Raw genomic sequence first — 122,891 nt, 5'->3', positions numbered from 1 at the left:
GTTCAATGGTCATGGACCAACATAACCCAGATGCACAAGGTGGCACATACCTCTAGAGTTTGCATTGGCATGCCAATTCCATAGATATAGATATATAGATATCTTTCTCTCAAATAAAATAATTAAATAAATAAAACATTTTAACAGGTATAATAATTTTTTTCATCTATCAGTGAAGGAAGTTATAAATAATCCCTCCTTATACACAGACACACAAACACACAAACCAGCAAATCATAAGCAAATATTCCTGAAATTCAGTCTAATGTAGCATTCACCCTAGCATCAACACATCCTATTTACACTTTGTGAGCTTCATCAAGGTCTAGATGTACTTAAGAGTGGAGAGAAAAGGAAACTTTTCGAAAATGAGTGAATTATTCAAGAGGCATTTACTGTATTCCTTCATAAGACCCTAGGTAGAGAAAAGATTTTATAAAGTAGACCTAATGGGTATAATGGGGAATTAATTGATCTTTCTCTCTTAAGGGCTGTCCACTGGCTAATGAAAACTTAGAAAGAAAAAGGCTAAAAATCAATCCCACTAAACTCCCTCCAAAAAATAGGAAAGAAGAAGAAAAAAAAGATACTAAGATTTCCTAGGTTATTCTCACGGGAATTCCATAAATGGAGGGTTTGCCAGTGGCACTCACTCAGTGTTTTGTTGTTTCTGAAGCTGTGACTCCCTGTAGCCTAGGTGAAATTGGACCTAACTCTGTAGCCAAGTCTGGCCTGCAACTCACCACAATCTTGCTACCTCATCCTGTGAGTGCTGGGATTAAAGACATGCTACCACACTCCACTTAGAGCTCTATTTTCTTTCTCTTTTTTTTAAAAAAATATTTTTTTAAAGAGACATAGAAGGAGAGAGGGAGTGAGAGAATATGAATGAATGAGCACACAGGGGCCTTCAGATGCTGCAAATGAGCTCCAGATGCATGAGCTACTTTGTGCATCTGACTTACCTGGGTCCTGGTAAATCGAACCTAAGTCCTTTGGCTTTGCAGGCAAACACCTTAACCACTAAGCCATCTCTCCAGCCCTACAGCTCTACTTCTTAACACCCACTGCTTTCCTTATGACAAAGAAGACAGAGTGCTTCCATCCTTAAAATGTGGAGAGGTATCAGCCTGAAGAAGTTCAGATCCCCCTTGCTTTCAATGCAGCACCTGTTTCCTACAGACAAGAAACTATCACTGCTGTCTCTTTAAAAGATTTTGCACATTCCATCCAACATCCACAGGACTATAAAGGATTCAGAGGTATAAGAAGTGTAACTGGGGGCTGGAGAGATGGTTTAGGAGTTAAGAGCTTGTCTGTGAAGCCTAAGGACCCTGGTTCGAGGCTCGATTCCCCAGGACCCATGTTAGCCAGATGCACAAGGGGGCGCATGCATCTGGAATTCGTCTGTAGTGGCTGGAGGCCCTGGCGTGCCCATTCTTTCTCTCTCTCTCTTTCTCTCTCTTTGCCTCTTTCTCTGACTGTTGCTCTCAAATAAATAAATAAAAATAAACCAAAAATAATTAATTAAAAAATGAAAATAAAGAAGTGTAACTGGGACGAGGTAGATGGCTCAAAAAAACAATAAAATTTGGTGGGCAAGCAAAAAGAGCCTGAGAGGACCTGATTTTTCCTATAATTTTGTAAAAAGCTAGGCCTGTCCCCAGGGCTGTAATATCATTCATGTGGGGAATGGAGGTTTGAGAAACACCAGGGCTTCTTAGTTAGTCTTTCTGACTGCAAACTGGCAATTCTGGGTTGGGTGATACTCCTACTTAAGAAAACTAAGAGATGAGCAGCAAGACACTCAATGTTAATTTCTGGGCTACCAATGTGAAAGCATTTGAGGTGTACATCTGCATATACACATGTTTATACCACACAACATAACGTACCTACTGTATGCCACACATACTAGACAAACACAGGCAAAAAACCCCAAAGAATTTAAAATATTATTATATGCCAAAAATAATTATTTATTTGGAAAAAGATGTTAAATAATATCTCACTTAGGTATCACTCACTCTAATAGGGATGGCCTGAGCATTTCTTTAGAAGGGTTTTATTTTTTTATTGTTTTGGATTTTAGATGTGGAGTCTCACTCTAGTCCAGGCTAACCTGGCCTTGAACTCATAGCAATCTTCCTAACTCTGCCTCTCTAGTGCTAGGATTAAAGACATGTGCCACCACCTAAGGAGGGTTTTGGGAAAAAGAAAAAACAATCTAAGATATGAATAATCTCAAATGGAGACTAAGTCTGAGGAGTCCCTTGAGAAAGTGGAATCAGACCCACTGTCCTAAGAGCACACACTTGTGTCTTCATGTGTCGCTCTAGCCCAGGATAACATGGATCTCTCTTTGTATCCCTAAGCCTGAAACTCATAGCAATCTTCCTAACTTAGCTTCCTAAATTCTGGGACTAAAGGCATGTGCCACAACACCTGGTTTTTGTTGCTTTTATATTTATAGCATCATGTGCCTTTGATGGTTGTTCCAGGAGTGTTATTTTTCACCCCCAGAGACACCAGGTGCCCATCATAAGTGCACATGGCACTTCTAGTTGTCCCTGCAGTCAACTTAAGTATGCCTCTCCCAGGGTTTCTGTGTCTCAAGAGTCCTGAAAAGACTTAAGCTTAATAAAAAATAATGAATCACAACTAGAGGGATGTGCTGAACTCTCTCTGGGTTGAAGACATCATAAGTGTTACTATTGACTTCTGATCAGTTTCCTATACCACTACATAGACTTCAAACACCGTAGATTTTTTTCTTAGCTTCCATTTTTCCCCTCACCTCTCAATTCAGTTAATCTATAAGAACTGCCAAAGTTCAGGTTAGAAAAGTGATCCCCAGGAGTTGTGTGTGGAGGTGCATGCCTGTAATAATAGCACTAGGGAAACTGAGGAAATGGATCAGGTCAGCCTCAATTGCATACTGAAACTTTTAAAGATACTGTTAAAAAGAAAGATTTTAAGCCGGGTGTGGTGGTGCACGCCTTTAATCCCAGCACTCGGGAGGCAGAGATAGGAGGATTGCTGTGAGTCCGAGGCCACCTTGAGACTCCATAGTGAATTCCAGGTCAGCCTGAGCTAGAGTGAGACCCTACCTTGAAAAACCAAAAAAAAAAAAAAAGATTTTAAGGTCAGCCTTGACTACATCATGAGACTCTGTCTAAAACAGAGAGGATTGAAGAGAGAGTACACATTAGTCAGATCATGCAAACCTAAGTTCTCTTTGGAACACCAGGAGGGAAGTGACAGACCCTCCACTTGATCTCAGTAAGTCTCCTTTCAGATGCATTTTTTTGTCCTGTCCTTTTCTACGGAGTTCTGAAGTGTGAACAGTGTCATCCACACATGGTGGTCAGCCCGAAATGGATACCTTCCCTTCCGCATTCTTCCTTTCATTCACCCTAAACAACACACCATATCCCACATTCCCACACACTGCTTTCCTTATTAGAAAGAAGACTGAGTGCTTTCATCATTAAATACTGGAGGACTGTCAGCACTGAATATGTTCTGGTCCCCCTTGCAGTCCCTACAGGGCCTGATTCTTACAAGATAACAATTCATTTCTGCTGGCTCTGAACAAGGTACTACACATTCCATCCACCATTCTTTGAATTTTGAAAAACTCAATTACCAGAACTGTAACTAGGACTAGGGAGATGACTCAACACATGCTGGGCAAAGCGTGAGGGCCTGCTTTTTCCAGTCAATTTCCAGCATGCATGTAAAGAGGTAGGTATGGCCAAACAGCTGTAATCTCAATCATGGGGGGAGTGGAGACTAGAGAAATACCCAGGGCTTGCTAATCAGTCAATCTGACCGAAAATGGCAGTTCTGGAGTTAGTGAAATAGTCTTTCTAATGGAACACAATGGAAGGCAGAGACAGCCATTGTAACCCCTGGCTTCCCTAAGTGAATACATTGAGGGTGCACATCAGCGTGGACACAAGAATACAACACACACCACACCTGTTATACAACATGCAGGCAAATAACATACCTGAAAATTTTATTATATGTCAAGAAAAAATATTTATTTAGAAAAAAGCTTGAAATACTCCACTGAGGTATCCCTTTGTCTAACAGGAATTCCCAGAACTTCAGACTGGGAGGGTTGTGATAGGACAATATAGGAGAACAGTCTCAAATAGAGTCTAAGTCTGAGGATTCCCCTTAGGACGATGAATCACACAGACTGTCCTCAGAGCTCCTGTTGGCCTCTTCTTCATCTCCACTGCCCTGGAGATCTGAGGAGCTGGTCCCTTGGGCCCGGGTCCCATCTCCCATCCCCCTCTCGCCTGGTGTCGGGGAGCCCCCCTCCTGGACCACAGTGGTGTCTGAGGAGTCTGACCCCGCAGGCAGGGGCCCCCGCTCGTCCCTGGGAAGCTGTGGCAGCTCCTGTGCTGAGGAGCGCTGGGGATCTCTTCTCATGAACTTGGGGCTGGGGCCATCTGTCACCATGGTGCACTTCCGCTTCCCGCACGTGGCCTGGGCCTCTCTGTAGGCAGCGTAGTCCTCGGGCGACAGAGTCCTGAGCCAGGCGTCCAGGTCCACCCAGTACTGCTGCTGCATCTCCTCGGCCTGCCTCTGGTAGCGCCCCCTCACGCTCGGGGGCACACGCTGCCAGCGCCGGCCAATCTCCACCATGCGCTCCCGCACGGGCAGGTAACACAGCTCCCCGCTCGACCACGAGTCCTGCTGAAACTTGTGGAAGCCGCTCATGGGGGGCTTCGCGGGTTCGGCCAGAGATTTCCGCGCGGCGGGCCGTCCATCCGTTTCTGGACGAGCGCTGTCCTTTTGCGCTGGTCCTCGCAACTTTGTGGGGACTCTGCCTTGGTGCTTCGCGGGCACCCCAGATCGCCCAGCACGCTGGACGACGTCGGGGTGCTCTTCCCGGAACTGAGCCACTTTCTTCTCAAAGTCCTCCCTCTCCTTCTGGAACTCTTGCGCGTACCTCTGCCGGGCCTGCTCCGGGAGCTGCCTGTACTTCTCCGACAGGACTCGGGCCAGCTGCTTGTTGTTGAGCTCAGGGTGCATCCGGAGGCACTGGGCCCTCTGCTCCTTGTAAAAGCGCAGGTAGGCTGTCAGGGGCCTTTTGGGGAAGTCGGGGTGCTTCTTGTACTTCCTGCTGGCCTGGCCTTGCTCCACCTGTTCCTTAGCTTCCTTCACTAACTCTGACAGTGTGCGCACCTTCCTCAGTTCGTGAGACAACTCCTGCCACTTGAGTCTGCACGTTTCTCCTGTAAAACCTGCAAAAGCTATTTTCCCCCAGTCCAGAGCTGCCTGTGTTTTGTGGAATGCTCGGCGGTCGTTGGGTGGCAGGTTCTCCTCCATGCCCTCCAGTAACTTCAGAGTGTCTTTTGTGGACCAGTGTCCTTGGTTGTGCGATGACGCCATGTCCAGCTTGAAACTGGGCCACTAAAAATGTCTCTGTTGTGCAAACACCTCGACAGGGTCTCGAATCTCCTCACACTCGCGTGTGACCAGGTCACTCACTCCTGTAGTTCCGCAGTGTGTGATTCTGTATGTCTGAGGAGAAGAGAAAAGAACGTTAATCCCTTTCATTGTGGTTTAGGAGAACCATCACACCTCATTGCCAATGTGTCCCACATATGATTACTTGACTTTTGCAACATATATTGAAAATTTCCCCCTGTGTAATGATATTTGTGAGTCAGTATTGGCAGAGCACACCTTTAATCCAAGCCCTCGGAGGATGGCCTTGAGTTCCCTTGGAACCTGGAGCTCTAGAGTGCGTTACAGGTTTGCCTCATCTGTTGTGAGGATCTATTTCACAAAGAAAAGTGGAAGAATTAAAACTTGCATGCGTTTTACAAAATTGAAGCCCTTACACTCCCTTTAGCCTCCTTTTGCCACACATTAACAGAGCCTGCCTTAGGAACAACTGAATGTAGGACTGGAAAGATGGTTTAGTGGTTAAAAGAACTTTCTTGGCAGAATGAGGGCTGGAGAGATGGCTTAGCAGTTAAGCGCTTGCTGTGAAGCCTAAGGACCCTGGTTGGAGGCCAGTACCCACTAAGCCAGATGTATAAGCTGGCACATGTATCTGGCGTTCATTTGCAGTGGCTGGAGACCCTAGTATGCCCATTCTCTCTCTCTCAAATAAATAAATAAACCAAATTTAATTTTAAAAAAGTGAACTGTCTTGGGCTGGAGAGATGACTCAGGTGTTAAGGTGCTGCCTGCAAAGCCAGAGGATCCAGAATTAATTTCCCAGTGTACCAAAAACGCTAGATATGGGCTGGAGAGATGGCTTAGTGGTTAAGTGCTTGCCTGTGAAGCCTAAGGACCCCAGTTTGAGGCTGGATTCCCCAGGACCCAGGTAAACCAGATGCACAAGAGGATGCATGCATCTGGAGTTCCTTTGCAGTGGCTGGAGGCCCTGTTGCGCCATCTCTCTTTCTCTGCCTCTCTTCTCTCTGTCTGTCTGTCTGTCATGCTCAAATGAATAAATAAGCCGGGCATGGTGGCTCACGCCTTTAATCCCAGCACTCGGGAGGCAGAGGTAGGAGGATTGCTGTGATTTCAAGGCTACCCTGAGACTCCATAGTGAATTCCAGGTCAGCTTGGGTTAGAGTGAGACCCTACCTCGAAAAACCAAAATAAATAACTAAATAAATAAATAAAAATGACCAAAGAGCCAAATACACAAAATGAGCCATACATCTGGAATTTGTTTGCAGTGGCTAGAGGCCTTTGCATGCCCATTTAATATCTTTCTCTCTTTCTCTCTCTCTCTGTCTGTCTTTCTCTCTGAGTATGTCTCTCTTGTCTCTCTCCCTCTCGCTTTCATAAACATTAAATTAATAGAAATTATTTTTTAATTAAAAAGAAAAAGTTAACTATCTTACAAATCTTTCAAAACCTACTGGCCTAGGTACAATTGCTCTCTACCCAAATAAAGCATGATGGGTTGCCTCTTCCATAAATCAAAACTTTCTTTATTTATATTTTTTTCCCATCTGAGAACAAATTACAGCCACAGCATCTACCCCTCCTGACAGGTGTTGTCCTGAACATTCTGATGGTAAAATGTTATGATTCCTGATAGCCGCCTAGCTGTGCCCCATGTGTGACTGTGGACCATACTGGTCAGAAGCCCAGCCAGTTGTGCGGCTGCCCAGGGTGTGAGATGCAGAAGAGGAACCTTCATCTGCCCAGGTGGCTGGGGAAGAGTGAAAGCCGTGCCCTCATGTGTCACTTGCAGGGTTTTGGTGCAGCACAGAGTGAAAAAACTTTATTTATTTATTTATTTTTATTTTTCAAGTTAGGGTGTCATTCTAGCACAGGTTGCCCTAGAATTCTCTACGTAGTCTCAGAGTGGTCTTGAACTCACGCCAAGCCTCCTACCTCTGCCTCCTGAATGCTGGGATTAAAGGCATGTGCCACCACATCTAGCCTTTATTGGGGTTTTGTTTATTTGTTTGTTTGGTTTGGTTTTTCAAGGTAGTATCTCACTCTGGCCAAGGCTGACCTGGCCATAAATCCAAACTTTAGATAGACAAGGAATACAACATCAATATAAAATATGAATTATTATCAATTGTCAAAACAAAAGTAAATATTAAAAATTTTTAGTTAAATCATAAGTTAAAGATATTTTTAAAAACTTGAGAGGAAGATCACTGGCACACTAGGGTCTCTGCTCTCTACAAGCAAATTCTAGAAGCATGCCCCCACATTGTGATCTGGCTGGAAGATGATCCTGGGAAATTTGAACCCAGGAACAGGAGGCTATACAAGCAAGTCCCTTTCACAGCTCAGCAATCTTCTCATCCCCCAAATTACATCATTTGTGTGAACTAGACTTACTACAGGTTTTCTGTTTTAGAAAGACAAATGTAGAAATGCGGGACTCTGACTCACCTGTAGATGCTCTAGCGAGTCCTACAGCAAGGAACACCCTTTGCTTCTGAGGTGCAGTCTCCCCTCTTCTCTCAGGATGGCAGCTGTGACTCTCCCAGATACCAACACTGCAGCCAGCTCCTAATGTCTGAGCAGACACCCTTCTCAATTGGGAAGCTTTTATAGGAACACCCTTTATGCCCCGCCCTGATTAGGTTTGCGTAGTCCAGAGAAGTTGCATAACTTAATCATCTTTTCCTGTTAAAGCCAAGACCTTTCCAAACTCTTAGGTAGTAAATACCCAGGTTGAGGCCTGGTTTATCCCTTCCCATGTTATTCTGCCAGGGTTGAGGCCAGGGCAATATCTAGATCCTCGATCATTGGTTAATAAAAATACTCATTGAGAAATTCACTCCTGAGCTTAACAGTGGAGTGGAATTCTCTCCTTCTTGGGGAAAATGTTCATAGGAAAATGGATGAACGTGGAACAGATCATACTAAGTGAACTCATACAAGGACAGAAAGACAATTGCCACATGTTCTCCCTCATATTTTGTTCCTAACCTGGAACAGCGTGAGTTGCAGGCATACCTGACAGGCAACTCAAGGGACAGATAGTAGGTATGGAAAGCTTAAGGGGAAGGGAAGTGAAACCTGACATCCTGTACTAGGGCAATGGCGATAGACACAGAGGTTACTAAAAAAATAAAAAAAATTTAAAAATCCAGAATGTGATGAGAGCTCAACACTAAAGGAGCCTTAGAACTCCCATCAAGTCTCAGGAAATCTGTCAAAAAGGGGGCAGGAAGAGTGCAACATTCACTGGGTGGGAGCTAATATCCACAAGCATTGCCCTCTCCTGACACACAGACTGTGTCTCTTGCAACTCATAATCCACACCAACATGGTGAGTACCGGCAATCCTACAGAGAGGAGGACCCTCAGTGAAATGGGGCAGGGAGGAGGGAAATGATGCTACCAACACATGATGCGTCCATACAAAGTTTTTACTTAATATAAAGATTAAGGGGCTGGAGACATGATGGCTCAGTGTGTTTCCTGGGCAAGCCTGAGAACCCAAATCGGAAACCACCTGAAAAATCAGCACTGCAATTTCGATACCTCCCTTGCTCTCCTGACCAGGGGATGCCCCTGCCATGCCAAGCACAGCTGAACTTCCAGGCTGGGTTTCTTTTACCCTTTTCTTATTCGGCTCCTTCCCTGGGTTTGAATGGCAGTTCACACAATACCCTTCAGAAATAATCAAGTTCCTCAGTGATTTAGATAGACTGCACTCTGCCAGTGGTCTAGGGTTTATGCAGTGCAGTGTGTGCAGACTGCTGCTCAGGTGGGTGAAACCCTATGTGCAGTGATGGGGTCTTCATAGAGTGACCAACTCATTCATGAATTGGACCCATTCTTGGTAGCAAGTGGTGACGAGGAGACATGGCACAGGTAGACCCCACAAGGAGAGGCCACATAGCTTGGTCTTGTTCATTGTGACTCTCCATTTATGTAGCTTCTTCTACTTATTGAAATGTTAATTATAGTAATGAATTGCCATGGGCTATTTAATTTGTAGTAAGCTGTATTCTGAGAGAAGTGTTGGCACTCCCTTGATTTCAGATGTAAGCAGATTTATGTCCTATGTTTTCCACAACTTGTCTTTAAAAAAAAAAAAAAGGCTACTTGGGGCTGGAGAGATGGCTGAGCTGTTAAGACACTTGCCTGTAAAGCCTAAGGATCTAGGTTTCACTTCCCAGTACCCACGTAAAGCCAGATGCACAAGGTGGTGCATAGGTCTGGAGTTTGCGGTAGCTAGAGGACCTACTGCGCCCATTCTCTCTCTGCCTCTTCTCTCTCAAATAAATAAATTATATATATATATATATTTCCTCAAGGTAGGGTTTCACTCTAGCTCAGGCTGACCTGGAATTCACTATGTATTCTCAGGGTGGCCTCGAACTTATGGCAATCCTCCTACCTCTGCCTCCCGAGTGCTAGGAATAAAGGCGTGCCCAACCACACCCAGCACAAAATATTTTTTTAAATGGCTATTTTCCTCTGTACCAAAGGAAAAGAAAATGTTAACAGCATAGAGTTTTAGTTTTCTCTCTATTTTGTCTTCTGTCTAAGATTTTTTATAGCATGCATGGCTAAGATTTTTGTGAGACAAAATAATAGAACATAAAAAGTAAGTGGCAATTAGATTTAAATAAGGACTTGTTGATGAGCTAGAAATTTTAATTTAACAATAATTAGAAAGGTAATCTTAATTATTACATACTAAAAAAATAATTAACATTTTGTCCTTGCTGATCTTAAAATTCTGGTTTTTTTTTTTTAATTTTTATTTTTTTTTATTTTATTTTTTTATTTTTTTTTTAAATTTAATTTATTAGTTTTCTTTTCAGTAAATACAGGCAGTTTGGTACCATTGTTTAGGCTCATCTGTGATCTACCCCCTCCCATTAGACCCTCCTTATTATTGAAAATGGGTCGTGCATTGTGGAGTTAGCCCCCAGTTATTAGTATGATAAATGTCTCTGAAAATCATGACCCAACATGTAACTCTGACATTCTTTCCGCCCCCTCTTCCGCAAGATTTCCCTGAGCCATGTTGGGTTGATTTTTGGTCTGCTTCAGTGCTGAGGTGTTGGGGGCCTCTGAGGCTCTGGCTCTCTGATTTGGTAGGAGTTGATTTTTCCCTGCATTGATCTCCTTCCCCTTTGTGCTGGTATCCAGTTCACAGGAAAACATCACCCTTGCTTATTTCGCCAGTTGTCCTTAGTTTCAGTTGGGCCCCTTCTGAGGTATGTTGGGGCAGCTCTCTTCTTAGGATCTGCATCTATCTTTTTTTCCCTCGTTGTTTGTAGTGCAGCTAGGCGGTCGCCATCTTGACCGGAAGGGCAAAATTCTGGTTTTATAAAAGAAATTCCAAGCAATTTATTGTGAGTGACAGGATTCTTCTGGGTGTGAGGGGTCACACCTTTAATCCCAGCCCCAAGAAATTTAGGGGATTATTGGGTGCCACAGGATTTTCCTGGGTGTGATGCCTCACACCTTTAATCCTAGAATTTGAGAGGGGGAAGCAGCAGGATTAGTAGTTTGAACCCAGCCTACCTCCATGCAATGAGGACATATAAACTCTCTTAATCCATAAGACTACTCATAAGGGGCTATGATAGAGATAGAGATATCTCATTTCTCTCTCTCTTTCTTTCCTTCTTTCTTTTTACTATTGTTTTGGGTTTTCAAGATAGGGTCTCACCTTTAATCCAAGCCCTCGTAGGATGGCCTTGAGTTCCCTGAGAACCTGGAGCTCTAGAGTGCGTTATAGGTTTGCCTCATCTGTTGTGAGGATCTACTTCAGAAAGAAAAGTGGAAGAATTAAAACTTGCATGCGTTCTACAAAACTGAAGCCCTTCCACTCAGTTCAGTCTCCTTTTGCCACACATTAACAGAGCCTGCTTTAGGAACAACTGAATGTAGGACTGGGAAGATGGTTTTGTGGTTAAAAGAACTATCTTGGGGAGGGGCATGGAGAGATGACTTAGCTGTTAAGGTGCTGCCTGCAAAGCCAGAACCCAGGATTGGTTTCCCAGTGCACATTAAAAGCCAGATGCACAGAATGAGCCATACATCTGGAGTTTGTTTGCAGTGGTTAGAGGCCTTTGCATGCCCATATATTATCTCTCCTCTCTGTGTGTCTGTATCTCACTCCCTTTCTCCCCCTCTCTCTCTCATAAAATTTAATTAATAAAAAAGATTTTTTGTTAAAAAATGAAAAATGAACTATTTTATAAATATTTTAAAACCTACCGGCCCAGGTAAAACTGCCCTGTACCCAAATAAAGCCAGATATATTGTCCCTTCCATACATCCAAACTTTAGATGGAGAAGGAACACAACATCAATATAATAAATGAATTCTTATCTATTGTCAAACTAGCAAGCAAATTCTAGAAGCATGCCCCCACATTGTGCTGCGGCTTGAAGATGATACCGAGGAATTTGAACCTAGGAACAGGAGGCTATACAAGTAATTCCCTTTTACTGCTAAGCAATCTTCTCACCCTCCAAATTACATCATTTGTGTGAACTAGACTTACTACACTTTTCTGTTTTAGAAAGACAAATGTAGAAATGTGGGACACTGACTCACCTGTAGATGCTCTAGCAAGTCCTACAGCAAGGAACACCCTTTGCTTCTGAGGAGCAGTCTTCCCTCTTCTCTCAGGATGGCAGCTGTGACTCTCCCAGGTATCCACACTGCAGCCAGCTGCTAATGTCTGAGCAGACATCCTTCTCAATTGGGAAGCTTTTATAGGAACACCCATAAGGCCCCGCCCTGATTAGGTTTGTGTAGTCCAGAGAAGTTGCATAACTTAATCATCTTTTCCTGTTAAAGCCAAGACCTTTCCAAACTCTTAGGTAGTAAATAACGAGGTGGAGGCCTGGTTTATCTCTTCCCATGTTATTCTGCCAGGGTTGAGGCCAGGGCAACATCAAGATCCTCCACTATTGATTAATAAAAATACTCATTGGGAAATTCACTCCTGAGCTTCAATAGTATAGTGGAATTCTCTCCTTCTTGGGGAAAATGTTCATAGGAAAATGGATGAACATGAAACAGATCATACTAAGTGAACTCATACAAGGACAGAAAGACAATTGCCACATGTTCTCCCTCATATGTGGTTCCTACTGTGGAACAGTGTGAGTTGTAGTCATACCTGACAGGCAACTCAAGGGACAGAGTGTAGGGATGGAAAGGTTAAGGGGAAGGGAAGTGAAACCTGACTTCCTGCACTAGGGAATAGCAACAGACACAGAGGATACTCAAAACATACCAAAGCCAGAATCCAGAATGTGCTAAGATCTCAACATGAAAGTAGTTAAATGGAGGCAGGGAGGAGGGAAATGATGGTACCAACACATGATGCATCCATACAAATTTTTACTTAATATAATGATTAAGGGGTTGGCGACATGATGGCTCAGTGTGCTTCCTGGGCAAGCCTGAGAACTCAAAACCGGAAGCCACCTGAAAAATCAACAGAATACACATCTACAGCTGGACATGGCCATGAGTTCCTGTAACCCCAGTCCCATAGTGGAGCAGCGACCTGGAGTCACTAGAACTGGGGCAGGGGGCAACTTCTGGTACCTCCCTTGCTCTTCTGACCAGGGGATGCCCTTCCATTCCAAGCACAGCTGAACTTCCATGCTGGTTTTCTTCTCCCCTTGTCTTGTGAGTCTCCTTTCCCTGGGTTTGAATGGCAGATCATACAGTACCCTTCAGAAATAATCAAATTTCTCAGTGATCTAGATAGACTGAGCTCTGCCAGTGGTCCAGGATTCATGCAGTGTGTGCAGACTGGTGCTCTCGTGGGTGAAACCCTATGTGCATTGATGGGGTCTTCATAGAGTTACCAGCTCATTCAGGAATTGGACCCGTTCTTGGTAGCAAATGGTGATGTGGAGGCATGGCCCAGGTTGACCTCACAAGGAGAGATCACATGGCTTGGACTTGTTCATTCTGACTCTCCATTTCTCTAGCTTCTTCTACTTTATTGTAATGCAAATTATAGTAATGAATTTCCATATGTTATTTAAGTCATAGTAAGCTGGATTCTGGGAAAAGGTTAGCACTCCCTTGATCTCAGACAAGCAGATTTACATCGTATGTGTTCCACATCTTGTCTTTAAAAAAATGTTCACTTGGGGCTAGAGAGATGGCTTAGCCATTCTGGCGCTTGCCCCCAAAGCCTAAAGACCCAAGTCTGTTTCCCCAGTACCCACATAATGCCAAATGGACAAATGGTGCTTGTGTCTGGAGTTTGCGGTAGCTTGAGGCCCTTGTGTACCCATTCTCTTTTAGCCTCTTCTCTCTCATAAATAAATAAATAAAATATTTTAAAAAATGGCTACTTGCCTCTGTGTGAAAGGAAAGGAAAACTATGACAGCATACACTTTTAGTTTTCTCTCTCGATTTGTCTTTTGTGTGAGATTTTTGGTAGCATGCAGTTCTAAAATTTTTGTGAGACAAAAAATAGAACATAAAAGGCAAGTGACAGATTTAAATAAGGCTGTCAGTAAGGTAGAAATTTATAATTCAACATTAGGTAGAAATGTAATCTTAATTGTTACATGCTAAGAATGTACTTAAGATTTGTCCTTGCTGAGTTTATAATTCTTGTTTTATAAAAGAAAGCCTACCAAGCAATTTAGGAGATTATTGGGAGCCACAAGCTTTTCCTGGGTGTGATGCCTCATGACTTTAATCCTAGCACTTGAGAAGGGGAACCAGAAGGATCAGTAGTTTGAACCCAGCTTACCTCCAGGCAATGACAACATAAGCTGTCTTAATCGATAAGGCTACTTAGAAAGGGATATGATAAAGATAGAGATATCTTCTTTCTTTCCTTTTTTTTTTTTTTTCAAGGTAGCATCTCACTCTACCTCGAATATCCTGGAATTCATTATGTATACTCAGGCTGGCTTCAAACTCACAGCCATCTTCCTACCTCACCTCCTGAGTGCTAGGACTAAATGTGACACTACTCCTGTCCTCATTTCTTTGTAAGCTTTCAACATCCTCTTATTTGAGGTTTGATGGGTTTTGAGTCTCCTCAGTGTCTACTGCCATTCCATTGGCAGTATTTTCTCGTGATGGCAGTGAGAGCAAGCACCACATTCTTTCTGACACCTCCTCTATAATGTTCCCTGAGCCATGGTGGGTGTGGGAGAGATAACACATTGAGTGCTAATCACTGGGCTTTGTCTTCATTTCATAATTTTGATGAGTCTTGGGTCTTCCCAGTGTTCATTGCCATCAATTAATAAAAAGCATCTTGGGCTGGAGAGATGGCTTAGCAGTTAAGCGCTTGTCTGTGAAGCCTAAGGACCCTGGTTCATGCTCGATTCCCCAGGACCCACGTTAGCCAGATGCACAAGGGAGCGCATGCATCTAGAGTTTGTTTGGAGTGGCTGGAGGCCCTGGCATGCACATTCTCTCTCTTTGTCTCTATCTGTCTTTCTTGCTCTGTCTGTCACTTTCAAACAAATACATAAAAATAAACAAAGAAAACTTTTTAAAAAGTATCTTTATGGGCTAGAGTGAAACCTTACCTAGAAAAACCAAACAAACAAACAAAAAAAGCATCTTTAGGTCAAATGTGAAGAGCATTAATCAATGGACATTAATTAAATGCACATTTAGAAGGTAATCTGATGGGCCTAACTTACCCATTTATGCAAAGAACTGTTGTAGTGTCCCTCATTGGGCCTATGTCCTTCACAGCCATAGATTTTGACTCAGTTTTCAGTACCAAGCATGAATTCCTTCTCACTGAGTAGGCTTCAAATCTAATCAGAGAGCACTTGGTTACCCCATAACTTAGTGGCACAATTACAGTTGTGGGCACATCTCCCCTGGCTAGATGGTTGTGTAGCTTGCAAGATCCATTACCTAAGACTTCTGGTGACTTTTTTCATTTTTTTAAAATTTTTATTAGCATTTTCCATGATTATAAAAAAAAAATCCCATGTTAATTCCCTCCCCCCTTTCCCCTTTGAAATTCCATTCTCCATCATATTACCTCTCCATCACAATCATTGTACTTACATATATACAATATCAACCTATTAAGTACCCTCCTCCCTTCCTTTCTCTTCCCTTTATGTCTCCTTTTTAATTTACTGGCCTCATAAGTATTTTCATTGTCACGCAGAAGCCCAGTCATCAGTAGCTAGGATCCACATATAAGAGAGAACATGTGGTGCTTGGCTTTCTGGGCCTGGGTTACCTCACATAGTATAATCCTTTCCAGGTCCATCCATTTTTCTGCAAATTTCATAACTTCATTTTTCTTTACTGCTGAGTAGAACTCCATTGTATAAATGTGCCACATCTTTATTATCCACTCATCAGTTGAGGGACATCTAGGCTGGTTCCATTTCCCAGCTATTATAAATTGAGCAGCAATAAACATGGTTGAGCATGTACTTCTAAGGAAATGAGATGAGTCCTTTGGATATATGCCTAGGAGTGCTATAGCTGGGTCATATGGTAGATCAATCTTTAGCTGTTTTAGGAACCTCCACACTGATTTCCACAATGGCTGGACCAGATTGCATTCCCATCAGCAGTGTAGAAGGTTTCCTGTTTTTCCACATCCCTGCCAACATTTATGATCATTTGTTTTCAGGATGGTGGCCAATCTGACAGGATGAGATGGAATCTCAATGTAGTTTTCATCTGCATTTCCGTGATGACTAGTGACATAAGAACATTTTTTTAGATGCTTATATGCCATTCATATTTCTTCCTTTGAGAATGCTCTATTTAGCTCCATAGCCCATTTTTTGATTGGCTTGTTTGATTACTTATTATTTAACTTTTTGAGTTCTTTGTATATCCTAGATATTAATCCTCTATCAGATATATAGCTGGCGAAGATGTTTTCCCATTTTGTAGGTTGCCTCTTTGCTTTTATCACTGTGTCCTTTGCAGTGCAAAATCTTTGTAATCTCATGAGGTCCCAGAGATTCATCTGTGGTTTTATTGCCTGAGCAATTGGGGTTGTATTCAGAAAGTCCTTGCCAAGACCAATATGTTGAAGGGTTTTCCCTACTTTTTCCTCTAGCAGTTTCAGAGTTTCAGGTCTGATGTTAAGGTCTTTAATCCATTTGGACTTAATTCTTGTGGATGGCGAGAGAGAAGAATCTATTTTCATCCTTCTGCAGATATATATCCAGTTTTCCCAACACCATTTGCTGAAGAGGCTGTCTTTTCTCCAATGAGTATTTTTGGCATTTTTATCGAATATCAGGTGGCTATAGCTACTTGGGCTTACATCTGGGTCCTCTATTCTGTTCCACTGATCTACATGTCTGTTTTTGTGCCAGTACCATGCTGTTTTTGTTACTATGGCTCTGTAGTATAGGTTAAAATCAGGTATGGTGATACCACCAGCCTTATATTATTGTTGCTCAGTATTATTTTAGATATTCGAGGTTTTTTGTGATTCCAAATGAATTTTTGGATTGTTTTTTCTATTTCCATGAAGAATGCTTTTGGAATTTTGATAGGGATTGCATTAAATGTGTAGATTGCTTTTGGTAAGATTGCCATTTTCACAAATTGAATCTTCCAATCCAGGAACAGGGGATGTTTCTCCACTTTCTAGTGTCTTCTGCAATTTCTCGCTTGAGATTTTTAAAGTTCTCATTGTAGAGATTCTTTACTTCCTTGTTTAGGTTTATTCCAAGATACTTTATTTATTTTTTTTTTTTTGATGCAATTGTGAATGGGAGTGATTCTCTGATTTCATCCTCTGTGTGTTTTTTGTTAGTATGTATGAAGGCTACTGATCACTGTGTATTTATTTTGTATCCTGCTACATGGCTGTAGGTTTTGATCAGCTCTAACAGTTTGCTAGTAGAGTTTTTAGGGTCCTTTATGTATAGAATCATGTCATCTGCAAATAATGATAACTTGATCTCTTCCTTTCCAATCTGTATCCATTTTAAGTGTCTCTTTCCTTATTGCTATGGCTAAGACTTCTAGAACTATATTAAATAAAAGTGCGGACAGTGGGCACCTTTGTCTCATTCCTGATTTTAGTGGAAAAGCTTCCAGTTCTTCCCCATTTAGTAATATGTTGACTGTAGGCTTGTCATAAATAGCTTTTATTGTATTGAGATATGTTCCTTCTATTCCCAGTCTCTGTAGGACTTTTATCATGAAAGGATGTTGGATTTTGTCAAATTCTTTCTCTGCATCCAATGAGATGATTATGTGATTTTTGTCCTTCAACCCATTTATATAATATATTACATTTATAGATTTGTGTATATTGAACTATCCCTGCATCTCTGGGATAAAGCCTACTTGGTCAGGGTGAATGATCTTTTTGATATACTCTTGTATTCTGTTTGCCAATATTTTGTTGAAAATTTTTGCATTATGTTCATGAGGGAGATTGGACTGTAATTTTCTTTTTTTGTTCTATCTTTGCCTGGTTTTGGTATCAGGGTGATGCTGGCCTCATAGAAGGAGTGTGGTAGGATTCCTTCTTTTTCTATTTCCTGGAAAAGCTTAAGAAACAATGGTGTTAGCTCTTCCTTAAAGGTCTGGTAAAATTCAGCAGTGAATCCATCTGGGCCTGGCCTTTTTTTAGTTGGGAGATTATTGATAAGTGTTCAGATCTCCATGTTTGTTATAGGTCTATTTAAGTGATTAATCTCCTTTTGATTTAATTTAGGTTGGTCATATAAATCAAGGAAATCATCCATTTGTTTCAGATTTTCATACTTTGTGGAGTATATGCTTTTATAGTATGTACCTATGATATTTTGAATTTCTCTGGAATCTGTTGTGATGTTACCTTTTTCATCTCTGATTTTATTAATTGTGTCTCTTCTCTCTTTCTTTTGGTCAGATTTGCTAAGGGTTTATCAATCATGTTTATCCTTTCAAAGAACCAACTCTTTCTTTCATTAATTCTTTGGATTTTTTTTTTGTTTCTATTTCATTAATTTCTGCCGTAATCTTAATTATTTCTTCCCGTCTACTGATTTTTGGTCTGCCTTGTTCTTCTTTTTCCAAGGTTTTAGGGTGAAACATTAGGTCGTTTACTTGCAGCCTTTCTAATTTCTTAACATAGTATAAACTTACCTCTTAGAACTGCCTTCATTGTGTCCCAGAGATTTTGATATGTTGTGTTCTCATTATCGTTTGACTTTATAAATTTTTTGATTTCCTTATTGATTTCTTCATTGACCCATTCATCATTTTGTAGTGTATTGTTTAGTTTCCATGATTTTGTGTATGCTCTATAGCCTTTCTTGCTACTGATTTGTAGTTTAATTCCATTGTGGTCAGATAGAATGCAAGGAATTATTTCAATTTTCCTGGATTTGTTAAGATTTGCTTTGTGTCCTAATATATGGTCTATTTTAGAGAATGTTCCATGTGCTGCTGAAAAGAATGTATATTCTGCACTCTTTGGATGAAATGTCCTGTATATATCTGTTAGGTCCATTCCTTCAATGACCTCATTTAGTCCAGATGCCTCTCTGTTTATTTTTTCCTGGGATGACCTGTCAATTGGTGAGAGCGGGTTGTTAAAGTCACCCACCACCACTGTGTTTGGTGTTATCTGTGACCTTAGTTCTAATAGTGTTTGTTTGATGAATTTGGGGGCCCCCATGTTAGGTGCATATATGTTTAGGATTGTAATATTCTCCTGTTGGAGTGTGCCCTTAATCAATATAAAGTGACCTTCCTTATCTTTCTTGACTAATGTTGGACTAAAGTCTACCTTGTCAGATATTAGGATAGCAACCCCTGCTTGTTTTCTAGGCCCATTTGCTTGAAACACCATCTTCCAACCTTTCACCCTAAGATAATGTCTATCCTTTGTAGAAAGGTGAGTTTCTTGGAGACAACAAATTGTAGGATCCTGCTTTTTAACCCAGTCTGCAAACCTATGTCTTTTTGTTGGGGCATTGAGGCTGTTGATATTAAGAGATATTATTGAAAGGTGTGTACTTATGTTTGCCTTTTTTTTTTTTTTTTTTGTTTTTTGTGGTTCCGGTTCTACCTGTGCTCTCTTGTGTTAACTAGTATTTGAGTATTGCTTGTTTTTTCTAGGTTCCTTATATGTGTGATTTTCCTTTTCTTCAGCATGGAGGATTCTATCAAGTACTTTCTGTAGAGCTGGTTTTGTCTTCAAATACTCCTTTAACCTGCTTTTGTCATGGAATGTCCTTATTTCTCTGTCTATTTGAATGGATAGCTTTGCAGGATAAAGTAACCTTGGTTGACAGTTGTTATCTTTCAGAACTTGGAATATATCACTCCAAACCCTTCTGGCTTTAAAAGTTTTTGTTGACTAATCTGCTGTAATCCTGATGGGCTTGCCTTTGTAGGTAGCTTGATTTTTCTCTCTAACTGCTTTCAATATTTTTTCTTTGGTTTGTGTGTTTGGAAGTTTTATTATAATATGGCGAGGAGAGGTTCTTTCTGGGTTTTGTCTGGCTGGGGTTCTAAAGGCTTCCTGTATCTGCATTGGCACCTCTTTCCCAATTTGGGGAAAATTTTCTTCTATGATTTTGTTGAAGACACCTACTATGCCTTTGGAGTAGAATTCTTCTCCTTCTACTATGCCCTGAATTCTTATATTTGATCTTTTCATAGTGTCCCTAATTTCTTGAAATTCCCACTCATACTTTTCTATAAGTTTGTCTTTCTCTTTGTTGGCCTGTATTAGATCTGCCCCCTGGTCTTCTAGCTTAGATATTCTGTCCTCTCCCTCATCCATTCTGCTGGTGAGATTTTCCACAGAGTTTTTTATTTCATTAACTGTGTTCTTCATTGCTAGTAATTCTGACTGGTTTTTCTTTATTATTTCTATTTTCTTATTTATGTCTTGTATTGCCTTCTTTATTTCATGAAATTGGTGTCCTACATCTTCTTTGATTCCTTTGATTTCCTCTTTGAGTTCCTCTTTGACTCTTTCAAATTGTTCGCTGACTTCTTTGAACATATTTACAATCATTCTTTTGAAATCTTTCTCAGGCATTTCCTCTAACTTGTTCTCACTAGAGGTCATTTCTGATGCATTAATACTTTTAGGTGGATTTATATCATCTTGCTTTTTAGTGTTTCTTGTGTTATAATGTATATATTTTTGCATCTTGGATTAAGTTAATGCTTGGATTTTCTAGCTAGCTGGGTATTCTTAGCTGTATCAATTGATTTGATGTTATATATTTTCAGGGTAGGAGCTTAAGGTGTTAGTTGTGGCTCTTAAGACTCTCAGAGTATCTACAAAGGTGCTCCTAGGGGTTGAGTTTTCCTGCTATGGGAGTATTCAAGTAGGCTGAGTGGAATAAAATACAGGTAGATTCTAAAAGTTAACTAAACACTGTACCCATTCAATCAAAAACAGCCCCAAGTATGTATGCCAGAGTAGTTATTTTAACAACCAGATCCTCTATCAACATAGAGGTTAAGATTTCTGGTCTGTTGAAGGATCCAAGTCAGATTGTGACCAAGTGAGACCCTTCTCTGGTGCAATCCCAGTTACCTTGGATAATTTGGTCTCAGTCAAGTTGCTGCCTGGTCGTCAGGCTGCTGTTCTGATTTCTGGAGCTGGGCACTGGCTTTTTCTGTGGGGCAAACCGAGCCTGGCAACAGTGGCCCTGCAGATCAGCACCCCTGTTGCTGGAACTGCTGCTGCTAAAGCTGCCTCTGCTGTGTCTGTCAGCAGCTGAAGCTGCTGGTGCTGGGCCCACTGCTGCTGCTGCTGCTTCTGATGCTGCTGTAACTGACCCTTCTGGAGCCACTGCTGCTGCTGAAGCTGCTGCTGCTGGGTCCACTGCCACTGCTGCCACTGTAGCTGCTGCTGCTGGGTCTGCCGCTGCTGCTGCTACTGGGTCTGCTGCTGCTGGGGCCGCTGTTACCAGTGCTGGAGCCACTGATGTTGCTGCTGGACTCTGCTCCTGCTTGGGTCCTGCTGTTGGCCCAAGTTGGCGTGGCTGGGTCCCGGGACCGCTGCTCTGTTCACTGGAGCTGGGCTCAGGTGGTGGGGGAGGGGAGGGAGCCGCAGCTGCTCTGGTTGTCTCGCTGTTCCACATGTTCTTCTACCTCGTGGTCTGCTCCTCTGTTGCTCACTGCCGCTCTCCCTTCACATTTCTTGAGTTGCGGAGAGTGCTGGTGTGAGGGGAAGCTCCCACACCTGGCTTTTCCTGTGGCTAGAGCCAAGCCTGGCAGCTTTCTGGTGCGCCCCACTGCCGCGGTTGACCGAGCTGCTGGGGTTGCTTTTGCCGGCCTGCGCGGGCTCTGGATGCTCTGGATCTGTTCTTCTTCTCTGCTGCTGCTTCAATTTCCTATACACCTCACTTTTTAGTAAAAGTGTGTATTTTGCTGAGCTTTTTTGGTCTCCCCCCCCCCCAGGCTGCTTTGGCGTGGTACCTATGCCGCCATCTTAACCGGAAGTCTTGGTGACTTTTTTCTCTCAGCCAACTATACAACAATTTCCAGGTCTCTGGCAAATATCCAACGGGTCAGTTATAGCTTGATGTGTCCGTGTTCTGTGACCACAGCTCTGTACATCTTTCCTCTAAAGAAGTTAAGCCTTTGTACCATCCCTGTCATGACTCAATATCTGATTTGTGGATTCACAGGCTGAGGCATGCACAACTACACCAATTGATTCCTGCAAAGAAAGCCAGGAGCCACCAGTCACAAAGGCCACATTAGTGGTACACTGAACACGATACATTAGCATTCTCACAATTGGCTTAAATGGTAGGAAATAAACTAGATGAACTGAGGAATACTGTACCTGTCTCCATGCTTCCAATAACTCCTCCATCCTGGCACAATGGTCACCTTAGTTATACTTCTGTGAGGTTCTACTCTTCCATCTTCCCATGATCAATGGGACAATATCCACTCAATTCCTAAAATGCAGCAGATGTTACTTGGGCAACTGCAGCTCTACAGTAGGTTCTTTTTGGTGAGTGTCCCTTTCTCCAGTTTCCATCCTACAACTTACTGACTCAGATTATCTCACTTGTAGTTAGCCTCTCATCACTAGGATTCTGAAAATCAGAAGGTGGAAGAAGAGTTGTGTTCTTCATATTCTACATAAAATGTTGTCACTAAAATTATACCTCCCCCAACCTACATACCTCATTCCTCATGTTCCCAGAGGGTGCCTTCAATATGGGGCCTCACAGTCTTCTAGGAAGGAAAGAATACAGAAAGAATTTTCTAATTAGGAACTGATTGTATGCACTGCAAAACGTCTTGTCAGTGTCCCAGTTAAAATGAGTTGGAAAGAAGGGCAAAGTTATTTTCATGTCTCAGCAGTTCTATAAAGAAAGTGAAAGGCTTATTTTTTTTTTTTGTACTGATGTATCATCTCCTATCTACCTCTGCCTGGGAATTTGAGCCCACACTGGAAAACTCAACATCTCTATCTCCTTTTTGGGGTGGAATGAAGTTGGTCATTTTTTTTTCATCAACATAAAAATAAAAGTATGTGTGAGAGTTAGTGCCTCAGGACATAGGGTGACCCTGGATCTTACATTCTTTTTGCTCAGTCTTCCACACTGTCCCCTGAGCCTTGCAGGGTATGTTTTATGTTTCTTTTAGCATTGAGCTCTAAGCAATAATTTTCTGCTTTGGTGAGCTTTGGGTCTCCTCAGTGTCTGCCTCCATCTCCCTGGAAGAGTTCCTCTGGGTAGCCGTGAGAGCAACAAGTTCATGACTGCACAGTAATTTGTCATATCTCCATTCAGGAAGGCCCTCAGTAGACTGGTGGTTGACGAGAGGGAACATATTGCAAATTAGTCATAAAGCAATAGGAATATGCTCTATGGCCTGCACTGGATGACTGACTGCAGTCCCTCCACAGTTATTGTAAGTATGATGGTTCAAAAATAGGGGCATTTAATTAATCCCAGAAATACAGATACTGACTAGTACAGAGAAAAAAACCAATTTTCTGCTCACATTCTGCTCTTTTGCAACTGGATAGAAATTGCAGACATAGTAAAATAATTCTTGAAGTGAAATTTCCAGGGTCAGCTAGTCAAAGCTTTCCTCATAGTTTCCTGTCTTCTGTATGTACTATGAATGACATAGTCTGCAGGCTGTACTGGAGTACCAAATCTGCCACTGCAAACTGGTGAAGGCAGAACCCACTCCTCTAGAATCACAATAATGTATAATGGGGTCAGAGAAAACACACTGTTACAGGCAAGCCTGCTGACCTTCAGTACCCTCCCTCTGACCTCATTCATGTTGTGTTCCATCTGCACCATTCTGTCATCATTTCTCATTTGTTCTGAAAATCTGTCTTGCCTTTACTTGCTACCTCCAAATGCCTTTTTTTTTTAGAGGTAAGGTCTCACTATAGGTCAGGCTGACCTGGAATACCATCAGGAATTGATACACCTTGGCATACTGAACCCTGATAGTCACCTTGTAATGATGACATTAGGTTCATAATATCATATATCTATATGTTTTTATAATTTCCTCATTATCTATTCTGGTTGCCTCTTATTCATATGTTTTAGCATACTTTTATATTTTTCTCCTTCTAGAAAACTATTTTCTCCCCTTCTTTTTTTTTTTATTAGTTATGTACATATCCAGTGTGTAAATAGTCATGTTGGTACCCTTGCTAGCCTCCTCCCTGTCCTCCCCACTGCTCATTGGGAATTGTGGTTTGTGAATTGTGGGGGTAGCCATCAGTTATGGGGAAGAGGCAATGTCCCAACTTGTGGCTCTAACAATCTTTCTGCCTCCTATTCTGCAAATTTCCCTGAGCCATGTTGGGTTAATTTTAGGTCTACTTCAGTGATAAGGTCTTGGGAGCCTCTGTATCTTTAGATATCTGGTTTGGTAGGAGTTGAGTGTTCTTTGTGTCTATCTCCTTCATCCTTGTACTGATAAAAGGTTTACCAAGAAAGCAGCAGTCTTGCTCATTTTCCTAATTACTCTATGCGTTCAGCTTGGGCCCTGGTGAGGCGTGATGGGATGATTCTCTTCTCAGGTTCTGCATCCATCTGAAAAAGAAAAGCAGATTCTCCAATGTAGAGTAAAGTCATCAGCAGATAAATGGGATAACCATTATTATTTTAGAGAGAATTTAATAGGTGTAGGCCCTCTTGTAGCCTAAGATGGGTGGAAGCTTGATATTGGAGAGTGAACTCGTTTTTTTGGATATTGTTCTGACTTGTTTCCCAGCTCCAGCTATGGGTTCTGTTCCATTGAGTGGATCAGGTAGCCAAGTCAAGAGCAGTTGGTTACTCACAATGGCTGTGTGCCACTATTGCACTAGGGTGAGCATCAATCATGTCAGGTTGTTTGGTGCTGAGTAGCTTGGACCACAAGTTGCTTGGACAGATGTTGGCCATTTTCCCTAATTCCCTCATGTAGCACCTCCTGGCTCTCTTTCAGGTTCCAGCCATGTCTCTCAATGTTCCATACCAATAGCATATGGTGTCTTTGGCAGAAGGGTCTTACCATTAACCTTTGGTTGGTAGTCAAGTGCTCTGACAGAAATCTGTTTTCTTTTGAGAAACCTTGTAGGTCTTTCTGATCAACAGCTCATTGTGGATGGTAACCACATCATGGTACTGGGAGTTACAGGCCAGTGTCAAGGAAAAAGAAGGAAGAAAAATATAGGTAATATACAAGAGAAAGAGTGAAGTGGGGGTGGGAGGAGAGAAATAGGAGAATAGATAGTTTTCATCATATCCTCTCCAGAGCCCTTTAATTCAGGTATTCCCTCTAAGGATCTGATGAAGGTTCAACCTTTTAATCTGTCTTTCAGGATATAGGATTTTATGGTGGCCAGTTACATTTGGGTTCAGTTTTGTGTCCTCCCCCACTCTTACCCTCCCCTCCCACCCTATCATACCCTCCATATTGTCTGGTCCTTGAGATGCTTATTAAGTATGTCAGCATCTCAGACAGATTCAGGTTAGGAGCCACAGATGAGTGAGACCATGCAATGATTGTCTTTCTGTGATTGGGGGTGAGTTTGCTGAGAATCGTCTGTTCCAAATTTGACCATTTTTCTTCAAATTTCATTGTCATTTTTCCTTGATGCTGTGTAGAACTCCATTATGTAGATATACTACTTCTTGGTTATCCATTCATCTAAGGATGGACATCTGGGTTGATTCCAGTTCTTAGCTATTATGAATTGAGCAGCTATAAATATGGTTGAGCAAATCTCTCTGAACTGAGGCACAGAGCTTTTAGGGTAAATGCCCAGTAAGGGAATAACTGGATCTGTTGGTACTCTATAGTTAACCTTTTTAGGAGTCTCCATATTGCTTTCCATAGTGGTTGTACCATCTTACATTTCCACCAACAGTGAATGAGGGTCCCTATTTCTCCACATCTTTGCTAGCATTTGTTTCCTTTTGATTTTTTAATGTTTGCTAGCCTTACAGTGGTAAGGTGGAATCTCATAATGTTTTAATGTTTTATGTTTTAATTTGCATTTCCCTGATGGTTAAGGATGTTGAACATTTTCTTAAGTGTGTGTTTTCCATTTGTATTTCTTTCTGTGAGAACTCCCTGTTCAGTTCTGTGCCTCATTTTGTGAGTGGGTTGTTTGACATTTTATTGTTTAGGTTTTTGAGTTCTTTGTAGATCTAGAAATTAGGCCTCTGTCAGTTTTATAGATGGCAAAAATTTTCTCCCATTCTGTGGGTAATCTATTAGCTCTGCCTGTTTGTCTGTGAAAAACTGTTTCAGCTTCCTGAGATCCCAATGGTTGAGTGATTGTTTAAGTTCTTGATTTACTGGGGTTTTGTTCAGCAAGTCTTTTTCTACTCCTATATAGTGGAAAGTTCTTCCTCTTTTTTCTTCCAGTAGTAGAAGTGTTTCTGGTCTTATATTGAGGTCTTTGATCCATTTGGACTTTTTTTTTTTTTTTTTTTTTTTTAGAGGTAAGGTCTCACTATAGGTCAGGCTGACCTGGAATTCACTATGTAGTCTCAGGATAGCCTTGAACTCACAGTGATCCTCCTACCTCTGCCTCCCAAGTGCTGGGATTAAAGGCGTGCACCACTATCTATGCCTGGCTGGCCTTGATTTTTGTGCAGGGCGAGATGTGTGGATCTAGTTTCATTTTCCTGCATATGGTTATACAGTTTGTCTAGCACCATTTGTTGAAGATGCTATCTTTTTTCCAGTCTACATAGTTAGGGCCTTTATCAAATATCAAGTAGCTGTAGTTACTTGATCCAATGTCCAGGTTCGCGATTCTGTTCCATTGGTCTATAATCCTGTTTTTATGCCAGTTCCATGCTGTTTTTGTTACTATGGCTTTGTAATATTCCTTTATATCAGTTATGGTGATGCCTCCAGAGGTGTTTATTTTGCTGAGAATGTGCTTGGATATCTGAGGTCTTCTACCATTCCATATGAATTTTGAGATCATTTTTCTATCTCTGTGAAGAAAAATGTTCAGATTTTTATTAGTATTGCATTAAATCTGTATTTTGCTTTTGGTAAAATTGCCATTTTTACAATGTTCATTCTGTTTATACAAGAGCATGGGAGGTCTTTCCATTTTCTCAAATCCTCCTCAGTTTCCTTCTTGAGTGTTTTTAAAGTTTTCATTATATAAGTCTTTTACATTCTTGGTTAATGTTATTCCAAGATATTTTATCTTTTTTTTTTTTTTTGCTATTGAAAATGGAACAGTTTCACTATTTTCTTTCTCTACATCTTTGTCCTTTGCATATAGAAAGGCTACTGATTTTGTGCACTGATTCTGTATTCTACTACTTTGCTGAAAGAATTAATCACCTTTAAGAATTTCGAGTTGCTAGCCCAACCTGGAATTTGCTATATGATTTCAGGCTGGCCTTGAACTCACAGTGGTCCTCCTACCTCTGCCTTCCTAATGCTGGGATTAAAGGCGTGAACCACCATGCCTGGTTTTCTTACTATCTTTTTTTTTTTTTTAAACACAGGTTTCCTAAATTTTTTTCAAGATTTTATTTTTATTTATTTATTACAGTCAGGGGAGAGAGAGAGAAAGAGAGAGAGAGAGTATGAGAGAATGGGCGTGCCAGGGCTTCTAGCTACTGCAAACAAACTCCAGATGCATGCACCACCTTGTGCATCTGGCTTATGTGGGACCTGAAGAATCAAACTCCAGACGCATGAGCCATCTGGCTTATGTGAGTACTGGGAAATTGAACCTGGGTCCTCTGGCTTTGCCTTAACTGCTAAGCCATCTCTCCAGCCCTTTCTCACTATCTTATAGGTAGGGGATGACCCTGAAAACAAGTCAGGAACAAGAGTCCTGGAGCCAGACACTGATAAGTCAAACCCAGACTCCACTGCTGGGTGGTCTGGGGTCATTTTCTTAATCACTCTGAACCTTATTTCCACGTAAAAGGGGTCTAGCATAGTACCTCCCGGTGGAGACTAAGCAGGTTTAAGTGAGATATCACAGCACCTGGTGCATGGCAAATGGTAATATACGCTACCATTGCCATGATAGCAGAAACAGTGACCTCCCAAATCCAGCAACCACTGGGATCAACACTAGGATATTCTTTATCATGGCTCCACTCCAGGTTTGGGGTGGGGGAGGGGTGATCAGCTTGACAGGTTGGGTTAAGGACAGTTAATATCAAAGAAATTTTGTCTAGCTGGGTGTGGTGGCGCACACCTTTGATTCCACCACTCTGGAGGCAGAGGTAGGAAGATCATTATGAGTTCAAGGTCACCTTGAGACTACATAGTGAATTCCAGGTCAGCCTGGGCTAGAATGAGACCTTACATCAAAAAAAAAAAAAAAAAAAAAGGAAAGAAAAAAAGAAAAGGAAAGCAAATTTCACTGCACACATAAATTAGCATAAAAATGGAACTCTAGAACACACGCCATGGCCTGATGCCACTAAGTGGCCCAGCTCCCTTGGAAAGTGGTTCTTTGCGGCGAACCCCCTGACCAGCAGGATAAGAACGACCAGCAAACGAAGATCCTTCTTGATCACACTTTATTGGAGAGCCTCTTGGTTAACAGGAAATCTGATGGCGAGGGGTGAGGGGCGCAGGAGTGTAGCTGCTTTTATAGGGCAGAATACTATGGGGCGCCTGCTGATTGGCTGCCATAGGCTCACCCGTCCACAGGAGCCACGGGATAGGCTCAGGACAAGGTGCTGCCCAAATAAGGAATTTGTTTACCTCAAGACTGGCAGGAAGCCAGCGCCATTTTGTAATGGCGTCTGCATTAGCTCCCTACAGGAATTGTTTACCTCAAGACTGGCAGGAAGCCAGCGCCATTTTGTAATGGCGTCTGCATTGGCTCCCTACAGTTCTTGGCCACAGCAAGAAGAAGTCAATATCCCCTGACCCAGTAACAGCACTCTTGAGTATTCAGCTCAAGGCATCATTCAACAAACTCAAGAAGAAAACAAATAACTGCATGAAATTGATCTTGCTGTGAGCATCTAGAAGAAAATAATCAGAAAGGACCTGTGTCCATCCCCAGTCACCGGGCAGCTGATAGACCACAGAGCCAGGATACAACAAGTCATTAAAATGGCAATTCCAACATACTCTCAAACAATGCCTGATGATGAATCAGGACTCAGAGGGGACTGCAAAAGGGACAAAATAGTGGGATTAAGTGTAATGTTTTCCCCAAAAACATTGTGACTTTTATCAGTGAGCAATGAAAAGAAATAAAAACAAAACAAAGACTGAAAAAAAAAAGAATTTTGAGTTGGAGATTCTCAGGTCACTTATGTATGGAATCATGTCATCTGTAAATAGGGCTAACTTAACTTTTTCCTTTTCAATTTGTATCCCTTTTATTTCTTTCTCCTGTTTTACTGCTTGAGCTAGGACTTCCAATACTATGTTGAAGAGCAGAGGTGATAGTGGACACCCATCTTTTTTCTGATTTCAATGAAAATTCCTTCAGTTTCCCCCCATTGAGTATTATTTGGGCTTTAGGAGCATTATATATAGCCTTTATTATATTGAGATATAAACTGTCCATGCCTATTCTCTCCAATGTTTTGATCATGAAGTGATGTATTTTTTCAAAGGTCTTTTCTGTATCTATTGAAATGGTCATATGGTTTTTGTGTTTAAGCTTATTTATGTGGTGTATTACATTGATAGATTTACATATGTTGAACTACCCCTGCATTCCTTGGATGAAGCCTACTTGATCAAGGTGGATAATACTTTTGGTGTGTTGTTGAATTCTGTTTGTGAGGATTTTATTCAGGATCTTTGTGTCTAAGTTAATCTGGGAAATAGGCCTATAGTTTTCTTTTCTTGCGGCATCTGTCTGGTTTTGGTATTAAGGTGATACTAGCTTCATAGAAGGAGTTGGGGAACTTTCCCTGTTCTCTGATTATGTGGCACAGTTTGAGAAAAATTGGTTTCAGTTTTTCCATTAAGGTTTGATAGAATTCAGCTGAGAAGCCATCTTGTCCTAAACTCTTCTTTTGGGGGAGGTTTTTGATTACCTTTTCAATCTTGATGTGAGTGATAGGTTTGCTTAGAAGATTAATCTGCTCTGAGTTTAGCTTTGGTAGGTAGTATGTGTCCAGGAATCCATCCATTTCCTCCATATTATCAGTTTTGTGGAGGTTTTTGAAATAAGTCCTGATGATTCTCCCAGTTTCACTTAAGCCTGTTGTGATTTCCCTTTTTCATTTCTAATTTTGTTCACTTGAAGCATCTCTTTTTTTCACTTGATCAAATTGGCCAGGGGATTATCAATCTTGTTTATTTTTTCTAAGAACCAGCTCTTTGTTTCATCAATTTTCTTAGTTTTCAATTCATTAATTTCTGCTCTGATCTTAATTATTTCTTTCTGTGTGGAGCTTTTTGGGTTGGATTCTTTTTGCTTTTCCATGTCCTTTAGGTGGATGGTTAGGTTATTTATTTGGGATCTCTCTGTCTTTGTTATGAAGGCATTTAGTGCTATGAATTTTCCTGAGGATCGCCTTCATTGTGTCCCATAAGTTTTGGTACCATGTGTTCTCATTGTCATTCTGCCTTCATTGTGTCTCATTAGGCAGGAAATGAAAGGGACATTGCAGACAGCTGCTGCCAAGGCATTGTGTGGGACCTATGTGTAAATATGTTAGCAACCTGGGGTACTGGTTAATAGCATCCTTTCTGATGAATTCTGTGGGCCTCCTGTTTGGGGGTTTCCTTTAGTACATAATGAATGGCAATATTTTGACATCTTCTGATACAAGTAGCATGGTTGATCATCAGGAAATACCATTTCAAGAGGCATGGTCATTAGTTGAAACAACTTTTGATGTAGGCTGCAGGAGCACCTATCGCTCATACAAGGCTGGAGTCAAGGAGCACATCCTGTTTTACAATTTAAAGAAGACTGGCCTAAAACCAAAAGTGAAGTGACATATGCATGCCTGAAGATGGGATGAGAAAATGGGAGGTATAACTATTCCCCTAATGAGGTGTATCCTTAAGTACCTCAGAAACTCTACCCTCAATGCAGCTGCTGCAGACTCATTGCTAAGCTGTTTACTGAATTGTAACCTAGAAATAATAACCTCCTCTCTAACCTCTTCTCATTTCCCTTCTGTGCATGCTGACTGAAGTCTTAAAGCTTCTTTCTGAGGCACTAGGCATTCTCATTCTCTCTGAAGCCTCTCTTCACCCATGCAGCTCCTAGCAGGCTTGCTTTGCTGAGCCATTTAATTTCTAATTACCTAACTTTTTCTTTGTCCATAAGTTTCCTTCTATGTCCTTTTAAAAGTTCTTCAGGGGCTGGAGAGATTGCTTAGTGGTTAAGGTCCTTGCCTGTGAAGCCTAAGGACTTATGTTTGACTATCCATGTCCCACATAAGCCAGACACATAATGTGACACAACTGCACAGGATTGCACATATGCACAAAATGGTGAATGCATCTGGAGTTCAATTACAGGGTCTAGAGCCCCTGGCATGCCAATTCTCCTCTTCTCTTTCTCTCTCTCTGATTAAAAAAAATAAAAAATATTCTTTGGGATGGGGGCTGGAGAGATCGTCCAGTGGTCAGGGCACTTGCCTGCAACTTCTAACAACCCTGATTCAATTCCCCACTACCCATGTAAAGCTAGACACACAGGGTGGCATTTGCATCTGGAGTTTGTTTACAGCTGCTAGAAGCCTTGGCATATTCATTCACTCTCAAGTCTTTCTATCAGACTCTTTCTGCTTATAAATAAATAAATAAAAATATTCTTTAAAAAGTTCTTCTGGCTAGGTATGGTGGCATATGCCTTTAATCCTAGCACTTGGGAGGCTGAGGTAGGAGGACCACTATTAGTTCAAGGCCAGCCTGAGACTACATAGTGAATTCCAGGTCAACCTGGGCTAGAGTGAGACCCTGCCTGAAACAAAACAAAACAAAACAAAACAACATTCTTCTGGAGCTGGAGAGATGACACAGTAGTTATGGGCACTTGTTTGCAAAGCCTGACAGCCCTAGTTCATTTCCTTGGTACTCATGTTAAGCTAGATGTATATACTTATTTGTAGTAACAGGAGGCCTTGATGTGTCCATTCATTCTCTCTCTCTTCATCAGTTGGTGGCTCATGCCTTGAATCCCAGCAATTGGGGGCAGATGTAGGAGGATCATGGTAAGTTTGAGGCCAGCCTGGGAATACAGCATGAGTGCCAGGTCAGCCTGGGCTAGAGTGAGATCCTACCTCAAAAAAAAAAAAAGAAAAAGAAAAAGAAAAAGAAAAAAAAGCCCCACTAAAATAGAGGTCTTCTGTCTATAAGATCTTGAACCTGTAAAGGGGATCTTGTGTACCCGAATGACCACAACACATTCATACCTGTGCCCAGAAAAGAGCACAGTGGTCTTCCTTGGCCAACACACATTCCTCAAATATTTCCTCATACGCATTTTCTGCTGTATTTTTCTCCAAAGCATTTCACAAATGTGACACATAAAGTTTTTTTTTTTTTTGCAGAGAGAGAGAGAGAGAGAGAGAGAGAGAGAGAGAGAGAGAGAGAGGGAGAGAGAAAAGAGAGACAGAGAATGGGCACACACCAGGGCATCTAGCCACTGCAAATAAAGTCCAGATGCCCCTTGTGCATCTGGATTACATGGGTCCTAGGGAATTGAACCTGGGTTCTTTGGCTTCACAGGCAAATGCCTTAACCGTTAAGCCATTTCTCCAGCTCCAAATGTGACACATTTTAAAGTTCATATTTTGACTTGTAGATTGAATTCCCTCACTAGTTTATGTGTCACAGGAGTCCCTGAATCCTTTCTGCTTCTGTCTCTTCAGTATCTCTGTATTGGGCAAGGACAGTGAGCAGCCTATGGGAGGCAGTAGGAATGCAGAATTCCTTAGGAAATCCATTGTAGGCTCTCAGATCCTCAGATTGCTCCCCTCTAGCAGCCTCACAGTGCCGAGATTATTGGTGAGTGAGTCCTTTTCTTCTAGTGCTCTCTTGGCTCCTCCTTCATCATCTCTAGAGTTCTTTGAAAACAAACATGTAAGTTCTGTTGTAAAGTTTAATTTGCCTGTTCAGTTTGTGGTTCAGAATCAAAAAGTGATGTAACCCAAAGTCCTTAGCTGGCCTCCTCACCAGTCCAGGCTATGATTCAGTCCAATCTTCCTCTCCCCCTCCTTTAATGATAATACACGCTGCTCCAAGCAACCTCATGGCTTCTCTCAGTTCTAGCTTTTTTGTGTCTCAAATGTCTGCATCCAATGCTCATGGATTTCTATATTCTTCTGAAACACTAGCTTCAAGTTGATGTCATTTTTTTATTAGTAACTTCCATTAATGTAAGCAATATGTCATGATCATAATCCCCTTCACAACACAACCTTTTCCCTTTCCCAAATCCCCCCCTCCACTGAATCACTTCTTCTTTCCAGCCAGTTTCTCTTCTATTTTGATATCAGTTCCCTTTCTCCTATTATGCAGGTCTTGTGTAGGTAGCATCAGCCACTGTGAGGGCACGAATTTCAAGGCCTCTTTGTGTCTGGGAGACAATATTTGAAGTAGTTCTTCCCTTCCTTTGTCTCATACATTCTTTCTGCAACCTCTTCCACAATGGTCTCTGAGCCTTGGAAGGTGGAATGGAGATTTTTTACTTAGTATTGAACTGTCACTGTCACTTCTTAGCACTTTGGTGAGTTTTGAGTTACTCCAGTGGTCACTGACATGTGAAAAGAGAAGCTTCTTTAACCAAGAGCGAAAGTAGCATTAATATATGGGCATAAGCATACGTGTTTAGAGGGCAGTTTGGTGGGCATAAAGTATGCCTTTAACCTGATAATTAAGAGTTTCCTCCCTAAGGGTTATGACCTCTCAAGTCATAGGCTTTTCATTAGGCTTTCAAGACCAGGTGAAAAATTCCCTCTTTTGGAGCAGGCTTCAAGTCCAATCCGACAGCAGTTGTTTCCATGACAGATATGCCACCATTGCACCAGTTGGTACACTTGACCTGGCTGCCTAGCTGTAAAGCTTATAGAGTCCACCACTGGTTAACACCATTGATGACTTTTCCCCACCAACAGACTGAATAAATTGTTCCAGCATCCTGACAGCTAGTCAGCAGGGGGGAGGCTTCCAGGTCAGTCCCAGCTGGATTTCTCAGTGACCTATGGCTGCAGCATGTGGAGTCTTCAGTAATAGGGTCTCATATATAGCTTTGTTGCACAACCAAGGGCTTTGGCAAAAATAGCCTATAATGTTTGGGGGCATCAGGAGCCTTCCTGACCAACAACCCATTGGAAAGTATCCTACCCCTGGCACTCAAATTTTTTTGAATAACAATCTATGGCTTCTAGGTATAACATTACCTACCTCCACAAGATACCTCTGTCTCTCTCTATTTATTTATTTATTTGACAGAGGGAGAGAGAGAGAGAGAGAGAGAGAGAGAGAATGGGTATGCCAGGGCGTCAAGCACTGCAAACAAACTCCAGACACATGTGCCACCTTGTGCATCTGGCTTATGTGGGCATTGTAAAATAGAATCTGGGTCCTTAGGCTTCACAAGTAAACATCGTAATCACTAAGCTATAATTCCAGATCTCATATATATATATACACACATACATATACATATACATATATAAATCTATAATATAATATATATTTTAATAGATATATTTAAATATATATTATTAGCTAGGTAGGGAAGAAGTAAATTTCCATTTGGCTTATTCACAAATCTTAAATTTTAATTAAACCTCCTTCTCCACAATCTCCTCCCCTTAGACAATTTTCCACACTATCTTCTGCCTCTATTTACATATTTACCATACCCTTTGCTCTCTTCCCTCTGTCACAGCCCCTTTCTAGTTTCCTGATCTCTACTACTGAGTTTTATTCCAACTCATACTCAAATCTATACATGTCAAGCTAGGATCCAAATATGAGAGAGAACATGCCATACTTGAGTTTCTGAGCCTGGGTTAGCTCACTTAGCATAATCTTTTCCAGATCCATCCATTTCCCTGCAAATTTTATAAATTCATTTTCCTTCACAGCTGAGTAAAACTCCATTGTGTAAATATACCATCTTCAATTATCTATTTGATTTTAGTTTTTGAGTAATGTTTCTTACTAGTCAACACCTTAAAGGTCCCGTGGACTTACCTTTTTACCCTTTTCCTAGTAATCTTACATTCTAGTTGATATTTTCTGGGTAATGCTGACGTATCACTGGTAGATAATTTTTTTTTTTTTAGGCAATCAGAAAGAACTCCTTTGTTCCATGTTAGATTGAACATGAAATCTCACACTGAAGTTTATACTACTTTGTAGAGACAGACCCATAGGTTGCTCCAAATCTGACCTTCTCACTCACGGACACTGAGTTCTAACTCATTCTTTCCTGAACATTTCTGTGGGACTTATCCCACACTGGCATGAATAATTTTTATGATATTAATGAGCTAAAATAAATTTTAAGAAGTAGAAAAAAGTACAATACTGATTTATTTCCCATTAGCATTCATCATGGAAGGGGGAGAAGGCCTTCCCATCCCTCACTAAGGCTGGAGGGTCCACCGTTTCATGAGGGGTGTAGCCACAGGTAAATTTTACATACTAAATAGCTTGGTCTCTTAAATAACCACCCCTAATCTATGCTCACAAATCAACCCTAATTGAACTAAGTAGGACACACACACACACACACAGACACACACACACAGACACACACACACAGACACACACACGACATCATTAGACATCATTAGCCAGGTATGTATGGAGAAAGGGGGGGGCGAGCGAGCTGGCAGTTATTGAGATTTTTTTCTTCAGTGGTGTAGCTATCCATAAATTGCCCATTCTCAGTAACTCATTGGTTCTCCAAGATACACTTAGGCAGGACCATGGATTTGTTTCATTGGTGCCCTATGTTTCATATGGCGCCCTTTGTTAACATCTCAGAAAAATTCAAACAATTCATACATATATATTAAAATAAAATGCATTTTGAAAAGTGTACAATATTATTCAATTGACCTTCTGGAAAATTGTATGTTGTGTTGTTTATATCTTTGAAATAATCTGTTTTTCAGTCTCTATGTCACTGGATCTCTGAATCAGGCCTCCTCCAGATCAGGATCAGCCTTTCACCCACTTTGCCCTTGGCATCTGTTAGAAACTTTACTGAGCTGTTTTAAATGAACTCAAATCCCCATATACAAACTCTAGATATGCTTGCTATTCTTTTAGACATTAAGCTAGACCTGGTAAAAGTGTTCACATTATCAGCACAGCATGTTTAAATTATCAATATCATAAAATTACTTGTATAGATCTTTCTAGTTTAAGAGCAATTGAGTGCTCCATTTCTTTGAAAACTTTGAAGAATATGTGACCTATGTAAATCTTCAATCTTATTCAAATGGAATTTAGGTCATGAGTATTCTCTATTTCCAGAAACAGAAGATAATTTTCACTTCTGTCTCTCTCTTTTTGTTGGTTTTTCGAGGTAGGGTCTCACTCTAGTCCAGGCGGAATTCACTATGTAGTCTCACGGTGGCATCCAACTCATGGCACTCCTCCTCCCTCTGCCTCCCGAGTGCTAGGATTAAAGGTATGCGCCACCATGCATGGCATTCTCCTGTCTGTTAAAAAGAAATGTTTCTAAGTAAGTAGGTATTGGAAATATCACCAAAATTAACAAATTTTTCATCTTATCTGTATCATTGTCAGTCTATTAAGATCTGTGTCTGTCCAGAGTTTATGTCTCAGTTATGGATAACTGATCTTTTTCTAAAGGGTTGAATTTGTTTAATACATCTGAAAAGAATGCAAATATGAAGAACTGATACCCAAGGAAGCATTGGTTCCGTACTAATGAATTGACAAGGATCAGCATTTGGGGGATGTGGAGACTACCTACACACTTTTAAAAACTGGAAAGCACAAACCATATGATCAGATAAAAATCATATTAACACCTATGAAGGAGGGTTGGGGAAGTTGCTCAGTGGTTAAAGGCACTTGCTTGCAAAGCCTGCTGGCCTGGGTTTGATTTCCCAGTACTCAGATGCACAGGGTGGTATAAGTGTCTGTAGTTCCTTTGCAGTGGCAGGAGGTGATGGCACACTCATACCCTCTTCTCTCTCATTCTGTTTGTAAATAAATAAAAATATTTAAAAACAATTTATGAAGTTGTAAGACTCTTACCATGATTTTTATTTTTTATTATTAATTAGTTTTGTATTCAGCAAATACAGTTAGTTTGGTACCATTCTTAGACTCATCTGTGACCTATCCCCTCCCCATGGCCCCTTCTTGTTGAAGTACATGGGTCATGCATTGTGGAGTTCGCCCACAGTTATGGGTAAGATAAATGTCTCTGTATATCATGACCCAGCATGTGGCTCTGACATTCTTTCCGCCCCCTCTTCTGCAAAATTTTCCTGAGCCATGTTGGGTTCATTTTTGATGATTTTAATTTTTATTAAACTACAGAGCTTCAGTCAGCTGCTCAAGGGTTACTCACACTCATGACAGACAAAAGGTGATACCCTTGACTGGTCTGTGTATTGATAGGTATCCCCAACCCACAAGCTCATAATGAAGCTTCTTAATGAAGCAGGCCTGTGTCCTCATAACCTGAAAGAAGACAGCAATCATCCTTCAGGCATCAGACTTCTAGCCACACCCTTCATAGGAACTCTATGTGCCTGTCTTCAGCTGGCTTCTAGGCATACCATTCACTGAGTGGTAAATCTATGCAAAGCATGTAAGAATATAAGAGGATTTTTTTTGCATGTAAAAATAATATTTATTAACTTAGGATGTATAATATAATCAAACCAAAACCAAAAAACTTAAGCAAAATCTGGATTCCTTTCAGATTATAATTTATATCTAGATATGACAGTGGACTGTCTTTAGCTTAAAGAAGAACAGCAAAATGGTTCCAATTCCATCTGGTAAGAGCACAGAGCTATGAGGAGCTGAGGCTATGGGAGGCTCTGTGGAAGTGCTAGCCCATGCCTCAGAATTCTGCCCAAGTGCTGGCCTCTTTGCTATTGAGACAATGCTCAGTATCCTTGCCATAGATGTCTAAATAAAATCCAAAAGTCCTTGAGTCTTCCAGAAGTATGCTATCAGCTCACAGCACATGCTGGTAATAAATGAAAGTTATTTTGCTGCAGTCTTTTGAGCAATGGCAGCATTTTCCAAAATTTTCCTTTTTCATTCTTCATAGTTCTGTGTCAGGTCTTCATCACTCTGTGGTTTATGTTGGATCTCAGCTCCATTCAAAACTTCTTCAGCAGGTGCTTCAACCAGTAACTTCTTTTTCTTCAGCAGTGGACTATCTAAATCTCCAGGTTCTCTGTTAATCTGCTGTCTGATCTTCTCTAACTGTTTATATAGTTGACCAACTATAGCTTTTTTTTTTACACCAGAGGTGGTTATCATTTTGTTTTTATCCACTTTTAGCTTTAGAATTTTGCATGCTGAAAGTAGTGCATAGGTGGTGAAAAGTGGCCTAGGTAAGTCAAGATCAGCTTGTGTGTGTGGAAGACTGGATTCATAGCTTTGTAGTATTTTTGAAGCCAGTTTCACTGCTTCTGTACAGCTGCACTGGACAGCTAGGTCTCTTATTCCAGTATTTGAATTCAGGCCCAATGAACATTCAAAAGATTTAAGGCAGCTGATACATCTTGTTCAAACCAGAAAGTTTAATTAAATAAGCCCTGTCCAAGGGGCACTTCATACAGGAAGTGGCAAGGTCTAGACAGATGACCGCATTGCTAGTTTCTGTGGCGTGTGTGGACAGACCAGTGCACTTCACTTGGGACTGGCGCAGGTATTCTCCTTTTCTCAGCACACCCGGTTCGCTTAGGCCCAGGCGTGGGGCCAGGGACCTGATCAGCCTGGACCCCATGGCAGGACCCTATAAGAGGATTTTTTAAAAAGAGTATATATTTCTTTAATTTTTTTAAAGTTTATTTATTTGACAGCAACAGACAGAAAGAGGCAGAGAGAGAAAAAGAGAGGGAGAGGGGAGAGGGAGAGAATGGGCATGCCAGGGCCTCCAGGCACTGCAGATGAACTGCAGACGCACGCACCCCTTTGTGCGTCTGGCTAACGTGGGTCATGGGGAATTGAGCCTCAAACCAGGGTCCTTAGGCTTTACAGGCAAGCACTTAACTGCTAAGTCATCTCTCCAGCCAAAGGAAGAGGATCTTATTATTATTATTATTATTTGACGTGGGGTCTCACTCTGGACCAGGCTGACCTGGAATTCACTATGTATTCTCAGGGTGGCCTTAAACTCACAGTGATCCTCCTACCTCTGTCTTCCAAGTGCTTGGATTAAAGGCGTGCACCACCACGACCAGCTAAGGATTTTATTTAAAAAAAATTTTTTTAATTTTTTTAAATTTATTTATATGAGAGCGACAGACACAGAGAGAAAGACAGATAGAGGGAGAGAGAGAATGGGTGCGCCAGAGCTTCCAGCCTCTGCAAACGAACTCCAGACGTGTGCGCCCCCTTGTGCATCTGGCTAACGGGGGACCTGGGGAACCGAGCCTTGAACTGGGGTCCTTAGGCTTCACAGGCAAGCGCTTAACCGCTAAGCCACCTCTCCAGCCCAGGATTTTATTTTTAATTAGGAATCAACACAATTTGAAAATTTTCAAAAGGTGCAATATAGTTTTTTCATTTACCAATGAAGGAAGTTAGAAATTATGCCTCATCCAAGGGGGGGGAAATCAGCAAATGGCAAACAAATATCCTTAAAAGTCGAAGTCACAGAGTACATCCTAGCAGAGAGGAGAGCTATGAAAGCTTCTACCCACTTTTGTGAGCTTCAAAGATTGGATCAACTCAAGGGTAGAGAGAAAAGGCAACTTTCAAAAAGTAGTGTGCTACTAAATAAACTTTCCTTGTTACAAGGAAGACCGAGCACTTCCTTATTAGATATTGGAGCCCTGTCTACCTTGAAGAAGCTCTAGTCCCCTCTGAAGTCCCTGCAGCACCTGATTCCCAAGGAAGACAAAACCCCAATCACTGCTGTCTCTTAGGAAGGTTCTGCATATTCCATCTAACATCTCACAACTCTGAAGAAATCACAGGTACAAGAACTGTAACTGGGGTGACTGGGGAAATGGCTCTGCAGTAAAGAGCTCTTGCCTGGCAACCTGAAGGCCTGCATTTCCCTGAGGTGGATTCCCAACACCCATGTAAATAGCTGGGCATGGCCACACATGCATTTGGGGAGTAGAGACCTGAGAATCAATGGGACTTGCCCTTCAGCCAGTCTAACCGAAAAAGCTGTTCTGGGTTTTGTGAAATACTCTTTCTCAAGGAAACTAATGGATGAACAGAGGAAGACATTTCAAGTCATCCTTTGGCCTCTCCATGTGAGTGCATGTGGTCTGCAGACACATGTGAATATAACACACATCCCATGCCATATATGCACCACACATACTACACATACACACTTGCAAAAAAAAAGGAACTGTAGATGTTATTGCATGCTAAGAATAATTATTTATTTGGAAAAACACTTTGAACAATATTTCACTAAGATATTTAGGATTAATAATAATATAGTATAAATTTCAAAAAGCAAGAAATGATTATGACAAATTTCAACATATTCATTAAGTATTTGAGGATTTAAATGTTACAGAAAGTAAACATGTATCAAAACACATCCTGATGCTCTAATAACATGCACAGTTTTTATGTTATGCATGAATTAAAATGGATATTTAGGTAAAACTATCAAATCTCAATGGTTTTATGTCAAAGGGATACAACAACTATGAAGCTAATATATGGGAGAACAAGTTATGAAAACAGCTGGGAATATTCAGAAGCAAAATTATAACCAGGGACTAATATTAACTCTATCTAAAAATCAACACTAAACCATCGTCATAAAAGCACTGTGGTGCAGGAGCAGGCTGGAGTCAGATAATGGCACAGAGAAATGACTATATAATGCGGTGTCTGTCTTGGATACGAAGATTCACTGATGGCAACAGCAGGAAGGATTCATAGATCTACCCTAGAATCAACTCAGACATCACATAGATAAGCAGTGTTCAAATACCCAAGACTTCGATTCCACAGAAGGTTCAGATAAAATAATAATGTGCTTCTAATCTATTCTCTCAGGACTATTTCTCCTTCAAGGTTTATGGACTATGATATAGTGAGTACTGTGGCCAGCTCCCTGCTTCTCAAGCTATACTCTATATAGTAGGAGAGAAAGGCAATGTGGTAAAAACTATCAAACAGGTTTCCCTCCCTCTAACAGGAATGCCCAGGGTTTTAGACTGGGAGGGTTTTGAAAAAACAATATAGGATAAGAACAGTTTCAAATAGAGTCTAAAAATGAGGATTCCTTTGAGGAGGATGAATCAGACAGACTGTCCTCAGAGCTCTCATCTGTATCTTCATCTCCACTGCCCGACTCTGAGGAGCTGCTCTCTTCATCCTTGGTCCCATCTTCCATCCCATCCTCGCCTGTTCTTGGGGAGCGCTCAGTAGGTTCTGAGGAGTCTGACCCCACAGCCAGGAGCCCCTGCTTCTCCCTGGGAAGCTCTGGCAGCTCCTTTGCTGAGGAGGACTGTGGATCTATTATTCTGAACTTGGGGCTGGGGCCATCTGTCACCATCGTGCACTTTCGCTTACCACAGGAGGTCTGTGCACCTCCATAGGCAGCATACTCCTCAGGCGACAATGACTTGAGCCAGGCGTCCAGGTCCACCCAGTACTGCTGCTGCATCTCCTCAGCCTGCCTCTTGTAGTTCTCCTTCATGCTCGGGGGCACACGCTGCCAGCGCCTGCTAATCTCCACCATGCGCTCCCTCATGGGCAAATGACACAGCTCCCTACTTGACCATGAATCTTCGTGAAATTTGTGATACCCATTCATGGGGGGCTTTTTGGGTTCTCTGAGTTTCATCTTTGGGGACAATTCACCCATTTCTGGAGCAGAGCTCCCATTTTTCTCATTGTCTTCCAATTTTTCAGGGACTTTCCTTTGGTCCCTTGTGCGTGCCACACGTCTCTTGAACTTCTGAGCTAGATCTGGGTGTTCTTTCCTGAACTGAGCCACTTTTTCCTCAAAGTCCTCCCTCTCCTTCTGGAAATCTTGAACATACTTCTGCCGGGCCTGCTCAGGGAGCTGCCTGTACTTCTCCGACAGGACTCGGGTCAGCTGCTTGTTGTTGAGCTCAGGGTGCATCTGGAGGTACTGGGCCCTCTGCTCCTTGTAAAAGCGTAGGTAGGCTGTCAGGGGCCTTTTGGGGAAGTCGGGGTGCTTCTTGTACTTCCCACTTTTGTGGGGATGTGTAACTTGTTCCTTTGCTTCCAGAACTAATTCTGACAGTGTGCGGAATTTCCTTAATTTTTGAGAAATCTCCTGCCACTTTAGTCTGCACATTTCTCCTGTAAAGGGTTCAAAAGCTACTTTCTCCCAGTCCAGATCTGCCTGGGATTTTTGGAATGCTCGGCTATCATTGGATAGCAGATTCTCCTCCATGCACTCCATTAGCCTCAAGGTGTCTTTTGCAGACCAGCGCCCTTGGCTGGGAAGTGATGCCATGTTGACCCTGAATGTGGGCCACTAATAATGTCTCTGTTGTGCAAACAGCTCAACAGTGTCTCAAATCTCCTCACACATGCGTGTCAGCAGTTCAGCAGTGTGTGTGATTTTGTATTTCTGAGAAGAAAAGAAAAGAATGTTAATATCCATCACTGGGATTTAGGAGAAAAATAACACTGCATTGACAGTGCTTAACTGAGTCTTAAAAATGTAAATAGAAAATTTCACCATTTGAAATAAAAATTGTTTGCCTTTTATATGCTGTAGTTGAAACATTCAAGCTCTACTTACTTCAGTCTCCTTCACAACCCTTTAAAAAGGCATGCCTTTAAAACAGCTGAATGGGGCTGGAGAGGTGGCTTAGCAGTTAAGTCACTTGCCTGCAAAGCCAAAGGACCCAGATTCGATTCCCCAGGACCCACATAAGCCAGATGCACAAGGTGGTGCAGGTATTTCGAGTTCGTCTGCAATAGCTGAAGGCCCTGGCACGTCCATTTTCTTTCTCTGCTCTCTCTCTCTGCCTTTCTCCCTCTCTCTCTCAAACAAATAAAATAAAATGAAGTTAAAAAAAACAAAAAGCCCAAGCAGGGTGTGGTGGCGCATGCCTTAATCCCAGCACTTGGGAGGCAGAGGTAGGAGGACTATTGAGTGTTCAAGGCCACCCAGAGAACACAGAGTGAATTCCAGGTCAGCCTGAACTAGAGTGAGACCCTACCTTGAAAAAACAAACAAACAAAAAAGTGACTAAAGTAAATTGTTTTAATATTGGGGGAAAGACATGAAAAGAAAATGACCAAATAGGACAGGACTTTTACTTGGCCGAGCCCCAACCGTGGCCCCTTTCAAGGACTGTCCCTAAAGTAAAGACAAAAAGCTGAGACCAGGAGACCACTGCCTCAGAGTGTTTCAGACATGTGGTGTTTTTATGGCTGGACTGTGAACCTGTAGCAAATAGCGGATTTATAGATTCATCTGGACTCTGGGCATGGGAGTAAATGCTTTCTACTGAATGGTAGAGCTGTCCAAATTATTTTAATTCCCTGCAAGAAGAATTGCTGGACAAGTCAACCTGGTATACATAGCAAGATGTGCCCCTCAACCTCTCAAATATCCTCTGCAAGATTGAAGATCTTTCTTTTTTTTAAACTGAGTCTAAGTCATCACTATCTTGCACAGGCTTGTTTTGCAATCAGTCTCACATGTACCACTGAGTCAAAATCTTTTATTATAATGCTAGTTTTCTTTTTCTTTGTGTTGGGAATGGAAATGCTTATTAGACAAGTGCATTAATGAGCCAAATCCCTAGCTAAGGGTCTTATGTCACTGCCAAAAAATAGTACCTTAAACTGATCATTAAAAAGTGTACTTTCATAGTTAAGACAAGACTGTTTTTGTTGTGGAAAAAGACTCTTTGTTGTAGAAGGGTTCCACCCATAGCATTTTGTACATTCAATAATGTGTACTCTTAGTTTAGATCCAATGCCAAAAATAAAACTACATGATATATACATCTTCCTCTTCCAAATATTCACAAAGAGAAAAAAAATTTCAGATGGTCAAAACAATACAGACTAAAATTCTGTAGCTCAATGGTAAACTGAAATTTACTTACATAACTTGTATGAACTAGACTTACTACATCTTCCTAAACTAGGAGGGGAATGTAGAAGTGTGTATTCATCTACTGGGATACTGACTCACCCGCAGCTACACTAATGGGTCTTACCAGTGATGGAAGCACTATCCACCAGTTGCTTCTGAGGTGCAGTCTCTCCTGGGCTCTCTGGATGGCAGCTGTGACTTTCGCAGATGTCCACTCGGTAATCACCTCCTAGTGCCTCTGAGAAGACACTGCACAGTTGGGAAGCTTTTATAGCAGGATCCGTAAAGCCACACCCCTTTTGGGTTTCTGTAGTACAGAGAATTTGCATGATTTAATTAAGTTTTTGAGATTAAGTCAGCGCCTTTTTAAACTCATCATCTAGTGGATACACCTTTAGGGTGGGTTTACCCCTTCCTGTGTTATTCTGGTGGGATGAGGCTAGGGTTACATCTCATACTCTCCATCACTGGTTAATCAAAAATACTCAGAGGGAAATTCTTGGGTGAGTTTCTGGAATGGAGTGAACACTGTCCCTTTCCTGTTGCAAAGATTGCTTGGAGGGGCTATGCCTCAACAGTCTACAAGGACAGTATAGAAGCTGCAGAGAGTCTGTATCTATGAAGGGTGCCTGCTATCCTTGGGAGATGCACACCTGGGACTGCCACCAAAGTCTGGGAGCATGGGTAGCCTCTCCAGATTTGGGTTCTGTGTGAGTGGCAGGACAGTCCCATGTTAAACTCTAGGATTTCAGCGACTACAAACAGGACTGGATTGGAAGCTATGGAGCCAAATCCTCCCCAGGAACTAGCCCTATGAATAATGACAGTTCATTCAACCGGTTTTTGGCAATTAAAACAGTCTCCAATAAATGTGAAGATCTCACATTTTTCATGAAAATGAGAACACTTCCAGAATTTAGCTGAAAGCTGAGCATTAAGGGAACCTCTATAACTCCTCCCTCCCTTCCTCCTCCTTTTTTTTTTTTTTTTTTTTTTTTTTTTTTTTTTTTTTTTTTTTTTAGGCAGACTCTCATTTTAGGCCAGGCTGACATGAAACTCGCTTAATAGCCCAGACGGGACTTGAACTCAGGGAGATTCTCCTACCTTAGGCTTATGAGGGATTAAAGTGATGAGCTACCATGCTCAGATAATCCTCTTTCCTTTCTACATATAGCTGTCAAAAAAATCCCTCATACTATTATTTTTACATCTGGGGCCAGCCACAGCTGCTGAGAGAAATGTTATAAACTACTGCCATCTTCATACCATTGCAAAAGGAAAAGACATGCCTGAATTTATAATTAAATCTAGCAAAAGCAGATCCATAAACAAATTTGAAAGGAAGTCATTTCAAATAGTTGAGGCAGAAATAAAATAGGGCTGGAGAGAGAGCTCAGAAGTTAAGGTGCTTGCCTATAAAGCTAATGACACAAGTTTGATTTCCCAGTGTCTATGTAAAGCCAGATGCTCAGTGGCTGTGTGTGTGGAGTTCTTTTGCAGGAGCCTGAGGCCCTGGAATACCCATTTTCTCTATGCCTCTCTCATCTCTGTCTCTCTCTCCCACACACACCCTGGGTGTGGTGGCACACACCTTTAATCCCAGCACTTGGGAGGCTAAGGTGGGAAGATTGCTGTGAGTTTAAGTTTGAGATTAAGTCAATACCTTTCTAAACTCCTCAAGTAAGTTTATGTCTCAGTGGACACACCCTTAGGGTTGGTTTGCCAGCCTGAGACTAATAGCTTTTATGATCAACACAGTGCTTACTGTGCCTATCTAGGCTTTGACATCAAGAAGCAAAAACCATCCTGGATAGTAAAAAACTGTTTGTGCAATTTGGGCAGATCCAATAAACAAAGCCAAGAATGGCATGCTTACATGTCAGACATTTTAAGACACTGACCACCCTTGAAATAGAAATTGAGAAGCGCACATGTAAAACAGGGAGTGTTCAGAAAATACCAAGTGTGCAGTCGTCCGTTGGTTGTTCTACCTACTCTCCTCTTAGTGACCAAGACCCATCAATTGGCTGGCAATTCTTTATGTCTTATTTATGTGAAAATAATTTTTATGGAAGAGTGGAAGAATTATCTTTATAGACTACATAAAAATGAATATCAGTGATATTTATTTGGTGTTGATATACAGAAAGTTGTAGAAAAAGAAAACATAGGCTAATGATGCCATTCCCAATACAGAGATGTTCTGTGGAAACTGAGGAGAGGCTGCCAGGTCTTACTGCTCTGCTACTTCCTTAATTGACTGATGACTGATTGAAGTGTTGGGAGAAGGAATTCAAACTACTAGGCCTGCCTCAGGTGGTTCAGTAGGAATAAAGAAGGAAGTTGGAGAGATTTTTGAGAGCGACAGCAAAGCAGGTGGTCTGCGCGAAAACCAGTGCCTGATATCACAGCTGTTCTTAAGGCTTGAGGGACTTCCTACTCTGATCACAAACCAGCTGTGTGAAGTTGCATTAGGTGCAATGGTAAAACAACATTTGAAAATGTCATCAGATGTTTGTTAAGAATGCCAGGGTCCTCTTAAGTGCAGGGATGGCCTTAATTATCCAAGGAAGTGGATTCTAAGAACTTTGAAGTGTTTTGAATTCAAAAAAGAAAACTGAAGTTTTTTCTACCTTACTCTAACTCTAGCCCGGGCAGCTGTCAAGAATCGACAGTGTGTTACTTGAGCAATCATCTTCTCAGCAGTACTAGATTTTGTATGTTGACTTTGAGCAGTATTGCTTCATCAGGAGCACTTGGTCCAAAGCTGACCATATTGGACAGTCCACTTGCCAATCAGGATGGAGCAGATGTGAGGATAACTACTAAAAAGTAATTGATAAAATTTCAAATGATGGGCTGTTATCACACTGATGTCTCAATCAATGTATTTGAAAAAGTGCTTTGGTTTTGTTCTGTAGCTATAAAAAGTTTATGAGATTTGGGGATGGAGACATAGCTCAGTGGTTAAAAGCTCTTGCTTGCAAAGCCTGACAGCCTGGGTTCAATTCCCTAGCACTCAAGTAATGCCAGACGCACATGTGTCTGGAGTTTGTTTGCAGTGGCAAGAGGCTCTAGTACCTTCATTCCCCCTCTCTCTGCTTGCAAATAAATACAATATATTTAAAAAATATATATTTAAATAATGTGGGTTTTAATGATCAACCTTTAGAAGATAAACTAGAGATCACAGCAAAATAGTTAGATCAGAAACAACACACTTGAATAGCAAATTACTGTGTCCAAAGAGTTACACACTGTACACATGTGTGACAATGCAGACAACTGACTCTACAATGGGCTCAGAACCTAATCTCAAAGACCAACTGGAAAGTACTATACTTTGGCACCCTGGAATGTGAGCTTAACAACAAAATCTTCAATGTGCTGGTGAGTTGGCTTACAGGTTAAGGTGTTTGCTCGATTCCCCAGTACCCACATAAGCCAGATGTACAAGGTGGCCCATGAATCTGGAGTTATTTTAAAGTGGCTAGAGGCTTAGCATACCCATTTTCTCTCTCTATCTGCCTCTTCCTCTTCCTCCTTCCCTCTTTCTCTCAAATAAATACATAAATAAAATAACATTAGAAATCCTGCCAAAATTTTGTACTAATACATTAAAAAATGAGTCTAAGTATGATAGTGCATACCTATAATCTTAGCACTTAAGACTTTACTTTTTACATTTATTATTATTTATTATCATCAATAACAAGATGTTTGGTATGGATACATCATGCGTTGGTACCCTCTTTTCCCTCGTACCTGCCCCCATTCCGTTGGGGATGCTCCTCAGTAGGGTTGCAGGTATTCACCATGCGGTTGTATTTTATGCATTGTGGGAACAGTAGTCAGTTATTTTTGGGGGGAGGAAATGCCTCTGTGCATAATGTTAAGACTCTGTCTCTAAAGAAATAAAAACAAATGGACTTTAGGGGATGATATTGTATATACGTAAGTGGACAAACAGATTATTGGGGGTTCAATGGTCAGGAGAAGAGACTGAGTAAAAGAAGGGTGGGGGAGGGTTAATCAGAATTAAACATATTGTGAATAAGCCATATGAAAACCTACTTTTTTGGATAATGGCACACCCAGAAGCCATAGACTGTTATAAGAAAAATTTCATTACCAGGGATGGGATACTTTCCAGTGAGTTGTTGGCCAGGGAGGTAAAACATTATAGGTTATTGCCAAAGCTCTTGGTTTCCCACCAGAAAGACCCTACTGCTGAAGACTCCACATGCCTGGGCTGCAAGGTCACTGAGAAATCAAGTGGCTAAACTGAAAACCTCCTCCCATAGACCAGCTGACAGAAAGCTGGAAAGAAAAAAAAAAAACTACAATGCATACAGCCTTGTGGGAGAAAGACATCATCAGCAGTGAAAACAGTGGACACTCCAAGCCTCAAGTTTGGCCAGCCAGGCCAAATGACTGAATGAGTTGCAACAGTGGTGCGTCTGTTATGGGAAAATCAACTGCTCTGTAATTGGACTGGAGGCCCACTTTATTGGAGGGAATACATGCCTGGTACTGAAAATCTAATCAAAGCCTATGGAGGGGAGTCCATGAGCCTTAGGAGTGCAATGCTTGTTCTTGTCTGGCTAAATGCATATATTACACCACCAAATTGCCCATTAAGCACTTAATGTTCATACCCATATGTTAATGCTACTCTCACTTTTTAGAGAAGCTTCTCTTTTCAGATGGTGCTGACCACTAGGATGACCCAAAAGGCACCATAGTACTTGCTGAGAAGAAGTGACAGAGGAATGTTCAGCAGTGAAACATCTCTATCACACCCTCCAAGGCTCAGGGTCCATTGTGGAAGAGGTGGCAGAAAGAATATAAGAGCCAAAGGAAAGGTAGGACTCTTTACAATGCAATCATCCAGACAGAAATTGGTCTCGATATCCATGACCTCACAGTGCCGAGCACTACCTTCACAAGACCCTCATAATAGGAGGAAAAGATGATGTTATCAAAACAAAAGAGAGACTAATGGAGAGAGAGGGAGGTATATATATGATGGAGAGTGGATTTGTGAAGGGGAAAGTGGGGGAGGGGAGGGAATTATCATGGTATTGTTTGTAAGAATCAAAGCTGTCAATAAAAAAATTTTTAAAATCATGGTGAGAAACAGCTTAAACCATTAAACTGTAAAAAAGAAGAGAATATAAAGAGTTTGCATAGTAGCTTCAAAAGTGATCACAAAGACTGTTTTTATTTCTTCTTCCTTTTTTCTATTTTTCTTTTTTTTTTTCTATGCTAAACATTCAAACCCAGGGCTTCATGCATGCTCAGAAATGACCATACCTCTACCAGTGAGCCATATCGCTAATTTAGTTCTTTTTTAAAATTTTTATTAACATTTTCCATGATTATAAAAAATATCCCATGGTAATTCCCTCCCTCCTCCCCCACTTTCCCCTTTGAAATTCCATTCTCCATCATATTACCTCCCCATCTCAATCATTGTACTTACATATATATAATATCAACCTATTAAGTACCCTCCTCCCTTCCTTTCTCTTCCCTTTACCTAATTTAGTTCTTAAACTAAAAAGCTGAAAACACAAGGACTCATTGTGTGATTCTTCTAGAATATAGCTACAAAAGCTTTAAAAATGAAAACATGTCAAATATTTTATACCAATTTGTACTTAAATTACATAGTTATTGCCTTGGTCTATAGTAATTTTTTATCATACTTGGACATTAATAATAGTTATAATAGTTAAAAATAGTTCCCCTAGTGACATAATGCTCACTTGGTACCCATAAACTGGAGCCTTACATGTACACCACCATACATCAACAATGTAGTAGGTGTCCCTGAATGTTACTAGGTGAACCTGTAGCCCTCAACATGTTTCTAGATGAAGTAATCTCTTCAGCAAGGTCTTAGGGATCAACTTACGCAACTATTAAAAAGAAAACAGGGCTGGAGAGATGGCTTAGAGGTTAAGGAGCTTGCATGCACAGCATAAGGACCCAGGTTCAATTCTCCAGTGAGCCAGATGTACATTGTAAGCACATGCATTTGGAGTGTTTGCAAAGGCCTTGGAACACCTATACTTTCTTTCTCTTTTTTTCTGTCTCTCTCTACTTGCAAATAAATAAACAAAATATTTTTAAGAGAAAAGGGGGATGCTGGAGAGATGGCTCAGCAGTTAAGACTCTTGTCTTCAGAACCTAATGACCCTGGTTCAAATCCCCAGTACCCAGGTAATAAGCCAGATACACGAAGTGGCATATAAATCTGGAGTTTGTTTACAGTGGCTAGAGGCCCTGAAGTGCCCATTCTCTCTTTATGTATATCTCTGCTTACACACAATTAAATACAATATATTAAAAGACAAAAAGGGGGCTGGAAAGATGACTCAGCAGTTAAAAGTGCCCACTTGAAAAGCCTGCCAGCCTGGGTGATCTGTGCTGTGAGTGTGACACAGTTATATATAAATATAAACTAAGTCTAAGCTTAGTTCTTCTACTCTAGATTCTATTACCGTTCTCATCATTCACTATTATTGCAGAGAGTGATGGCCATGCCTATAATCCCAGAACTCACAAGCCCAGGCAAGAGGACCATGAGTTTGAGGCTGGTCTAGGCTACACAGTGATCCTGAAGCCAGCCTGGACTAGAGTAAGTCTCTTTCTCCCAAAAAGAAAAATATTAAAAAACAAATATTGACTAAGATACTTTATCACACTAGTAGGTCTTAAAAACTGTATGTGAGGTGCTGGAAAGATGGCTCAGAGGCTAAAGGTGCTTGTTTGTAAAGTTTACCAGACTGGTCCAGTTCCCAAGCTGACCCCTCCCCACACACATGCAAATAATAAAAATTAATAAAAAAAAGAAACCAGGGTGTCATTTGAGTTACTCTGTCAGACAGTCACTGTGAGGAACTGAAGGATATTAGTAAAAATATGTTGCTGCCAACTTTATGCAATTAGCCCTATTAAAATGTGCATCTTAGGGCTGGAGAGACAGCTCACCAGTTAAGGTACTTGCCTACAAACGACTGGCACTGGATTCCCCAGTAACCATGTAAAGCCATATGCACAAAGTAGTGTGTGCATCTGGAGCTCATTAGCAGGTGCTGGAGGTTCTGGCATAGCCATTCTGTCTGTCTGTCTCTTTGGTCTCTCCCTTTCTCTGTTTGAAAATAAATAAAAATACTCTTAAAAAGCTGAGTGTGGTGGCACACACCTTTAATTCCAGCACTTGGGAGGCAGAGGTAGGAGGATTGCTGAGAGTTTGAGGCCACCCTGAGACTACATAGTGAATACCAGGAGTGAGACCCTACCTCAAAAACAAAAAACAAAAAAAACAAAAAAAACAAAAATTAAAAACCAAAATGTGTACCTTGTATATGATTTAAACTTTGAACTCTATTCTAGATAATATTTTAAAATATTTTTATTAGAAAAAAAGACAGCAAAAATAGTTTTATTTATTTGCAAGGAAAGAGAGAGAAAGAATGAATGACTATGAACAGGCACGTCAGGGCCTCTTATCCTTCAGACACATATGCTACTTTTTACATTTGGCTTTATGTAGGCACTAGGGAATTTTAGAAGAAATTTAAATAAATTTATAAATACAAATTAAATAGAAATATAAATTTATATTTTAGAAGAAGCTTTCATTTTTATTCTGCTTGTTTCCTTTTGTTCAGTGCTAAGAATCGAACTCAGTGCTTCATATACACTAAGCAAGCACTGTACCAGAGCTATAACACCAGCTCTTAAGTCCTATGATTATCTGAGACAAATTATTTAGCAAATTAAACCTTCTACTAAAATATGTTAGGGACTGAAGAGATTGCTCAGTGGTTAAGGTGCTTGTCTGCAAAGCGCAGTGATCCTGGTTCAATTCCCCAGCACCCATGTAAAGCCAGATGCACAAAGTGGTACATGCAACCTGGAGTTTATTTGCAGCAGCTGGAGGCCTTCGTGCTCCCATTCTTTCTATCTCTCTGTTTCTTTCTCTCTCTCTCTCTGCTTTCAAATAAATAAATAAAAGTACTAAAAACATAAAATATGTTAGGGCTGGAGAGATGGCTTAGCAGTTAAGGCATTTGTCTGCAAAGCCTAAGGATACAGATTCAATTCCCCAGTGCCCACTTAAGCAGATTCACAAAGTGGCACATGCATCTGGAGTTCATTTGCACTGGCTAGAGGCCCTGGCACACCCATTCCCTCTTTCTCAAACAAGTAAATAAATAAAATAGTAAAAATATATTAAGGGCTGGAGAGATGACTTAGCAGTTAAGGAGCTTGCCTGTGAAGCCTAAGCCTAAGGTTTGATTCTCCAGGTCCCACGAAAGCCAGATGTACATGGTGGTGCATGCATCTGAGGTTTGTTTGCAGTGGCTAGAGGCCCTGGCATGCCATTTCTCATTCTCTCTCTTTCTCTCCATCACTGTCTCTCTAATAAATAAATAAAAATAAATCTTTAAAAAAATATTAAACCAAGCATGGCTGTAAATGCCTGTTATATCAGCACTTGGGAGGCTGAGAGATAGGAAGATTGCCAGGAGTTGGAGGCCAGCCTGGACTACATAGGCCCTGTCTCAGAATTAAAAATCACAGCAACAATAACAATAATATGTTAGTACAGAGGAGTTGCCCAAGGAAAATATCCATAACTGCTTTTAGGAAAGATAAACTTTACTAGTCAGGCATGGCTGCACATGTCTTTAATCCCTGCACTCAGGGGGCAGAGACTGAAGGATTGCCATGAGTTTGAGATCAGTCTGGGACTACAGATTGAGTTCCAGATCAGCCTGAGCTACAGTGAGACCCTATATCAAAACAAATAAACAAAACAATAAAGAAACGAAACAGGTTTCTTTTAAAATTTATGTATTTGCAAGGACAGAGAAAGAATGGGTGTGCCAGGGCCTTTCACCACTGCAAATGAACTCTAGATGAATGTGCCACTTTGTAAATTTAGCATTATGCAGGTACTGGGGAACTGACTCAGGCTACCAGGCTTTGCAAACAAGTGCATTTAACCTTTAAGCCATCTCTCCAGCCCTAAGCTTTCACTAAAGCTGAATCATATTTAAGAAACTGGGAAGTGGGCTCTAGAGAGATGGCCTGCAAAGCCTAAGGACCCAGGTTCGACTCCCTAGAACCCACATAAGCCAGATGCACAAGGTGGCACATGTATCTGAAGTTTGCAGTGGCTAGAGTCCCTGCCATGTCCACTCTCTCTCTCATAAATAAAAATAAAAATTTAAAAAAAGAAACTGGGGCAACAGAAAATGGCTCCTGAGGCCTTCACATTCTCAGTGCTTTTTGTGACAGCCTAGGAGAGGCAAATATTGCCCACAAGACAACAGTCCTCCATCCTCTGTAATTAGAGAAATGAACCTTTCAGTGTATAAGATAAAGCTATTTGACTTAATAATCATATAAATTATAGTCTCAGATGATCGTGTTATGTCTGGACTTATATTGCATTTTAATGTATTCATTTATTTAAAAAATTTTTTTATTTAGTTATATGAGAGAAAGAGAGAATAGGCATGGCAGGACCTCAAGCCACTGTAAATGAACCCCAGATGCATGCACTACCATGTGCATCTGGCTTATGTGGGACCTGGAGAATCAAACCTGGGTCCTTAGGCTTCACAGGCATGCGCCTTAACTGCTATGCCATCTCTCTAGCTTGCATTATAATGTATTTAAAGAAATGAGTACTATTTATATTAACCATTTTGACCTGTCAAGGTGTTTTTATTCTATTTTTGGAAATTTGTAGTTTTGATCACCTCTTCTTTTCATAAAATACTGTATTAGTCCATTATACAGACAACATTATGGCCCCTTCACCTGCACACACACATACTACTGATACCACTATAGGCGAGCAAGGCCCTGCAAGGCCTCCCTGTGAGTCTGTCTGCTTTCTTTGTGATGCTGGTGGTCTCTGTTGATGTGGTGGTTGCCTAATCTCTGTGTGTTGTTGCACATGTATTTTCTTTTTTTTTAAATTTTTGCTTATCTTTATTTATTAATTTGATAGTGACAGAGAGAGAGAGGCAGATAGGGAGAGAAGAGAGAGAATGGGCGTGCCAGGGCCTCTAGCCACTGCAAACAAACTCCAGACGTGTGCGCCCCCTTGTGCATCTGGCTAATGTGGGTCCTGGGGAACTAAGCCTCGAACCAGGGTCCTTAGGCTTCATGGGCAAGCGCTTAACCGCTAAGCCATCTCTCCAGCCCACATGTATTTTCTTGATGAAGTTTTCCCATGAAGGGAGGTGAAGTTTAAAAATGAGATCATATGGGCTTCAGTGGCCACTGTTATGAATCTGTACTTGTTTTTGAGTTTAATGGGAGGTTTTGGAGGGCTTAAATAATATGATCTGATTGCTGCTTTAGGAAGAACATTGCATTAAGTCAAAGACGGACTATGTAAGAGAGCGTAGAGGAGAAGAATCAAATGAAGAGGCTTTGCAGAAGTCTAAAGGAGAGATTTAGTTAACATGAGAAGATTCTGGCAAAGATGTTCTGAGTACAGAATCCCTAGAGCCTTCTGAAGGTGTGGATGTGAGATGTGTAAGAAAATGGGGTGCACAGGGGCAAAGATGAGATCATCTCAAAGCCAACAAGGCCACCATTAATACCAATGGAAAGGGTCTGATGACCCCAAGGATGAAAGGGAAACAAAGAGGACAATCAGGCAGAAGCAAACTAAAGAAAGCACGTGGTAGGACAAGGTCTGCCTTTCCCTTCTGACCTTTGTGGTCAAAGGGGGAACAAGAAGTGGACATGGCCAGTTAGCTGGTTTTTAGGAAGTGGCCTTGTCAAATGAAAATACATGTCAGAAAAAGGGACTTTCAGTGAAAGAGTCTAGAGGATTTAGTCACAAGTGACACTGAGGAAAACAGGGGCTTTGGCTGAAACGAAGGCTAAGAGAATAAGGGCACGGGAAGATGAAGCACCAGAGCGCCCTGGCTCTGGTGAACACCGTCATGGGCAACGGGTTAAATGCTGTTCATCATACAGGATGAGAAAGGCTAAGGAGGAAAACCTGGGTTAAAGGCCAAATTTATCTAACTTACCAATATGTGGGTTCCAATGGTAATGCCAGCCTGACAGGAGCCAAGGCAGGAGTCCTCCCATCTGTTTTACATTTTAACTAGGTGGCTGTTTCCTAATTTCTACATTATTGTTGAGTAGAGTAATTGTGACATCAGAAGGACACCATCCAGTCATGGTTTCTGCTTTGACTTTAAATTTCTTCTCATTTTTCTCACTACCTTTGTCTCACCTCTCCTTGGCTCCAAAGGTTTCTGTATACTGATCACTGTACTGATATTAAAACAGCTCATTTTGTATTTGAAATGATAACTGGGTCCAGAATTTTAGAAATGTTCAACTGGATTCTCATGAATGACAATTACTATGATACCAACCATTCATTTTTTAAGAAAGTGGACACTGCTGTCTGAATGACCATACTATGTGGGCCTGGTATCACTTCTGTAGTAATGTCACCTTGTAACATCATAATGGCTTCATGTCTATGTCTAGATAGTAAGCATCTAGGACAAGGCAACATCTTAAAGTATGGAACAGAGATATAGCCTCTTGCGAGAGTGTGGATGTGACAAATATCTAGCCACTTTCTCATCAAACTAAACATTATTCCTTCTTCATTAACCCTGAATTATTGGAATATTTAGTAAGGAATTTATATATGTTGATTTTCTTAGATATGTTAAACCATTTTTTCTTTTTTTAAAAATTTTTTATTGTTCATTATTTATTTATTTATTTGAGAGAGACAGAAACAGAGAGAAAGAGGGGGGGGTAATGAATGGGCGTGCCAGGGCCTCCAACCACTGCAAACAAACCCCAGATGCGTGCACCCCCTTGTGCATGTGGCTAACGTGGGTGCTGGGGAATGGAGCTTCCAACCTGGGTCCTTAGGCTTCTTAGGCAAGCACTTAACCGCTAAATCATCTCTCCAGCCCTCTTCATCCTTCTTTCATTCGGTTTTTTTTTTTTTTTTTTTTTTGAGATTCAGTATTAGTTCAGGCTAGCCTGCAACTTACTATGTAGTTCAGACTGGCATTAAACTGGAGAAAATCCTCCTGCCCCAGCCCCAAGTGCTGGGATTAAAGGCATATGCAAACACACCCAACTTTGTCACACTCTTTTCAAAAGCATGACCGTAACCCAGCTGAAGGGATTCTGACTTGACAACTGCAAGGTTGCTCTTTCCATATGAAAACAGGGGGAAAATGTTCCATATAAGAGAATTTTAACTTGATGACTGGGAAAAGAATGGTTTTGTCATTTTACAGATCTACTGACTCATGAGCAGGTTGAAAAGTTTTCTTGAGAGATTTGTTTTCTAATGGAAAATGTTTCTAATATACACATTAAGCATTGAAGGAAAAATTTTAAATGTTTAACATAAATCAATTATGCTGCTTTGTTACATACTGGCAGGCGTGGGGGTACATGCCTTTAATCCCAGCACTCAGAAGGCAGAGGTGGGAAGATGACCATGAGTTCGAGGCCACCCTGAGACTACAGAGTGAATTCCAGGTCAGCCTGGGCTAGACTGAAACCTTACCTTGAAAAACCAAAAGAAAGCAAAAAAGCAAAAAAAAAAAAAAAAAAAAAAAAAAAAAGAGAGAGAGACTAAAGACTTGCTAAACCAGCCACGTGGACTTCGCAAAATGGGTATCAAAGGCACAGACTGCAGATGCTGCCTGACAGAGCACTGGCGATCACTGTAGCAGAGGAATCGCTTTTTCTTGGAACTTCTTACATTTCATCACTAGGTTTGTCACTCCACTATAGGCCTTGAAAAGGCAAGGATTCTGTCCTCAGAAGTTTGTAGTGGGTCATGCTATAGTTTCTCAACAAACACTAATTAAATTCATAATAAAATTTTAACTTCAGATGGAAGATTAATCAAATTGGCAAATTATGCTAAATGATGCATAAATTTCTTCTATTAACCAAACTTTAATTAGCTACCAAAATCAAAACTGAGATGAATAGGAAAATAAAATTTTGTACATGTCATTTTAATCATTTAATCTAACAAACTTTGCAGAGATAATTTTGATGTGTCAATAGATAAAGCGAAGAGTCTAGAAATCAACAAAGTATATAATCAGTCCTCATGTGCCACATGAGGAACACTTAATCTTGTTTGTAAGGAGAATCTTGTCCCAACCGTTAAGACACTGGATAGCTACTGCTATTTCAAACATCTTTTTTTTTTTTTTGAGGCAGGGTCTCATTCTGGCCCAGACTGACCTGGAACTCACTCTGTAGTCCAGGCTGGCTTCAAACTCATAATAATCCTCCTACCTCAGACTCCCAAGTACTGGGATTATAGGCACTAGTCACCATCCCTAATTTCAAACCCTGAATTCTTCATCTGCATAGCATAAAATAATTCTGGCTGCTCGTGCTCAGTGTGTGTGTGTTTTAAATATTTCATTTATTTACGAATTTACATATTTATTTATTTGACAGAGAAAGAAAGACACAGAAAGAGAGAGGGAGGGAGAGCGCAAGTGCGCCAGGGCCTCCAGCCACTGCAAACGAACTGCAGACATGCATCTGGCTAACGTGCGTCCTGGGGAATCAAACCTGGGTCCTTTGGCTTTGCAGGCAAATGCCTTAACTGCTAAGCCATTCCTCCAGCCCCTGTGTGTGTGTGTGTGTGTGTGTGTGTGTGTGTGTGTGTGTGTGTGTGTGTTTTAAAGCCCTGTTTTGGACAGTTACTTCACTGGTTATTGTGCTATTTAAATAATTTCTTCTGGTTTTCTACATACTGCTGTATTGACATTTGAGGAAATTTATTTCACCACAAAAATAACTTTGAAAAAGGAGTACATTTCTATAGTACAACGCCCCCAAAACAAAAAAAAAAACACAAAAAACAGGTGGGCTGGAGCAATGGCTCAGTGGTTAAGGCACTTGTCTGCAAAGCTTAATGACCCTGGCTGGAGTCCCTGGCATGGCCTGCCCATTCCCTATTTTCTGTCTCACTCTGCTTGCAAATAAATAAATAAAAATATTAAAAAAAAAACAACAACACAGGCATTCGTTGTGGAAGGTCCAAGGGACTGAGGTGGAAGCACTGAAGTTACTCTGGACTTTCACAATATGCAATTATTTCAGTAAAGGTATTTATTTCAAAGGAATTCTACAAAAGTTTCAAGATAAAACTCAAGGGGGGCTGGAGAAATGGCTTAGCGGTTAAGGCATTTGTCTGCGAAGGCTACGGACCCTGGTTTAATTCCCCAGGACCCATGTAAGTCAGATGCACAAGGGGGCGCTTGTGTCTGGAGTTCCTTTGCAGTGGCTGGAGGCCTTGAAGTTCCCATTCTCTCTCTCTCTCAAATAAATAAAACATTAAAAAATACCCCCCCAAACTAAACAACTCAAGGGCGAGACTGAAGTAGTAGCTCACGCCTTTAATCCCAGCACTCAAATCCAGTCTGGGACTACAGAATGAGTTCCAGGTCAGCCTGGGCTAGAGTGAGACCCTACCTTGGTGGGGGTGGGGTCTGGGGTGGGGAAACAAGTTTATCACAGTCATTACAAACACCCAAGAAAAGCTCGCTTGGAAACTTCTAGCAACTTGTTGGAAGCAAAGGGGCTTTATCCAGACCTGCCCACAATAAGGATTAGGCTAGCCACAACCTGAGAGGTACCCTCACCTTGAAAGTCTACTTAGTAACTTTGATTGCGTTGCAAAAGCATTTCTGGTTAGAGATGAGAAGTCAATTATAAATTTTTCTGGTTAGACAAGAGAAGTCAATTATAAATTTTTGTTTTTTGAGGCAGGGTCCCACTCTAGCCCAGGCTGACCTGGAATTTACTTTGTAGACTCAGGGTTTCCTTGAACTCACAACAAGCCTCCTATCTCTGCCTCCTCAGTGCTGGGATTGAAGGCGTGCGCCACCATGCCCGGCTCAACTATAAATTTTATAAATGGAGATAAACGCATTATAAGTCTAATATTAGTATAAAGACAGCAATGACATTTAAGAACCTACCGTCGGGGTGGGAGACGGCTCCGCGGGTGGTCTTGCACGCTTGCAGACGAGCTCGGTTCGCCTCGCGCTCCTCGCGGCACGCGGAGCGGCGCACGCGGCTGCAATCCCGGAGGGCGGGGCGGGAGATCCGGAAACTCGTGCGCGGGAAGAGCAGCGAGCGCAAACCCGAGGTGGCCTCTGACCTCCGCTTGCGCGCGCACCCCCGCCCCCCCCGCCCCTCCCCCGCCCCCTGCAAGGAACTCACAACTAAGTAGTAAAGACAGGAACATTATTTTTTAATATTTTATTTATTTGAGACACACACGGTGGGGGGACGGGGGAGAGAAGCAAATAGGGAGTAATGGGCACGGCCAGGGCTTCCTGCCACTGCAAATGAACTTCCAGATTTAGGCGCCACTTTGTGCATCCGGCTTTACTTGAGTACTAGGGAATTGAACTCAGGCAGTCAGACTTTGCAAGCAAGAGCCTTTAACTGATGAGCCATCTCTCCAGCCTGTTGGGGTCGAGGAGGAGAGTTAAAGAAAATAACCTACTGTAATAGTGCAAGGCTGTTTAGGTGGTTAATTTTATTTATTTAAATCTACAACAGTCCAGAGTGCTGAGGGAGGGGATAAGGTTTCATCCCACAGGGATGATGCTGGGTCGAGGCTTGTTACAGAGCAGCGGGGACACAGTCCTCGACCTGACCAGGTGACATCTGGGACGGAATGCCCTTCAGTGTGTCTTGCAGTCCCCCCTCGCTGGCTCTTGGGATGCGGGTAGTCACTTCAGGAAACCATCAGGACGCTTGGCTGGGCGCCGGCTGGCTCCCCGGCTCGGGCTCCCTCCGCCCGGTGCCCGCCCGCGCTCAGCCTCGCTCTCCGCCCTCGGCTCCCAGGCCTGCGGCGGCGGCGGCGGCGGCCCGGGGCGCGGGGCGGCATGGCGAGGACCCGGGGCCCTCCTGGACCGCGGGCCTGCGCGGCGGCGGCGCTGGCGGCCTTCCTGGCGGGCGCCGCGGTGGGTAAGTGCGCCGGGAAGCCCGGAGGCCCAAATGGCAGGCATTCTGTGGCCGAAATTCAAGCATCTTGAATACCCATTGAGCTTAGGGAAGGGTCATAGGCTGCTGGAAAGACCACTTACGGATGTCACTAAGGGGATGAAAAAAAGACGATTTTATCTCCAAGTAAGGTTAACATGGCACAACGATCTTTTACTCGCCTATTTTTGTGGTGCACCATGCGTGCCAGGAACTATTTACAGACGAACTCCCAGAAGGATAGAGGGGCCTTGCCTTATGGGTGCATAACGGGAGAATTCAAACTGCTCCTCTCAAGTAAAACTTGTGTCGCCAAACCGAAGTTATGTATCAGAGTTTAAAAGTTTTCTGCATTTCACATATTTTACAAGACTACCAGTGTAAAGACAGTTGTTCAGGCTGGCTTGTCCTCGTTCTTTGGTGTTTAACAGTGTAAAAAATCGTGTGTTTGTGTTGCGTGTCTGTGCATCTTTAATTCCCCTCTCAGGCTGGTTTATTAAGCCTCTCAAAGAAACAACCACGTCATCTCGCGAACATCAAAGCATGCAGCAGAAACTGTTATCTGAAATGAAAGCTGAAAACATTAGATCATTTCTTCGGTAAGTTTGTTTTGCATGTTTTACCCTAAAATACTATTCAAATATTGTATAAAACATGAAAACTTGGGCAATTTGTGTGTGAAATTATATATTGCTCATCAGTTTATGGTTGTTCAAAATATCTCTTTTTTGGGGGGGGGGTTCGAAGGAGGGTCTCTCTGTAGCCCAGGCTGACCTGGAATTCACTATGGAGTCTCAGGGTGGCCTCGAACTCACGGCAATCCTCCCACCTCTGCCTCCTGAGTGCTGGGATTAAAGGCGTGCGCCACCACGCCCGGCCAAAATATCTCTTTAACGCGCTTAGGGTGACATCCCCAGCTATTACTGAAGAGTTTTCCTTCCCTGGAAGGCCATCGTCCAGAACAGTGGATGGCTTGCAGAGCTGTTTCATCTCCCTGTAACTGTGGACTGCAACTGAATGTCACTCTTTGTTCCTTGTGCATGCACCTAATCAGCAGCCTGGATTTAATCAGCAATTTCTTCTATTTATTTATTTCTACACACTGCATTCTGTTAGGAAGCATTATGAGGTTGCCAAGTCAATGGTTTAATAAAGGTCAGCATTTCAGATTGTGTTTGCCACAAGCTTAAACCTTTGTCCCACTTTGCAAATATAAATTCGTTATTTACAAATAGAACAAAATGAAAGCAGAAAGGATCAGTAAAACCCTCCAGCTCCAAAGCATGAGAAAGTAATAATATCCAGGGGTGGGCTTATGAACTTCTTTTAAAAATATTTTCATTTACTTGAGAGAGAGAAAGAAGGAGAAAGAAAGGAGAGAGAGAGAAGAAAAAAAAAAAGGGCTCACCAGGGCCTCCAGCCACTGTAAACAAACTCCAGATGCATGCACCACCTTGTGCATCTGGCTTATGTGGTTATTGGGGAATTGAACATGGATTCCTTAGTTTTACAAGCAAGCACTTTAATCGTTAAGCTATTGCTCCAGCCCACCCCTTTTTTGAAAGAGTGCCTCATGTATACCAGCTTGACCTTGAACTCCCTATGTACCAGAAGATGACCTTGTACTCCTGATTCTCTTTCTTCTACCTCCTGTGTGCTGAAATTGCAGACGTGGGCCACTATGCCCAGCTCTTTATGAATAAGCACATGTATTGCTATGTTCAGACCTTTCAAAAGGTGCAATTAGGCGGGTGTGGTGTTGCACGTCTTTAATCCCAGCACTTGGGAGGGAGAGAGAGGTAGGTGGATCACCGTGAGTTCAAGGCCACCCGGAGACTACATAGTGAATTCCAGGTCAGCCTGGACTAGAGTGAAACCCTACCTCCAAAAAACCAAAAAAAAAAAAAAAAAAAAGATGCCATTAAATATTAGCTTTAGGGCTGGGAAGATGGAACAGTTAAAGGTGCTTGTTTGGAAGTCTGCTGGCTAGAGTTTGAGTCTCCAGCATTCATGTATAGCTAGATGCAAAGTGGCACATGCATATGTAATCCCAATGCACTTTGGGCAATGGGAGATGAGCCAGGAGAATCTGGAAGCTTGTGGGTAAGCAAAACTGGTGCATGCAGCAGCAAAGTAAGGAGAGACCTAGTCTCAAAGAAGGAAGACAGGACAAACTCCCCAAGATTGTCCTAAGATCTCCGCATGTAACCCGTGTGTGGTGGCACATGGCTTTCTTTAATCCCAGCACTCAGGAGGCAGTGGTAGGAGGGTTGCTATGAGTTTGAGGTCAGCCTGGGACTATAGAGTGAGTTCCAGGTTAGTCTGGGCTAGCATGAGACCCCACCTCAAAAAGAATTTCTTTTATTAAAAGAAACATGCAAGGGGGCTAGAGAGATGGTTAAAGACTCTTGCTTAAAAAGCCTAATGGCTCCAGGCTCAATTCCCCAGTATCCCTATAAGGCCAGACATGCAGTGGCACATGCCTCTTTTTTTTTTTTTGCAGTGGCAGGAGACCCTGGCATGCCCCTATACTTCTTCTTTTCTTTCTCTCTATATCATAAGTAATAAAAATGAAACATTCAAGAGAGAATATTGTTTCTAATTGTACTTTAAAAAAATCCTGAACATTACCAAGTTAAAATGTAATGCCCAACTTGAGAAGCAAATACGGTGCTCTGCTTTTTAAAACTTTATTCATTTAATTAATTTTTTTTTACTTCTGTGTTTCATTACAGCAGGTTCTCTAAAAGTTGAGAAAGAAAAACAAATTCATAGTAATTCTCCACATTATTTAAGAAAAACATTTATTTTTCTCTAATTGCAAGAATAGTACCTGTCCATTGTAGAAAGTAAAGCAATTAGGTAAATTAGAAATTAAATACATCCAATTTCACTGTTTTTCTCTACAAGTATAAAATAACTTCTGTTTAAAATCAGTTGTATTTTTAAGAGGATTATGTAAGTTATTAAACATCTGCAGCCTGAAATTTTCATTTAATTATGTAGAAAGGGAAAGCTTCCCAGAGCAGTTGATACTTGGAATCTTCCTGGATGAACAAGTCTGCAGGTGGGAGAGATAGAGGGAGATTCTGGTAGATGGGGCAATATTTGTGCCTGAGAGAATGCCTGAAAGGGTTGAAGAGGAGAGAGGAGGAAATGAGAATGCTCAGTGCCACAGGACAAAATCTGTGAGGAGGGTGAGGCTGAAAGGTAGAAGGGTGTGCTGGAGGTCAAGGGCTGAGTAGGTTTGTGAGGGGAATGACAGGGAGCCAGGCTGAAAGGTAGATGGGTGTGCTGGAGGTAAAGAGCTTCAGATGGATGTTGGAGTGAGAATGTTATGATGCAGAATATAAGGAGTTGTTGAAGTAGTTTAAGCAACTATTTAATAAGATCACATGACTTATTGAGAAATGCCACTGTTTCTAAAGATTAGAAGGTTGTAATGTGAGATACTAGCCTCAACGTTGTTTAGGTGTGAAAATGTAAATAAATGTAAATAAAAAAATTCAGTTTCTTTACTTGCAAAATGAATATGGAGGGCAAAGGATTGTGAGGACTGAGTGAGATAACAGGGACAACTGCCAGTAAGGCACTTAGCATCTAGTAAGTTTTCAATGAAAATTTGTCTTCATTGCCGTGTGTTCTTTTGGTTATTTGATAATTAACTTGAAAACTGTTTTAAAAGTATTTATTATTGCTCTACTGATATAAGTGGGACTTTTAAAAACTGCTTTTAAAATTTTTTTAAAATTTATTTTATTTTATTCTTATTTTTTAAAATTAGTTTTCTATTCTTCACGTACAGGCAGTTTGGTACCATTATTTGGCTCATCCGTGACCTACCCCCTCAATATTGGCCCCTCCTTGTTGAGGTATATGGGTTGTGCATTGTGGAGTTAGCCCACAGTTATTGGTACGATAAATGTCTCTGCATATCATGACCCAACATGTGGTCCTGACATTCTTTCTGCCCCCTCTTCCACAAAATTTCCCTGAGCCATGCTGGGTTCATTTTTGGTCTGCTTCAGTGATGAGGTGTTGGGGGCCTCTGCTGCTCTGGCTCTCTGATTTGGTAGGAGTTGATTTGTCTCTGTGTTGGTCTCCTTCCCCCTTGTGCTAGTATCCAGTTCATCAGGAAAACAGCACTCTTGCTTGTTTCGCCGATTTTCCTTATTTTCAGCCGGGGCCCTTTTGAGGTATGATGGGGTGGCTCTCTCCTTAGGATCTACATCTATCTGAAAAAGAGAATCAGATTCTCCAACAGAGAGTAAGTTAGCACCAGGACAAATGAGATAACCCTTACTTTTTTTTATAGAGAGTTTAATAGGTGTAGGCCCTCTTGTAGCCCATGATTGATGGTAGCTTGATATTGGAGAGTGGTCTTATGTTTGAATGTGGTTCTGACTTGTTTCCCAGCTCCAGCTATGGGTCTCATACCACCGAGGGGATCAGTTAGCCAAATCAAGAGCAGTTGGTTCCCCACCATGGCTGTGTGCCATTATTGCACTTATGTGGGCATCACAACAGGTTATTTGCTGCTAAGTAGGTTGGACCATGAATTGCTTGGACAGATATTAGTTGTTTCCCCCAGTCGCCCATGTAGCAACTTCTGGCACTAGACGCACTGACTGTCTGAGGACTGACTCTCTCCTGGCTTCCAGTCATGCCGTTCCATTTTACGTGTCAGGCTGCATATGGTGTCTTCAGCAATAGAGACTTACCACCAACCTTTGGTGGGTCATCAAGTACTCTGACAGAAATCTGTCATTCTTTTAGAAAACCTTGTAGGTTTCTCTGATCAAAAGCTCATTGTGGGTGATAGCCCCATGCTGGTACTGGGAGTTACAGGTCAGTGTCCCCTAAGAAAATGAGGAAAAAAGGTAACTAATATATAGAAGTTAGAGAGGAGAGAGAGAGAGGGAGGGAGAGGGGGAGGGGAAGGGAGAAGGAGGGAAGGAAGATGTAGAGGATTTAGGTTAGACTTGATCCTACCCTCTCCAGTGTCTTGTGGTTCAGGTGTTTCCTGTAAGGGCCTGGTGAAGGTTCAGCCATTTGGTCTGCCTTTTAGGAAGTAGAATTTTATGGTACCATTGCCGATTGGGTCTAGACTAGTGTTTCCCACCCCTTCAATGCCCTCCCCTCCCATTCCATCCCTCCTAGTGTCTAGTCCATGAGATGCTTGCTGGGTGTGTAAGGTGTCTTGGGTAGATTCAGTTTAGGTGCTGTAGATGAGTGAGACTATGTGGCTATTTTTTTCTGTGATTGTTTTTCAAAATTTATTTTATTTTTTTGAGAGAGAGAAAGTGAGAGGGAGGGAGGGGGAGAATGGGCATGCCAGGGCCTTCGGCTGCTGCAAATGAACTCCAGATGCATGTTCTGCCTTGTGCATGTGGCTTATGTGGATCCTGGGGAATTGAACCTGGGTCCTTTGACTTTGCAGGGAAGTGCCTTAATTGCTAAGCCATTCCTCCAGCCCAAGTGGGACTTTTTTTGTTTATTTTTATTTATTTATTTGAGAGTGACAGAGAGAGAGAGAGAATGGGCACGCCAGGGCCTCCAGCCACTGCAAATGAACTTCAGATGCATGCCCCACCTTGTGTATCTGCCTCACATGGGTTCTGGGGAATCGAGCCTCAAACTGGGGTCCTTAGGCTCCACAGGCAAGTGCTTAACTGCTAAGCCACCTCTCCAGTCCCCCGTGTGGGACTTTTAAATAATAGTCATCTAAAGCAAAATAAATCTCAGCAAGACTTGTGTTTATAAGATTATCTGTCACCAAAACAGCTCAATTGATCTACTCTTCCTGGGTCACATACAAGAGCTAAGCACTAGGAAATTTAATAACAATCTCAAAGAGATATAATTATAATTATGTATATATATTATAATTATAAACAATAGAAAAATCTAAACTGAACGTGGACATGCCCAACTGCCCCTGGTAACAATTAAGATTTTTTTTTTCTCTCAAAAAATGCCCTCTCTTTACTTGTAAATAGTAAGGAGCTGCACCATTACTAAATAGGTGTGACATTTTTCCAGGTGTCTTCTCATGCTTGATAACTTCTGCTATCATACTTACCTTGAAATATGTTCATTTCAGAAGGAGGATAGTATGAATACTGCAGTTGTGCACAATTAGTCAAAATTGGCTTATCTAGAAGTTGGCATCTCTGCTGAGCTTCCTCTATCTCTGACAGAGAATTGACATCTTACTGCCTGAAGAATGAGCCTTGCCTCTGGGTAACTCTTAGGGATGTCATTAGGACTTACTCAAACTTTTAACTCCTACTTTTTTCTCTCACTTTAGTTCTTTTACAAAACTACCCCATCTGGCAGGAACAGAACAAAATTTACTGCTTGCCAAGAAAATCCAAAAACAATGGAAGAACTTTGGACTAGATTCAGCCAACTTGGTTCATTATGATGTTCTCCTGTCTTACCCAAATGAAACAAATGCCAATTATGTATCCATTGTGGATGAACAAGGAGCTGAGGTGATCTGGTATTATTGAGACTTTTCATCTTTTATAATGCCCCGCTTGGACCTTTTTTTTTATTAAGATAGTCTCTCTCACTTTGGTAGACCAGGCTAGCCTTGAACTTGGGGTGATCCTTCTACCCCTACCTCCTCCGTGCAGGTATTACAGTCATGTGCCACCACCCACAGATCATCCCTTGATTTATTGTGAATTGGGATGTAGGGTCAAGTCAAAATAGAAATTTGTTAATAGTGTGGTAGAATTCACATACTTTAGAAAAGTTAATACATTGCAAACTTCTCAGTGTTTACTTGTGTTAGGCATGTTATGAGGTCCTCAAGTGAAAGTTAGCTTACTGTTTTTTTTTTTTTTTCTTAACGTCAGACAGACAATGGTATATAACATTTAAAATACCAGGGTAATGCTATGAAGAGAGGATTAAAGTTAATTATCTACACAGTAATGGGTCATTCAGCTTAGACTGGAAGTCAGAGAAGTTTTCCTTAAAGAGTTGATATGTTTGTCACAAAAGAGAATAATGGTTTAACCACATGAAAAAGTAAAGTAAGAGAGTTCTAGGCAGAGGAAAACACTGGTAAAGCTTGAAGGCATATAGTGGCTTAATATTGTTGCTAGAACCTAAAGAGCTTATTTATTTCAGTAGTGTGAATAACAAGCTGGGCTACATGAAGTGACCAACCAGTAGATGTGCTCTTGAGATGGTCATAGGAAGGCTGAGTTCTAGCCTAAGCAGCTCAGACTTGCCAGTTCTTGGGACCTACTGATAAATTCAGGCAAGAGAAGAGTTTGAGTACAGAACATTTAGATGGACTTAGACTAGGCAATCTACATAGCACTTCTAAACTCGACAAGGAGTTCAAGTTACAATCTTAAGATAACAGTTCAGGTCAAAGATGAAATCCTGAATTAGGATATTAGGAATGAGGGAGAATGCATTTATTTATTATTCAATTATTTATTTGAGAGAGAGAGGGAGGGAGAGAATGGGTATGCTGGGGCCTGCAGCTGCTGCAGATGAGCTCCAGATGCATGCTCCTTGTGCATCTGGTTTATGTGGGTTCTGGGGGATTGAACCTGGGCCCTATGGCTTTGCAGGCAAGTACCTTAATTGCTAAGCCATTCTCCAAGCCCAAGTGGGACTTTTAAAATAATAGTCATCTAAAGCAAAATAAATCTCAGCAAGAGTATTTGATAAGCAGCTATGAAGTGTACTTGGCCACATAAACAATTCCTTTATAGAAGGAAGAAACTAGAATGTCAGGATAACTCCAGATGGCTCACTAGTGCTGTTGACAGTAGTGGTGGTGGTGATGGTGGGGAGCCAAAGCCACTGGCTTTAGGAGTAATAGAAGATACAAAGCAAATTTCAACAGGTTGAGTTTGAACATTAAAGCTAAATAACCATTAGGCTCTTAAATGTACAAGTCTGAAAAGCAGGACACCATGTTAGGTATTGGTGCAGTCTGATGGAGTGAATTCTCACCAGGAATATAGAACTTGGCAAGCAGTGAGATAAGGTCAGAATATGGGAAGCATTTAGATAAAGATGAAAGAAAAGGCAAAAAGGAATCACAAGAGTGGCACTTTTGCTAGTGGTTTCTGGTTACTTTACAGTGTTTCAGTTAGAACCCAGGACCTCCTACGAGCTGGGCAAGTACTGTACCACTAAGCCACATGCCAGCCCAAGTGTGCCACCTATGAATCCCTGTTTTTACATTATAGAATTTTTAGTTACATAGCATTTTAAGTATTAACAAGACTTTCTATTATTTTTATGACAATAATGCAAAGCTTTCTTAGCGTTAGTGTAATTTATTTAGAAAACCTTTCTCAATCTTAAGTGTAAGTTGTGGGCAAGAGAAATCATGCTCTAATAACCATCTAGAATTATTCTCTGTAATTTAACATGTTTGAATTCTTGCTAGATTTTCAAAACATCATACCTTGAGCCACCACCAGATGGATATGAGAATGTTACAAATATTGTACCACCATATAATGCTTTCTCAGCCCTTGGCATGCCAGAGGTAAATTAGAAGACTATTTCTTTATTTGAGTCTTAACATATTTATTAATATAGAAAAGTCTGTGCTGAGGTATAAAACCAAAGGAATTTTACCTTGGGATCATACATGTTAGTCCATTGTTGGTTATTCAGTACTATGAAGAGCAAAACATTAAAATGATTTCTTAGTAATAAAAAAGACCATAAGAAAAAGAAAAAGGAAATAACACAAATGCATTAAAAGCAGTTCCTCATTGCAGAAGAGGGGGTGGGAAGATTGTAAGAGCCACAGAGTGGGTGGGAATTCCCTGAGGCAAGTCTCCCCACATTACATTGGGACTGACTGAGACCTTCATGACTCCACAGTGAATCTCATAACCCCACTGAGGAGGGACACAGGGAAATGGGACTAGAGGCGAGAAGATAAAAGAGTGTAATCTGTTATAATATACATAAATAAAATAATTTTTTTTTAGTTTTTTTCGAGGTAGGATCTCACTCTGGCCCAGGCTGACCTGGAATTAACTATGTAGTCTCAGGGTGGCCTCGAACTCATAGCAATCCTCCTACCTCTGCCTCCCAAGTACTGGGATTAAAGGCGTGCGCCACCACGCCCAGCTAAAATAAAATTTTTAAAAAGAATAGCAAACAGATACAAAAAATAGATAAGCAACATTAATTTCAATAATGTATTGCATTTAATTCACCAAACTTTTATTATACCCTCATTATTAATTATATTAATATTAATTATAATTCAACATAAAATTAATATAAAATTATTGAAAAAAATCAGGGGACAGAGATTGCTCAGTAGTTAAGGCACTTGCTTACAAAGCTCTGCCTAGATATACCTAGATCCAATTTCCCAGTACCCATATAAAACCAGAGGCACAAAGTAGCACATACATCTAGAGTTTGTTTGCAGTGGCTAGAGGCCCTGGCACACCCATTTTCTCTCTCTTCTTGCAAATAAATAAACAAATAAAAATATTTTTTAAAAAAACAGTTCCAAGGAAGAAGATGCCACTCTGAAATAACCAAGAAACTTCTGAATATGGTCTTAGCTTAGTGAGAACAACAGATATTTTTATAAGTTTCCCCTATTGTTTATAATATGAATTTTCAAATGTACTTATAGTTCTATTTTGTAATTCATACCACAGATGTCATTAAGTTAATGTTGAGATTATTAACATGACATTTACTCTGGTTCCCATAGCTCAATATATGCCGGCATTTTCCTCCAGAGAAAATACTACGTAAAGTGTGTCATACATGTTTCCTTTTAAAAATACTTCTTAAGATGTTAAAAGATTTACAAAGAGTTAGGAGTTTTTAAAAAATATTTTATTTATTTATTTATTTGAAAGAGAAAAAGAGAGAGAGAGTGAGTAAGAGAGAGAAAGAATGGGCACGCCAGGGCCTCCAGCCACTGCAAACGAACTTCAGAAGCATGCGCCCCCTTGTGCATCTGGCTAATTGGGTCCTGGGGAATCAAATATGGGTCCTTTGGTTTTGCAGGCAAACTCCTTAATTTCTAAGCCATCCCTCCAGCCCAAGGAGTATTTCTTAAAAAAAAAAAAAAAAAAAAAAAAAAAAATTTCAAAACATGTTTTTACTTATTTACTTGAGAGAAGGTATATGTATGTATGGGTGTACAAGGGCTCCTGCCCTTGTAAAAAACTCCAGACACATATGCCACTTTGTATGTCTGGCTGTATGTGGGTACTGTAGAATTGAACTCAGGCCATCAGGCTTTGCCAACAAGTGCCTTTAATCACTGAACCATTTCCCCAGCTCATAGGAATGTTTATTAATTCCAAATAAAGAAAGAAAAGGTCTGCTGATGCAATTTTGTAGAACAAACTCATTTAAAATTTTCTCCTTAATTTGAGCACCATATGTATATTTTTTCCTGTTTCCACTTAGGGAGAGCTTGTTTATGTGAACTATGCTCGTACTGAAGACTTTTTCAAACTGGAAAGGGAGATGCACATCAACTGCACTGGGAAGATTGTTATTGCAAGATATGGGAAGATCTTCAGAGGCAATAAGGTTTAGTGGTGGTGTTGCTGGAGGGACGGGTAGAGGTTGATCCTGCAAATGGTCAGTGTGATTTACTTTCCAGAACTCCTTTCTTTTTCCATGGGTGCACAGCCAATTTTATTTATATATGGTATTACATATAGAAAGGAAATTATTTTTGTTGTAAAAATAATATTCACTTTTTAAAGTTTAATGGTAGGAAATGCAGGTAAACTAGAAAGGAAGACCTTTGTATCACCACACCATTGCCCATGTACAATGAGCCCGAGTCACCCTTCCCAGAATTAGAAATATCTACAGATGTGCTCTTTACACATAGAAAGAATAACTTTTTACAAAGAGGTCATCATAAGCTGTGTATTCTGTAACTTTATGTTTGCCCTCAGCCATAGTTCATGGCATTATTTCATGTCAGCACATTGAGAGTTGTGCAATACAGTAGTGGTTAAGAAGCTAGGACCAAGGCTGGAGAGAAAGATGGCTTAGTGGTTAAGGTACTTGCTAGCAAAGCCTAATGACCCAGGTTTGATTACCCAGTACCCACATAAAGCCAGATGTACAAAGTGGTGTATACATCTGGAGTTCGTTTGCAGTGGCTAGAGGTCCTGGTGTGCCCATTCTCTCTTTCTTTCTCTCTGTATTTCTTGCTCTCTCTTGCAAATAAATAAATACAATATTAAGAAGTGGGACCCTAGATCTGGACACCTGCGTCTAGTTTAATCTGCACCCCTGATCACTAGATCTCTCACTGTTGCTTCATTTCTCTGTGCTAGTTTCTGCATATATAAAATTGAAATGCTAATGATAGCACAAATCTCATAGAGTATATAGGAGTGAGTTCATGGTTAGTGTTGTTGTAGGTAGATACTAGAAATTTCTGTATAACTACTTATCAAATACCTCTTAATTTAAGCAGAGACATAATGTTTTTAAAAACATTAATTAAAAATAATTTACTTAACTGTCCCCCCTCCATCCCCATTGATACGAACTTTGCTTGACTGGAGTTTATTTTGTTACTGCTATGAAAATTTCATTGTAAACATTCTTGTCTATATATACTTCAAACCTTTGTATGACACTTTTGTACTGTGGACTTCTATAAATGGAGTGGGTGGATCATAGTGTACGTTTTCAATATTTTATTTATTTACTAGAGAGAGAGGCAGATAGAATGGTTGTGCTAGGGCCTTTAGCCACTTCAGATGAATTCCAGACCCATGCATCACCTTGTGCATGTGGCTTTACATGGGTATTGGAGAATCAAACCTGGGTCTTTTGGCTTGGCAGGCATGTGCCTTAATCACTAAGCCATCTCTCCAGCCCTCTTTCAACATTTTGATGAGCATAATGAAATTGTCTTTCCAGAAAGTTCAGGCACTGACCTAACAAGAGTGCTATGTGCCATATTTTCCATATTTTCCTATTTTGGGCCAGTTTAGATTGTTAGATGGTTTCTTAAACACGTGGTGGCTGTTTTGAATAGAATTTTTATTTAATTTATTTAATTTAATTTATTTAATTACATACATATTTATAGAATTTTTATTTAATTAATTTAATTTAATTTATTTAATTACATGCATATTTATAAAGTATTTGCTCTGTAATGTGCAAGATTTTGGTAGGCACTTGGTTAAAAGCAAAGTAAAACATGGCCCAGGTTCTCAGCAACATCCTTGCTCTGGTAGGGGAGACAGACACTTAGAAGATATTTTAATGCATTATGATCTATCTTAAACTAGTACTGCATAGGAAAAAGTAGTACAAAGAAGAAGGAAGACTTTAATTTTTCTGGTTTGGGAATGATAGGCATGTTTCATAGAAGAGGTGATTATTAGGACTTTGTAAAGTAAAAGGACAGTTGTTCAGTTTACCAAAAGGGAAATATTTTTAAAAGCAAAGATGACTGCCTATATGATGACACTATTAAAAGCAGTATCTACATTTGTTCATGTTGTTCACTTAGGAGTACAGCCAGTCACGTGTCATGCTGGCACCATGGGTTGCACATTGCTTTCACAGGTTAAAAATGCCATGCTAGCAGGAGCTGTGGGCATCATCTTATACTCAGATCCAGCTGACTACTTTGCCCCTGAGGTACAGCCATATCCTAAAGGGTGGAACCTTCCCGGAGCTGCTGTCCAGAGGGGAAATGTGTTAAATCTGAATGGCGCAGGTGACCCACTCACTCCAGGCTATCCTGCTAAAGGTAATGGAAGACAGTTCATCACTTCTGCAAAAATCCCCCTTGCTCTTCCAGATGGAAAAAACAAACCTTCATAGAGTCACATTAAAACTAAAATTGTAAGCCATTATTTTAGGGTCTTAGCCTTTGTTTTTCCCTTTGAGGGAGTGTCTCTATCCCAGGCTAACTTGAAATTCGCTATGTAGCCTTAGGCTGGCCTCAAACTCACAGCCATCTTCCTACCTCTGTCTTGCAAGTGCTGGGATTAAAGGCATGTGCCACCATGCCCAGCTGGATCTTTATGTTCAAAGCAATATTTTATTTTAATAATCTTAAAATATTGGGCTGAGGAGATTGCTTAGGGGTTAAGTGCACTTGCTTACAAGCCTGATGGCCCAGATTCAATTCCCCAGTACCCACATAAAGTCAGGCACAAAAAATGGCCCATGTGCTGGACTTCATTTACAGTGGCAAGAAACCAGAGAGTACCTCTCCCACATATGCATATGCAAATAAATATTTTTTAAAATATTTGGATTTTCAAAATTTGAAATTTCTAAATAATCTAAGGATTTTATCCTTCTTTGGGTTATACATTTCTATTTTAAAAATACCAATGAGTTTTTTAAGAAAATATTTTATTTATTTATTTGAGAAACAGAGAGGGGCACATAGAGAGAAAATGGGTGCACCAGGGCCTCTAGCTACTGCAAAAAATCCTCCAGATGCATGTGCCACCTTGTGCATCTGGCTTATATGGGTATTGGGGAATTGAACCTGGGTCATTAGACTTCATAGGCAAGTACCTTAACTAAGCTATCTCTCCAGCCCACCAATGAGTTCTTTAACAGTGTTATATTAAATGTAAAACCTCAAGTTTTGTCATATGTGAAAGAGCCTCCACAGTCAAGACAATGAATATTTCATCTCCCCAATTTCCTCCCATTTTTGTATAATCTTTCTTCTCAGTTCTTCTCACCTCTTTAGTATCTGTCCCTAGGCAAACAGCATAATGGTTTTGAAAGCCACCCATGTTGAAATCTGTCAGTAGCTTATTTTTGACTATTGCATTGATTGGCTGTGCCATGGTTTATTTCTTGGCTTGTTGATAGGCATGTGAGTCGTCTCAGCTTCAGAGCTTTTACTGTATGAACAGCAGGCTCTGGCACACCCTTTTCCTTGTTTATATTATTCAACTGTTCCATATATGCACTTGATTCTTGCAGAGTACACCTTCAGACTTAGTATTGAAGAAGGAGTGGGGATTCCCAGCATACCTGTGCACCCTATTGGATACAGTAATGCAGAAGTCTTATTACGGTATAGTCTTTTAATTTGGGTATGTGTTGTTGTAACCTTTTCATTGCTGAGACAAAGCAACTGACCAAAAGCAGCTGATAGGAGAAACATTTTTATTTTGGCTTACAGTCTTAGGATAAGTGTCATGATAGCAGGGAAAAGCATAACTTGAGCAGGGCTGGACATTATTTCTTCCACAGTAGGTGAAGACTATAGCAAGAGAGTGAGCCTAATTCTAGCAATCAGGGAGCTGGCTATAAGACCTGTTAGCCCACCCCAATAACATGCCTACTCCAGCAGGGTTCTACCTCCCAAATTGCCACCAGTTAGGGACAAAACATTTAGAACATATTCAAAACACCATAGTATGAGAGGAAGATGTCCATTTTCTGATTTAAACCAACATAAGGTAATAAAATCCAACTATGTTAAGAGTGGTATCTTGTATCAGAATGACTCCTGAAGTAGAAATAATGGCACATACTTTTTTATACCATGAGAAAAAGAGCAGTCAGTTAAATAATTCAGACATAAGAATGCTCTGTTGCTGCAAATAAAATTCTCAAATGCAAATCACTGTCTAAATATAAAAAGTGAGCACTGCCTTGAGATTTAAAAGTATTTTTATTTATTTGTGAGGAGAGAGAATGGACACATGCAAATGAACTTCATATGCAAATGGCACTTTGTATATCTGGTTTTATATGGGTACTGGGGAGTCAAACCCAGATTGGTAGGCTTTGTAAGCAAGCACCTTTAACTGCTGATCCATCTCTTTAGCCCATTGAGATTTTTTTCTAAATACTTGGATTTTCTTAGATATTCATTAGACATTTATACCAAGCCTATAGTATAAAAATATACTGATACTGACTGACCACTTACTACATGTGTTAACTTGGAACAATTATTTATTCACTGATTCAGTTTCCTTATTGGTAAAAAGAGAACAGTAATGCATCTCCCTGAATCATAGCAGTGACCAGTGTCCAGATCATGATGAATGTTCAAGGTTTGATGTTACTATGTATTGTGATGTTTCTTTGCATATCTCCCAGCTTCCATTTCTACATGTGTGTATCTGAACAACATAAAATTGCTTTATAAATCTTTTACCTAAACACAGTCATGAATTTGCTCTTTTTAGTAAATCTTGGTTTCCCTACTTCCTTACTAAGCAATTAAGATCACGTGTACAGAGATCATTATTTCCCATCTGTTCTCAGGGTTTCATTTTTCTCCTGAGCTCTTCACTAACAGATGATTTGTCTGGTTGTGATTTTTTCTAGAACACAAGCTCTGTGAGGGCTGGGCTTTTTGACAACCTGTTTGGTATATAGTTCTTACATGTACAGTGAAACATTATCTCACCATGAACCTCATCTTTCTTCTTATAAACTGATGATCAACTTTTTTCTATTTCATTCTTTCTTGACAGACACTTGGGAGGAACTGCGGCACCAGACAAAAGCTGGATAGGAGCCCTTAATGTTAGTTACAATATCGGACCTGGATTTATAGAAAGTGAATCTTCCAGGTAATTTTATGATAACTTAATAGTCTAGTAAAGTTTTATATTTAAACAGATGGATGCCAAGATAGCTGATCTGTTATGCAGAGTTTTTCTCTTTTCCTCATTGTATGTAACTAGTGAAAATTCTATATTTCTGTCACTTCAGAAATACTTGAGAACATAGTGACATCACAGTATTAGTTTCAGAGTCTCAAAAATTGCTACATTTGAATTACATGATTATAATATTTCAAGCAATGATATTTTTAAACTTTGATTTTGTGGGCAGGGGAGATAGCTCTATGATTAAAGTTGCTTGCTTACAAAACCTTCTGGCCAAGGTTCAATTCCCCAGTCACCCATAAAAAGCCAGAACACAAAATGTGACATTCCATTTGCAGTGGCGGAAAATCCTGGAACACCCATAAAGCACATGTGTACATGTGCACGCAAATAAATATATTTTTAGAAGTATTTTGATTTTCAGCTAAAATTATAACTTCAGTTTTTCCAATAGCATTCACATGCTTTCCATGTTAAACATTAATTTGAGGGAGAGAGTGAAAAAGTTGAAAGGAAGTTTCAGTTATTGGTTATTTAATGTATGTGTTAAGCCAGTCAAAATGAGGAAATCATGGTGCAATTAGCCTCAGTAGAGCTATGATTATAATTAGTCTTGTTTAACACTTTAAAGCACTATCGTAGAGGAATGATTATATGCAACTGTTGAGCTTAGCCCTACAGAAAGAGTGAAAGTTTTCTACTGGCTCAAGGTAGGTAGGCAGGCAATGCCACTAGCCTATAATAACTATATGGGCAGTTGTGGAAGTGCTGAGCAAGATGAGAACATTGGGAAGATTGATTTGCCTGAAAGACTGGGGAGCAGGACAAGTTACTTCTGACAAATCAGAACAGGTAGAGCTGTTTTTAATAAAGCAAATCATTACATAATCTTGTTTGATAATAATTTGCCTTACCTTTGAATTTTGATACTTAGAAGTTTTTAGTTTCTAAAATTATCTTAATTTCTGAAAAATTAAATGATTAGAAATTCAGTTTTCTTATTTTATAGATATTTTAGGATTACTTGGTTATTTATCATCATAATTCAATCAGAACAGAGTTCCTTTGACTTAAGAGACTATTATCTAATTAACTTATGCATCCCAGAGGTAGGGAAACATAACATCCTCATATAAGAGAAAGGGTTTTCTGAGGTACAAGCAGGAACATATAGACATGAAGAAAACATACAGATTTGGTTCTGTAATTATCTTACTCCAAGAGTAAACTCAGAAGAAAAATAAATCTCATGTCTAGATATTCAAAAGCTATTCTGCTTCATTTTGGGCAGAAAGCTTTGACTTGAGTTCAGAATGGACAGATACACAGTAACAACAATAATAAAAAAAAAACTTAAAAGATTCTCTTTTTTCTCATCCCATGGAGATCTTGATAATTTATTAATCCACTTAGAGAGACTATCAAATCATAAGATATAAAGCCAAATTCCCAGTCATTGCAGCCATCACTGAAGAGGAACTGTTAACACTTGTTCAAAGGAATGTTCAAAGCAATTAAAAAATCAGCTCGTGCCGGGCGTGGTGGCACACACCTTTAATCCCAGCACTCGGGAGGCAGAGGTAGGAGGATCACCATGAGTTCAAGGCCACCCTGAGCCTCCATAGTGAATTCCAGGTCAGCCTGGGCTAAAGTGAGACCCTACCTCAAAAAACAAAATAACAACAACAAAGAATCAGCTCATTAGGAATATCAAAATGAAGATAATAAAAAAAAAATTCAGGGAAAGATCTTAAATGAACCTTTATAGTTACCATACCACTTTGAATTTTGGGTTACTTTCATGTTTCTTTACCTTTGCAGAGTTGTATAAATAGTCTAGTCAAAGAACACAGTAAAATGAAAGACAGAGGGGACCCTGATAAAAGAGCTGGGGTCTTTCCCAGCTTTTCCTTATAGTGGTGCATTAGTCCATGACACACAGACTTACTAGATGCAAGGCATCATTCTGAGTTTTAGGGATTCCGTAGTGGGTGAAATAGAAAAAAATCCCTGCCCTCTAGGGCCTAGATCCTAGGATTCATTTTATTTAGAAGACATTGTTTTTGTTTTGTTTTCCTTTGAAATGGGGTTTCACACTGTAACAAGCTGGCTTCAGATTCACTGTGGAGTCCAGGCTGGCCTCAAATGCATAGCACTCCTCTTGCTTAAGCTTCCTGAGGGCTGGGATGACATGCATGAGCTACCGTGCCCTTTTCTTAATTAAGTGACATACTATCAATGCATTTGGGATTTTACTAATCGTATAATTTAGACTAAAATTTTTATTTTATTTTTAATATTGATTGATTGATTTAATGTGTGTGTCTGCATGGGTATGCTTCTTTCCTCTATAGACAAATTCCCAGCTGGCTTTATGTGAGTTCTGGGGAATTGAACCTGGGCTGGCAGGCTTTGCTAGCAAGTAATTTTAACTGCTGAGCTATCTGCCCAGTCCCTAAATTTTTAATTTTAAAAACATACACTGAAAGTGTTTCTGCATTTGTAGTATTAATTGATCAGATTGAACCTGGTTCTTACTGATACTAACTAAGCACAGGCTCCACACCACTCACCTCACCTCCAGCTCTCTTACTACTTTTTATCTCCAGTAGGAAATGCAAAGTTTTCAGTTAGTGCTTTTAGAAGGAAAAAGACTCGTTGATTAGTTTCCTTTTCAGATACTTTTTGGTGAATATTGTATTTCGATTAGTTACGCATTCAGAAACAGTATGCATTTGGAGGAGAGTAGAATCTACACTTAACATTATATAAGCTTTGGCATCCTGTTAGTTTCCCCTTCAAAGATAATCACAAATACCCAAAAACTGGACTGTTCTATTCACAGAGAAAACAAAGGTTTATTATGTTCTCTTGTGGAAAAATGGCTCAACAATTTCCCATGTCATTCTGGATTTATAACACATGTGCAGCATTTTTACAATGGGTAGGAGGTAAGGCTGAGCTTGGCTGCATTTCCTCTTGTTTAAATTTTGATTAGTTGAGTGCATGCCTAATACCTGGCCCAAATCAGAATCAACAGTGACAACATGAAAAAGTTTTGTTGCATAAATGTACAGTTTAGCAGAGCTTCACAAATTCTCAATTAATAGTAGCATTTATTATGATTCTTTTAGGCAGCATAGTTTTTAAGCATTGTGCTTATAGATCACTTCTAGTCTTAAAGAAAGCTTCATAATAGTAAGAATTACTATATACAGAACCACATGTCACTTAACAGTGGGAAATGTTTTGAGAAATGCCTGGTTAGGTAATTTCTTTTTTAAAAAAATATTTTACTTATTTATTTATTTGAGAGATAGTATGGGTGCGTCAGGGCATACAGCCGTTGCAAGTGAACTCAAGACACATGTGCCACCTTGTTCATCTGGCTTATGTGGGTACTGGGGAATTGAACCTGGGTCCTTAGGCTTCACAGGCAAGCACCTTTAGGCTCTAAGCCATCTCTCTGGCTCCCTGGTTAGGTAATTTCATCATTGTTCAGACAGCAGAGCATGGTTACAAAAGGTGTGGCCTGTTTTGTTTGTTTGGGGTTTGGTTTCACTGTAGCCCAGGCTGATCTGGGCTACAGAGTGAGCTTGAACTCACTATCTTCTTACCTCAGCCTCCTGGGTGTTGGGACTAAAAGTATGTGCACCATCTTAACCAGCAATTGTGGCCTCTTGATGGGATCAATGATGATATAAACAAGAGGTGAATGAGGCTATTGCGGACCTACCATGGCATACTGTTTTACAGTAAACTTCTTATTTTTATTGTTTTAACTTAAAAAATTATTTATTTGAGGGCTGGAGAGATGGCTAAGCGGTTAAGCGCTTGCCTGTGAAGCCTAAGGACCCCGGTTCGAGGCTCGGTTCCCCAGGTCCCACGTTAGCCAGATGCACAAGGGGGCGCACGCGTCTGGAGTTCGTTTGCAGAGGCTGGAAGCCCTGGCGCGCCCATTCTCTCTCTCCCTCTATCTGTCTTTCTCTTTGTGTCTGTCGCTCTCAAATTAAAAAAAAAAAATTAAAAAAAATTATTTATTTGAAAGAGTGAGAGAGAAAGAGGGAATGAGAAAGGGGGGTGGGAGGGAGGGAGAATATGGGTGTGCCAGGACCTCCAACCACTGCAAACAAACTCCAGACACATGCGCCCCCATTTAGCCAGACAACAGTAGTAGTTTCCCCCTAGGGTTTATGAACTCCCCAGCCATAGGCTATTACATTTTTTTGAATTTTTTATTTTTATTTATTTAAGAGATGGGGGTGGGGGGAGAATGTGCGTATCAGGCCTCCAGTCACTGCAAACAAACTCCAGACACATGTGCCAACTTTTATATTTGGCTTACATGGGTCTGTGAGTGGAACCTTGGCTTTGTAGGCAAGCACCTTAATTGCTAAGCCATCTCTCCAGCCCTTAAAATATTTTTATTGACAACTTCCAAAGACAATATATCATGATCAGAAAACTGTTTAAATAAGTAGGTGTGTATCCTCTATAAACAATAAAAGTATATTTTGTACTATACATAATTGGATTGTTGAATTTTTATATGACTGGCAGAAAAATATGTTTTATTAACGTCACTATCACCACAAATACATGAGTATTGAATTATGCTCTGATATTATAGTAGCTACAATGTCACTGAACAATAGAAGTTTTTAGCTTCTTTATAATCTAAATGGACTGCCATCATGTAGGTCTGCTAACAGACAAAATGATATGGTGTAAGGCTTTGTAAAGACAGATGGTCAAATATTACAGAATGAGTTGTCTTCCCTTTGTAATTTAGTAGTGTCTAAGCTTTTAAAAACAAACATATCAAACATGTATTAGACTACTTTGCTATATGTATCAGTAATATAGCTGTGAGGAAAAATATAAAAATATTGGTTTTTAAAATTTGAGTTTATGTGCATTTAGGTGGCAGAGATATGATAATTCATTGTCCTATTGTACAATTTTCTTTAGTTTTCAGATTTTTCATTGTAAAATATTGGGCAAAACTGTAAATCTAATGCTCCATGTAAAGTGACTTATTCTATTCAAAATTCTAGGAAAGTTAGAATGCATGTCCATAACACCAATCAAATCACCAGGATTTACAATGTAATTGGAACTATCAGAGGATCTGTGGAACCTGGTGAGTCATTAACATTTTTAAACACTTTGTTTTTACAAAGTTTAAGGTAAATTTCAGTCAATAGTTGACATTTTTCTGGCCAATTCGAAACTACTAAATTTGGTTGGGGCAGTGTATGAAACAACTCTAAAAGATTTTACTTAGCAAGCCATGGGTGGCAGCTCCCATCAGTAATCGCAAAACTCAGGAGGCAAAGGTAGGCAGATTGTCATGGGCTACAGAATGAACTCAGGGTATGGTGTGGGTGATGTAGTAGTGAGCATAGTTGCCTTCCTCAGCAAGTGAATTCATGAGACTCTATCTAAAAAAAAACAAAAGAATAATATTTTACTTTACAATGTTGAGTATTTTCTATGCAGGAAACTCAGGTAGGGCAACTTTAATGTAAAGACACAAAAGACAAACATATATAAAGTATTTAAATTGAAGTTCCCATGAGCACATTCTTATCCAGACAGGTATGTCATTCTGGGAGGTCACCGAGACTCCTGGGTTTTTGGAGGTATTGATCCCACCACTGGAACTGCAGTTTTGCAAGAAATTGCCCAGAGTTTTGGAAAACTAAAAAGTGGAGGTAACTAACATTTTTGCTTAATATCTCTGTATTGTTGGTAGGCATAGCTAACCATGTATGTTAATGATTTCAGGCTGGAGACCCAGGAGAACTATTATCTTTGCCAGCTGGGATGCAGAGGAGTTTGGACTTCTGGGTTCCACAGAATGGGCTGAGGTGAGTAACTCAGGGGGTCAACCAGTATCACAGATGGATTCTGTTACTTCATGTGGCTTCAATCTACAGAATGACTCCAGAGAATTTAGGAAATAGAACTGATTTTTACTTTCACATCATATAATTTGGCAAAGCAGAGTGACCTCTTAGGCTATAAATAGTTGCAAAATATCAAAATATTTTATTGCTTTGCATTTGTTTTGTGAATGTAAAATCAGAAAGCTTAGAAAATAATTGGAAATAAGCTAATTTTTGTTTTATCTTTCACAGGTGTTTTGATAGTTATAAAATAATAGCTCTGTAAATTGGATTACTTTAGTAAATAGCTTAAATTATAATTTTTGCAAAATTTGTTTTACGTGTGCTCTCTTCAGATAGGGCTGTTTTGTATTTGTTACAGACTCTTAATTATTTTCTTTTTGTTTATCAAAGAAATTTATTAGCAAATATTACATACCACATTCTTGTCAGAGATTATTATTTCAGGAGATAGCACTCCAACCTCATACTACAGTGTCTCAGGCCTTGGATGGAATAGTCAAGCAGTAACTTTGTTTACACTCCAGGAGAATGTGAAAATCCTCCAGGAGAGAAGTATTGCTTATATCAACTCAGACTCATCTATAGAAGGTACATCTTATTTCAACTTATAATAAACTGTTCAGAAAGTAAATTTTATCTCAAGTAATTTGGAATTTTTCTTAGTATACTATCTGTTGTTGTTGGTTTTTTTCTTGGGATTAGGGTTTATGTATTCTAGGGGGTCTAGAATTTCCTATGTAGCTGAAAATGATCTTGAACTCCTAATCCTCTGCTTCTACTTCGAAACTGCTAGATTACAGGTATGTACCACAGGACCTGGCATTTTAAAAAGTTAGTTTATTCTTTTAAAATATTTTAATTGTTTTATTTTATGAAAGGAGAAAGAGAGAGAATGTGTCGTCTGGGACTCTTGCCATTATAAACAAACTCCAGATTTATGTGCCTTTTTTTCTTGAAGTAGGGTCTCACTCTAGCCCAGGCAGACCTGGAACTCACTTTGTAGCCTCTGACTTGTCTCAGACTCACAGTGATCATCCTCCCTCTGCCTCCCAAGTGCTGAGATTAAAGACGTGGGCCATCACACCCAGCTCATGTGCCATTTTATGCATCTTGCTTTACAGGGTACTAGGGAATGAAACCCATACCGACAGGCCTTACAAGCAAACACCTTTAAATGCTGAGCCATCTCCTACTTTATTACTTTTTATTAAATAAAGCAGTTAAGTTGCTTGCCTGTGAAGCCTAAGGACCCAGGCTAAATGCCCCAGTACCCACGTAAACCAGATGCATAAGGTGGCATTTGCATCTGGAGTTCGTTTGCAGTGGCTAGAGGCCCTGGCATGTCCATTCTCTCTCTGGTTCTCTGTCTTAAATAAATAAATATACAAACAATATTTTTTAAAGTGAAAGTGAATTCTAACTTGTTAACTATCTCAGATATTTTGTTCTTATGAGATTACTCTGTAATAATTTTTAATTTTGCCATAGGTAAAATAATTCCTGTCAATCAATATGACTCATAAGTTAATAATCCTATTTCCTTTGATATATATAATATAGAACATATATTGCCTGTTTTGGAGTACTGCTTAAAGCCCTAGTTATTAACCACATTTTCCCCAGGGATGTACTAAAGAAATTTGGCTGAAATTTTTCAAAAGAAAAAAAAATTTTTTTTTTGAGGTAGGTTCCCATTATAGCCCACATTGACCTGGAATTCACTATGCAGTCTCAGGGTAGCCTTGAACTCTCATGGTGATCCTCCTACCTTTGCATTCCAAGTGCTGGGATTAAAGGCATGCGCCACCACACCTGGCTCAAGTAAAATACTTTATGTAGAAATATTTCCTATATTAAAATATTTGCTTGAAAAATAAAAATTAGAAATATTTTATACGTATGACTAATAATTTGAAATAAACAAACTGTAAGCTTCCTTTTGAATTTGAATATGATATTTGCCTCTGGGCTTTTGTTGTATTTTTGATTGTTTAATGTTTCTAAATGACTTTCCAAGTTACACATTTTGTCTAATGCCCTGACTTACATTACTGAATTAATGAAAGAATGAAGAATGAACTGTGGCTTTTGTAAAAATCTTCTGGGAGACTCTGCAGTGAAGACAATGCTTTGATGGCCGTGGGAGCTGCCACATCAGCCTGCAAAGCCACCTGTTCCCTCCTTAGTCCAAACTGTGCACTGTAGCCTCTCTAGCTCCTGAAGAGTTGTTTTATTAAATATTGATATAACTTGCTTAAAGTAAAAGGCAAGAATTAAGCATAAGTGGAATTTCACTTGAAATCAACACCTTTTGTGTTTTGTTCATTTTTTAGGCAATTACACTCTCCGAGTTGACTGTACTCCTCTCCTTCACCAGTTGGTGTATAGACTGGCAAGAGAGGTATATGAGATCTACCTAACTGTTTCAGATAAATGGATAGTAACACCTCTCCCACGTCGTCAGCTACATTTATTTTTAAACTGGTAACAGAACATAGCTGACTTATATAAATAATAACTAAAACATCTGAAATACTAATTCACTATGTGACATCAATTGTAAATATTATAGGAAATAGGCTGTGAGAAATAGTCAAGACCTTCAGAAGTCAGGTGGTGAGGAAATTGCTGGGCTTTAAGGAGGTTGTTCCTGTGTGTCAGCAGTGAGTAGAATGGGCAGTGGCACGTCCAAAGGCAGAAGGGAAAGAAGCCCGTTGCTAATTGATCATGCAGGATGCTGTAACACTGAATAGTTTTAGGTACAAAATTCTCTGAGAACTAAAGCACACTTACTCTGAAAAAACTGTATAGTATACTGAATATGTGAATATTCACTTGAGTGGCTCCCTAGTATAGAATTTACTTGTAGAAATATTTGTTCAAGGTCAGCTTTAGTGAACAATGTGAGGTGGGCATCACCTTAATGCAGGTACTGTTTCCTAATTCCTTTTATCCTTGTCCTTCCCTACCTGTTGACTGTCAGTGTTTCTAAAAATAGTTCTCCAAACTGAGAATGCTTTCCTTTCCCTTTTCACCAGGCTGTCACCATCTTGGGTAACTTATGTCCTTGATCTTTCTTTGAAAGCTCGCCACCAAAGCACCTTATCTCAAATCAAGCTGTAAAGCAAACTCTTATGGGGAGAGCCCTTCAGAATCTGTACCTGTGACCTGTGCTGTCCTAGAGAGAGGACTCCTTGCCCTTGATGTCAGGGATGATAAGAATCTTGAAGGTAGTAAATGAGGGTTTTTTTTTTAAATGTTTTTATTAGTATACAAGGAAGGTGTTGGAGTCAGCTCCATGCTTCTGGGATGAACCTCCAAACCAGACAGTTTATGACCAACCAAAAATCCCATCTTCAAATATCAGCAACCTATAAATTTGAAGATTACATTTCCAACACAGTTTTGAGGGACACACTCAAACCATACCGAAGACAATAAACATTTTATGTATGTGTACTTAGAAGCTCTTAAAATTTTTAAAAAGAAATCTCATACTATATAGAATTTTAAAAATCTATATTATCGCAACTTTGTTTAAACATAACTGGACATTCTAAGTATTACCCATCTACTCCCTCCTTGCCTGGAAAAATAGGACAGAGAACAATACTTCCAAGTTCAGCTTCTCAAACTGTATCACTCTGCTGCCCTGAGGCCGTGCTACAGGTCTTCTTATTAAAGAAAGAATTGTGCAAAACTTTTCCCAGGGCTTTTCCCTAAAAATAAATTTAAGGTGCCAAACATAAAAATGACCATAAAAAATTACTAACATAAGCAAGGGATTACTTTTTTTTTTTTGCCACTGTCAAAATTACCAACAGGTACTCATTGTAAAGGTTCTAACCGGGGCTAAATTATTTTTTCTTTCTACCATTTTCAAAACTATGTGTTTTCTATAAAGAAACATGATATGCATACATATGGCAGAAGCTGATGCTGATACAGATGGGTATGTGTTGGCACAATTACACTTGCTTCTACTCCTCATCCAAGGCATTTGATTATATTTCCAGATCGCCAGCCCTGATGAAGGTTTTGAGAGTAAATCACTTTATGAAAGCTGGTTGGAAAAAGACCCTTCACCTGAAAATAAAGATTGCCCAAGGTAAATAACTTTCATGCCTCTCTTCTGCCATGGGAGGAATTGTGGATTTCCTTTTGCTTTTGTTTCTTCAAACAGTGTCTCACCAATAACTAGAGTAAGTTTAATGAAGCCTTCCTCTGTCCAGCTAGCTGTTGTTTTGCTAACCAGCCAGAACAGACATCTTACAACGTGCAGTGGGATACAACTAGACATACTTTTAAAAACTTGTTAATGATTTTGCTGCACTGTCAGTTATTATTTGGCATTCTTACATAAAATTTCTTTCAGATATGTGGCAAATGCTTTGATAAATAATATAACTTTAAATGACAATAAAGGAAAAATAAATGTATTTTTTTTCTAAATTTAATAAATTATCAATTGTGGGTTTACCTGTAACCAATTTAGATTTTATAGCTTTCTTTTTAAAATCTCTTCATATTCATGCCACAACAAGCTTCTTAGAATTTATTTTATGTTTATCCATTTGTTACTGTAATGATTTCTTATTTTTAAATATTTATTTATTTATTTGCAAGCAGAGAGAAAGGGGGCATGGGAGAATGGGCATGCGAAGGCCTCTAGCCACTGCAAACTTGAACTCCAGATGCATGCCCCACTTTGTACACCTGGCTTTATGTGGGTGGGTATTGGGGAATTGAACCAGAGTTGTTAGGCTTTGTAGGCAAGCATCTTAACCACTGGGCCATCTCTCCAGCCCTGTTCTTAAAAATGTTTTATTTATTTATTTGATAGAAAGAAAGAAGCAGATAGAGAATAGGTGTGCCAGGGCCTCCTAGCCACTGCAAAGGAAATCCAGATGCATGTGCTACTTTGTATATCCAGCTTTGCATGAATACTAGGGAATTGAACCTGGGTCCTTTGGCTTTGCCAGCAAGTGCTTTATAACTGCTGAGCCATCTCCCCAGCTCACTGTAGTAATTTCTAATACCATAGAAATTTATGCTTTATTCAGTATTCTAGGTAGCCTCTGAAACTTTAAGCATGTTTCTATTTATGAAAGTTTCATATGCTTATTCAGCAAAAGTTATATAGGCTCTTTCTCTTAGCAGTTTGAGGTGAGCTGTGAAAACGGTTTGTTTATCTTCTGACACACATAAATCTTCCAAAATTTTACAAATAAAGAATTTCAAATATTTGTATTTACTTTAAGGACATCCATAAAACTGTTTGGACCATCAAAAGTCACCAAGTGAGCAGGGAGTGGTGGTGCACGCCTTTAATCCCAGCACTTGGAAGGCAGAGGTAGGAGGGTTGCCATGAGTTTGAGGCCACCCTGAGACTACGTAGTGAATTCCAGGCTAGAGCAAAACCCTATCTTGAAAAAAAAAAGTCACCAAGTATCTGAAACATGTCATTGCAAAGAAACCATGCATGCCCTCCAAAGTTACAATACTGTAGGTAGGCATTCCAGGGCAAACAGTGGGGCAGGACATAGCATTAGTGGCTCCAAAAGAGCCACTTGCTTGAAAATGCAGACAACAGTGCTGAACTAAGGATGAAGACAGGGACTAGGGAAGTGGCTGTCGGTAAAGTGCTTACAACACAAGCACGGGGCCTGAGTTTGGATCCCTAGCATCCATATAAAATGCCAGGGGTGGTGGCAGACACCTGTAATCCCAGTGCTGGAAAGGCAGATACAAGTGGATCCCTGAGACTTGCAGGATAGCTTCTCTAGCCAAATGTGTAAGTTCTGGGTTCAGCGAGGGACCTCCTCTCAAAAAAGGTGGAGAAACAGCTGAAGAAGATACTTAACATTGGCCTTTGGCTCCCCATGGACACATTCACGTGCACGTGTGCACGCACACATGCACACACACTTGCCCACATACAAATGAACATACACACACAGAAAGAAAAGAAAAAAGAGTGAGCAGGCTGGAGTGATGGCTTAGCAGCTAAGGTGTTTGCCTGTGAATGCATTGGCTAGAGGCCCTGGAATGCCCATTCTCTCCACCCCCCCCATAAATAAATAAAAATAAAATATCTTTTAAAAGAAAAAAGCGAGGAAGGAAGGAAGGAAAAAAAGGAGTGATGGAAGAAGGGGGAGGATAAAGATTCTCTGGTCATTGGATAGGACCAGGTGAAAAAGTACCCAAGATATACCACTGTACCCAAAGAGCTCAAAACTGGGTGAACCTGCAGGTAAGCTCCTCTACCACACTATTCTCAGTGAGAAGGAGCAAGTTGTTCTGAGCCAGAAGAGGACAGAAGAAAAAGATAACCCAGTAGACTCAAGAAATAAAAAATTATGATATGGAAACAAATTCAGCATAAAATAAGTGTATAAAAAAATAAAGAAGGGCCAGGTGTGATAGCGTAAACCTTTAATCCCAGCACTTGGGAGGCAAAGGTAGGAGAATCACTGTGAGTTCGAGGCCATCCTGACACTACATAGTGAATTCCAGGTCAGCCTGGGCTAGAGTGAGACCCTACCTTGAAAAACGGAAAATAACTAAATAAATAAACAAAGAAATAAAGAGAAGAAGGAAAGAAGGAAGGGAGGGAGGAAGGAAGGGCCGGAGAGATTGCTTAGTAGTTAAGGCACTTGCCTATGAAGCCTGAGGACCCAGATTCAATTCCCCAGATGCACAAGGTGGTGCATGTGTGTGGAGTTCATTTGCAGTGGCTAGAGGCCCCAGTGTGCCCATTCTTTGTCATGAATAAATAAATAATATTTTTAAAAATTAAAGAAAAAAGCTGGGCACAGTGTCACTTGCCTTTAATCCCAGTACCTGGGAGGAAGAGATAGGAGGGTCACCATGAGTTTGAGGCCACCGAGACTACACAGTGAATTTCAGATCGGCCTGGCCTAGAGGGAGACCCTACCTCAAAAAAAATTAAATAAAAAAATTGTAGAATAAAGGAAGCATTAAAATATCTCAGGCTTCTCATTTGCAATAATCTAATAATTTTTAAATTTATGGTTATATTTTTAATAATATATAATTTGATCTTCTTTCTTACTCACTATTATGTCATGGACAATTTCCATGTCATTACATTGTATGTTTGTATATATGTGTAAATATGCATAGTGATTTTTAATTATGTACAAAGAAATATATTGTGGATTTGTTTCTGAAAAGAAGTAAGGCACACATATTCTTCATGGTCTTAAAAATAAACTTCCTGTGGCAATTTTCTTATCAGACTGTAGTTCCCTGAGTGCATGGCCTGTGGCTTCCTTGTTTCCTCTCTAAACAAATACCACAAATGTTGAAAATACAGAAGAGAGCATTGTCACTTCGCTACAGAATTTTGTGGTACTATCCAACTCTGGTCCTATTCAAGCAGCTTATCAGTAGTATTCCAGCAAATTATAGGAAAGTGTCCTGGAAAAAATGTTTTCTGGGCTAGAGAGATGGCTTAGTGGTTAAGCGTTTGCCTGTGAAGCCTAAGGACCCCAGTTCGAGGCTCGATTCCCCAGGACCCACATTTGCCAGATGCACAAGAGGGCACACGTGTCTGGAGTTCGTTGGCAGTGGCTGGAGGCACTGGCGCACCCATTCTCTCTCTCCCTCTACCTGCCTCTTTCTTTCTCTGTCTGTAGCTCTCAAATAATTTTAAAAAATGTTGTCTCTTTTCATTCTTTATTTTTGTGTATGTGTGTTCATGTGGACCCCTGTGTGCCCATGCTTGAAGGCCAGAGGAGGATGTTGGGGGGCCTCTTCCAATGCTCTTCTGCCTTAGTTCCTTGAGATGGGGTCTTTCTGATTCTAGAACACTCTATTTTTTAGTGGGACTGACTGCCCAGGCAGTCCCAGCAGTCCTCTTGTCTCTGTCCCCTCAGACCTGCATTGTAAGCATGCAGAGCCATGCCTGGCTTTTTCACTTGGGTGATACTGATCAAACGCAGGTCCTCATGCTTGCATAGCAAGCACTCTTACCCGTTGAGGTCTCTCCTCGGTGTTTAATTGTTATAACCAATGTGCTCTGTAATTCTTTGCTGCTTTGGGGGCAGGATTCATTATCCCATTGGCTTAACTTTGCGTTATTTGTGCATGTGTGTGTTTACTTTTTTATATTCTGTACTAGAATCAATAAGCTGGGATCTGGAAGTGATTTTGAGGCCTATTTTCAGAGACTTGGAATTGCTTCAGGAAGAGTGCGCTATACTAAGAATAGGGTAAGCCATGTAACCATTTCAATATACAGTATAAATGTCAGCTATGACCTGAAGAATAGCTACAGATTGAGATATCGAAAATCTCAGAAAAATATATTTTTGTATATCTCTGTATGTCTATTAGTTAAATTTCACATTCTTTTAAAAGTGGTCAGTCAGTCAGCAGCTGCGAAAGGAGTCTCTTCTGCTGGGTGGGCCTGTGGGGCCTGTGGTCCTGTCGTGGGTTTTTGAGTTCCCAGTGGACCAGGCTGGTTCAGGTAAGGGTCCCCACCTACCAGATTCATTGTACACTGGACGTTAGCAAACACCTGAACCTGTTGCACCTGCTGGTTTCCATCTGCTTCTGTTTTAAGAAGGTCAGTGGATGAGAGCTGGCTGCAGTAGGGGCCTATGTGTCTCAGTTCTGGATCATTCAGCTGTTCAGGACACACAGTATTCATTCCTGGCATCTGCAAAGAGCTCATCTGCATCTGGCCCATCATCAGGTTCATGTTCTGAACATTGGTATTTCCACCTGCCATGGACATGGTGATGCTCATGTTGTACACTCCTGGCTGTGCAGGTGTGGCTTGGCTCTGGACAGCTTGACTGAACACATTGTTGGTTCCTGTTGTTCCATGCTGCCAGGCCTTCATGTCTGGTGACTGGTACCCAGAAGTGGGTGGAGTTTGCTGAAGTAGCGAGCTTTGAGGAGGAGGGATAGGCATTGGCACCATGGAGCTCCCAGGACTTAGACATGGGGCAAAACTGGCCTCACCTTGGGGAACCATTCCTGATCTTGGTTACTGGAAGACATTCTGCTGCATCTGAGGGTTGATTCCAGTGCAGAAGTGTCCTCCGATGTTTCCTGTCATGCCTCTGTTCACCATGCTGTTGCGGTTGGCCAAGGATGCTTCAGGATTTGCTGACAGTTGAGAAAACGAGCTGGTAGAAGGAGGAGGGGGTTTCCTGCATTTGTACCATAGTTTGGTGGGTAGGGGAATTGCTGTGGAGCACCCTGAGGAAGACGGGGGTTACCCATCTGAACTGGCAGTCCAGATGAGGGAGGGAGGCTGTTCCCAAAGCTCTGCTGCCGCATGAGCATGGCTCTTTGCTGCTGGATTAGCTGCCTCTGTCGGTGCTGCTGACTGTACAACTCCCGCTGACGTTGTGCTAACATCTGTGCATTCAGGGCGCTGAGGGGTAATTTGCTGCTGCATGCTTGATCTCATGTTGATGCCAACAGGAGCAGTTGCTGCAAACTGGTTTAAAATAGCTTGCCAGTTCTGGTGTATTAACTGTTGCTGTCCCTGCAATCGCTGCTGTAGTTGAAGTCGAAGCTGGTTAGGTGCAGCTGGAGGTCTGTTTAGCGTTTGCTGGGGCTGCATGCCCATGCCGGGTAAAAATGGGCCTCATTTAACCCACTTCTTAAAAAGGTTTTATCATCTCTAAAGTTTCAACATCTCTGATGGGTCTTGGGGAAAATTCTAGATCACTCCCATACACTATCATGGAATTGTTTGGTATCAGGCAGCAAGTAGACCTGTGACTTGATAGAAAGATAGATTGCCCACTCCTTTATAGATGGAGTAGGAAGGAAATCTGGGATATTTGTGAATATTTTACACCTGGGATTATTCAGTGAAGTAGCGGATCACATAACAATGCCAGATGCTTAGCAGGTTATACACTAAGTGATTCACAACCTCCTCTCAAAGCACTATTTGTTGGAGAGAATCTTATTTTGTTGCTGACTTGTGCAGGCCTGAGACGTGTTCTTTTGGAGGGTGTGTTTTGGTTACGGGGCATGCCAGTTTAGGATCTGTCTGTCAGTTGCTGCTGCACATATTTACAGCCCTGCCTGCGTCAATTCCCTGTGTCTTGTGCACAGAGAATTAAGCAAGTTGTTTGTGTTTTTGAATTTGATACTTTTTTATACTCTCCACTGGCTAGTTTGCCATTTTCATTAGAGCACCCTAATGATGTGCAGCACTTGGATATCTCCAACAAATACTATAATTTCTTTTCCACATCATAAATTATTATATGAACCAAATTATATATTAGTAGACACAATTTTTATAGCTTTTAATCAGTTTTTCAATCCAAAAATCTAATGACCAACATTTTCCTTGTCCATAGTATATCAACTGTGAATTACTATCCAGAATACATTCAGGGACAAAGACACAAAGATGGCTCCATAATATTGTAAAATAGATGCATAAAGTTTGTGTATTGACACTCACTGCTTTGACAGATGAGCACCAAGCAACATGGGTCTGAGCTGCACAACTCCACTGAGATGTAATTTGTTTTTGGAGACTTGCAATAATTTGAAAAAAAGATTATAAGCAGATGAGTATTCCTGATCCACAAAATTTAAAATTAGCTATGTCATGCATAAATTTTATGTAGATAAGACTACTTTATTTTATCTTTTACTAACATAGTATTTATACAAATTTACTGTACAGAGTTATCTACTTTCTCTGAGATAAGCTGTCATGTATCTGAGGCTGGACTCAGATTTGTTATGTATTTGAGCCTGGCCTTGAACTCCAGTCCTCCTGCCTTTACCTCTTGAGTGCTTGGATTATAGGCATGTGCCATCACACCTGGCTACAAAATATAAATTTTTCCAAAATCTATGCACTCCACTTGATTAAACATTAATGCCATTTTGTGGTAGAATGAAATATAAGCACATGTAAAGATTTTGTATTAGAGTATATAACTGCATAGATTTATTGTAGTATACACTGCACTACTGAAATAAATTCATAGCTACTTTGTGCAATATCATGGTGAACTTGTGTTGTATCTGTTAAAATGACATATGACATTGATCTTGAGCAGTCATTCTTTCCAGTGAGTTGCCTGTCATAGTAAAAAGTAAACTCTTGTGGCTCTTATATATTTTTTACCATGTGGACTACATACCGCATACAAAATAGGTATTGTTTATGCTATTGCTAAGGCTTCCCACAAATAGCAGGCTATTAGGACTTTAGTTTGAAGGAAGGCCTAAAAATTTATACATTGATTTTCAAATACTTGTGAGAATGAGGTTGGCTTTCTTGACCCCTGTGTGTTTCAAGGGTCAACTGTATGTGAAAGATGTGCTTTGGCTCATTTTTAAAGCCTGTTCACAGTTACACTCTGGCATTGATTTTAACAGTTAGTTATCTAGATTCTGAAGCCATAGTAGATTAGAAGCACTTACTCAGTAGAAGAAGGACTGATACAAGGCTGGCTTTTTTAGTGATACTAGAACCAGTAAGCCCTGTAAGAAGGTAGCAGGTGGTAAAAAATAAAATTGGACTATACAGACCTAAGAACTCAAAAACTATTTCCACGGGGTAGAAATCTGATAGTGTGTTCATGACAGTCACTTCCAGGTGGGAATTCAAGATTAAGTGGCGTCTGGTGGAACAGTGCAGGAGAGGGAGAGGATCCATTAGCATCCTTCAGCTTTACACACACTTAGTGCCCGGAACCTTGCCTCCCAACACATTAAGAATTTTGAATTACACCCATTTGACTGTGTATCCCTTAGTTTTCGTGATCAGAAAGAAGAAGCAGCATTTACCTATATTACAAAATGAAATGAAAAATTTTAAATCAGTGTGTTCTTTGGTTACAGTGTTTTCATTAATTGGTTTTTAAAAATGTTTATTTGCAAGGAGAAAGAGAGAAAGATATAAAGTGAGCATATGTGTGTTTGGGCATGTCCCAGGGCTTGTTGCCACTGTGAACAAACTGAGATGCATGCACCACTTTGCACATCTGGGAGATGGCAGGTGGAGACAGGAGAAACTGTGGCAAAACTCAGGGTGTCCTAAGGATTGTTTTATAATTACTCCTATGATTAAAATGTTATAACTTGGGGGCTGGTAAGATGACTTGGTTGGCAAAGTGCTTGCCATGCAAGTATGAGGACCTGAGTTCAGATCCCCAGAACCTACGTAAAAGCCAGGCACAGTGGTGCATGCTTGTAATCCCAATATTGGGGAGGCAGAGACACAAGGATCCGTGGGGCTTGCTGGCTATGTAGCTTAGTTGAATCAGTGAGTTACAGGTTCAGTGAGAGACTCTTCCCAAAAAGTAAGGGGGAAGTGATTGAGGAAGACACTTGGCATTGGCATCTGGCCTCCACATGCACACATACACTTGTGCATGTATACCTGCACACACACATATGAACACACATACATGCACATGCCTACCACACACACATACATACAATTTTTTAAATTGGGCTGGGAAGATGGTTCAGTGGGTAAAGCACTTGCTGTGGAAGCCGGATGACCTAAGTTTGCACTCCCAGAATCCACATAAAGCTGACACAGTAGTACAGATGTCTAAACCCCTACAGGAGATAGGAGGTGGAGACAGGCAAATCTATGGAAGCTCACAGACCAGCCTGGCATATGTAGAGGTGAACAAGTGGCCCTGCCTCAAACAAGGTGGAAGGCAGAGACTGACACTTGAGATTGTCCTCTCACTTCCACATGCACGCTGGGGCCTGTGCATACCTGCATTCACACACACACGCACAAACACACACAAACACATAGGATGATTAAAAATGTTATAAGTTGGGCATTTGTTATTTGCTTATTCTTGACTCTCTTCCTGTTTTAGAAAACAGATAAATATAGCAGCTATCCTGTATACCACACCATTTATGAGACATTTGAATTAGTAGAGAATTTTTATGATCCCACATTTAAGAAGCAGCTTTCTGTGGCTCAGTTACGAGGAGCATTGGTATATCAGCTTGCAGACTCTACAGTCATTCCTTTCAATATTCAAGACTATGCAATGGCTTTGAAAAACTATGCAACAAGTATCTCCAGTGTATCCAAGAAACATGGTCAACAACTGACAGACTATGGAGTATCATTTGGTAAGATGTTTTACAGACTTTAAGGTAGAGCATTAAGATATTAATATACTACCATGATCAGTGTATGCTGTTTCATTCTAGAATGAATCCCTGCTCACTTGCTAATTTGGACTTTCAGGCAAAAGCTTTAAATCAGTGCCTATTTAGGAATCTGATTTAACCTGACATGCCTGTAATGAGTCCATTATTGGTTAGTCCTAAGACATTAAGTTGGTAAATTTTTTTTCTATGTCAGTGCTCTTAAAAACATTCTTACTTTTTTTAAGGAATGAAATGGGAAAGCTGTATATGTGCATTAGTGCTTATCTGTATGAATAACTTTTTATACAAGTGTGGCAGTCTTCCTTTTCTGAGTGGTTTCTGAGTGGCTGCTGTCCACGCCACGTGTTTCCAATAAAGTAGCGATGAGACACAGTGCAATGAATGCATCTTCAAGCAGTGGGGTCAGAAGCACCTGGCCTGATTCAGATACTGGCTCTTCCATTTAGACTCTGTGACCTTTAAAAACTATTTAATCTCTCAACTTCCAGCATCTTACACCATGAGAATGTGTGATGGAGATTGTTAGGCACTGAGCAATCTGTGCATGTTGCTTGTTGTCATGATTTAGTCATAACCACTTTCTTTTATGACTTTGGGGCACTTATTCTTAGTATACTACAATGATCAAATTGTATTGAACACCTGCTATGTCCCAAGTACATTATTGCTTGGAGATATAGTCAAAGTCCTCAAACAACTTAAAAGTTTCATATGAGGAAAGGGAAGGCAGAGGACAAGTTATTAGAGAGGCAAAAAAAGAGTAACTAAGAACACAGAGAAAATGGTCCATAATGATATTTAAATGATATTTTGAATATTATTACACATGGATTAGTAATTGTTATAAAATTATGAAGAGCAGCAGGTATTTTGATCTGGAAATAAGATGAAGTAAATAAGGGCTGAGTGTGGCCATGAATACCTGTAATGCAGCACTCAGGAGGCTGAAGTAAGAGGATCAAAAGTTCTAGGCTAGCCTGGGTTACATAACAAGGTGCTGTCTTAAAAATGAAACAAAACAGGGCTGGAGAGATGGCTTAGCAGTTAAGCGCTTGCCTGTGAAGCCTAAGGACCCCGGTTCGAGGCTCAATTCCCCAGGACCCACATTAGCCAGATGCACAAGGGGGCGCACACATCTGGAGTTCGTTTGCAGTGGCTGGAAGCCCTGGTGCACCCATTCTCTCTCTCTACCCATCTTTCTCTCTCTGTCTGTCACTTTCAAATAAACAAACAAAAAAAATGAAACAAAACAAAAGAGCTGCGAGATGGCTTGGCAGTTAAGATGCTTGCTTGCAAAGCCAAAGCACCCAGGTTGGATTCCCCAGGACCCACATCAGCCAGATGCATGAAGTGGCACATGTGTCTACAGCTTGTTTGCAGTGGCTGAAGGCCCTGGCATGCCCATTTTCTCTCTTTTTTTCTCTCTCTCTCAGGTAAATAAATAATTAAATAAACTAAATGTTAAAAAAAACCCAAATTATAAAAAGAGAGAAATTGTGTTTTAATCTAATAGTGATTGGAGCATCTTCACACGATCAGGGAAATGAAAAGACATGAAATTAGAGAAATGAGCAGAGCCTACAGCAAGCCTACTTGTAGTTCTGTGCCCACATACCACCCCTAGGCTTCCTTTGGAGAAATACCTCTTACTCTCATGTATAAATTGAGGTCCAATCAAGAGGCATGCTACATTGGCTCAGTGAAGAGTCTCTCTCTCTCTCTCTCTGCCAGGTTAGTGCTTACCTTCTCAGGAACTGGTCTGATTTGCTCATGCTGTTCCTGATTTTTTTTTTTTTTTTGGTTTTTCGAGGTAGGGTCTCACTGTAGCCCAGGCTGACCTGGAATTCACTATGGAGTCTCAGGGTGGCCTCGAACTCATGGCAATCCTCCTACCTCTGCCTCCCGAGTGCTGGGATTAAAGGCGTGCGCCACCACGCCCAGCTTGTTCCTGATATTTTAAAACTTTCCATCTCTATTGGTTACTCCCCACCAGATGAGATATCTTTTGCATCTTTTTTTTTTCAAGGTAGAGTTTCATTCTAGTCCAGGCTGACCTGGAATTCACTATGGAGTCTCAGGTGGCCTTGAACTCACAGTGATCCTTCTACCTCTGCCTCCCTCTCTAGGATTAAAGGCGTGCATCACTACACCTGGCTCAAGAGTTCTTCTTCTTTTTATTTTTTAATCTTTTGCATCTTAACAGTAGTATTTCTGTTTTATTGTGCCATAATTTTTTCACCTTCAAAATTCTTCAGATAATAGAAGTTTCTTAGAAAATGTTCTAATGAGGAATGAAGGTCTGATGAATGAAGAAATGCATAATCTGTACTTGCAGTTCTTAGTTCCAACAACCAATTCACTGTGCTCTCATGTCCTAACTATACTGAAAATACTCTTGCCAAAATGGTCATTTAGTGTGTCACTAACTCCTACGGACATAGTTCAGCACTTACCTTCTGTACTGTTAAAATATAAATTTCTGGGCTGCAGAGATGGCTTAGCGGTTAAGGCGTTTGCCTGCAAAGCCAAAGGACCCCGGTTTGACTCTCCAGGACCCATGTAAGCCCGATGCACAAGGGGCACATGCATCTGGAGTTCATTTACAGTGGCTGGAGGCCCTGGTGTGCCCATTCTGTCTCTCTCTCCCTCTGCCTCTTTCTTTCTCTCAAATAAATAAATATATTTAAAAAAAAGAAAAAAAATATAAATTTCCTTCTTCAGCATACTCTTAGCTTCCATCATATCCACTATTTGATGATTTGACTGGAACATGCTTTATTTAAACAAGCAAAGGTTTAAAGAAATCTAAGACTAAAAAGTCTTTTTTTAAAAAGAATTATTTATTTGAAAGAGATAGAAAGGGAGGAGAGAGATAGAAAAGAGAGAGAGTATGGGCCCACCAGGGCCTTCTCCCACTGCAAATGAATTCAAGACACATGCACCACTTTGCACATCTGGCTTTACATGGGTATTGGGGAATCAAACCTTGGCTGTCAGAAATTGCAAGAAAGTACCCCTAACTACTGAGCCATCTTCCAACCCCTAAAAATGCTTTTTAAAAAATACTAAAAGGGGCCTGGAGAGGTGACTTAGTGGTTAAGATGCTTGGCTGCAAAGCCTAATGACTGAGTTTGATTCCCTAGTACCCATGTAAAGCCAGAAGTACAAATTAGCACATGTATCTAGAGTTCATTTGCAGAGGCTGGAAGCCGTGGTGCACCCATTCTCTCTCTGTCTTCTTGCTTGCAAATAAATAAATAAATAAATATTTTAAAAACAAAAATGAAAAATACTAAACGGGGTCTGAGATGGTTCAGTGGTTAAAAGCATTTGCTTACAAGACCTGCTGTCCAGAGTTCAATTCTCAAGCCACCCATGTTAGCTGTATGTAAAAGAGGCACAAGTGTCTACTGTTTATTTGCAGTGGCAAGAGGCCATGGTGCACCTATACACATATGTGCAAGTAAATAAAGAATGATTTAAAAACACTAGATATACATACATTAAGGGTAACATATCCTAGCCATGCAACCTGATAGTCCTATGACCTGAGATATATGCACCCATCTGTAAAATAAATATTGCTTTTTCTGAATCACAGAATTGATGCAAGTAGCAAATCAGTCATGTACATTGAAGTGCTGCTAAGAAAACCCTGAACACAGTAAGGTTATAATAAAAAAAATACAGTGCACTGAAAATCTAATCACTTTCCTTAGAAATGTTATGAATAAGGATTCTTTTCCTCAGACTCGATATGATATTTGCCATAGGAAACTTTCTGAACAAGATGACCTATTTGAAAATAAAGATTGGTTTCACTTTAATTCTGAAACAATGGTGGAGGTCAAGTCAGTATGGTGGTTCATGCCTATAATTACAAAATTAGGAAGGCTGAATTAGGAGGGTTGTCTTGAGTTTGAGTCCAGCCTGGCCTGCAAATGAGTCTCAGATCAGTCTGAGCTTGAGTGTGACCTGCTATAAACACCACCCCCTCAAAATAAGTTATGGGGATCATAGTTACAGTTATATATAGTATCTAGCATATAATTATCCCAATAAAAACACTTGGTTAAGGAAGGAAGGAAGAAATGTTGGGATTTAGTAAATTATTGGCTAAAGACTTATTCATATCCTACACTCTTACAAGGTAATTTCTTGAGAACCAATTCATTCACTTTGTAAAGTTTTAAACATTTTTCTAACATGTTCCATTGGTCTGCAGGGATGCTCAGTAGAAGTGGCTTTCCTGCTTATGTAGCCTTACCAGTCTGGAATGGAGAGGACAGAAGTATGAATCCTGAACTATAAATCGGTGTTTACAGTTGCTTGCGTTTTTCTGTGTTTTGTTTTGTCCCCCAAGATTCCTTATTTTCTGCTGTGAAAAACTTCTCAGAGGCTGCTTCAGATTTTCACAGAAGACTTACACAGGTTGATCTGAATGAGTAAGTTTCAGCTGTCTACTGAAAAGCAGTCTGGTTACCAGAGGGGCTTTCACTGATGAGCATCTGCTCCTTGTCACTGCTGTCCAGCTAAGGTTTGCACGCCAGCTACACCAGTACCACTGAGGAGATGGTTAGAGGCAGCAGCCAGACCTCAGCCAGGATGTACCAAATCAGAGTCTTGCTTTGTTAGTGACATCCTCAGATGATTTATATTACTGACATTAACATCTGAGGAGCTAGAAGCCCACCTTCAGTTTGAACCATGAGAATTCTGACCCTAGCTGGTGATTCATAGCTCTCTGGGCTCCTATACATTCAAAATATATGACTTTACAGTCCTTGTCGTATACTCCTGTGCGTAAGTTAACTAGTTATTTTTATTGATGCAATTTGTATAACTTTTTGCCACTTTTAGGTTGTATATTAAAATGTTATGTGATCATTATAAATTGTACCATAATATAGGCCATGTCATATTTATTTTTTCAGGCTGAATAAGAAAACTATTTTGAAGTTCTTCCCTGCTCCTTTGAATTTTAGGAGAATCCAGGGAGCTTGCTTCACTTCTCCAAAAGTAGCATAAAGATTTTGAGTTCAAAGGGGACCCCTCCATGGTGTGCAGCTGCCCCCGCTCTGCTTGCAAACTCCTGAAGCCTTTGCTCTTCGTCGCTCAGCCTTTATTCTGTTCCTTCTTACTGGGTGACTTGTAAGGAGTCAGTTGATAGGTCACCCTTCCTCTCTAGGAGCTTGACAGTCCTACAGAGAAATAAAGATAATCTTTCAGTTCTTTTTCATCCCTCTGTGGCCTTGGAAAACAAAACAAACCATTTTCCAATAGCACTCTCTGTTTATTATAAATGCCAGAAAACTGTCCTGCTGTTATATGTTGCTTACTATGTAAAGTATTATTGTACTAACATGAATTTTATTAACAATCTATTGGTTTTTTGATCCATTTCCCATGCTTTATCTTTATTTAATATTATTTCAAGCACGGTTCACTGGTAATGGTTTTAATGATGTATTTCTTGTTCTCCAAGTCCTATGGCAGTGAGAATTATGAATGACCAACTGATGCTCTTGGAAAGGGCATTCATAGATCCCCTTGGCTTACCTGGGAGGCAGTTCTACCGGTAAGCACATGACTGTGGTCCATAGGGCATCAAGTACATTACATGCTCAAAGAAGCATCCAAAGAGTGCTTAAAACTAAGGCTATCAGAATAGTGGAAAGTGACTATATATACTTAAGGGTATATGGGCAATATTATGCATGTATCCAATAATCACATAATATTTAGTATCAAAACAGAAATTTCACATTGTTTATTAGTTTCTTGTGTGTGCAAATAGTCATATTTGATAAAGAACCCTTAATAAAATATTGAAGCCATAAAATTTTAAAGGGTATCTTAGAGCTCACTTAGTTCAACTATCTACATGACTCCTTTGAGGCTCACTGGTAAGTAACCCATGTCACTTGTAGGGAAGGCATAATTATCAGAACATTTTCTTCATAAAAATCTTAAAAATTTTGTTCTGTGATATTCTCACCTATATTATTTTATCCTGTTAACATGTTTAAATATATTTATGTGTGCATATAAATGTGTAAATTAAATATATGTTTACCTGTAACTACAGTTATATTTATGGGCAAATTTGTTTGTTATATGCATGTCATATATATATATATATATATATATATATGTAAATTTATACATTTATATTACTTGTGTTTACCTTGCCATGTAAATATAGAAACATTTATATTTACATAAATAGAACCATACCTTATTTATAACTTAAAAATTATTAACTTATTTAAGAGGGAGGCTCAGCAGTTAAGGTGCTTGTCTGTAAAACCTAACAATCCGGGTTCAATTCCCTGGTGCCTACATAAAGGCAGATGCATAGGGTGATGCATGCATTTGGAGTTCATTTGCAGGGGCTAGAGGCTTTGCCATGCCCATTTTCTTTCTCCTCTCTCTGTCTCTCTCTGTTTGAAAATGAATAAATAAGAAAAAAATATAATCATTTTTATTAAGTAGAAACTTGTATTGACACTTCATATGTTGGTACCATCATTTCCTTTCTCCTTGCTTCCAGTCCACTGAGGGCTGTCCTTAGTGGGATTGCTGGTATTCACTATGTAGTTGTAGGTTATGAGTTATGAGAGCAGCAGTCTGTCATTGTGGGGAGGGCTAAGTCTCTGGGTATTCTTTCCAACCCTGTGGTTCTTACAAAAATAGGGAGAGGGCACACCAGGGCTCCCATGCTGCTGCACAGGAGCTCCAAACACATGGGGCAGTTTGTGCATCTGGTTCTCCATGAGTACTGGGTTTTGAATTTAGGCCGAGAGATGTTCAGCCATCTCCCCAGCCCTGATTTCTCTCTCTCTCTCCTTTCTCTCTGAACTTAATGCTGTTTTGATAACAGTGGATGGCTCCAGCGCTTCCTTCTCATTCCTAAACACTGCTCCCGTATTTGGCTTTCATGTACAATCTTAGTGAGTCCTTATTGAGATATGTTAGGTATGTCTTTTGCCCAAATATTTAGTATATGAAATGTCTTTCCCTATTTGAACATTTACAAATCTCTTTATAATCAGGTCCTGACAATTGATTTGACTACATTAAAAAGACTACACCATATTTTTCAAATTCATTTTGAACTATTAACTGAACATGAAGACTTTTTTAGAGTTCCCATTAAGGCTGGGTGTGGTGGTATACACATTTAATCCAAGGGTTTGGAGGCTGAGGTAGGAGGATTGCCATGAGTTTGAGAATCTTAGACCAACCTGGAGCTACAGAGTGAGTTCCAGGTCAGCCTGGGCTAAAGTGAGACCCTACCTTGAAAACAAAAGAAAAGAAAAAAGAACATATTTCATATTTCTGTTTTATCTTACTAAAACAGTGGTATAGAAATACTATTTTCCCTTTGTTACTGTAAGGGTTACTTTATGGATTGGACATATGACATACTGCACACCTACACTTAGTATCTGCTGATAGATACCGCTCTGACATCTGTTCCATTTGTTTTAAAAATGAGGACTGTTTCTTTTAGGCACATCATCTTTGCTCCAAGTAGCCACAACAAATATGCTGGAGAATCATTCCCTGGGATTTATGATGCCATGTTTGACATTGAAAATAGACCAGACCCTCACTTGGCCTGGGCAGAAGTGAAGAAACATATTTCTGTTGCAGCATTTACAATTCATGCAGCAGCGGAGACACTGCAGGATGTGTTCTAGAAGGTATGAGTGAAGTGGCTTCACTATTAAAGATGCTGCAGAAAGACCAAGGGTGAAATTTCTCTTCTCTTTGATGGTTCATAAAGCCAGTATATTCTAAAAATCTTGAGTTTTTTTTATGGTTGATTATTCCACCTTGTTTTTTGGCAAACCTTTTTTCTCTTGCATGCATGTTCAGGAAAAGTGAAACTGAAGACAATGAAAATGCCCATATGTCCATCAACAGATGAATGGATGATTGCGGCACATTCACAATGGGATTCTGCTAAAAATAGAAGGACTGCCAACACATCCACCATTACTGGCAGATGATGCTGAGATATACAAGAGTACTTAGGGAAAAACTGTTCTACAATGTTCACAATCAGATAGGAAAATTTCTGTGATAAATGGCTCTTAACTTGAACATGAGTTACACAAATGTATATATTTACCAAGTATCACCAAATTGTTATCTAAATGTGTATGTATTATTGAAAATTGTGCTATAATAGTTTTAATCACAAGGGGGAGATAAACAACAAAAAATAAAGGTTGGAAAAGAAAATAGGAATCACATATCTTCTCTTATAAAATGACTACAGAGTACAAATTGTCAGAAAGTCAATCTGTGAACTTTGGTAACTTCAGCTGTACTGAATGAGCAGGCTGGTTAGGTGAGAAACAACTGCAACAAATCTCCATTCTACCTCCGCAAACAAGCCTGTCTGCATCGCAAGTTCTTGTGCAGAGCCTCAGGATGACAGGCAAACACCATGAAAGCTTCATTCATCAAGAGGACTTTGTGTATGGCCCAGTGGTAGGATTGTGGTCTACCTTTCTCAAGGCCCCAGGTTTGGTCCTTAGTACCACACATGTCCATGCACATGTGCATATGAATGTAATGATGCAGGATTGGAGTTCTGGGAAGGGTTAGATCTTCATAAAGATGCAGGAGATCCCAAGTTCCTAAATTCCAACTTTGAGTCCTTGTTCAAGTTATAAAAGAATTGAAAAATGCAGACATGGAGAAGGGTAAGTTGTGGGAATTCTTTAAGGATAGTATGGAAAATGGAGAGCAGAAAAGAACCGGAAAGAAGAATTCCTTCCCCCTCCCAGAATTGCTGGTAGAGGACAAGAAAAGACCAGGGAAAAGTTTCCCTTACATGGGGACTATAAGTCTTAATCTTCTTCGGGGGTGGGGGAGGTGGGAGGACGGAGAAGGAAAGAAGAGATTTATACAGGTGTCTCGGGCCCATTTATAAAATGAACCAGACATCCAGTTAGAATGAGCCACATCATCAGACTCGGGTGTGTAGGGAGACACCTGATTGCCTGGTGAGTGAACAGCTACAGTGACTCAGGAAGGGCCTGTCACAAAGTTAAGCCCCAGAAACTGAAGATGAAACAGGAAGATGGTCTTGTAGCCATGTTAGGTGAAACTGGATAAGACATGGGTTCTAGTTCTGCCAGGGCAGGCAAGGCAGCATTCATGTTTCTGTTGGCCAGTATCTACCTAACAGCAAAAAAGTTATCTTCCTCCTAGTTTGTATCAATACACACACACACACACACACACACACACACACACACACACACAAACACTCAGCTTCATTAAGCTTTGTTGTTAACTACAGAAGTCTTCAGAATAAAAAATTGAAAGTGCCTTCATAAGGAAGCATAACTCACTAAAAAAAGCCATTGCTCAGTTTGACCACAGAAGAAATGACCCAACTGCCTTTGTACCCCGGCCAACAGATAGTAAAATTTAGCAAGTGGAATGTTTAGAGGCAAACATGTCTAATACATCTCAGTATTCCCAAATGGACCTCACTAGTTCCCCATAAGTGGTACGTATACTGAGAGAGGAAAGAAACAAAAAGTTAAGATGACATGGGAAAAGTGACCCCATCACTCGAGAGTCTAATTGATGTCTTTCACCAGGACAAGAATTCCAACACAATTAACATTCATGTGACAGTTGACTACACATATTTATTTTGTAATGAGATGTTTCACATTTAAAACAGCATTCAATTATGCACAAGGCCTTTGTGTCATGATTAATTATGGCCTTCTCCTTTCCCAGATGTAAATATACAATTTTCTGAGGATCTTACAAGACTATAAGCTTTCTTTCTTTTTTTTTTTTTTTAACAGTAAAAACCTGTCTTAGCTGGATGTGGTGGCACATACCTTTAATCCCAGCACTTGGGAGGCAGAGGTAGGAGGACTGCTGTGAGTTAAGGCCAGTCTGGGATTGCAAAGTGATTTCTGGGTCAGCCTCGGCTACAGTAAGACCTTACCTTGAAAAAGCAAACAAACAAAAACTTGTTTGAACTTTTTTGTAACCTACTAAAGATTCTTTTAAACCTTGTGACCTGTGTTTTTTTCTTAGCCTGCAATGCTATCCAATGTACCCTCAAGACACACCCAATGATTTCAGTGTCCACAAAGGGGAGGGAAAACAAAGACCAAGACAAAAAAGGAAACATGTGTACAGAAGTTCTCTGATAATCCTGTGTACAGTGTAAGCTTAGAAGTCATCAGAGTTGTATATATAGGTATCAAGAAGACCCTCCCTTGTGTAGCTCAAGACTACACCTGGGGTATACTGTCCTTTTTATAAGAACCTCTCCATTAATACCCATGCTAAAATCTATGTTGTTTCAGTGTCATCTTAATGAAATCCAATTCTGGTTCACACTGTAAGGGACAGAACATGTGCCAGAGAGAGAGAGAGAGAGAGAGAGAGAGAGAGAGAGAGCGAGCGAGCGAGCAAGCGAGCATGGGTTCTGTGTAAATGCCCCATAAAGGTGAACCAGTCTCCTGGCCTGGGGCCTTTGAGCTGAACTTTTTCCTGTTCACATAGTCATTTTCTTGCTTACAAGTGTTCTCTTTCTTAAACTGTTTGTCTACCACTATGTATGTATACCTTCTCCAGTTCTTTGCTCTAGGACACAGGACCCGGAAATCTGAATGCTTTTTGTACTCTGACCCATGCCTATTACAGCAGTACCTGGGGAACTCTTTCAGACAATGCCACTCCGGTGAATCAAGGAGTCTAGGCAACTTCCCACAGAAAAGAATTTTAGGACGAGTCAGAAGTATAAGAAACTAATAATATAGTTACTGGCAGCTTAATTAAAATTGAGATTAACTGCATTTTTCTATACTAAGCAACATTTGAAATATCTTGGATTATTTAAAATTAAACATGAAAGAATTTAAGAAATTAATCAAGTTTGGAGTTTTTGATGATCAAGTAAGTGCCAAAACTGTTGAGCCATCTCCTCATCCCCTGTTTTTCTGGATTGTTGCTCCCACTACCTAATGACCCCGACGATGGCTGACCTGGCATTTTTTAATACACCACTCACCTTTTCTCCCTAACTATCCCTTAGAAACAGCTGACTATAGCCCAAAATTGGAGATCTCCCTCTTTCCTTCCTTCCTCCCCCTCCGTGTGCTATAATTATCCCAGTCTGTCGGTAGACAGTGGCCACTGCTCTGGTGCTTGCACTAGATAATCCCTCGACAGGTGTTTCTTGGGAATAACCCCTGTGTTGTCACAAAGTCACTCTCCCCTTGTCTTTCCTTGCTCTGCTGAGCCTTGGCCTGTATAGGGAGCCAGGGGTATGGGAACTTCAACAGGAGCCCTCTCTGCTCTTTCCTCCCGCTGGTTCCCTCCCTGACTCTTTCCCTTCTCCTTGAGTGACTGGCAGGGACCACAGGGACCATCTCCATTGTTCTCATTACATGCTTCACTGGCTGATTTATCCTTGGGTGAATTTTGGATTTTTCCTCCCTCTGTCAGAAATTCTCTCTGTCCATTTGCCATGTAAGCCAACCAGAAACCCCAGTGCTTTGTAGAGAGCTTACCATTGCCATACTTGGCCTCAGGTGTGCTGCTGGCCACCCTGCTGAGGAGGAGAGATGTCCCTCTTCCTCTTGACCAGCTTGTCTGGCCAGAACCACTCAATTGTGGGGATGCCCCTTCCCTTTAGCTTGCCTTCTCTTCTCTGGAAGGAATTGCCCTTCTCAGTCCCTTGTCTCCATGGACCAATGCTGGTATACAGAGTTGAACCTTTAACCTATCCTGCACCTGCCTTGCTGGCACGGTGCCAATCCTCATGCTGCTGAACAAAGCTGACTCATTGGCCATATTTTTCCTGCCTCCCTTGCATGCAGGATCACAATTCTAACTCTTAACTCCTCTGTGTCTTCTCTATTTATGATAAGTTCATATTACCTCAAGCATAAGCTCCTATGAGGATTAGCTTTTAGAAACAATCCCCAATGTGCTCTATTTAAACTCCCTAATCAGTTACCTACCTCTTTCCTGCAACCTTGACAGTAGATATGCCTTCGTTGAGATGTACTCATGTTAAATTCTGCTATTTGAACCTTCACCCATAACCTTGAACATGAGCAGATATACTTTTACTAATAAAATACCAGTACCCCTCTGTGCTGTGTAATTCTCTACCTGGAGTATCCACTCTGCAGAGGCAGATCAAAGACAATTTTGCTTGTGACATCTCCCATCTGTGACTCCGTCAGGCCAAGAATTTTCTAAAGTATCCTAAGATTATCCATTAAGATTTCGCCTCACAAATTTGCCTTCTTTGGATTTAATTCACAAAGTTAAGCCAAGATAACTCACTATGATGCAACATGGCTTGGCTGCAGGACTGTTCTTAGGGCAGGAAATAGTACATTTTGTTTTCAAATATTAAGAGACCTTGAAAATGTCCTCCGACACAATGGAAAATGGGCTGAGGTTTTTCCTCCACCCAAGTCTTTGCCTCCCTCCCTTCTCATCCTTCTCTCTGTTCATGTGTTACACCTTCAAATACTTCTCCATGAAAAATATGCACCCCTTCTTTCTCTCTACCCAACTGATTGCCAGAGTTTACCACACTCCCCTCCAGATTTCCCCTTATTGGGAGAAGTGCAGGCCTCAAAGCCAGTCCAGATTTTATGCTTGACTTTCTCTCAGAGTTTCTCTTGCCAGAGCATACTCACCTCACTGGGCCTCTTGCCCTCCTGTAGCTACAATCCCTGGTTGGCTCCAGAGCTGGGATTTCCTGTTTGTTCACACAGAGCCCCTTCACTGGCATATGGCAATCTCTCTGATTTTTCCTTCTGAAACTTTTACTTGGTCATTCCCTTGTCCACATTGTTTAATTCCTCTTTGGCATGTGGCATGAGCTTGAGAACTACTGACTCCACTATGGCTTGAGTGGCTGTTGATTTTTCTGGCACCTTCCTTGAGGTCAGCCCACCCATAGTTGAGAGGCCTTCCAGCACTCCCAAACCCTTTACCATTTATCATTTATCACTGAGATGCCAGGTGAGTAGAGTAACTCAGACTTCCTTCACCTAAACCCCGCTTGCCCTCTTTCTGCTATCCACGTTGTGTTCCAAACTGCATCTTCAGTTTTCCTCTGCCACCTGCATGGTCTCTTCCAGGCACAGTTCCAAACCATGGCAAATGGCCTCCAGCCCATTCTCTGGATTCCACTGGTTCTCTCTTCTGTGCTTCAGGTTCCAGCATGACTCACATTTCCAGAGGAATCTACTTTTTTCCTCCTAAGCTTAAAAAGGATCTCTTTCATCCCAAGACTTATTCTCTGGGGATCAGGCAGGCACGAGGTACACTGTATTTTCTTGAATTGTTTTTCTATGTGCCTGTGCCCAACAGCTATGTGGGGCACCTATCGTTGGTTGCTGGGACTTCCTCTTCTTTCTCCTTACCACAGCCATTTCTTCAGAGGCAGAGAGACTCAGGTCCTGTGGTATTGTGCTTACAACTGGATACATGATCCCATGGCCCCCATAAGTTGCTTTTCTCATTGAGTAAGGATAACACAAGGCTGCCGAGACTTTAAATTGGGGCTGTTTATAGCAATTGGATTTCTAAGGTCTTGATTATCTACCCTGCCATAAAGAAGGGAACAGACCCTCTGATCTCAGTCCAAGCTGCCCTCCTACAATGTGGACCCTCTTGTACCCTCTCCCTTGCCCAACTGGGACTCATGCTGAGACAAAAATGCTCAGGTCTTGGCTGGAGAAGAGATGGCTTAGCAACTAAGGCACTTGCCTGCAAAGCCTAATGACCCAAGTTCAATTACCCAGTGCCCACATAATGCCAGATGCAAGGGGGCACATGCATCTGGAGTTATCTGCAGTGGCTTGAGGCCCTGGCATGCCCATTCTGTCTGTCTACTCTATTTCTCTCTGCTTGCAAATAAATATATAAATATTTTTAAAAATGTTCACAGCTGTGGCTTCCAGACCACACCTACATTTACTGGTCATCATGGTGGCAGGCAGGTAAAATCAGGGGGAGCAGGGAGGAGGAAGGCATCCAAGCAGCTTTCCAGCCACTTCCTGGTGACTCCTTCCATGTTAACCAGAAAGATGTCACTTTTAAGTTTGAGCTGTTAGAACTTGTCCTGCTCTTTTTTTTTTAATTTTTTGTTCATTTTTATTTATTTATTTGAGAGTTACAGAGACAGAAAGAGGCAGAGAGAGAGAGAGAGAGAGGGAGAGAGAGAGGGGGAGAGAATGGGTGTGCCAGGGCTTCCAGCCACTGCAAACGAACTCCAGACACGTGCACCCCCTTGTGCATCTGGCTAACATGGGTCCTGGGGAATCGAGCCTCGAACCAGGGTCCTTAGGCTTCACAGGCAAGCTCTTAACCACTAAGCCATCTCTCCAGCCCTGTCCTGCTCTTTTTGAAGAACTTTTGGAAGTACAGATTTTAGATAAGGATGGCTTTGTGCTATGGAGGAAGTAACTAGGGTAGCAGGTTAACTTTAAACTGGCAAATGATAGATCTAGAAGCTATAAAATTATTGAGTCTCTTCCTCTCTGCATTGTCTACATGTCTCTTTCTATATTGTTGATATAACCTTGGCTTGTAAGTGCACATGTACACTTAAATATTAAATTACCTTTTCCACTTCAGTTTATAGTGTAGATAGGATTTTAAATAGAAACGTTAATCATATTACATGTCCTTTATCATATGTCCAAGGCTGGCCAACCAGTGTCATGTGTTCATGCTCTTTTCATGAAGTCTATCTGTGTGTGTGTGTGTGTGTGTGTGTGTGTGTGTGTGTGCTGGTGTTTTGAAGTAGGATCTCATTGTAACCCAGGGTGACCTGAAACTTACATTGTAGCCTAGCTTCTTGTGTTTTCATGTCCAAAACTACGCCACAAAATCTATGGCCATTACATGCTCTGATTTTAAAATGAGCACATGTACATGGATATATCTTAAAATGATGTTAAATTGCTAGGAATGCCTTTGCAATGTACTTAAAATAACTCATCTCTGTGCCTTTAGCTTAAAAAAAAAATCTTTGTTCATAAGCTGGAGAGATGGCTCAGCAATCAAGGCACTTGCTACAAAGCCTAATGACCTGGATTTGATTCCTCAGTACCCATGTAAAGCCAGATGCACAAGGTGGCACATGCATATGGAGTTCATTTGCATTGGCTAGAGGCCCTGGCATGCCCATTCTCAATCTCTCATAAGTAAATAAATAAAAATGTTCATGTTTCATGCAAAGAAAGCAGGTGTGAACAAAAATGCTAAACTTGAAACCTTTAAATTGCCTTACAGGATAGAAAAGCAGACAGGATTCAGTGGAGGGCGTGTAGGGGAGGAGGAAAAGGGAAGGCGATGGGAGGGGATTATGATCATGGTATATTGTGTATGTGTATGGAGTTGTCAAGAAAAAGTTTAACAAATAAAAATAAATGTAAGTTGCCTTACAGATTCAGTTAAAAGTTCAAGATTTGGGCTGGAGAGATGGCTTAGTGGTTAAGCACTTGCCTATGAAGCCTAAGGACCCTGGTTCGAGGCTCAATTTCCCAGGACCCACGTTAGCCAGATGCACAAGGGGGCACACGTGTCTGGAGTTCATTTGCAGAGGCTGGAAGCCCTGGCGTGCCCATTCTCTCTCTCTCTCTCACTCTCGCTCTCTGTCTCTATCTGCCTCTTTCTCTCTATGCCTGTCGCTCTCAAATAAATAAAGAAAAATAAACAAAAAAAAAGTTCAAGATTTTTTAGATGGCTACTAAATGCTTATTATTATGATGTCTTAAATCTTTACCAAATTAGTTTGTGTATTAATAAGGTACAGGACTGTTAATATATTTTGCCTATAGTTATAACTTTTAGATATTTAAAATACCATATACCTGTTACTGTCTTTCAGATACAATTTCCTGAGTTTTCATTTTCAAAGTGTTTTTAAATGCAGCTCTCTCAATTTTCATTGAAAAGTTTGTTTCTAATTATAGCTTCCTGGGTTTTCATTTAAAAAGAGATATAGGGCCAGAGAGATGGTTCAACAGTTAAAATGCTTACTTGCAAAGCCTGGGTTTGATTCTCCAGTACCCATGTAAGACCAGATGCACCAAGTGACACATGCAACTGCAGTTTGTTTGCAGTAGCAGGAAGCCCTGGCACACCCATACTCATTCTGTTTCTCTCTCTTTCAAATGAAAAAAATAAAAATCTATAAAAGAGATAAAGAGATTATGAATATATGTATTTCTCTCTCTCTCTCTCTCTGCTTGCAAATAACTAATAAAAATATTGTTAAGAGCTGGGCATGGTGGCACACTCCTTTAATCCCAGCACTCAGGAGGCAGAGATAGGTGGATCACCATGAGTTCACCCTGAGACTACATAGTGACTCCCAGGCCAGCCTGGACTAGAATAAGATCCTACCTGGAAAAAGAAAAGAAAAAAAAAAAAAAAAGAAACAAACAAACAAACACACACAAAAAAAACCCCCAAAATTTTAAAAGATGATCAAATTTCCAAGGTCAAATTTCAATATTAAATGAAAGATTACATTTAAGGTTATTAAATTTCTGGTTAAGGTACAGTTTAGAGTTAAACCCAAAAAGTGACACAGTTATTACTAAGTTCATTATTACTAAAGATCATGGGCTGGAGAGATGGCTTAGAAGTCAAAGGTGCTTGATGGCAAAGCCTGACAGCATGAGTTCAAATCCCCAGTACCCACATATAAAGCCAGATGCACAAAGGGGAATATGTGTCTGGAGTTCATTTGCAGTAGCAAGAGGCCTTGACATGACATTTTCTCTCTCTGATTGCAAATAAATAATAAAAATATATTTTAAATATTATCAAATTTCCTAGGTCAAAATTTTAACATTCTAAAACTAACACCTAATTCTTTGCTTAGAACAATGAAATTTTATAAAAAATATTTTTCTGCTCTTAGTAATGTTTAAAAATGTCTTAAAGAAAATATTTTTTTATTTTTATACTAAATGAAACATTTACAACCTATGATTAGGGCTTGGAAGATGGCTATGCAGTCAAATGTGTTTGATTTCAAAGCCTGCTGGCCCAGATTCAATTCCCCACTACCCATGTAAGGCCAGACCCAAAGTAGCACATGTTTCTGAAGTTCATTTGCAAAGCTCCTGGTGTAGCCCCCTTTACATATGCAAATAAATAAATAAAATATAAAACATGATTAAACTATATCAAAATAAAGTTTGTATATTTTTCCACTGGATAATGTCTTTATTTGTTGGATAGAAAACTTATTCTAATAAAAATCTGAAATGTGTTTATGAAATTTGGCCCATTGTACAAAACTTCCTTGTATCTATGAAATTTAATTCTCTAGACTGGTTGTCAAATAACAATAATAAATTTCTAAGATTAACCAAAGCTTTTAGCTTGTGGTGCCTGACACACAGTTGCTGGGCTCCCCCCCCCACCCCCAGCAGGTAGTGCTGGGGAAGACCAGGCCCGCTGAGGAGGAGGTTGGACGTTGACAGCCAGGAACAAAACCACCAAGCCAGGAGTCTCCTCAAAGCAAGAGCTCACTTTATTGCAGGTGTTTATATAATGTTGAGTAGGAAGGTGGGGATTTTAGGGTTGGGTGAGATGTAAGGGCCAGTAGCATACCACGACCTCGGAGATGATTGGTTCTAACTCTAACTTCCTGTGTGGAAGTAGCAGGCCAGAGGCCATTTGGCCCCCTGCTGAGTCATAGTTGGCCGAGGCAGTTTGCCACACTTGAGCTGGTTCAGGAAGTTCCACTAGGCCTCATGTCCCGGCCTCTCAAGGCCCAACACACAGTCATTAGTGAAGTGCCAAGACCCCCTTACCCGGGGTCAAGACCCTCAGGATGTCACCCAGAGATCCACTGCAAAGAACCGAGATGGTCACTCCCATGCAATTAGCAGCAAGTTTCCTTTAATGTAGTGCAAGCCAAGGCCTGGACCCAGTCTCCACACAGACCCACGCAGTGGGTGTGAGAGAGTGAGCCCCGACTCGGGGGAGGGTCAGGGGTTATAAAAGCAAAAACCACAGTTCTGCATAACAACACGACCTTTGCATTAATTGGGTATTTGGGGTCCCATGGTTAGGGACTTTCCGCTCATGGCCAGATTGGTTGGGTGTCTGGGGTCCCAAGGTTAGGGATTTTTGACTTAGGCTGTCTGGCGTTTTACAGATCTAACCACCAAGTTGGGCTGGGGCTTTTTGTGGTAAAATGTTCCCCTCGAGTTCCCAGTATCTGCAAGGGAGGGGGATTTCTGGGAACTTAAGCTGAGCATACTGACTACAATGGCTACCTGTTTTAATATGGCAGTACCACTGTCAAGCTGGAGTGCTGGCAAGCAGGGTGACAGAAGCTAAAGGCAACATGCTAATTTCTTAGATCTTACAATTAGTTCTTCTAAGTGACATCTTTAGATCTTAATCTTTTTGCAAGTAAGAAAAAACTGTGAGGCTAAAAACTATTATAAGAAACTTTTTTTACTTTTATTTATTTATTTGAGAGCAACAGATACAGAGAGAAAGAAGCAGATAGAGAGAGAATGGACGTGCCAAGGCCTCCGGCCACCACTGCAAATGAACTCCAGATGCTTGCGCCCCCTTGTGCATCTGGCTAAAGTGGGTCCTGGGGAATGGAGCCTCGAACCGGGGTCCTTAGGCTTCACAGGCACGCGCTTAACCGCTAAGCCATCTCTCCAGCCCAACTTTTGTTTTTAATAGTTCTTGAGTGTCTTTAATGAGGCAAATTCGCTAATTCTTTCTGCAAGCCAGATGCTATAAAGATGCTACAAACTGAGAACACAATTCCTGTTCCGTTGTCCTCAGAACCTTCGTCTCCTCCTTCCCCTATTGGTCTCTTCTTTACCTCTCTCCTTCCATAGATAGTATTCAGGAAGTGAACTTTTTTAAAAATAGTTTTGTGCTCAGTGTATACGTCAAGTTGGTACCATCATTAGCCTCCTCCCTGACCTCCCCCCTCTGTAGGGACTCTCTTTGTTGGGGAATATGAGTCGTGCATTGTGGGGTTAGCCATCAGTTATGGGAAGGAGGCAATTTCTCTGTGTATTATGACCCAAAGTGTGGCTCTGACATTCTTTCCGCCCTCTATTCTGCAAATTTCCCTGAGCCATGTTGGGTTCATTTTCGTCTGCTTCAGTGATGAGGTCTTGGGAGCCTCTGTGTCTCTGGATATCTGGTTTGATAGGAGTTGAGTGTTCTCTGTGTCTATCTCCTTCACCCTTGTGATGGTACCAGGTCCACCAAGAAAGCAGCATTCTTACTAATTTCCCCAATTATTCTTAGAGGGAACACCTAAATCACAAGGCTCTATAGAGGGTACAATGAAGACCAACCTTAATCTTCTCCTGTTTCTTTTTCTTTTTTATTTTTTCTTTCTCTTTCTCTCAATACCTCTTCTATCTCTTTTATATTACTTATCTTTTTCTTCCTTTTCTTCTTGGGTGTTGACCTGTAACTCCCAGTACCAGCATATGGCTATCATCCACAATGAGTTCTTGATTAGAGAAACCTACAAGGTTTCCCAAGAGAAGACAGATTTCCATCAGAGTACTTGATGGCCCACCAAAGGTCAGAGGTAAGACCCTACTGCTGAAGATACCATATGCTATTGGTACAGAATATGGAGTGACATGACTGGAAGCTGGAAGAGAGTCAGTCCCCAGACAGATAACTCGTCTCATGCCAGAGGCACTACATGAGCAACTGGGGGAAAATGACTAATATTTGTCCAAGCAAATCATGGTCTAAACTACTCAGCAGTAAATAACTTGACGTGATGCTCACACAAGTGCAATAGTGGTGCACAGCCATGGTGAGAAACCATCTTCTCTTGACTAATCTGCTCAGTGGAATGGATCCCAAAGCTGGAGCTGTGAATCAAGTCAGAATCATATCCAAAAATGAGCCCACTCTCCATTACCGAGCTCTCACCAGTTGTGGGCTACAAGAGGGCCTACACCTATTAAATTCTCTTTAAAAAGTTAGCTTGCACTAACATCACTCTCCATTGAAGAATTTGCTTCTCTTTTTCAGATGGATATATGTAGGGAGCCAATGCAGACGCCATTACAAAATGGCGCTGGCTTCCTGCCAGTCTTTAAGTAAACAATTCCACTGCAGGGGGCTAATGCAGACGCCATTTCAAAATGGCGCTAGCTTCCTGCCAGTCTTGAGGTAAACAATTCCTTATTTGGGCAGCACCTTGTCCTGAGCCTATCCCGTGGCTCCTGTTTGGGTGGGTGAGCCTATGGCAGCCAATCAGCAGGCGCCCCATAGTATTCTGCCCTATAAAAGCAGCTACACTCCTGCACCCCTTGCCCCTCGCCATCAGCTTTCCTGTTAACCAAGAGGCTCTCCAATAAAGTGTGATCAAGAAGGATCTTCGTTTGCTGGTCGTTCTTCTCCTGCTGGTCAGGGGGTTTGCCGCAAAGTGGTGTCGAAACCCGGGACGCCGGGTGCTTTGTGGTCACCGGGCGAGGGGCCGAAGAGGATCCAGAACTTGACACACGGAGAGGAAGACGTCGGTAAGGAAGACGTCGGTAAGTCATCCCCAGTCATAATGTTTTTTCACTTAGATCCCTACCTGATCCTTCTTATTTTCATTCCTGTGTGGTTTATTGTCCTTATCGTTTGCTGTGAGCGCAACATGGGCAATTCTCAAGAAAACCACATGGAACTTATTAGAAGGGGACGAGAAATTCTCGCAAGACATCAGGATAGCCTTTCTGAGTCAGATTCAAAGGGGGAGTCAAAAACTAGGCCTAGAAAAAGAAAAAAAAATAAAAAAGAAGGGATTAAACAAAGAAAAAGGTTTACAAGATGAGCTCAGAGAAACAGGTGAAATCTATAATTGCCCCCCCCCTGAGGGGGAAAAAGGAGCCTTTAACAGGCTCTATCCTCCCATTGAGGAGCTTACACATTTAAATGTACTTAACACAGATGAGGAGGCTAGCTCCAATTCTACAGAGGAGGAAGAAGAAGAATTATTTAAAGGGGAAGAGGAAGGACTAAAGGAGGCCACCGCCTGTTATAAAAGGGAACAATATAGGTCCCCGCCTAGGCGCCCTCTGCTAACAAAGGGGCCTAAAGGCCAAGGGTGTGGTCCTTTACAGTCGATAGAGCCTTCCGCACCCCCACCCTATAACTCCCCTGGGGACACATGCCACTTCATTAAAACAAAAACCTGGTCGCGGCTGGCCTCCGCTAGGAGGGGCTTCTATTATGGCTTCAAGAGAAAGAAAAAAAAAAAAAAAAAGAAAAAAAAACTCCTTGGGAGCCCGCACTCTCCAATATTTTCCACAGCTGGTAGCCCGACAGGCTTGTTTGGGGCTTAAGTATTGTTTATTACACTTTGCAAAGTTGCCTGACAAGCTTATCATTCCTTATACTAAGGAACAGGTAGAAGTTTTGTCTGGCACTATAGATGACTGGAGCATTCTCATGTGCGCTTTCCCAAATGTCATAGATAATCATTATCCAAAGAGCCCTATTTTGTCTTTTGTTGAAAATAATTTGGTGTATTTTCCTAAAATCACTGCTCAAGAGCCTATTACATCAGCCCCTGCCATCTTTACTGATGGTTCAAAGTCTGGTTGTGGGGCCTACTTGGTACAGGGCTCGGAGCCTGTTGTAAGAATGTTTAGACCTGATTCCCCTCAAATTGTTGAATGCCTAATTGTTTTGGAGGTCTTTCGGACATTCTCTACTTCTTTTAACTTATATATTATATATATATTATATATATTATATATATATTATATATTATATATTCCCTATATGTAGCTAATGCGGTTGCTGGCCTAGAGATTGCCGCTTCGGTTCGCTCTGCTAGTATAGTGTCTAATATTCTTTTACAACTTCAGTCTTTAATTTTGCAGCGAACTTGCCCTTTTTATGTAACTCATATTCAGGCGCATTCACTACTGCCTGGCCCCTTATCACAGGCTAATGATCTCGTGGACCTGGCCACTAGGCTCGCCATGATTTCTCTGGAAGATACAAAAGCTTCAGCTACTGAATTCCATAGACTATATCATGTTCCTGCAAACACCTTGAGAAAAAAATTTTCTATTTCCAGAAATGAAGCACGAGACATTGTAAAATCTTGTCAGTCTTGTGTCACCTTTCTACCCTCCCCACATGTGGGTGTTAACCCTCGGGGCCTACGTCCTGGAGACCTTTGGCAAATGGATGTGACACATCTTCCAGAGTTTGGGAAAGTAAAATACCTACATGTCTCAGTGGACACATGCTCAGGTATTATTTTTGCCTCATCATTGGCAGGTGAGAAGGTCTCTCATGTCAAAACTCACTGCCTAGAGGCCTAGGCTGCTTGGGGAAAACCACACCGCCTAAAAACTGATAATGGCCCAGCGTACTCATCTGGTGGCTTTCAAGCCTTCTGTGCCCAAATGCAGGTTGCTCATACCACTGGCCTTCCTTACAACCCACAAGGTCAAGGTATAGTAGAAAGAGCCAATAAAAGTCTAAAAGCTCTTTTATTTAAACAAAAAGGGGGTATAGCGGAAAATGCAACTCCCAAGGAAAGAGTGTCTTTAGCCCTTTTTACCCTTAATTTTTTAATCTTGGATAATAATAATAAATCTGCAGCTGACAGGCACAGTCAACATGTGATTCAATCATCCAGTGAGATGGTGATGTGGAAGGATGTCTTAGATAATAAATGGAAAGGACCGGATCTTGTTAATAAGATCCAGGGGAGCTGTTTGTGTTTTTCCACAGGAACAGGATTCCTCTCATTGGGTTCCAGCCCGGATGGTGAGGACAGTCAAGCGATCTCCGGAGGAGGGTCCAGGAGACAGTGATGTCCATCAGGGCGGAGATGATGAAGGTCTTGTGGATAATCTTCCTCCTGTGCCTGGAATCCATTGAAGGAGAGCCACGTTGGGGTATTCTGTCAACCTTTCCCAAACCTATGCCGGTGCTCCATTCTGCCACGGTCTTCCCTCGCTTCTTTACAACTCCATTTTCAAAGTGGATTTTATGTGGGATAAATGGCAGCTGCACGGACTTTACACCCTTTGTACTGTTACAAGGAGGACTTGTAGCTTGCAATAATGTGTCCGGGACCCTCCATACGGAGAATCAAGTGGAAGAGAAAGAGACACAAGATGAAGGGGCTTCTTGGAAGCGCCTCAATACATCTGGGGGTGTTAATGACATTGGACATGGCTGTGGGAGGAATACTTCCTTTGCCCCTGCACTGGTGTGTGTTCATCCACCGTTTCTGTTCGTTCTTAGTAACTTCTCTTTTAGTAATTACACCAATGCTTCCTGCTATCTGTCATTTTAAGGAAGGGGTAGGAGTGGGAATGTTCCTAGTGTGCTGCCTGGGAGGATGCGTACTTTGCCTCTGGTTGATTTGCCGCCTGCGAACCCAGACCAAGAGAGACAAGCTCAAGCGCTCGCTGCCTTGGAAAGTGGTTTCTCCCCCCAAATTTGGCTGTCAGTTTTAAAGGGCAAATAGCTCCCCTGGCCCTTGCACCCTCAGGGTCTCAGAGTACCCATTGCACGAAGATGGGCAGGGATCTGGTAGCTTTCGTTTGACCGCCGCCTTTGCACTCTCAGGGGATCTGTCCCATTGCACTGAGGAAGGGGAGGTTGAACTTCTTCCCTTGATCGGTCAACACATCATGAGGTGCGGACCTGATCGGGAAGATGGCTATTTTTCTGAGCTATGCCATAAGTTAATAAAAAAGGGGGATCTGTAGGGAGCCAATGCAGACGCCATTACAAAATGGCGCTGGCTTCCTGCCAGTCTTTAAGTAAACAATTCCACTGCAGGGGGCTAATGCAGACGCCATTACAAAATGGCGCTAGCTTCCTGCCAGTCTTGAGGTAAACAATTCCTTATTTGGGCAGCACCTTGTCCTGAGCCTATCCCGTGGCTCCTGTTTGGGTGGGTGAGCCTATGGCAGCCAATCAGCAGGCGCCCCATAGTATTCTGCCCTATAAAAGCAGCTACACTCCTGCACCCCTTGCCCCTCGCCATCAGCTTTCCTGTTAACCAAGAGGCTCTCCAATAAAGTGTGATCAAGAAGGATCTTCGTTTGCTGGTCGTTCTTCTCCTGCTGGTCAGGGGGTTCGCCGCAGATATAGGTTCTAAGGAGAGAACCAGCCCATCACACCTCAAAAGGGCCCCAACTGAAACTAGGAAGTGAACTATTAAAGCTAATGAAAACCTTGAAAATTAGCTATCCTTTTTTGTTTTTGTTGTTTGTTTGTTTTAGGAAGAGTCTCACTATAGCTTAGACTAGCCTTCAACTAACAGCGATCCTACCACCTCAGAGTCTCAGGTTGGAGTCTGGAATTAAGGCCATCATGCTCTCTGCTCATTAATTTCTTCTGACCCCACAGTGAATACTGATAATCCCACTGAAGAAGGCCTCAGTGGAATGGGAGAGGAAACATATTCCAATGGGAATATTCAATATGTTAAAAATAAATAAAAATGTATGGAAAACAATTTTAAATTGTCCAGTATATTCCTTTTCTTTCTTTTTTTGGTTTTCAAGGTAGGGTCTTACTCTAGCTTAGGCTGACTTGGAATTCACTATGTAGTCTCAGGGTGGCCTTGAACCATCCAGTATATTTCAAACATTGCTTGATAAATTCCAAAATGATAAAATGGGGCTAATCGTAATTTTTAATTAGGCTGGCAATGAAAACATTAGTTTCTTATACTTTCTATCTCACCTAAGCTAAGTCCTCATGCTTATACAATTTCAGTGACTCTTTTTATCCAGACAAGGAATGCCTGCTGCCTTTATGGAAACATTCCTTGTTTTTTCACCTACCACCCATGTGAGTTACTATCTTCAACCTTAGATGTAATACTCCTATGTTGCATCATATGTAAATGTCGTGTCAGATACAGAGGATATATTAATATGATCCAGAAATTTCTTTTATAATGGGTCTTTAAATTATATTTCTCTCTTAAAGTACTGCTTTTCTGTCCATTCTGCCTCATCTAGATCAGACCCTATTAGTAAGCATCCTAGCAACATTAGACAATAACAGCAGTATTTTCCAAATGCACAAAATGTGATGCAAGTCTTGGCCAAAAGGGAACTAAAAGCTGAAACTCCCAAAAGTGACACCTGCATTGGTTAGCATGTCAGTGACTGAACAGCATTTGTGGAGAGCCAAATGCTACAGGCTCAGAGACAAAATTATCTTGGGCTGTTTTATCCTTTTTTTTTTCTTTATTTTATTTTATTTTTTCATTATTTATTTATTTATTTGAGAGCGACAGACATAGAGAGAAAGACAGATAGAGGGAGAGAGAGAGAATGGGCGCGCCAGGGCCTGCAGCCACTGCAAACGAACTCCAGACGCGTGCGCCCCCTTGTGCATCTGGCTAACGTGGGACCTGGGGAACCGAGCCTCGAACCGGGGTCCTTAGGCTTCACAGGCAAGCGCTTAACCGCTAAGCCATCTCTCCAGCCCCCCTTTTTTTTAAAGTACACACACACACACACACACACACACACACACACACATATATATATAAATATATATATATATATATTTTGATTTTTCGAGGTAGGGTATCACTCTAGCCCAGGCTGACCTGGAATTCACTATGGAGTCTCAGGGTGGCCTCGAACTCATGGCAATCCTCCTACCTCTGCCTTCCGAGTGCTGGGATTAAAGGTGTGCGCCACCACGCCCGGCTTATATTTTTAATGACAACTTCTATACTTACAGATAACAAACTGGAATTTCCCTCCCTCCCCCACTTTCCCCTTCATAACTCTGCTCTCTGTCATATCCCCTCCCTCTCTCCATTAGTCTCTTTTTTAACTTGATGTCATCATCTTTTTCTCCTATTATGAGGGTCTTGTGTAGGTATTGCTGGGCACTGTGAGGTCTTGGAAATTGAGGCCAATTTTTGTCCAGACAGTTGTATGTAAGGAGTGGCACACTTCCTTTGGCTCTTAAATTCTTTCTACCACCTCTTCCACAATGGACCCTGAGCCTTGGAGAGTGTAAGATGTTTCAGTGCTGGACACCCCTCTTCCCTTCTTCTCAGCACTTATGCTGCCTTTTGGGACATCCCAGTGGTCATCACCATCTGAAAAGAGAAGCTTCTCTAATCAGAAGTGAGAGTAGCATTAATATATGAATATGAACATTAAGTGTAGTGCTTTCAGAGCAATTTGGTGAGCATATTTTATGCATTTACCCAGACAAGAGCAGGCTTTATACCCCTAAGGCTCATGACCTCCCCTGTCATAGGTTTTTGGTTAGGGGTTTATTATCAGGCATGTATTCCCTACCATAGAACGGGCCTTCAGTCCAATTAAAGAGCAATTGTTTTCCCCCAGAGCAGACATGCCACTATTGCATTCATTCAGTCATTTGGCCTGTTTGGTCAAATTGAGACTTCCAGTGTCAACTGTTTCCACCTCTGATGGCTTCTGTCTCCCATAAGACAGTATACAGTGCAGCTTTTTCCAGATGCCAGTTGGCTGGGCTATAGGGAAGTCTTTTGTTCAGCACCAGCTTGATTTCTTAGTGACTTTGCCACTCAGACATGTGGAGTCTTCAGCAATAGAGTTTTGCCATCTCTTCTTCATGGGAAACCAAGGGCCTTGGCAATAGCCTATAATGTTTTGGAGGCAACAGGGACCTCCCTGGCCACATCCCTGGCACTGAAAATTTTCTAGTAACAATCTATGGCTTCTGGATGTGCCATTATTCAAGAAACTAGATAGTCACATGTTTTATTCAGAATATCTTGAATTTTGATTGACCCTCCCCCTTCCCCCAGCCTTCTTTTATATAGTCTCTTCCTGACCTTGCTTAGGCCTTTCCCTTCCCTCTAATCTGTTCTTCTACTTACATATATACAATACCATCCCTTCAAGACCTTCACTCTCCTCCCTCCTTTATAGACTTTTTCTAGCTTATGAGCCTCTGCTACTGATTTTTGGTTCCAGTTCACATACAAGTCTACATTTGTAGCTAGGATTCACATATGACAGAGAACATGTGATGTTTGGCTTTCTGGGCCTGGGTTACCTCACTTAGTATAATCCTTTCCAGATCCATCCATTTCTCTGCAAATTTCTTTCTTTCTTTCTTTTTTTTTTTTTAAGTGCTGAATAGAACTCCATTGTGTAAATGTACCACATCTTTATTATCCATTCATCTGTGGATGGACATTTAGGTTTGTTCTATTTCCTAGCTACTGTGAATAGGGCAGCAATAAACATGGTTGTGCAAGTATCTCTAAGGTAGTGAGAAGAGTCACTTGGATATATGCCTCTGAGTGCTTTAGCTGGATCATATGGTAAATCCTTTTTTAGCTTTCTTAGGAACCTCCACACTGATTTCCACAGTGGCTGTACCAGATTACATTCCCACCATCAGTGTAGAAGGGTTCCCCTTTTACCACATCCTTGCCAACATTTATTGTCATTTGTTTCATTTTTTAAAATTTTCACAATTTTTATTAACATTTTCCATAATTATAAAAAATATCCCATGGTACTACCTCCTTCCCCCACCCCGCACTTTCCCCTTTGAAATTCCATTCATCATATTACCTCCCCATCTCAATCATTGTACTTACATATATACAATACCAACCTATTAAGTACCCTCCTCCCTTCCTTTCTCTTCCCTTTATATCTCCTTTTTTAACTTACTGGCCTCTGCTTCATTTGTTTTCTTGATGGTAGCTATTCTGACATGAGAGAGATGGAATCGCAAGGTAGTTTTAATTTGCATTTCTCTGATGGCTAAGGATGTAGAACACATTTTTAGATGTTTATATGCCATCTGTATTTCTTCCAGTGGGAATGTTATTATTTTTTAATTGGTTGTTTTATTTCTTATTGTTCTGTGTTTTGAATTTGTTGTATATTCTGGATATTAATTCTGTCAGATGTGTAGCTGGCAATGATTTTCTTCCATTCTATAGGTTGTCTCT

At 40.8% G+C, this 122,891-nt stretch overlaps 3 protein-coding genes and 1 pseudogene across 4 annotated transcripts; 1 reads left to right on the top strand and 3 right to left on the bottom strand.

Moving 5' to 3' along the window:
• Positions 1 to 4,188: 4,188 nt before the first annotated feature.
• Positions 4,189 to 5,412, bottom strand: LOC123459467 (upstream-binding factor 1-like protein 1). The gene has a single exon (XM_045146089.1). The coding sequence runs from the start codon at positions 5,410 to 5,412 to the stop codon at positions 4,189 to 4,191; it is 1,224 nt and encodes a 407-aa protein (XP_045002024.1).
• Positions 5,413 to 38,069: 32,657 nt separating this feature from the next.
• LOC101618018 lies at positions 38,070 to 38,820 on the bottom strand (annotated as a pseudogene).
• Positions 38,821 to 41,271: 2,451 nt separating this feature from the next.
• LOC101617712 (upstream-binding factor 1-like protein 1) lies at positions 41,272 to 42,504 on the bottom strand. Its single transcript, XM_004661886.2, has one exon. The coding sequence runs from the start codon at positions 42,502 to 42,504 to the stop codon at positions 41,272 to 41,274; it is 1,233 nt and encodes a 410-aa protein (XP_004661943.2).
• Positions 42,505 to 60,124: 17,620 nt separating this feature from the next.
• On the top strand, positions 60,125 to 104,750 carry Naalad2 (N-acetylated alpha-linked acidic dipeptidase 2). Of its 2 annotated transcripts, XM_045145798.1 has the most exons (20): positions 60,125 to 60,156; positions 60,659 to 60,770; positions 66,482 to 66,668; positions 68,600 to 68,701; positions 70,612 to 70,737; positions 72,754 to 72,940; positions 74,143 to 74,236; positions 75,654 to 75,752; positions 80,849 to 80,934; positions 81,389 to 81,508; positions 81,582 to 81,664; positions 82,231 to 82,294; positions 84,040 to 84,107; positions 85,723 to 85,814; positions 89,853 to 89,943; positions 94,570 to 94,834; positions 99,240 to 99,321; positions 100,362 to 100,454; positions 102,393 to 102,585; positions 104,722 to 104,750. In XM_045145798.1, exons 2-19 carry the CDS (start codon positions 60,715 to 60,717, stop codon positions 102,580 to 102,582), a joined length of 2,085 nt encoding a protein of 694 aa, XP_045001733.1. In that variant the 5' UTR covers positions 60,125 to 60,156; positions 60,659 to 60,714; the 3' UTR covers positions 102,583 to 102,585; positions 104,722 to 104,750. The 2 variants fall into 2 exon arrangements, with proteins under 2 accessions (XP_045001733.1, XP_004661942.2); XM_004661885.3 differs by lacking the exon at positions 104,722 to 104,750 and having other exon boundaries at positions 102,393 to 103,253.
• The last annotated feature ends 18,141 nt before the right edge of the window (positions 104,751 to 122,891 follow it).

The sequence above is a fragment of the Jaculus jaculus genome, chromosome 3, assembly GCF_020740685.1.
Source record: "Jaculus jaculus isolate mJacJac1 chromosome 3, mJacJac1.mat.Y.cur, whole genome shotgun sequence".
NCBI classification, from domain to species: domain Eukaryota; kingdom Metazoa; phylum Chordata; class Mammalia; order Rodentia; family Dipodidae; genus Jaculus; species Jaculus jaculus.
This window is presented reverse-complemented; position numbering and strand designations above follow the sequence as displayed.

Excerpts from the sequence above, each read along its gene's own strand:
- LOC101617712 (XM_004661886.2), bottom strand. The coding sequence starts at position 42,504 with ATGGCATCACTTCCCAGCCAAGGGCGCTGGTCTGCAAAAGACACCTTG.
- LOC123459467 (XM_045146089.1), bottom strand. The coding sequence starts at position 5,412 with ATGGCGTCATCGCACAACCAAGGACACTGGTCCACAAAAGACACTCTG.
- Naalad2 (XM_045145798.1), top strand. The coding sequence starts at position 60,715 with ATGCAGCAGAAACTGTTATCTGAAATGAAAGCTGAAAACATTAGATCA. Across the intron at positions 94,835-99,239 it reads AGACTATGGAGTATCATTTG|ATTCCTTATTTTCTGCTGTG; the intron begins GTAAGATGTTTT and ends TTGTCCCCCAAG. Across the intron at positions 100,455-102,392 it reads CCTGGGAGGCAGTTCTACCG|GCACATCATCTTTGCTCCAA; the intron begins GTAAGCACATGA and ends TGTTTCTTTTAG.